Source organism: Dryobates pubescens, chromosome Z (assembly GCF_014839835.1).
Source record: "Dryobates pubescens isolate bDryPub1 chromosome Z, bDryPub1.pri, whole genome shotgun sequence".
In the NCBI taxonomy this organism is placed as follows: Eukaryota; Metazoa; Chordata; class Aves; order Piciformes; family Picidae; genus Dryobates; species Dryobates pubescens.
Window position 1 is genome coordinate 106,540,350 of NC_071657.1, and position 121,896 is coordinate 106,662,245.

Below are 121,896 nucleotides of genomic sequence, written 5' to 3' on the forward strand. Positions count from 1 at the left end.
TTGAGACATATTTTCCTCAAATGATCTTCATGAATATTTCTTTTCATGGGGTCTCAAAAAGTAGAAAAGTCCAGTTCACTGAAAGGAAAAATATGTTAAAGTTGCTTAGACTATCTGAAACAATCCTATTTACCATTAATTCATTTTGTAGATAGGACAAATCACTTCTACAGAATCACTGTAACACATAAGCCAGAATTATTTAGTAATGTAACTATTTTTAAGATAAATTAAGCCCCGTCATTGTATCATTGCTGTAATTTAGTTAAAATTTTAGATACAAGGTATATGTTGCTTTGTGAAGCTTATGGTTAAGGAGGAATAACCTCATGTATCAACACAGGTTAGGGACTAACCTACTGGAAAGCAGCTCTGTGGAAAAAGACCTGGGAATCCTGGTGGATAACAGAATAATCGTGACCTAGCAATGTACCGGGAAGGACAATGGCATCCTGGAGTGCATCAAGAAGAGCGTGCCAAGCGCCCTGAGAAAGGTTCCGCTCCCTCTCTGCTCTGGTGAGATCTTGTCTTGAGTAGTGTTCAGTTCTGGGCTCCCTAGTTCAAGAAGGACAGGGTACAGCAAAGGGCTGCAAGGATGATTAGGAGACTGTAACAGCTGTCTTATGAAGAAAGACTGAGGGACTTGGAGCTTTTTTGCCTAGAGAAAAGAACACCAAGGGGGAGTCTCATCAAAGGTTATAAATACATAAAGGGTGTGTGTCAGAAAGATGGCACCAGTCTTTTTCCAGTGGTGCCTCATCACAGAACCGCAGGTAACCTCAGGTTAATTCCTACACTTGCAGAGTCCATGTATATAGCCTATAGCACTTCCATTAAAGCCTCAAAAGGCAGTTTTCATAGTCATGGAGGAAATTTGTATGTGGACTTAATGGGGCCAAATAAAGCCAGGAACCCAGAAAGGGTGTTCTCAGGGTAAATCTTTCCATGGTGCACTTTCCCTTTCTTTCCCTCTGGAAGGTCAACAGGGACACAGAACACCCCAGGTAGTTGTGGGTGACAACAACTTGCAGGAGCAAATACTCCAGGGTGAAGCACATCAGTGTGGGTCTTTGTTGGTGTCTCATAGTACAGCCAGCAGAGGGTCTCCAAACATCTCTGGAAATGTTCCTATGTGCAAGAAAAGTGTAGGGCCTGCCAGAGGAGGAGAGTCATTTGTGGCTCCCAAGGATTGATGTCACTTTTCATTCCCATCTGGAGGGCAGCCTTCATCAGGGGCATGTAAGTTCCACAGATATTTGCAGTTTGTTATTCAGGTATAATAAATCATCACCAGAAAATTATATCCTGACAACGTAGCAAACAAAAAGCAGGACTGTATCTCACATCCTGAAGAACCATGGTTACTGACTCTGGGGGAGAAAGACTATTCATAAGGACTCTGTTAAGGGAAGAGACCCCTTTTGGGAAGGCTTGTAGAGCACCTACAAATTCAGCTTGACCATATGGCTGTGCGGATCTAACAGTTCTCCACTACTGGTTCTCTAGCTTCAGCCTTTGTCCACATACCTGACATCAGTGTTGCTGTGTCTCTAATCCCATGCAGCATGGCAGCAATGGGTGTGGTCCCATGGTATCTGAACCAATACCCAGCCAGATTTGGGTATTGGTAATGGGAATTTGTCAATACGCATAGGCTTGACAAAAAAGCAGGCTTGAGATTCATTCAGGAGTTCTAGTTGGGAGAGAAGAAGAGAGAGCGGGGGGGGGGGGGGGGGGGGGGGGGCAGAGGCAGCCCTGGAGACCAGGCTGCAACTTATTGTGGACACTGGAAAAGCTCTTTTGCTTCTTTTTCCTCATTTGTTTCTTCCTGAGCATTTTTTCTTTATGTTTTCTAGTTCCCTCTGCTGATTTTTCCAATACTCAATAACCCTTTATTTTCTTTCTCTTCAGTTTAGGGAGAATAATTATTTCTGATTAATAGGCCAGTAAAGCAGGGAAAAGTGAAAAATTTCAAGCACTTTTGTTTCTGAAGTGAAAAGGTTCCTAGAAACAGCCTTATCCAGTTGTACTGCATGAACTCACCAATTCTGAGTACATTAACATATCATAACAAGATACATAACAAGCTTCTCATCCTGCCAGTCATACTGCCAGCTTGGAAATGTCAGGAACTTAGGAAATAACATTAAACATTGTATCTTGAATATATGTACCTTAAATAGCAATTTGAAAATCACACCGGTATTTTAAAACAAATCTTCCGTGTCTTCTTTGACTTTAGTGTTGATGACTACTGCCAGCAATGTTCTGCCTGCCAGAAAGATAATACTGAATTGAAACTGCATTTCTCATTTCTAATGAAAAAAGCCAAGTCTTCAAATACCTGACTTGCTCACAAAGTGTGAGGGGCACTATGGGGTGCTGTGGCTGTTGGAAAATGAAGAAGCTTCTCATAAATTTTAAGTAGACTTTGCATCTTTTTGGAACATGGAAAAGCTCTTTTAAACAATTATTAAATGCAATTTTAAAAATAGCTCTTTGCTCCAGGATGCAAGATATGGAGAAGCAGCCAGCCAGTGGGTTGTAGAGGTGAGGAGGATGAGGGATGGAGCAGCCTCCTTCTTCTCCTGCCCAGGAGCAATGCTGCATATTCTCTTGCTCCTCTTAGCTCTCTGCTTGTCAGAGAATCACAGAATATATCTGGTTGGAAGAGATCTCAAAGATCATCCAGTCCAACCCTCAACCCCGCACTGAAGGGTCAACACTAATCCCTAAGCGCCAGGTCCACACGCTGCTTGGACACCCCCAGGGAGGGTGACTCCACCACTATCCTGGCCAGACCATTCCAATGTTTGATAACCCTTTCAGTGAAGAAGTATTTCATAACATCAGCCTAAATCCTCCCTGGTGCAACTTGGAACCATTTCCTCTAGTCCTGTTGTTTGTCATCAAGAAGAGACTGGCCCCCTCCTTGCTCCAAATGCCCTTCAGGTAGTTGTAGAGAGCAAAAAGGTCTCCCCTCAGCCTCCTCTCCTCTAGACTGAACAACCCCATCTCCTCATAGGTCATGTGCTTCAGGCACTTCACAAGCCTCATTGTCCTTCTCTGGACATGCTCCAGCACCTCAATATCCTTCCTCTTATTGAAATATTAAATAAAACTGGAATGATTTTTTTTTTCTGCTATTTTTTCATATTTGCATCGCAGGGGGGAAAAATCTGTATGCCTAAAGAGATATTTCTATTAACAGTGGAGGAAGATGTGTGCCTGTACAGGCTAGTGCCAACTAGTGCCAACTGCCTGTCAGGTCTGTTGGAACAGGTTGGACTTGATGATCCTTGGGGTCTCTTCCAACCTTAGTTACTGTGATACTGTGATACCATCCTGGGACCAGGCTCTGAAGCATGGCTGGTGCCTCTGCTTCTTCCCTCTTCTTTCACTGCTGGTTGTTGTCTGCACAAGGACCATAGGCTGAAGCACTAGCAAGTCCTGTCCTTTGTCTGTGTTACAGCTATGTCTTGGGCCTAAGGAATGACAACTGTAGGACTTGTGATGACTTGACAAATCACACATCAGTGCTATCTACCCTCCAGCCAGCACCGAATGAGTGATGCATTATAAATCCAGATCCTTTAAGAGTGAAGAGATTAAAGAAGCAAAAAAGAAGTTTCTTAATCCCTGCCTCAAGCAGTTTAAAACCTCCTTCTTGCTTGGGGTCCTACATAAATCAAGACGCAGAACTGGCTATATTCTACAAATAAATCTGCCTTGATATTTACTTCTCACATAACTTCTCTGTAACAAAATCTGAGTTCCCTACCATATATGCTAATAAAATGTCAACCATTCTATAATTTAGCATCATCATAATAATAATACTTTCTTCAGCTATATGTCATTCTTTCAGAGAGCACTTGACATACTGCTTACCCATAAAACGTTAAATTAATGTCTTAATATATAATTTAGTCTTTTATTTCTTACTATTGAAACTCACTAAATACAAACCATCTGTACAGTAATTAATCATGCATGAATACAAACCAAATGCAGGATGAAGTAGCCTAAAGAGTCTCCCACAAGTAATTTCCACATGCACTTAAGGAAAATTATTTTTAAAAAGGTTTCTATATTAATTATTTCTGCTAGAATGAACAATCAAACAATCACAGTAGTAGCAGAGGACACTAAGTATTACAATAGGATTAAAGAACACATCTCTTTATTTTTTTTTTTAAGAATAGGAATTACTAAAAGAAAAGCATAGATGACCTGTTTATAAAACATATTTTTCACATATAGAGAACCTTCTGTTTGAGATGTGGTGATACTTTACAAATAATCGTGAATTCAGCCTTTCAAGCACCCAGAGGAGAGCTGTTAACAAACATACTGTTCTGAAAACTGGAATCAAAGTTCCACAGGCATCAATAAAGACACCAAAAAGTAGTGGCCAGTTTTGTGCCTGATCTGGGGAATGCCAATTTGAAGCTGCTCCATCACCGCATTTCTTACAACTGCACTGCACCTGAGGGAGCTGGGGTTGTTCAGCCTGGAGAAGAGGAGGCTCAGGGGAGACCTTATTGCTCTCTACAGCTGCCTGAAAGGAGATTGTAGACAGGTGGGGGATGGTCTCTTCTCCCCAGCAACCAGCAAGAGAACAAGAGGACACAGTCTCAAGCTGCACCAGGGGAAGTTTAGGCTTGAGGTGAGGAAAAAGTTCTTCACAGAAAGAGTTATTGGCCATTGGAATGGGCTGCCCAGGGAGGTGGTAGAGTCACTGTCCCTGGAGGTGTTCAAAAAGGATTGGACATGGCATTTGAAGCCATGGTTTAGTTAGTCATGAGGTATTAGGTAATAGGTTGGACTTGATCTCTGGCATCTTTTCCAACTTGGTTAATTCTATGATTCTACCCTGCACACCAACCTGCCCAGTGCTTGCTGCTGTGGGTAGTTACAGGCAAAGCCTGTCCTGAAGGGCAAAGTTGTAACCCGAGTTGCTGTGTTTTCTTCAGCTTTAAATTGGAAAACAAAACCCCTAAACTAGTGCTCATGGCAGTGATCCAGAGCTTGAGCTGATTTGAAGCTGGCTTGATACATCCACCCAGATGCAATCACAGCTCTCGGGTAGGCATGTTTACAGTCACTTTGAACCACAAAATCCATCCTACCAGAACATGTGCACCCATACTGTGAGAAGTCACCCTTTCCAGCCCTTGTTCGTTTAGACCAGTGGCACTAGTCTTCTGATGTTAAGTAGTTTTAAAGATTTTCATGTTTAGTTGCAAATCAGACCAACTGAACAGTTAAACAACAAAGAGCCATTTGCCACTTCTTTAAGAATCCCATTCTTCTTTTGTCAGTTGCATGGAATTTTTCTGCCATTAACTTAGCCTGTCACAATTTTCTTTCACTGCACATATTTGCAGATGCCAGAAGCATTCACAAATCAAGCCTTTGGCAGGTTGCAGGCTGAGTCTCATTCTCACCTACACTTTGGTGCCTCAGGGGACACGCTGTCCTCTCCAGCTGAAGTGCACAGGTATGCCTTTGCTTTCCTCAGCCGACTGTGCTCATTTCCAGCTGAACCACTTGGCAGTCTGAAACCAAGGTAAGACCTCTTCAGTATGTAATTTTCCTGCTAAGCATGGAACTAAAGTAAGTTGCTAATGCTTGTTTCTCTATTAAAAAGACTCATGGTTAAAGAGTATCATTGCTATTGAAAGTCACCATGTTAGATAAACTGTGATGTGTGCTTACCAAGAATAGTCTTACCATGTATACCTTTATTTCACTACTATGCTGTCACAGTAATTGCAGCTTAAGTCATCTCTGAGTCTGTGCATTTTTCTGATGGTGTAAAATTTAAAGTCCACCACTCCAGGAAAATGTTTACTCAGTTTTGCCTTGGACACTGGCTCCATGGCCAGTAGCTGGGGAGCCAGGTACAGCTCCACAGATGCTTGCTGGTATTGTTTCCCAGTTACATGCAGTTACATGCATTTGTTACATGCAGTTACATGCAGTTATATGGAGTTGTGGCAGGTTAGAGGAGCTGAAGCAGTACAAAGGGCTGGTGACTCAAGGGTCACCTTCACTACCTGCGGTTGATGAAATAGCCATTGAGGTATGGCTGTTGTGTCATGTGCTATGTAGAGCCAAGTGAACCTAACCTATGGGAACTCTGTAACATGAAATACTTGGAAAGCTTTTGCTTATGTTCCCCTACTCTGAGGTATTTTGTCTTAGCTCATTCAGTACTGCAGCAACTAGGTGAGGAAGAATGGAGCCAGGAAGCACACTTTGGGTATGCTAACACAGGGATACCCCAACAGCTGGAGCTGCCTCAGGGCATGCTGGCTCTGCTGGTGCCTACAGATGAAAAGAGAGGTGTAAGATCCAAAGATGATGGGGCAAGCTGTGGTTTGGGAGATCTGTTTGATGGCAGAATGCTGGGTTGTCTTTTATACCCATGACTGCCTTCTCCAACAGAGGTTTTGTGTTGGCAACTTTTTAGTTTCCTCCATGTGAGCAGGAAGGATGTGAAGTAAATGCCATAATAAACCTCCCTTGGGTTCACACTGAGGTTGCCCTGTATGGTTCTTTTGCATTGATATTAAGATTACCTGCTTCACCACACTTTAAGATGTGGTTATAATCTTGTCTCTGCCAAAATCTTGGTATCAGACATTTCTCACTGGCATCTTCATTAACACTTCAGTCTTTGTTTTAAGTTAATTAAGGAAAACAAATCTCCAGAGAAAGATCTAGATCTCTGCAAACAACCCTGCTGAATTTAGTTACAATTAAATAGCTCATATTTGAGGACTACAATATTCATGCTGATAGTATTGTTTTTATTTTACACTAAGTGTGAGTATGTTTTCAGAGCCTTCTGAGAAAGCCCTTTTGAGGTATCCCTCTGCTTTCATGTTTCTTTCAGTCCCAAAATTTCCATCATGAGAAATTTTCACTAGAACAAAGTCAAGGACAGATTTCCTTTTGATCTTTATAGTTTTGTTATGGCTCTGTCTCTTTGCTGAAGTCTTGCTCTGGGTAAGCTTACATGTAAGGGGTGCCTTGGTGAGGCAGAGCACCAAGTGACCTAGCTGTTCTCTTGCAGTAGTACCAGTTTGAATTTCACAAGGAGGCATGAAGCTGGGGCTGGCCATCCTCTTATATCTGAGTAAGTACAGATGTTACAGTTACTCTAAGACAGTTTTAAATATTGTCATGTGATTTACATATTTCTCCAAGACTTTGTTAAAGTGCTTCTTTTAAGTACACTATTAAGACAGGTAAGACCTTATTTCCCACCCTCCTGCTTAGGATATATGAGGGATACAAAACATTAAAGTACAAATAAAAGGTACATGTTGTAACTGAGCCTGAATCAGGTCCTGAAAGGGAGAATCGGTTTCTGCTTATGAATAATGAGTGTGGATCTGCATAAATAGGAAGAGCAGGCTGACCAAAGTTAGGCAATGCTTTGTACCTAGAGAATCAAGCATCACTCATCACCTGAAACATAGCCTGAGCCACAGACTGAAATCTGGTTGTAAAATACTGTATTTTTACCTTTGTAATTGCACTACCGTTTCTAGCTTTGTGTAGGATCTTCTTCTATTGATTGGTTGTTTTTTTCAACGGCAGTTTTTTATAGCAAGTTGAGCCAAGTAAAGCTGAAGAGATAAAGCATTCAAGGTAGCCATTGCTGTTCAGGATGGAACTTGTCTAAAAGCACAAGCCCTGTAAGGAAAGTCTTAACATAATGAAGAAAATATTTGAAGTTGTTTCAGACAAAATGAACAAAAAGATCCTGCCATTATTCAGAGAATTCAAAATTCTTCTGTTTAATTATTAATGACCATTCAATAGTATCTGAACAGAGGATTCACTGCAAATCATCAGAAAATCTGATGTCAATCACGGTCTAATTTCCACCACTGCCACTTGAAATTAACAGAAATCATCAGAACTAACACAAATCTGGCTCTGCTCACAGAGTCAATTGAGATGCCTGGGATTCTGTTGCAGGAGTGCTGGCTATGGGTATGTAGAGAGCATAATAAATTATTGCTGGAATGTTTACTGTGCAATGATTTGCATCTTTTAGCATAGATTTGCAATATGGTAGTTGTATATTTTTATAGTGATTTTGCAGCAGATACATTCATTATCAAAGCTCTTCGAGATTCTACCAAATTATTTTATTAAGTACAATAGGAGTACAGGCAAAGGATAATGCAGTTTTCTGCTGATGCTGAGATTTAACTGATTTTGTCTGAAGAACACTGTTGTGTATAAAACTCAATTTAATTTCTCTTTGATCTTGTTTTTTTGCTCAGTGCTGATAAGACTCTACCATGCACAGGATGACTGTGATGCTGGGTCCTGCCACCCAGCTGCTGGGGACCTCCTCCTGGGTCGAAGCAAGCAATTAACAGCCTCATCAACCTGTGGGATGACTGGCCCCCAGAAATACTGCATTATAGGCTACCTAGAGGTTAGTTTGCCCCTTCATTTTTAATAAAATGAACTCTGCTTACTGTCAATATTTTCACCTGTAAAAGGAATTTGCCCAGACTAGGAAGTTTCTGTTGGATTTATCTGAATTCTTGTTGCAGTTTGAGCTGGGTGCCCGCTGCTGTGTTTACTTCCTGTGTCAAGAAGTCCATCCCAGAGGGGTGGACACAGGAAATTAGGTATTTCTTACCACAATTCTTTGCACCATTTTAAGATCCAGTGCAGGGTTTAGCACTTCCTCTTTTCTTCCTCCTCCATCAGCTGGTAACTGGGGGAGATGTCTCCTGGCTTTGGGCCTGGCCTACTGAGACTAGCCTAGCAGTGGGGTGGGGGGAAGAAGGAGCCCTGGGGGTCTTGGGTGTACCCTCAGGTGGGGATGGGATGTCTCTGGGTCTGTTTTGGGATCTTTCTTTGTCACTGCACTTTTGGCTTTCTGTAAACATTCACTGCTTTCTATTTAAACTTTCATCACTTCTGCAATCCGTTTGTCTGAGTTGTTTATTTCTGCCTGTGGTGGGGAGAGGAGCTGCCTCAACCCATCACAATTATCATTGTTATGGGTTTAAGAACTGGGATGTCTTAACCACAGAGAAGTCCTCCAGGAGTACCAGAGAGGTGCAGGGAGGCAGACACCAGAAAATGTAGCCTTTTGTTATTTCATTCTATCATGCCTGCATCTACCCTATATAAACGGACAGCACAGGCTGTTCTGCCCCCTTTTTCCCCTCTCTCCTGCTCACATCACAGACTGCTAGCTCTTGTTTGGTATTTTGGGAGAGGCTTTTGTCTTTAGTGGCCTGGCTAATTTTTACTGCATCATTTGGGCCTGGGTAGAAAGATATGGGGGGGCAGGCATTGAGGCCTGGTGTTTTGGCATGGTGGAGAGAAGGTTTTGGCCTAATAAGGTTGTTGTAAGCCCAGGCTGGAGGGAACTGGGCTGAGGCTGAATATGAATTTTGCATATTTTGTATGGTTTTGTACTGTTGTATATGGTTGTGAATAGTACTTCCATTTAAATTCCCCATTCTTTCCAATCCTGTGTGGAGTGCTTTTCTTTTACTCTTTTGGGGAGGGGTAAAAGAGTTTCTGTCCCCTCTAAACTAAGACAATCACCAAAGAGTGTGATATAACAAGGCTGTGCCTTATTGCAGCACATGTGGAGGGTTTGGCAGTGATGTATAGATTCTCAAGAGGAGGACACATCCATGAGATGCAAATGAACACAGGGATTTCTGAAGGAGCTTTGCTCTCCCAGTCCTTTTCCCAGTCATATCTTCCTGGCATTAAGTGAATGGCTACTTTTTAGTTTTGCTCATTAAAAGGAGCAATAAAAAACCCAATATTTTCACTTGCCTGTACTTTTCCTTTCAATGATATAAATGCAGACTAATTCAACAGAACAGCTGTTCTGCAATAATCCCTGTGATTTAATGCTATTTCAGCTTATCTTGACCCCTGGTGACTGTGTCCTGAAGAGAGCATAAACTAGAAATTCTACTACTTTGCAGTGCTTGAGAGATACAGGATTATGCTCTAGTAGTATTCTGCTCTATCAGCATGTGTCACCTGTAGTATATGAGTCCCACTCAACTCAATTCTCTTTCTCACAAGCACATTTTGCTGGAGGCAGGCCAGCAAACTTTGTATCTTGCAAAGCAAAGTTCTTACTCCTCTAGGTCCCTTCCTGATGACCTGTGTGTCAGGCATCATGATGACAGCAAACATTACATGTAAGAGAGTATTTTAATCAACTGGTAAGCTGCCAAGAGTCAGGACTCAGATGATGTCTTATTGAGAATTCAGGTTAAAAAAAGACCAAACCAGAGTTCAGCTGCTTTGTGTTTAAAGAGAAGCACTGCAAATAATCTTCAGTGTTTAATGCGTTTTGTTATTTCTAAATGTATTTCTAAATGTTTTTTGTCCTATGGTTGGATTTACTACTTGCACATGTTTGATGGTTTAACCCCCACACATTAACAAAAGCTCGGCTGAACGCAGTTGGGGAAGCGAATGGAGCTGTATTTTACAAGCAATGATGGAATGCAATGAATATATACAAAATATACAGTATTTACAATATTATACAAGTATTTACAGAAAGCAAACAGCACAGAACTCCTCCTTGGGCAGGAGGGCACTGCCCCGCTTCCCCCCAACCCTCCCCTCCCTTCACCCTCTGGTTAATTAGAAGAAAAGAGAAAAAGGAGAGAATGTTAGAGGGATTTTTAACTAGCTCAAAAGTGTCATTAGTAAGTCAGTAATGCTTATCTCAAGTTCTGCTGATAAGCGGACTCTCTGTGTCCAGGACAGCATGCATGCCAGCAGAAAGAGACACAGTGAGACCGAGAGAAAAAGAATGTGCCAGGTATTGCTATGGTACATCTCACATCTGACCAATGAAACTCGTTTAGAATAATCTTTGTTTTCCTTTTTACACCCACGTGTTGATTTGCTCTGAATTTTTTTAAAGGCACAGCCTAAACTGCCACAACATGTTTTGAAAGGAAAAGAAAGAGGACCCAGTGTTGAGAAAAGTATAAAGCTGCACAGTTCAGATCTGGGATCTGCCAGACTTGCCTTATGTGAACATACATGCGTGTGTCCTGTGGGACACAAAAGAGTTATTTTTATGAAGCAACCTTTAAAACAAGTTGACTGAATATCTCATCTAGATAAAACAGGGAGTGGATGTGTGCAGTTCTGCCAGATGCCTCAATAACCTAAGCTCTCCTTACTAGAGATTGTGAATGAGGTAACAGAGTAATCTTTGTATTTCTGTCTCATCTTCTAAACTATGCATTCATACACCTATTGAGTATGTTGTAGAATGACATAATACGTATTTATTGTGATGTTTAAAAAGCATGCATTATGCCATACTTGTAAATCAATATCTCTTTGTTTGTTTAAATGTGAATAATTCTGATATTTAATAATACACAGATGAGCAAAATATTCCTAAAACTTCACTGTAGATCCTGAGTATGCCAGGCACTGTGCCTCTCCCCACTTCCCCTTCTGGGTTGTCTCCAGCCCAGCTCCACCGACTCCCACTTTCTGTTTTCAGCAGCATCCCTGCCAGCCTTCCTTCCAGCCATGGGCGCCGAATCTGTGCTTCCACCTTCAGCTCCCTCTGGGGTGCTGTGTTGTCCCCTCTTCCCTCTGCCAGTGTCCCTGCAAGCCAGCCAGACATTACTTTCTGCTTTGGCTTATCTGCAAGCCCTCATGCTCATGTGCTGCCAAAATCTCATAGTCTGTCTGTGTAGTGCAGCCACCCCTGGACAGCTTGAGCAACCCCTCCAGTGCAGCCACTGGTCATATGCTTCCCCGTGGTCCTGCTGGCTGTGATCCTGTGCTGCTTGGGCTTGTCCACATGATTCAACATGTCGTCTCCCAGCCCAGCATGTCTCAGTTCCTTATGTCTCTCAATCCCCCTTGTATCATCTTAAATAGTAGCTCCTTTCCCTCTCTTTCAAAGTCCTTTTGCAGACAAAAGCCTCTTACCATTGAGATATTGGCTAATCATTGCTACCTTCATCTTCTGCTTGATACATTTTCAAACAAGATCCTCTCCTCCTACTGACATCCTGATTTTCCTTCTTTGCATCATTTTAAAACTTTCTTAGTTTCTGTTTTTCTACAAAAGGCGCTGACAGTGGTCAGGATGGTGGTGTCAACTCAGGCCACCTATTTACATTGTACCTGGATCCAGCCTCGCCTTTCATTTGTACAACAGCATCTGTCTGCTGCTCCTGGCTGGGTCTCTGAGCTGCTAGAAAATATGCAAGAGGGAAGAAAATTGTAAAACTGATTTAGTGAATGTTCCTCTCAAGGCTTCTTCACATCTTGAAAGATCCAGTTCTCTCTTGTATTCCCTCTGCCTCTTCAGTGTTATCTCTGGACGAAAAGTTTGTACAGCCTTTATGAGACATGAATAAAAGCTCAAGTTTAAAAAAAATTCTCCTGAGGAACTCTTGCAGAACAAACCTCACAACAGGTAAACCCAGAATTAACACCTTGACAAACTTATTTCTGTGCTTTTACTGAGATCTCTTCTCCATAACTGAAAAAGTGTATTTTTAGCAGAGTTTGCCTGGAGCAAACTGAGGCCAACATTTACTACATACATGCTTTGTGCATGCAATCAGTTTCTTGAGCTTGTCCTTTATATATGAAATCTTGAGTGATTAAAAGCACAGGCACTCAAAGCAATATGACAGATTTAGGTTTTGCAGTGGCACGTGTACATCCACTGGATATTTAGGTAAGAGACCAAAATCACCTCCTATTCTGCTGTTTTGTTTTCTAGGCTGAACAGAAGTGCTTTCTCTGTGATTCCAGATACCCATATAATCCCTATACACAACACAACAGTCACTTGGTTGAAAATGTTATCACAGCTTTTCAGACTGATAGGAAAAAGAAGTGGTGGCAGTCAGAAAATGGTAAGTTTCTTTAAGAAAATATTACTGCAAAGCGTTACTGTGAGATTTATGTAACTGACGCTCACCAGGTTGCCTTCATGCAGAGATGAAATGAAGCTGCATCTATTCTTTGATTTGGTATTACTGAGTGATTTAAACCTGTTTGTGTGTAGCAACATAGAATTTCAGAAATGCTTTTTCACTACAGCTCTCCCAGAGCCGGCCAGAGGACCTGTGGCAGTGTTGGTTTATACACAGTAGCCACGTATTTTTCACATTGTATCTGCCTTTCAGGGAGATGTGGTTTGTGGCGAAAGGTACACTTGCCCACAGATGGGGAGTGACAGAAACACAAACACACATTTAAACAAACAAACAAACAGTGCTTGCAGTGTAAAGCACTAATAATCTAGGAAATAATTAAACAAACCCTTATTGCAATGTGTTAATTTTGTCACAGTCTTCTCTGTAGTAGAGTTCTTCACTGATATCATAGAATAGTTTGGGTTCAGAGGGACCTTTAAAGGTCATCTGTTCCAACTCTCCTGCAGTAAGCAGGGACATCTTCCACTAGACCAGGTTGCTCAGAGCTCTATGCAACCTGACTTCAAACATTTCCAGGGATGGGGCATCTGCTACTGATTTGGGCAGAATGCTCCAGTGTTTGATCACCCTCATTGTAAAATAAATTCTTCCATACACCTGGTCTAAATCTACCCTTGTTTAGTTTAAAACCATTATCCCTTGTCCTGTTGTAACAGGGCCTGATAAAAAGTGTGTCCCAATTTTTCTTAGAGATCTCCTTTTAAGTATCGAAAGGCTTCAATATATTTTCCATGAAGCCTTCTCTTCTCCAGGCTGAACCATCCCAACATTCTCTGCCTTTTCTCACAGGTGATGTGTTCCATTCTTCTGATTATTTCTGTGGGCCTCCTCTGAATCCGCTCTATCACGCCCTTGTCTTTTTTGTGCTGCAGGCTCCAAAGCTGGACACACCAGAATCAAGCAGAGGGGGAGAATCACCTCCCTTGACTTGCTGGCCACACTTCTTTTGATGTAGCCCAGGATATGGTCAGCCTTCTGGGCTGCAAGCCCACGTTTTCAGCTCAAGCCCAGTTTTTCATCCACCAGTACCCACAAGTCCTTCTCCACAGGGCTGCTCTCAAAATCTTTTCATCCCCCATCCTCTAGTGATACTGAGGGCTGCCCTGGCTTAGGTGCAGGACCTTGCTCTTGGCCTTGTTGAAGTTCAGGAAGTTCACACAGGCTCACTTTTTGAGCTTGTCCAGATCCTTTGGGTTGGCTTCCCATCCCCCAGCATGTCAACTGCACCTCTCATATCTGTGTCATCTGCAAACTTGGTGAGAATGCACTCAATCCCACTATCCTTGTTGAAGATATTATCCTTACAGCTTCTCTGTGAAGGCATATGAGAAGGAATCACATTTACTTTATCTTATTTGACATGCAGCAAATATGTAAAAAATATTTCACTGTGTGGAAATTAAGGTATAGAAAAATATTTTAGTTCTGGTTTTGACTGTCCAAATAAAAATTCATAAGTCTTTTATTTTTGTGGAATTTGGAAAGGAACTCCCACCATTTTGGGACACCACTGACAGTAAAGCTGTGGGCCAGCTGTGAGGGGATGTCTCATGTACAGCCTGATCATCAGGAGCACTGGGATGCTGTCTGCAGATGTGAACAATGGGGCTGTTATCTGAATTCTTTACAGTGAATCCACTGAACTGTGGGCATTTTCCATGCTCATTGCAATTTTGGAAGATGCCTGATGTGATAGCTCTGCTTGTGACCAATTTTCAGTCTGGCAGTATAAAAACGTTTAAGGGATCTGTTTAGCATGAAGAAAAGTCTGTATTTTTATTATGTTTTGTTGTTGTTTTGTTCTTTTTCTTGGACAAGCATAGAAAGGTTGAACAGGTTTTTTAAAATTCTAAGTGGTTGCAGGAAGACATAACTGGTTAGGCCACACTTTGAGCACTGTGTCCAGTTCTGGGCCCCTCAGTTCAGGAAAGATGTTGAGTTGCTGGAACGTGTCCAGAGAAGGGCAACAAAGCTGGGGAGGGGTTTGGAGCACAAGCCCTGTGAGGAGAGGCTGAGGGAACTGGGGTTGCTTAGCCTGGAGAAGAGGAAGCTCAGAGGAGACCTTATTGCTGTCTACAGCTATCTGAAGGAAGGTTGTAGCCAGGTGGGGGTTGGTCTTCTCCCAGGCAACCAGCACCAGAACAAGAGGACACAGTCTCAAGCTGCACCAGGGGAGATTTAAGCTGGATGTTAGGAAGAAGTTCTTCATAGAGAGTGATTGGCCATTGGAATGGGCTGCCCAGGGAGGTGGTGGAGTCACCATCACTGGAGGTGTTTAGGAAGAGACTGGATGGGGTGCTTGGTGCTATGGTTTAGTTGATTAGATGGTGTTGGATGATAGGTTGGACTCAGTAATCTCAAAGGTCTTTTCCAACCTGGTTAATTCAATTCAATTCAATTCAATTCCATTCAATTCAATTCAATTCAATTCAATTCAATTCAATTCAATTCAATTCAATTCAATTCAATTCAAGTCTAGTCTAGTCTAGTCTAGTCTAGTCTAGTCTATTCTGTTTTAATCTTACCATCACCATCAAATGATGGTGATCTTACCATGCAAATGATCTGAACAGGACCTTTAGCTGTCTTCTGCAGTCTCACTAACATGCACTATTGTCAGTGCCAGAAAGGCAGCACATTGCATTGTCCACAAAAGGGTGATCCAGCTGCACGACAGCTTAGAGCACCGAGGATGCCTTAAGGAGCCCAGCTGCTGTGATGGAAAAGGCATCTTGAAATTCCCTGTGGAAAAGAACCTTTCCAATGTGTGTGTCATGCTCTTCAGGTAATGTTCATTCTCTTTTCAGGCATTGACCATGTCAGCATCAGATTGGACCTAGAAACTTTGTTCCAGTTCAGCCACCTTATCCTGACTTTCAAGGTACATCTTTTGCCCAAGCTATTATGTAATGGTATATGCTAATTACCTAACCACGAGAATAAATTGCTTAGAGAGGCAGTGAAAGCTCCATCTTTAGAGGCTTGTAAGAACTGATTAGATAAACAGCTGTCAAGTGTGATTAAGTTACAGTTGATCCTGCCTTAGGGGAGCAAGATAGACTGAGTAGCTTCCTATTCATATGCCTTCTGATCCTATTTTCTGAGAATTAAATCAGTAAAAATATAAATTGCAAAATTGAGCCTTAAATTTTAGGACTTATCTGAACTGCAGTTGCTCTTTCAAATTTCAACCTTCTCATTGTGATCTAGATCTCTACATTTTTTTTCCTACAAAATTCCTAGATTGTTGTGATAAACTTCCTTACTTAAAAGGTAGTTTTGTATCTAAATGAAAATTTACTCTTTCCTTTTGCATGAGAGTGGTTCATAAGAAGAATCCATCTTCTTTATGGAGTGATGTAACCAGGGCTTGTAGTGACACAGAATTTTAATTGGTAGCTGTTGGCATCCCCAAATAGGAATGTCAATACCTCAACCCCTCAGGTGTCTTATCAATGCCTGGTTAAAAAATTCTTGAAATAATGTTTCTTGCAGACATTTCGGCCTGCAGCAATGCTGGTTGAGCGCTCCACTGACTTTGGACAGACCTGGAAAGTGTTTAGGTATTTTGCACAGGACTGTGCAGCTTCTTTTCCCAACATCTCGTCTGGGCCAGCCAAAAATATGGGAGACATCATTTGTGATTCAAGATACTCAGACATTGAGCCCTCCACTGAAGGCGAGGTATTGCCCTGTGTCTGTATGAATTCAGATAATATGTGGCTGCTTGTCTGGAGCTGAAAGTCTCTCATGTGTTTCCATCAGATCCATTTCCACAGATTCTAAGATGTGAAATGCTGTTGACTTTACTGAAGTAAGGAGGAAACAACAAACACTGCATTTTACCATCACTTTCACACCCAAATTAACTAGTAAAACAACATGTACAAAACCTTCTAGTGTTCTTTCCCAATTGCCAGATTCACATAGAAGTCTCCCTTAAAAAAGATCTTGACTCTCCATCAGTTTCTATCCTAAAGGCAGGGGACTGTCCTTCAATTTCTTTTGGTGGGAGCTCATCCTATTTCTACATCACTCTAGAGCATTGCTTTTCCTTCCCTCTGACATATCAATACACCAAAAGGTCTTTTTGCCTCACTTAGCCAAGGCTAGATTAAAAGGGTGACAGCACTTGCTGAATTGGGGCCACGGCATTGTTCTTTTCTTTCAGGGGATCGGTAAAGTGGTATTAGTAACTCTGTAATCTCAGGTGACAGTCTTTACATCCAGTAATAAGAGCTTCGATAATCTATAGAGCTGTATTCATTTGTTTTGCAGGTCGTTTTAAAAGCTTTGGATCCCAGCTTTGAAATAGAAAATCCCTATGTGCCATATATCCAAGGTATGGACAGCACAGGTTTTCTCTAGAGATGCTTTGATAGTGGTTTTTTTCACTGCAAGAATCAACAGCTCAGCTGGTCTAAGTCAACAATGTTGAAAATTAGGTACCTAAAGATCTTAGAGAGACACCCATATTAATAAATAAAATAGTCCAGTCTTGTTCTCTAGCCTTGAAGGCAAACAGCACAGCTCTGCAGACCTCATCTGTGCAGCTAAACTGCCTTTCCTTCTGGCATCAAGTGCCCCAATCCACACTGCTTTTTGGGAGCAATCCCAGCGGTGTGCACGATCCCATGAAGGCAGTGACTGGGAATATACAGGTTGGCCCTAGCCAGAGCCATAAAAGGGGGATCCTAACACATATGCAGCTGTGTACCAGGAGTGGGTCCACGCCCTGGCACTGTATAGGTTACTGGTATTAGACAATATCGGATAATTTTCACTGTTTCTTCAGTATGGGGGGTAATTCTCAGATGACTGATCCAAGCTGAAGATTTCATGCTGTTTATTTTTGAATGAACTTGGGATTTTGTTTTCTATTCTTTCCTTCCAGAGCTCATTACATTGACAAACCTAAGGATCAATTTTACTAAACTCCACACCCTTGGGGATGCTCTGCTTGGAAGGAGACACAGCAATCCCCTTGAGAAGTACTACTATGCTGTCTATGAGATGGTTGTGCAGGGCAGCTGCTTTTGCAATGGCCATGCCAGCCAGTGTGAGCCTGTGCAGAATCTGCGGGGAGATGTTTTCCATCAGTCTAGGATGGTGCGTGATCAACACTGTCTCCAACTGTGGCAGTCCCTTCCTGGTATTTGGGGGAAAGGAAGAGATGGAGGAAGAGAGTGGAGGGAAGAGCTTTAATGATCTTTAGATTGACCATTTGCAACTCCAAGTCGTAAAATGTTTCAGTACAGGTTCTTTTATTTAAAACCCTGGGTTGGATTGCTCAGAAGCTTTCTCTTTGTTAGCACTAGCAACTGGAACAGGACATGTTGGTAATAGTAGGAAAATACCAGAGCTCTAACGATGCAAATGTAATGCAGTAAGTAGCCTGTGGTGTGTGTAGACTTGAATGGCCACTTGTTGAGTGCATTCCACGCACCAGCTGGGCTCAGCGGTTCTGCAGAGGGATAGGAGGTATTGGCACAAAGAATAGCTGATAATGCAAAGCTAAGCCATGAAAAATGGATTATTAAAAAATTCAGGAACATGATTGTAGATTCTTTCTATCTGGGAACAAGACATTTGTTCTCATGGAAACTATGTATCTGTATATAGAGACCTGTAGGGGGAGAGAATTAAGAGTTGAAGTCTCTTTCAATACTTCTTGAAGTACTTTTCTTAAATGGTCCTCAGTACTTTAAAACCTGGGTTAAAGTTACTGAGTATTCTCCAGATATTTTGCTCAAAAGTGAGAATTATGTCAGCTGAGGGAGCCAAAGAGCTTTGAATTTTCCTGATATTGCTGAAATACTTTCTCCTCTCCTCTCCTCTCCTCTCCTCTCCTCTCCTCTCCTCTCCTCTCCTCTCCTCTCCTCTCCTCTCCTCTCCTCTCCTCTCCTCTCCTCTCCTCTCCTCTCCTCTCCTCTCCTCTCCTCTCCTCTCCTCTCCTCTCCTCTCCGAACCTCTCCTCTCCTCTCCGAACCTCTCCTCTCCTCTCCTCTCCGAACCTCTCCTCTCCTCTCCGAACCTCTCCTCTCCTCTCCGAACCTCTCCTCTCCGAACCTCTCCTCTCCTCTCCTCTCCTCTCCTCTCCGAACCTCTCCTCTCCTCTCCTCTCCTCTCCTCTCCTCTCCTCTCCTCTCCTCTCCTCTCCTCTCCTCTCCTCTCCTCTCCTCTCCTCTCCTCTCCTCTCCTCTCCTCTCCGAACTGAACCTCTCCTCTCCTCTCCTCTCCTCTCCTCTCCTCTCCTCTCCTCTCCTCTCCGAACTGAACCTCTCCTCTCCTCTCCGAACTGAACCTCTCCTCTCCTCTCCGAACTGAACCTCTCCTCTCCTCTCCGAACTGAACCTCTCCAAACCTCTCCTCTCCTCCCCAAACCTCTCCTCTCTGAACCTCTCCTCTCCTCTCTGAACCTCCCCAAACCTCTCCTCCACATTGCAGGTCCATGGGAGATGTGTCTGCCACCATAACACTGAAGGTGTGTCGTGTGAAAGATGTAAAGATTTCTACAATGATGCTCCCTGGAGGCCAGCTGAAGGGACACAAGATAATGCTTGCAAACGTAACTCAAATTATTTTGTTAACACCCAAGAGGCTGGGGGGTCAGTGTAACACAGATCCAGCCCAATGCATAATGGTATAGTTAGGTTTCTGGGTTTCCATGCCTTATCTAGAGGATTCCTGTATCCATCAGTGATCCTGCTCTGGCAGTGGGGTTGGACTCAATGATCTCTGGAGGTTGTTTCCCACCCCTAACACTCTGTGATTCTGTGATCTGTAACAAATATTCAGCTAGATTTTTCTTTAGTGGAACAGTGTTCCCCACTGTATCAGGACACTCCCTTGCGTGGTACTTTTCCAAGTGCAGGACCCAGTTCTGTTTTAAGTCGTCCAAGGCTCCTCTCCATCTGTAAAGCACAAGGTCTGAGATGCTATATTCCTGCTGAGGCACTGAAATCATGTAAGCACAGGTCACTCTGTGTTAATGGTACATAGCAATGGTGACAAGACAACAACAGGAGTCATTGTGTGAAATAGCCCATTCTTTGTTTTGATTTCAGGGTGTAACTGCAATGGCCACTCTGGCAGATGCCACTTTGACATGGCTGCGTACCAGGCCAGTGGTGGGGTCAGTGGTGGTGTTTGTGAGGACTGTCAGCACAACACCACAGGGCAACACTGCGACCAGTGCAAGGAATTCTTTTACCAGGATCCACTCAGAGTCATCTCAGACCCTCAGGCGTGCCTCCGTAAGCTTCTCTTTCTTAGCTTCTGTAAGAACTACTCAAATCAGCGTGGTTCAGTTTCTCTTTGATCTGAACCTATGGCATCTCCATGCTTAAACAGTCATGATTGTAAAAATGTACCTGTAACATCCAAATTGTTTTGGAACTGCTGCTACTGTTCAAGTAGCTGCATGACTGCATCATTGAACTGGCATTGTAGAAAGAGCTGCATATTCCAACTCATTGGTAAACTGAGCTTAGAAATGCACTAAGGCTGTCATCTTTCTTGAACAACATCAATATAAATGTGAATAGCAGTAGAGCTGTTGCTTCTCTGATAGTCAGGGATTACAGAAGACATGCAAAATGGTGGGAGGATTAATAACTTTTGCTAGATACCTACCATATTGTGGTAGTTTTAGGCTATACCTTTAAAAATTTTCCACAGATCTTGAACAGAAAGTGGTAGAATGTAAATAAATCACCATTGGGCGTAAGAAGGAAAATAATAATAGCTCTAAACAATCCCATTGGAGAGTTATCTACCATAAGAATTAGTTTGGTAAATAATTTCTCTCTTTTTGCTTCTTTGGCTCTGGCTGAAGCTTCTCCTAGATATACTTGTAATGGTACAGATGTTTTATAGATGCAGTGCTTTCTGGACATTATACCTTGACTGCATCGCTTTTGTTGTGACTGGTATTAACAATAACTTCTCTCTGCTTTCTTTTCTCTCGTCCCTTTCTGTACAGGAGGGTAGGGAAGGAGGCAGGGAGGGAGAAGCTGTTGCAGCTCCCCTGCTCTTTGGCCAGGGGGGTTCTTGTGCTGTTTATAAATTGTAAATACCTGTAAATATTGTAAATACTGTATATTTTGTACATATTCATTGCATTTCATTGTGGAGTGTAGTTTAGCTTGTAAATACAGCTTTCATTTGCTTCCAACTGAGCTGGCAAAATTTAATGTTGGAGGGAATTTCTCATCCCACCACAAATATGCAAGAAAAATAGTCTTTCAGGCATAAAGGTAATTCTGAAAGATGAGCTAAATTCAGTAACATAGGATGGGGAAAATGTTCTAAGTATAATTTAACTGGTGTGAAAAGTCTTTAAGTAGCCAAGGGGTGACTACCCAGGAGAGGGGTGTGGTAGATGTCAGCTCTGCTGTGAGAAATGGATAGTGCCTTAGGAAAAAATGGAATGCATCATGAAGGCATTCTCATAATATTTATTGACAGCAGCTGTACATTAACTTTAAAGTATCCAACTCAGCAAACATGGATGAGCATCTCTAATCTTTACAAGAATTCTGAATTTGTGCCTACCAGAGGCTCTATAATTGTGTTTCATGCTTATATCTAAATGCTCTTTTTCATATGTGCCTCTATGCTTTTTTTATGTGCCTGTAGCCTGCAGCTGTGACCCAGAAGGTACATTGCACAATGGCACGTGTGAAAGCCGCACAGACCCTGCTCTGGGAACGGTCGCAGGCCAGTGTCCTTGCAAGCAGAATGTGGAGGGTGTCCGCTGTGACAAGTGCAGGGCAAACCACTACGGGCTGAGCAGCAGCGACCCTCTGGGCTGTCAGCGTGTGTAAACCACTTCTTTTATTCTTCTGTCTAAAGTATTTTTAAGAGATGAAGGTAGCTGAATGCAGAGATGCACATACAAATGCACTACCTGCTTCACAAAATACCTGCTTGCCTACTATAACTTAGTGTCAATGACATTTAATGTTCCTGGTGCAGCATCTGAGACTGAAAAGACGTAAAGTTACTTGCAGAATACATGCTATACTATAACAGATCAGGCTGTTGTTAATAGAAGGATTATTAAATATGCAAATTATTTGAAAAGGGCAATAAAACAGGTGACAATTATTATGGCATCAAAATCAGTAGAAGGGTGAATGAAAACCCACAGAGGGGATGTGAGGATAATTGGACTCTGCACAGCACAATGAAGCATCATGACAGCAGGAGCTGCTGTCTTGCAATAAGGGCTTCCAGCCAGCTGTTCCACCAAGAGAAGCTTGCTGAAAAACACATCCTTTCCTTGTCCGGGCACACTATGGGTTTGTGAGCACAGCATTGTTATACCCATACCATGGTAGTCATCAACACACAAGGACTGTGCAGTGCAGGTCATCACACAGCACATCGTAAACAACTGCACTGGACTAGAGCCCCTGCTTCCCCCTAGAGAGGGTATCCACTGAGGAAACATTCCATTCCCCAATGGCAGTCTGAGGGTTGCAGGGTGCCAGGGCACATCTATTTGTAGAGCATCTGTCTGGAGGATGGAGACAGACTGTCATGCTGATGCCATGTCTAAAGCAAATGTGAGCCCTGCTGCCGTTACAAGGGCCTGCAGAGGTAATCATGCATTTCTGTCCCTGCAGCCTGCAATTGTGATCCCTCCGGCACTTTGCCCTTCTCCATCTGTGATCCTGACACAGGAGAATGCCTCTGCCAGCGGTTCACCACAGGTCAACGCTGTGAAAAATGCATTGTACGTGCTCCATTTTTGTTACTACTTCTGCATGTGTTTTTAGAAGTCTCTCTCCCATCTCCCACCAGAAAAGCAAACAATTAGTCAAAATTCAAAATAATTTTACAACTTTACACTCCCATTTTGCATTGGCACATCTGGTTGTTCTTCTTTACTGCATACAAACATTTGTGCAAACAAGTTGCACTGGAACGACCGCTCCCAGGAAGGAAAGGAAATGAAAAGTCGTGTCCTCAGGCCATCTTTGCTGTTTACAGAGCATATTTCATGCACAGATTAGTAGATATCTGGCTCTTCTTGTAGTGGCTCAGCACCTGTGTCATCTGGCAAGAGAAGCAATCTCCCATGGCCAAACACAGGCAGCAACACAGTAGTGCTCCAGAGCATCATTCATCCAGGGGATGAAGTAAATTCTGTTGTGGTTTACATACATTAACATTTGCCATAAAATACATTTTGCTTTCTTGTTTTTTTTGCCAGGTAGGATACTGGGGTCTTGGCAACAGCTCGTATGGCTGTTCTGCATGTGACTGTGATATTGGCGGGTCTCAGAATAACTTGTAAGTTACTGAATGGGCTGCCCAGGGAGGTGGTGAGTCACCATCATTGGAAGTGTTCAGGAGGAGACTTGATAGGGTGCTTGGTTGCATGGTTTAGTTTATTAGGAGGGCTGAATAATAGGTTGGACACGATGATCTTGAAGGTCTCTTCCAACCTGGTTTATTCTATTCTATTCTATCTTGAGGGTTCTTCCAGTTCTTTCTTTGCTTTAATTTTTATAAACTCTTACACTAGATTTTCTGATTAGGTTAATAGAGTCACAGTACAATTGGGACAATAGGCTGTAGACATAATATCATCATACACAAACAGTGTAAAGTCAGCTTGGAAGCTTAGAAATGTATTGCCTTTGAAGCCTGCTTTGAAGCAGATTGAGACAAGATTTAATAAAAAATATAAACCACACAACTTGAGAAAACCAGAGGCCCTAATATTAAAAGAAATTGGAAGTAAGTTAGAGGTGGCATTTGTAACTTGGCTTCCTACATATACATTAAAAGATAGAAATAGTTTATTTTTTTTCTAACGTACTGGCTGTTATTCAAAATACATAGGTTTAGAAGGCTTCATCTCAGTTGAACTCCAAAAGTCTGTTGGTTGAAGGTCTTCTCTATTGCTATTAGACTTCAGACATAGGAGCACATAGTCCTTGTGAGCAGGTTAACCAAAGCTAGTAACCATCTGATTTGCTAAATAACAGTGTAAGTGTATGTATGTAAGTGTACCTATCTGGTCTAACATCAATCCGATGCAGTACCGGTAGACCAACATGCCACAGACCGAGAAGAATAAACGTTCTAAAACCCAGAGCACCTTCATTTCGTTTCTCCGGCCGAGACAAGCAATAAATCAACTTAATTACTTAATTACCAGGCCCCATGTTGGGCGCCAAAAAAAAAGAGTGTGGTGGTTTGAAAGGAAAGGCTCTGCTTTCCCTCCCCCACTGAGAAAGAGACCACGGCTAAACCCAGTCGGAGAAATGAGATTATATTTTACAAGGAAACAGATTATATGTAACACAACAAACACAGGTATTTTACAATATATACAGGAATATACAGCAAATGAACTCAACCAGAAACCAGACCCCCCACAGAGGGGGCTTCCCCCTGTGCCCCCCTTCACCCCCTACCTCCCTTCTCCCCCAAAGAGGTAGAAGAAGAGACGAGGATGGTTAGCAGGACAGGGGAAGAAGCGGACAGGCCTGTTACAGGGAGTGAGTTAGTTCTTATCTCTTGGCAAGAAGCCCAGAAGCAGATCCAGCCGAAAGGGACAGCGAAGGAAGGAAGACTGAGAGAAAGTTCCCAGCTCCCCTGGGTCCAATCTCTCCTCCCACAATTCTACCAATGAAATTCGTTTAGAATACCAAAATATTTTATAAACATTTAGCCAGTGTGCCCCTTTCTTAAAGGCACAGTGTCAAACGGTCACAGTGTATGACAGCTACCATATTGTATCAAATCAAAGGTCCTTCTGATCTCATGTCATGCCTCCAAAATTGCAGGTGATAGATGCTTCAGCATAGTGATAGATACAATAGTAGATACAGAAATAGAAGAAATTGATATGGGAATAGGTAATAATGGATGCTCAGGAAACATTCAGGTTTGGAATGGACAGAGAAAGACAAAGCATGTAATGTCTCCTAAGGGATGAAAAAGCATTGAATAAATTCAGCATCAGCAACTGCGGTGGTGGGGGATAGGAAGAAGTTTAATAGGGAACATAACCTGACAGTGGAAGAAACAAAGCAGGTCTAAAACAGGAGTGGATCTGAGCTGCTCTCATGCTCTGAGAACCCAGACATGCCTTACTTACATTCTCCCTTCACCAACTTACCCTAGGTGCTCACCAAAGGATGGTCAGTGCAAGTGTCTTCCCAACATTATGAGCCGCCAATGTAATGAGCCAGCTGCGGGGTATTTCTTTTTACCTCTGGATTATTATATTTATGAAGCTGAGCATGCAAAGATCCTTTCTGGCTCTGCACCCTTGGTATGTATTTGACTTTTTAAGTGTCATAGTGAAAAAGGATCCATGCAAGGTGGCACAGCAGCTGAGGACAGCAATCAGATACAAAGCTAGTCCCTTGACTATCCTCCAATCATCCTTGTTCTTCATGGATGTTACTATCCTGTAACTGGCTGTTGCCAAGGGACAGCTGCAACAGCATGGTGTGACCTGCAAAGCTGTCCGTGCTGCTTCTCAAGTGTGGGCAGGTCTAGCATGATTCAGAGAAATTAAGGTAATTATTTAAATTAGAGGAAAGCATTTGAGTTGCCAATAGTTTTCACAAACTGTGATATTTCTGGGAATCTCCAACAGTGGAAAAATCAAATTCCTCTCCACTCCACTGGACCCTTTCCTGCTGCCTTATATAATGGCACCCATTGCAGCCCAATTTCCTCAAGAATTCAACATTCATCTGTAATATTTTTAGAAAAAATAATTTTTCCCCCTGATGATGGTAGTTGTTCCCCATGCAGAGTACAAGTCTGGAATGCATCCCTTCTTCTGCCTTTCTTCTAACATTTCTTCTCTGATGTATTGTCCAGAAGCAAGAGAAGGAACAATTTAAAAATGTTTATTTGCATGTCATATCTGCAAATATTGAACTATAATCACAACCAGTGATCATCCTGATGTCCAATAATTAAATGGAAAACAGATGTGGACATAGCTTATGAGAGGAAGTGCAAGCTAATTTTAAGGGAGTGAGGAAATAGGGTTTGGGCAGCTATTGCACCATAGTTTAGATTTTCACCCAGCTGAGGACAGAGCTTTTTTTAAGAATGCAGATTTTTATTTATCTGCTTATCTACCCTTCATAATTGCTGAGATAGTGCTGCTGCTTTCTCATCATTTCACAGGTTAAGCCAAGCACTCTTCCAAGGTGTGACATCTACTTCCAGAACCAAGGTTATGAATTTGTGATTGAAAATGGAAAGATTGTGTTAAACAGGAGCAAGAAACGAAGTGTAAGAAAATATGGACTGGAACAGGTAAATTGGTTCCTGATCTAACATTTTATTTCCAAACAGGGGACAATTAAATGTCTGAGCACATGGGATTCATAGTGTTGGACATTACAGTCCTAACACAAATGAAATTAATTTTTTGGATACACAGTTGGCCTGGATATTTTGTAATTCATACTGACAAGTTTGCTGTGCTCTCTCCAGTGCCATTGTAGACTCAGGTTCAATTAATTGTTTAGAAGAGCTCTGTTGTTGTTTTGCTTGCAAGACATTTCCAACACTTTACATTCTCAACAAGTTTACCAGGACATTAACATACTGCATGTAAATGCTGTCTGCCTTGTCATTGCAAGTATTGATATTTATTTATCCATGTCTTAATGAAAAGTCCAGCCATATATGAAATCAAGCTTAATCTGTTTAAGGTTTGCAATATGAATGCTTGGAGATGCCAAATATGGTATGCATTGTGGTATGCATCATTCTAGTCCTTTTCATTGCTGTTGTGGATGTGTTCCTGGGCAATCTGCTCTAGGTGAACCTATGTAGCAAGGTGGTTGGACTAGATGGTCTCCGGAGGTCCCTTCTAACACCTGCCATTCTGTGATTCTGCAATCCTACACTTGGGAGAATTCTTAGATTGCTGATCTGAAGCTTGGTCAGAACATAAGGCTGACTGATGGCCAGATGAGCAAACAACATGGCAAAAATATTTTTTTTGTGTTTTTTCTGAGTTTGTATTTTTGTAATTTGTGTGTTGTTGAAAATGTCAATGTGTTTTTGCAGGGTGCTATGCAATTTGGGCAGGACTCAGCTGTGACAGTGGTTTTCAGGCAGCCAGGCCCTAGTCGACTTGTCACATGGACAGGACCTGGCTTTGCCCGAGTTCCCAGTGGAGCTGGGCTGAGGTTTGCCATCAACAACATTCCTTTTGCTATGGACTTTGATATCATGATTCGTTATGAACCTCAGGTACTTGTGATGTCTTGTGTGTCTTGTGATATTGTGATCAATGCAGGGTCCATTTTGTCAGTAATAGGATGCAGCAGCTTGTCCCAGTCTGTATTTAAAATGAAAACTGTTTGCTTTTCATTTTATCGACCAAGTAACATGCCTTCCACTGATCCCCTTAACCCTTCCCACTCAAGTCTGAAAAATCAGTATGAGCATCAGCCAAGATTTCATCTTCTGGAGTTCCTCTTTTGGTATCTCTGCTTGGACTGGACACTTGTTCACAAAGCAGACATGTGCAAAACACACTTCCTTTTAGATGATCATCTTGCATTTCTAGCTGGGGTTTTCTGTGAAGGAAAATGTGCACAGGCAGGAGTGATCTGAGTAGATATTTATCCAGGGCTTTTGCAGGCATCCAGCTTCCCAGTTGCTCCAGCTGGCTCTGAGATATATAAAAATTGTAGGAAAACAGCCAAAATACTTTTTTTTTTCCTGAACAAAATTTTTCAGTCATGAAGACATGTCTAGAGAAATCTGTTAACCCAAATCTGGTTAAACCCAAGTCTGCACCCATGTCTTCAGAAACACAGGCAAGTGTTTTATGGTTACCAGTATTTGTACTGAGCCGCTCTTTCACTTTGCAGCTCCCTGGGACAATCCTACCAGTAGAGATCCTCCTTTCTGCTGTATTCTGTTCTCTTACTGTCATTCTGAGGCAAATAAAACTCCCCATGGCCTAAAACACGAGAACAGTTTTGCAGTGGGCTGGTTGGGTAGCTTTTTCCTTCTAAGGGTTAGATTAAACAGTTGAATTTTAATGACTTTTGTCACAAAGTCTTCATGTTTTTTATTTCTTATTGGATGTGAGAGGAGGCAGATAATAAGGATATCTCCAGGACAACACTGTTCTAAGGAAACAGTTCCAATGGCTTTGGCAAAGCTGTTTCCATTTGCCCCAGCTAAGGTCTCATTTCTGTCTTTGCTCTTCCATTGGCCATTGCAAATACATTGTGTTTTTCACAAATAACATTATTTTTATGGTCCTTAAAGGACAAAGAGAAAATCTATTTTGTCACTTGAGATGGCTTTCACTAACCCTGGCAAAGAGAAAGCGGGATTTTCAGACGTGAAAAATTACTGTATGTTTTTTCTTTGTTTACAGTCATTGGAAGACTGGTTAGCAAGTGTTGCTGTCCAGCCTGCTGGTATTTTGTCAAGTCCACGCTGCCATAACAAACGCCCTTCACAGGAGCCACATGTGTTGCCTCTTCCAGCTACAAAGAGGTCTGACTGTTCTTGTCTTTTTGTCTGTACATTTTCTGTGTGCAGATCTTTTACTGAAGCACTGCAAAGCAATTAAAGTGTGGGAAGTGGGAATATTACAAACACATGTGGCCTTTCCTGTTGTTGTCACACCATAGGTTCTAAGGAGCAGTCTGGTGCTCCATTACTCAGTGTGGCAATGGTTTGCCCAAGCCAGGGTAGCAGTCTCAGATCCTGCTGGGATTAGCTGCTGCTTTGGCAAAGACCCAGCTGCAGCTATTTCAGTATAGGAAGGAAATACTGACTTAGATTCACTGTTTCAGCCTACTTTCAAAACCAGCTTTTCAGCTTGGGCCTATGTAAAGAATAGAGAGGAGCTAAGAGGAAGTGACCAAAGTCCTGGTCAAAGAGGGGCAGGAAAGGACAAATATGAAGAGAGGTGCAAACTCCTGTGCTTGAAGTAGTAAAACTTGCCATTTTCGTCTTAATATCACCAGGTTTAAACTGTACTCGGTGAACTATCCAGGCAGAAGTGGTTCAGCTTTCCTAAAGACTGCAAGCAGTAGGGTCAGGTGTGCTCCCTGCAGTAGCAGGACTTACTTGGGGCTGCAGGCATTAGGGTGCAGGCACAGAGGGCAGGGAGAGCTCACAGTATCCAGTAAATTTGCCTTGTCCCAACTCCTGGCTATAACTATGCTTTATTTCTGCTGAACAGGATTGCATTTCTTCAAACTCCAGTCTGCCTGGAGCCAGGAACAGAATATTCTGTGGATGTGTATTTCTCTCAGCCCTCAGCCTCTGACCCAGTGGCAGAATTGTTCATCTTGATTGATTCAGTGAGTAGTTCTGTCACAATTCCCTTGAGGGTGTATTTATACCAGTGTGATTTTGTTTTTTATACCGGCTTATTAAAAATATTTTCAAATAATTTATAGTGTGTTTCAACAGAAATTCAGCAAAGTGTGCTTCTGCTTACTTCTGTTGGCACTGCGTTTGCATGTTTTTATACAGAAAGACAGAATTGGATCTATTGTATCTCTTTTAATTTTAATGCACAATAGCTCTTAAAGTCATACTAGAGTATAATAGAGTGTGTTTCCATATCTGTTGCTCATTTACTATGAACACACTCCACATATGCTGACAAGATGCTGTGGTTAAGGATATAAAATCATGAAGTTCTTCTTCACTTAGGTTTTGGTGGGTTTTTTTTAAGTCTCTGTAATTTGTCTGCATTTCATTAAAAAACTATTCCCACCAAGGCAGGAACTGGATGTTAGTTTTGGGCCTTTCTCTTGAGAAAAATATTTTTAAGTCCATTCCTCTAATTAATTCTGTAAAACTATACTTGACAAAGGCTGTCCATGCTTGGACGTAGAACCTTAACCTGATTTTTGTTTATCTTAGTTATACAAGTAAAACTTTTGGCCAAATACTGCTTTTGGAGTCATCAACACAGCACCTCTTAGAAGCAAAACCCGTTCTGAGTGTATATCTGAGATTGTATTATAATCTGACTTGTTATACACAGTCACTTTTATATGAAGAACTTGGGGAGTGTCTAGACCTTCAGAATAAATGTAAATTTGGATGACTGAGCAGCACAATGGCAGACTGGAAAACACAGTGTTCCAGGCCTCTGTCTTTGCAATGTGCAGCACAGTAAGAGAATGTGGGAAATTCTGGGTTTCAGTACATCTAAGCAAAAATATTTTCTTTTCCCTCTTAATTCCAAAGCTTGGACTTATTCCCAGAATCAGCTCCGTGGAGAACTTGTGCAGTGAAAAGGATTTAGATGAGTACCAGAAGTATCACTGTATTGAAATTGCATCTGAAGTTGGACCTCACATCCTGCCTGAAGTATGTGCACGGCTCATAGCGAGCATGTCAGCCCGTATTCACAATGGTGCTGTTGGTAAGGAGCAACCTGCTCAAGCAGCTCTTTCGGACAGTTACTGGTTTTCCATTGGTGGAGTTAGTAAGTGAAGCTGATGAGCATGCAGCATGTAATGGACATATGATATATGTCCTGTTTAACTCTGAGCACACTGCAAACGCCTTTTGGTGGCATGGCTCTTAAAGTTCATCTCACCTGATAAGCTTCATGCAGCAGCCGTGATTGTGTGTTTTCTGAAGAGCATTCAATCAAATGCAGCTTCACTAGATGGTCAGTAACTTCCATAGTACTCTGGATGCTGTAAAAAGACAGGAATTTTTAAGCCCTCTCACAGAATGCTGCAGGTCAGTCAGATGCCTTGGTAGGACTTCAGACATGATGGCACACAAGCTGATGTGCCGGAAGAGATGCACCAAGAAAAGCTCAGTGGTTGCTCCAGCATAAGGACAATGGCAGGTGGAGTTTGAAGCCCTAGGCAGTCTCCTGGTCCCACTATGGAAAGGGCAAGCTAGGTTTCATGTCTCAGGAGACTTCCCTGGTGTTGGGCCCAGAGAAATGAAGCTATTCTGCACTTCCAGTAATTGGAGGCACCTTTCTGGACAACTTAGATGACCAGCTCCTTTCAGGAAACCTTGCCTCCAACGAACAGGAATGCAACCTAGAATCTGCTTGATTTGGACGATTTTTAGAAGGACCTATACTTCACTCACATTTAGTGAGAGAGGTAAAGGTGAGCCCGCAAGTTTGGGCTGTGCTGACTCCCCATTAGCCTGAGTCCCACAGCAAGGGGATTCTCCCAGTGAAACATGGCACTTTGGCTTTCTAGTGCTGGCATCTAAGCATCCTGAACAAATATCCTCTCTGAGTTATCAAATCAGCTTTGCTTCACAAGGTGTCCAGAAAGCAGCAAACAGTACATAAGCAGAGGCTGCTTGCAGGTTATGTCCAGTGATGCAGCTAGTTCTAGCTTTATATACAACCCTTCTAGACTTCAAGGTATCTCTACATTTGGCTATGCCAGCTGCTGTCCTGCCCAAAATATGTGCTGAATGCTGTACCCTGAATGTAAAAGCTCTAATGCTAAGACTTGAGCAGGTGTCTGACACACCATCACCATCAAATAATCATCGGTGGTCAGTGAACTCCTTATAAGAACAATCTAACTCTTTCCTTCCTAATTTTAAGTGTAAAACCCACAAGTTCACAAGTCACACTCCTTTATAACTGAACCTGTTTTGATTTTCTTTCCCTTTGGAAGCATGTAAGTGCAATCCCCAGGGGTCACTGAACACCAGCTGCAGTAAACTGGGGGGCCAGTGTCAGTGCAAAGCTAATGTTGTGGGACGCTGCTGTGACACTTGTTCTGCAGGCAGCTATGGCTTTGGCTTCCATGGCTGCTATGGTGAGTACTTGGCCAGCACCAGTGCCATTACCCAGTATCAGTATCTGTCTCTTCATGCATGCCCCACTTCTTTAAGGCTTTAAATTCATGATTATATGTGAAGCATGTATAAAATATTTCCTCAAATAGCAGATTTTCCATCCCCATTGCATGCACTGCCTTGGAGCAGTGTCAGTGATGAGGAGGTTTGGTGGGAATATACATATGTTCAGGGGACAGCTTTGCCTTTGGTGTTTTCTAGCATGCGAGTGCCACCCCCAAGGCTCACTGAGCACCCTGTGTGACCAGGTGACAGGGCAGTGCTCCTGCCGCTGGAAGGTGGGCGGTCAGCACTGCAACCAATGTCTGGCTGGGTACTTTGGATTTCCCCACTGCCGTCCTTGCCTGTGCAATGGCTATGCAGAGCTTTGTGATCCAGTGACTGGAGGGTGCCTGAACTGCCATGGGTTTACCACTGGAAGCCACTGTGAAAGGTAAGTTGATGAGCAGTGATGAAAAGCTCTCTGAAACGTGTAGCTGATGGCCACCTACATCCCCATGAATGCATCCATGACCTTAACAGGAAACATACCGAAAACCAGGATTAAACTGAGCCTAGCTGCGAAATAGCAAGTACCTATTTGTGTGGCAAATGCATGTGGGAAGGTGAGTGTAATGCATGCACACAGCATTGCAGCATGATCCCTGCAATAAGGCACTGAAGATTTGGTTGCCATGGCACCATGTGCTTGGGGACATGTGAAACACTGCATAATATAGGCTTATTCATGCTGGCTTTTAAATTGCCAAGAAGCATTTTAATACCTGCAATTATCTCTGAGGAGCTTAAATAAACATGCCCTGTTTACTGGTTCATATCAAATGAACTTTCACATGTTTTCCAGCTCTGTTAAAAATAATGCTCCTCCTTTTTATTCTATACACTGGCAGCAATATCACAGCTCAATACAGACATCAGAATTTAATTTGCTAGCTGTTTATTTTAGTTTGTCATTGGACCTTGTCATTGACTTTTAAGAGGATTTCCCTATGAAACCTATTGATCTTTCCTTGCAGTGCTTTAGGACAACAGAACCTTTGGCTATTGTGCTTGTAGGTGGCAAATAGATTAAAAATGGGATACAGAAATACTTGCTGCCCTGTGCCTCTGCAGGAGCCCCTGACCCCAGGGTGAAGATAGTCAAGACTTTTAGCCTGGCTTGCATCCGTATAAAGAATTAAGTTTCCATTTGCCATGTTAAAGCAGATCAAAGACTGGGGATGCTTCAGGACCTGCTGCATAGCTGCAACTTCAGTGCCATGTGGGGCTGGAACACAGAGGCAGGGATGGAAAGCAGGGTGGTGGAGGTGGGTGAGTCCTTAAAGTTCCCCGGCTGTCTGGATAACAGAACAGCTACCACTACCTCAAAACAGCTGTCACCCTGGGTCTGCAGAACATGTCAGACAGAACATGGCTGATTTCAATATATATGCTGTGTCTAAAAGATGCAATATTCTCTGACTGAATTGTTTCTTTTTTCCTCTGTGCCAGGACTTTCTACTGTCATGACAACCACTTTTTCTATGTGTGTATGGAAACAGATGAATATATGTGTTGATAGTTGAATACAGAACATTTTTGCATGGCAGCTTTTAGCTACGTGTGATATCATATGTATATGTTAACATTTAGATTAAAATTGTTCCAGAGTAGGTGAAAGTCTTCAGAAATATTCCTTGAAAAGAAAGCATATGTGGGTTTTTTTCCTTTTTGCCCCAGATTTTGGGACTGCAACTCTGATTTTCTGGTTTACAACAGTTTGGTATATTCTGTACTAGCTAACAGGGATAGCATTACAATGACCTGGAATGTTAAATCAGTTATACAGACATATAAATTGATGCACCTTCAGGGACTGAAAGGAGCTCTTGACAAATTCTGCTGCTTTGGTTGATTGCTTTGACAGGTGCATGGATGGCTATTATGGAAACCCTCTGAATGGAGAACATTGCCGCCCATGCATGTGCCCTGGGGCACCTACAAGCAATAGCTATTTTGCACATTCCTGTTACCAGGACTCACAGTCTGCACAGTTAGTCTGCAATTGTCTCAAGGGATATTCAGGTATGAAGCAAAATAGGAAATATTTTTTGTTATTATTAAAATGAATACATGAGAGAAAAATTACCATCTTCTGCCCATCCTCTGTTCAGAAATGACAGTAATAAAATAGATAACACTCAAATTTACTGAAATAAGGTGGGGATATCCTGATCGAGAGGAGTGGGAATTGTGCAATTAGTGTTTGGAAAAGGGATTCACCTACATAGAAAGAATGATGCCATTCATTAATATAATGACATGCTCTAGAAACCTCCTTTTTCCAGAAGCAGTACATTTACCTGTTGGGGAGAGGTAGGGAAAACTGCAGTTGCTCATCACCTCTGAAAAACAATCATTGGAAGCCCAAATTGGAATAAATAGGGCATCAAAAAGAGCTGATAAGGTTTCCTAATCAGAGAAAATAATTTTATCATATAGAGGAATCTTTCTTTGACATTATGCCCCAAATCAACTGCTTCTCCACTGAAATGGTAAATTTAGAAATGAGGTTTCCATTCTCATGCCTTCCTCCCTAAGATCCTGTTGACTTAGCCTGAATTTCTACAGGGAACACTGAAGATATTTCCCTACCCATGAGCATTAGAAAGTTCTCCAGTGATGGAAGTAAACCCTGCTGAGAAACAGTGCCAAAACCAAAACCAATCCTGTCATCTTTACTTAGGCCAGGTTCCTTTATAAGTCAATAGCAGTTTTCCTTGAGTAGTTGGCCAAAATGATCCTTGTTTGTACTCATGCAGGGGACTTGTATCCTCACAAACCTCTGCACTCCTCAGTTTTGGATTTTCTTCCTCCTGCTCCTTCCCATCAAGGCTGTTGGTCACCTCTGCGGTGCAGAACTCACTACCTTGGAGACTGAAAATTTCTGTTCCCAAGAACCATGGCAAAGAAGCAGTGTCCTTGGTTGAGCATAAGTCAGTGGATGAGGTCCAGCAACATCACGCTGCCCAGAAAGATGTCCAAAATGAAGAGAGGTGGCACCTTGATCAGGGCAGTCATTAAGATAGTGTGCAGAAGTAATTGCAATGCTGGCGAACAAGGAGAGAGTGTCCCAGAGCTCATCTGGTTTCCTGGGGATCCTCCACTGGGTTGCAGAAAGGAGGGTAGATCTGCCAGACTCTGGGTTGTTCCAGGAAATGGCACTCCCACCTTCTCATGCTGCTGTCACTGTGAAGGCTCCCAGGGAAATCCTGCAAATAGAGCCAGCCCTCACTACTGCCATTGAAAGGACTTTGCTGGAAAAAGATGTTTGGAGGTGTTTTGTGAGGGGTACCTGTTTACTCCTAATGAAAGGACTTCCTTGGTGAAAAGAGTTTGGGATGAACAGAGTGCATTTCCATCAGACTTTAGTGTGGGAGGTATAATTTAAACTGATCACAGGATTAAAGTGCAACAGTCTCAAATGGGTGAGTATTTTCCATTGGAAGTGTGCTTTGAACAGGCAGTCTGAATCTTTTAACAATATTACTGGAAGTTACATATTTCACTTGAATTCCCATCAGCCAGCAAATATTTTTACCTTCATCTCTGACAGGAAATCAGTGTGATGAATGTCCTAGTGGGTTCTACAAAAATCCAAGTAGCCCCAAGCTTGAATGTGCTCCATGTCCCTGCAATAACAACATTGATGTGACAGACCCAGAGTCCTGTAACAGGGTCACCGGGGAATGCACCAAGTGCATACACAACACCCACGGAGCAAATTGCCAGTTCTGCAAACCAGGGTACTTTGGCTCAGCCCTCCTTCAAAACTGTCACAGTAAGTAAGCAACAGCACTGCAACTGCCTATTACTAAAAAGAAAAATAAAAAATTTAAAGAAATTAGGCTTCTGGGAGAGGTTAGTGGAGGGACAGTAAAACTAAAGCAGATGAATGGAGCAAAATATGAGAAGACCAAATATATTTTGAACCAGTGATACAAATAATTGTTAGTATGGCATCTATTACATACTTTGTCATCCAAATCTCACTGAATCTCATACTACATATCACTCCTAGAAAATACTCATTTGTGAAATTAAATCAGTACTCTCTCTTAGGAAAATAAATGTGCATTCAGACCATTCGGGAAGGAATAAAAGTAAAGGAATAAAATATTTTTATCCATGGTGCTGGCTGATGCCAACTGAGCAATACTCAGTTAACCAGATGATCCCTTGCTGAGCTCTCTGCCTTACCAGTTGTTTTCATTAAGTGGTCAGAATGATGTTGTTCATACAGTTTAATAGACTCCATGAGGGCATTCAGCACCTCTAACGGAAAGGCATGAGTGTAATCAAAATTAAGTCATGAGTTTCTTTCCAGTGTTTCCCAAAGACTATTTTCACAAATGGGATTGATTTCTACAGGCCAGACAGTTGTAGGTATTTTCAAGACATTCTTTTTCTGGGAATCTCTATAATACAGTTTCAAGCCCATTCTTTGTTCATTCTTGGAAGATGTGTTAGAAGTGGTTGAGCAAGAACTTTTGGCTCTTATCTTATTTGGCTTATTGGTGTTTACCACTGCCCACTGTACATAAGCTTCTCTTTAACCTCTTGACATTTTATTCTAATACACCTTCATTTTTGTGCTGGTATTAAAAGTACTGAGCATTCCCAGTAAATTTGATCAAAGCAATATTTCTAAGCTATTATAGAAAGATAGGTAAACTGTATGAGATAAAAACACGTTCAAGATTACCGAAGTAATCCTACAGCATGAGCCTTATGTACAGCTCTGATTGTCCATCACCTGTCTATGTTATCATCTACTGTAGTAATTTTCCTTCTTTTTCCAGGGTGCATGTGCAACCCAGCAGGTGTTCACCCAGCTATGTGTCCAGGGGGAGAAGCAGCCTGTCTGTGTGACCCAGCCACAGGAGCTTGCCCTTGCCTGCCCAATGTGGTGGGCATGACCTGTGACCAGTGTGCCTCTGGCTACTGGGACCTAGCTAGTGGAAAAGGATGTCAAATCTGTGACTGTGATGAAAAAAACTCCCTTAGCAACCAGTGCAACCAGGCAAGAAAATTACTGTGTTTTCTGGGGAGCAAGGTGGTGGTGTTTTGGCATGGCATTGTGGGGCCCTCTTATGAGGATAGTTTTCTGTTGTGCTCCCTGAAAACAAGAAATCTTTGGAAGTTTGCAGTTGGTGCAATAACTTTGAGTCATTGTATCAGATGTATTGTTCTGACAATGAGGTTCGCTTGTAAGCAATTCTCTTAGCCTGTGCATTTTTTTTGTCAAGTGATTCTAAGAAATACTTTGGAAGAAATGTCACATAGGAAGGTATACATATAGGGATGAGAGAAGTCCAGGCATGAGTCCCAGAGTCTTAGGAGTATTTTTTTAAGTGTTTATTTTCATAAAGTAGCAGCTGTTGCCATTACAGAATCACAGAATCACCAAGGTTGGAAGAAACCTCAAAGATCATCAAGTCAAACCTGTCACCACAGACCTTGTGACTAACCCATGGCACCAAGTGCCACGTCCAATCCCCTCTTGAACACCTCCAGGGATGGTGACTCCACCACCTCCTTGGGCAGCCCATTCCAATGGCGAACAACTTTCTCAGTGAAGAACTTTCTCCTCACCTCCAGCCTAAACTTCCCCTGGCACAGCTTGAGACTGTGTCCTCTTGTTCTGGTGCTGGGTGCCTGGGAGAAGAGACCAACCCCCTCCTGGCTACAACCACCCTTCAGGTAGTTGTAGACAGCAATGAGGTCACCCCTGAGCCTCCTCTTGTCCAGGCTAAACAATCCAAGCTCCCTCAGCCTCTCCTCGTAGGGCTTGTGCTTGAGGCCTCTCCCCAGCCTTGTTGCCCTTCTCTGGACACGTTCAAGTGTCTCGATGTCCTTCTTAAATTGAGGGGCTCAGAACTGGACATGGTACTTGAGGTGTGGCCTAACCAGTGCTGAGTACAGGGGCACAAACTTCCCTGCTCCTGCTGGCCACACTATTCTTGATGCATGCCAGGATGCCATTGGCCTTTGCTCATCTATCAGACTGCTATATTACCTTTCTTCATCTTTAATTACTGTGCACTTTTTAGGGCTAAATGTAGAAAAAATAAAACAGCGTTTCAGAATAGAGTTGAAATGGTGGTCCCATGGACTGAAAAGCAATTTTCCTATTGACTTCAGAGCACCAGGAGCTTATCCCAAGCTCTCACTGATAATTTTTCACAAATGCTTTCTCTTCCAATTTATTTAGTGGGTTTATTATTTTTCCTAGCAAATGTAGCTTTTAACTAAACCTATTACTGCTTTTCTGAACTGTACCAGTTACCAGAGCTGTAAATCCTTGCAGTTTAATTTAACAGCCAAATTAAAAAATATTCTTTCTAGGGCATAATATACCCTCAAGTTTTTAAGTTACAGATAATATATCATGTAGTTAAAAGCTGAATTGTTAAGATGAGTATTTTTCTCCAGCAAAAATAAGAAATTAATATCTTTTGCAAAGGAATATAATCCACTCTCACATCATAGTCAGAGGATGAGTTTTCAGAGAGCATCTTTAGATGGAGCATAAAAAATTTTTCATACTAGTAAAGTAAAGCCACCTCTCAAAGCCCATTTTGTTTTCACAACCTTCAGGAGGAAGATGGGAAAGGTGGGCCAGTACTGTATAAACCATGGTGTTCAAAGATTGTGTGCAAGCAGTGTAACAGCAGTTTCCATACACTATATGACATAAGTCACAGGAACATAAAGAAACCCAGAGCAGAATAGAGTGGCAGAATCACCTCTCTTGATCTACAGGCCAAACTTCTCTTGATGCAGCCCAGCATGCGATTGGCCTTCTGAGCCACAAGTGTGCATTGTTGGCTCATGTCCAGCTTCTCAACCACCAGTACCACCGGTCCTTTTCTGCAGGGCTGCTCCCTATTTCATCATCCCCCAGCCTGTATTGATACCAAGGATTACCCCAACCTAGGTGCAGGACCTTTCACTTTGCCTTATTGAACCTCATGAGATTCCCCTTAAGCCACTTCTCCAGCCTGTCCAGATCTCTCTGGATGGCACTGCATCCTTCAGCTGTATCAACCACACCGCTCAGCTTGGTGTCATCTGCAAACTTGCTGAGGGTGCACTCAATCTCACTGTCTGTATCATTGATGAAGATATTGAACAGCACTGGTCCCAGCACAGACTCTTGAGGGGCACCACTTGCCACCTGTCTCTATCTGGATATCAAGCTGTTACCACTACCCTTTGTATGCAATGATCCAACCAATTTATCCACTGAACAGTCCACCCCTCAAATCCATATCTCTCCAGTTTAGAGTGAAGGATGTTGTGCACTGGTGTGTCAAAGGCTTTACAAAAGCCCAGACAAATGAGATCTGTTGGTCTTCCTTTGTCCACTGACGTAGTTATACTATCGTAGAAAGCTACTAGGTTGGTCAGGCAGGACTTGCCCTTGGTGACTCTGCAGGAAGTTATTTAATCCTGTCTTTACAGCTTACAGGCCAGTGTCCATGTAAGCTAGGTTACAGTGGAAGAAGTTGTGATGAATGTGAGGAAAATTACTTTGGCAATCCCCGGACGCAATGCATTTGTGAGTATTACTGAGTGGGGACAATGGGATTAGAAACTGCCTTAAAAGAAACATTTACCTTTTATATTCATGGGGCAGACAGGACATACCTGTAGAGAAGCAGGCTTCCATATATTTGTATGTATGACACCAACAAATGTGTTTATATTATTTATCTGTACTGTTCCTTCTATGGTTATAATGGGGCCATGTATGTTAAAGATGAAGAAGAGCCTTTAGCCAGGCAGTCCACTTTTCTCCAACTCAAACACCAGTTTGCTTTTATTGTCTTGAAGTGCATGATTGTACCTTTTGCATGCATTAATCCCGTGGAAAAAGAACAACTGGATGTAACCTGTTGTCCCTTTCTTGCAGTGTGCGAGTGTAACCCAGAGGGAACCAGCCAGCCCAAGTGTGACAAAGCCACCGGCGCGTGTAGCTGCCGTGCCGGTGTCACTGGCCGGTTCTGCAATCAGTGCAGCCGTGGTTTTGATAAAGACTTTCCCTCTTGCCAACAGTGCCATCTTTGTTTTGAACAGTGGGACACTGAAATTATGGCACTTGCTCATACTGTGCAAGGGTTAATGAGGTTTGCTGCAAATCTTGAAGATAAAGGAGGACAAACACCCAGCTGTGACTTGCGCTTCAAAGCCTTTGAAGATGCCATTTCTGAAACTGAAAGAATTTTGAGGCATCCTGTTCTTTCACTGGAGGCCCTCTCAGGCATCAAGGACTTTCAGGGCTACATTCAGTAAGGGCTTGGCTGCTCCTGATAAAAAAACCCTGAGAAAGTAGTTTTCCCCCAAGCTCTACCAGCCATCTCTACACGTCAAGTCCTGCTTCTGATCAGCTGGACTGCTAAATCACTGTTGTCAATAGATATGTGAATAATCCTTACATATATTATCTGTTCCCCACATGTATATAGTTAAATGCTGGAGTTTTCCCATTTATCCTACAGGTTTTCTAAATAAGCCATTACAAGTAAATATTTTTGCTCATTTGGAAATTTATCACTTGTCCTCTAAAATATTGTGTATCTCAGTTCTAGTTTAAGAGCAATCTACTCTGACTTCTGCATAACTGCCATCTCCCTTTCAGACAAGAAGTTGCACAAATGGATGCCCTTCACAGTACACTCCATGAGCTTCCTGACTTTGACAAGAGCATAGGAGACATTGGGGAAGAAGCTAACCTAGTCTATGAACTTCTACAACAGAAAATACATCTGCATCAAAGTTTTTATGACTTGAACCTCAAAGGTAAGGCAGCCAGCACCTAATTGACATAGCTGAACCTTTCCCATTAATGTTTTCAGAATGTTTTTCTCACCATTGAACTTTACAACAGATCAAAGGTCCTTAGACTTTAGCTTCCTTTACTAGCACGAAAATGCAAATATGCACTACCAACATTTTATACTGACTGTTCAAATTTCCTTTTATCTTGAAATGCCATGATTTCTAGCATCCTAGATTTCAGATAAATGTGCCAGGGTCACATCAGTCAGAGTTCTCATGAATCCTGATGTTTATATCAGGATTTAAAAGCCGCCCAGATTCACAGTATAGATTCACACATCATACAGTGGAACAGCAATATTATCAATATTTAAAGAATGTTGTTCAGCAATGGTTTGTTTAATTAAAGCAGAGAGTCACAGTGCAACTTCTTAGCGCTCCCATGGGAAAATACATGACTTTATGTGGTAAGGAACTAGCTCTCTGTCATCAAAAAATGTGAAGTCAGAACTGAGTTCCTTGGAATCATTGAAGGAATTGCAGTCTGTGCTTGAGGTAAGTATAATCTCCATCAGTGGCTAACAGCAGTAATGACAAAGTCACACAGAGTGGTGTCTGGAGAATGACACAGACATATCACTTGGGGATCCTGAACAGACACTAGATCATCCACAGTGGCAGCAGACTGTCAGCAGTATACTATCTAAAGAGATGACGGCCAAGCTGTGACCCCGAGAAGATACAAAGCTGCAGGCAATGCATTCCCATTTATAGTTCCTCTGTGTTTTGTTATGGTGAGAAGATTGGCCTAGAAAAGATTTTTTTAAAAAAAGGAAAAAAAAGAAGAAGGAAGAGGGATTAATTAAGATTTAGGGCTCCCCTGCCATGTTGTACTTGGCAGTGCCCCTGGAGCCAACTCTTCCACTCAGGTCCCTGTGTGAGCAATCAGCACAACTCTCCTAGGCTTCCCAATTCTACTGAGCCTTGTGAAAACTCTGAGAAAGGCAGGAAAGCAAAGAAACAGTAAATCCCACGGAGGTCAGTGGATGTGCAGCTGAAGTATCCATAGTGCTCTCTGGTCACATTCCAAACCCACTTTGTTTTTTGGCCTCAGGAGATGAATAAACAGCCCTATAAAAAGCACATGGGGGTGTGGGGAAAGGAAGACCTTGAATTTAAGCTGAATTTCTGGTAAGGGCCACAAGTACTCATTGGTTCTGCCCGCAAGCATCTAACAGCACAGAAAGAACTTTTCCATCAAGATAACCAGCTTCTCTGATATCCCAAAGAAAGCCTGGGTCCCTCATGCCATCTTCATTTCAGGAACAGCAGCACATCCTATGTATGGCTTCATCTGCTTTTTCCTCTCCTTTTGCTGAGGTAGAGCAGGATATGGCTACATACACAGTCTGGGACATATTTCCAGTTGTGCTTTAGCTACACATGGGGAACAGGCTCCTACCTACCTCTCTTTGCAGAGGATCAAGACTCATGAGACTTCCTTACAGGCATGCATTCAGACAGCTGACCTGGAAGCATCAATATCCAATAATGAATTAAAATCACTGGGGAAAAAAAATAAAACAAGACACAAGTTTCTTTAAAAGAATGTTTGCAGTTTGAGATCTCATTAAATTACAGCTTTTCAGCCTTGGCCCCTGGCCTTGCAGCCACTGTGGTGTGGTAATGCAGCAACTACAGCTTCCTAGGCTGTAAATCAAGCCTATGCCAAGACACTGTGTTTACTATAAAGGAACTTGGGAGTCTCAATAGCTCCATCACAAACCAAGCATGAAAAATGCATTTGGGCCACTTAATGGAGAGCTGAACCACTGTAAATTATTCCTGTGATGAAACTATTGCACATATATAACTATTGTTGTATACGGATTTATAGCAGCCTCTTGCCAGTATTTTGTATTAGGAGCTAAGTTTAAACTCTGCATTTTTTCCAAGAGTTACAAGATTAAACAACCCTGTTTCCACACCATAACTAAATATTGTTCAGCTTCAATCAAAGCAAGGCCAAGGACTATTTCAAAGCATGCAAGATTTAACAAGTGCCTTGTCATTGACTTCAACTAGTAACTGAGTCAGTTACCAGTACAAAGAGGGATGTTAATCAATGACCTCTAATGCTTTTACACTGCTGACACATCAGTTCTGGCTCATTGCACATACTTCTGCTTGAGTATTTGGGGAATCTGGGAAATCTTAACATCAGGAGCTTTAAATTACGTGTTTTGCAAAAGGCCTGAGTCCTTTTCTTAGGCTATTAATCTGCAAAAAACTGTAATATTCTCTAATCATTGAGAATCTGTTAAAGGGAAAGTTTAGACTAAGCAAACAAGAAAGCCTCTCGCTGAAAGTATTTTTTTGCCTGACCTACAAGCTTACCATGGAAATGTTTTTTTCTTGTTAAGGCATCAAAACCGAAATTAGATTTTCTAGAGCCAAAGAAAACTCATAAATTCCCAATTGTAATCTAAATTTTGGCCTCAGTTCAGCAGACCATTTAACTTTTGGGTGCTATGCCAAACAGACAGGACAAATGCTTTCCTGATTCACAGTCAGAAAGCTGATAATTTCATTGGTTTTACAAATGGCAGAAACAGTTCTCCTGCTTAAACTTCAAAACAGCATAAATGCCAAGAGCTTTATCAAACCAAAAATGGCAGTAATGCGTGAGCTACTGATGAATGCAGATCAGCAGCAGTTTGTAGTATTAATGGGATCTTCTTCCTACTTTTGTGTCTTTTACTGGCTTCTCAGACACCTTGGACCCAGATGAAGGACACATGATCCATTGTATTTGCATCTGTTACAGCAGGTTTTATGAGTATCATTAACTATTCCTTTTTGGAAACTGGCTGAGTAAAGGATTTAGAAGTTTACTGAGGAAATGATAGCTCCTGTCTCCCTCCCCTGGTGTCCCAAATCCAACACCAGTGACAACAAACTGAATCACCTGTCATTCCTAATTTGTCCAGAATTCAAGTAAATACATGAATTAAATGCAACAACAATATAGATGGTGCTAAACCCTATTTGTGTTTCCACAGAGGCCATCAGCAACATTAGGAAACACTCTGAAGTATCATTGCTGGCAGAACAGAAGACCAGTGAGACAACCCCTATTGTAAGATACTCAGAGTACACCAGGAACTATGTGCTCATTATGTTGGGCCGTCAGGCCTTGAAAGCAAGCAATGTGCTGGAACAGCTCAAAATGATCAGGAGGTCCAACATCCAAAATTTGAATGAAAAGGTAAGTGCTGTAGATTTTGAATGGGAGCCAAACAATTTCCCTCCCCCCATGCAGATAGTAGGTTTTGCATATGTGCATTTTTTAATCTAGAAAATGTCAGTTCCCTGGCACAGATGTGCTTTCACATCAGAAACAGCTGCATTTCTCAGCTGTGGTCACTACCACCCTTCTGGAAGCCATTGCTCCCAGGGCAGACCTAGCACAACTAACTGTTTAAGCACTCTCTAGTCTCAAGAGAGTGTAAATTCAGAAAGATTAACCCCCAACCTTCTACATCAGTAACTTAAACTGAGTAGGGCAACTTTGCCCTGGAGTGGATGGTGAGTGCTCACATATCTTTTGCACCACCCATGGGAGAGGAAGGGACTTCTGTCCTTCTGTGGGGTGGCAATGAACACCTGATAGCACATTCAGCCAGCCCTGACAGATATGAAAGAGATCCTCCATCTAGGCCTTTAGTCTCAACATCTGTTGAGAATGGAAGGCTAGACATGGTTCCATGTTGTGTGAAAGTTCATCTGGATCTTTTAAAACAAGCCATTGGCTGTTTTAGAAGTGTGAAGTAAGGGTCTTAGTGCAACACATGGAGCCACACAAATGGCTCCTGCAAGGATGCTCTGAGCCAAGGGCTGCCATCTTCAGGTCAGGGGAAGGGTACCTGTAACTGGCAATGACACCCATCTTTGGGAAAATCACATCCAATGTTAAATGTTCGTATGATGTCTAAGTCAGGAGACAGAGGAATCCTGACATAAGTATCTTCCTTATTACAGATCTGTGGGGTGACAGGAGACCAGCCCTGTCTCACGTTGATCTGCAGGGGAGCTTTGTGCTGGGACAGGCACAGACCCAGGCAGTGCGGGAGCCCAAACTGCAGTGGAGTTCTTCCTCTCTCCACTGATGCCTTCAGGAATGCTGAGGAGACTGCTGCATTGCTAAATAACTTGACTACTCAGTTACAAGAACCTGAGAATCAGGTGCTGTATTTCAAACCTGCACTTATTCAGTGAAATGGATGGAGGATGAGATTTGAGAGGTCATAAATCTACAAAAATTCACCTGTCCCTTGGACATAGAGTTCTGAACCATTTCCCCACATCGTACATCTATTGTGCTTAAGTACCAGCAGTATTAGATGCCAGCCAGAGACTGTGGCTCTAGCTATGTGTTCCTCTTCCTCACAACTGCTAAAATCTCACAGATCATGATGCCCTGTGCCTGTGGAAGTTGGTGACATCAAGCTAGTATTGTCTATACTTTTAGTGGGAAAGATTCAAACAGCATCATTTGTCCATAGTCTGAGTACAGCCCACACTTACTGCAGTGGGATTACTATTGTGCATAGCATTAAGCTCTGTTTATACAACTTCGTAATAGTCTTATCTTTGCTATTAAATAATTTTTTCAAGATAAGGCTTTTCTGCCCTCAGTGGTGTTTAGAAGGGCATCGAGTAGTCAGCTGTACTGCCAAGTAGCAATGAAAAGTAATGCAAGCAAAGTGTGGCAAATGCAGCCTGTGCCAAGGAAACAAAACGCTCCAATTCCAAAACAGCAGTAAAGACAGTTTGTTCTTATTAACAAGTCAGAGGTGATGTGCATTAGAGTTACAGGCAAAACACATTTTCCAACAGAAATGTCATTCTGCTGTAGCTTTGTCCTGTCCCTGCAGGGTGCCTGGGCATCCATTTCCTGTTTTTAAAATGCAGGAGACGCTCTGCATCACAGTGAGCGCGTGCTGGGGACCCAGGACACAGAGGGGCAGCAGCAAAACGAGGTTGTGATCACCAGGCTGCCTCTAGTGCTCACAAGCCTCAGGCAGCTCTGTGCTAATATGAGCAAAGCATTTAGAGATGTTTTGCAAGTAGAAACATCACCATTTTTCTTGTTGAATGAGGAAACAGTGAATATCTTCTCTCCATAGGCTGCAGAAAGGTAGTACCTGAGCAACTCCTTACAGCCCCAAGCAAAGCAAAATACTGTTGGAATGTGATAATTAATCTGAAGTGCTCATTTAAATTATCCAGAATACTAATTTAATTGTAAAATGTAACTTTCAAGACAAACCTTGAACTCTGCCTGCATTACTTGTGTCCTCTTATATTTTAAGAGCAATTCCAATGTGAAAGGGCAAATGAAATCATGTAATTATGTGCCTTTTCTGTACTGAGTCTGATTGTACTGTCAGCAAAACCAACATTCGGCACCTTCTTTTAAAGGCAGAAGGGGCGGTGGTTTAACAGTCATGCAGAGAGGAAACAAAAATGCTTGACTTAAGCTTTTTCTGAAGCCAGATGAAGGCTATGATATAGCACCTTTTGGAGTTCCCCAACGTGGTCTCCTCCTACTTTTCAAAGCCACATTTAGTGATTCCAGCTGAGGTGCAGATAAAAATTATTTTTGTGTCAGAGCTCAACTTGTCAAGCAATGATAGATAACCTCCAGAAAATAGCAATGCTGTTTTTAATATTTCCAGTTGGAAAGCATTAGAAAAATGGCAGAAGACAGCAAGTTGAAAGGTTCACAATTTAATGGGCAACTGGAGAGTGCTAAGAATCACATTGAACTTGACAGAGAGACCACTAAGAAGTTCGTCCAAAAAGTGAGAGACTTCTTGTTAGGTAAATATGCAAAGTTCTTTTTGACTAATTTTTAGCATGTATTCCATTATAATATATCATAATGGATGGCCACAAAATGATCTAGCAGTACAGACATAAAATTTCTTGCCAGCCTCCTGCTCTGTGCAATCTTCTTCAATCTCTCTTTTTCCTTTCTAGTCCTTCTTTCTCTCAGGTGACAGGGCTTTTGATGGATTTTTCAATTGAATGGTTACATTCCGATTGTCATATTTTATTAATGTGCTTAATTTGCAGCACACAAGTTCCTAATTTATCTGAGTGAAGGACTGCTATGATTATTTTATACCATACATAATGACCCAGGCACGTTCAATGCATCCTCAAATTGTTATTCCACCCCCTTCTTCCAGGCCTGTAAATAGAGGCTCTCTGTAGGGAGCGTGGGAATTGGAGTACATACCACTCCATCTCTGTAAAGCTGAAACTCGAGGAATCAAAGGATTCTGATAGAACTTCACAGCTCTCATAAAAATTACAAAACAACCATATGTACCCTAAAATTTTTTCTTCTCATGAAAATGCTGTAACAGATGGACCTTGCTTTGGCAGGGGGGTTGGACTGGATCTTCTCCAGACGTCCCTCCCAACCCCTACCATTCTGTGATTCAAAGTTTTTTTACCAGATGCACATCAGAGTTCAAATGTGTCAGGATTTTTTTTAATCTCTTGAATATAGCTGATATCATTAAGTTTCTAAGGATTGTGTGTTGGCAGTCCCTTAGAATTCATCTCTCCATGTTGAAATGGGAGTAAAGGCAGAGGACAGGGAACTTCCTTTTTTTTTCAGGGGCCTATAAGTTAGTTTATTAAAATGGAAGAAAAGCTATTGAAGTCCTTCAGATTCTCAGCAATTGAAAATTCCACCTCTGACTCTTATGTTTCTTAGCAGACATACAGCATTCACTAATAATTATAAAAGATGCCTTTTTTTTCCCTTTTTGGTGAATTTTTGTTTTTGTAAATTTCAATTTAAGAACAGTAACAACTGTGTTTAGTCTCATTAAGTCTGCTGTATTCTGCATTGGCATGAATAGTGGTTTTAGATTACTATGTTTCTACAGAAAATAGCTCTCAGGAATACATTACTGTTTGCACAGTTACTTTGGAGCGTTAGCACAAACAGTATATATATGTTTCAACTGGTTTATCACCCAAGAACTTGTCTATAAAGAGAAGTGAGCAGAAAACAAAAGATGAGAGTTCATAAGGCATTGACTACTCTTAACTCTGTGTGCTTATGTCTCTTACAATGAGCTCATTTGCAGGGGAAATTGTCAAAATAAGTTTTTTCCACTATAAATTCCCATCCTATCTGAGTCTGACACAAGTTTCCTCTGTAACTTAGCCATTCTCATTAACCAGTGAAGGAAGCACTTTCTCAGTATTGCAGCAACTCCAGGGAAGGGATTACACTTACCAGCCAGCTTGGAAAGCTCCATTCACACCCCAGTCCCTCCAGCACCTCTTTGATCTGGTGGCCAAGGCAGAAATGGGCTCTGACACATCTAGCTGTGCTGTGCACCGATTTAAAACCTCACATGGGCTCAGTTCTACATCAGAATTTTAATAACCCTGTTCAAAGTAGGTTCTAATCCTCATTCTAGCTAGTTCTGACAACACTAACAGCAGTACCTGGAATCATAATATTAAATTACAAAATGTTAAGAGAGAATGCTCTTACTGTGACTGTCAGCTTTATTCTCCCACGTAACTCCAAGGGGAGGTAACCATAATAACAATCTACATTTCACTTGGAAGAAAGAGCTGTTTCAGGATACTCTCAGCTCCATTTCTGTTGCAGATGAGAATGCACCTCCAGAAGACATTGACAGGGTGGCAAGTTATGTTCTGCAAATAAATCTTCCCCTGACTCTACAAGAACTCATGGGCATGCTTGACAAAATCAGGAGCAATATGAACCACTGTGAGAAGTGCAAACCAAATGCAGATAAGAGAAACAGAAAACAGGAGGAAGCTCGGACACTGTTGGTAGAGGCACAAGAAGCTGAGTGAGTAGGGTGTTCTCATAGTCACATGCCAGCTCCAGATGGGGTAGCACTGTTCACAGCAGGACTGCTCCACAGCCCAGGCAGTATCCTAATAGCACTGGAGGGAAAGTTCAGATGACAGCAGATTTCAGCTTGCCATTTTCACAAGGCCTCTCCAGCAGGAACAAGCCATGACTGCTCAGGCTGCAGGAGCTGATGCTCCAAGGAGGCACCTCCTGCCAGCTCTTAGCTCCTCCTGTCTGCTGAGTCAAAGAGGCCAAAGCAGCTACTTAATTTTACCTTGGATCTGGTTCACAGGGGGGTCTATGTATGGGTGAGAAAAAATCAATGAGAATTGTGGAGGGAGAAAATATGTTCACCTGTGAGTCATCATTAGGCAGCCTGCAGCACCCAGCCCTTTAAATACATCAGCTCACGTGCTCACATGCATAGTCTCTTACTGAGGTTTTGCTTTGCCAACTTAAACACCACAATCCGAATAGCTGCTGTTGGACTTGAGGGAATATTTCTGCATGTGTGCCTGGGTGCATATGAAATACATTCTTGCTTTGCTCCCCACACTATAATACTACACATATCTGTTTTTCCATTTTAGTAAAGCAGCTAAAGCTCTTCTGCCTGTGGATGAAATTAATAATAAACTAAAAAATATTGTGAAGTCCCAAGGACACTCCAGAAGCAACTTCATAAAGTTAAATGAAGAAATACGAGGCATCCAAACACAAATCTCAGAGGTATCTTGCTGTAAATATTTTATGGCCTATATACAGTTTAGAAAAAGACAATTTATCTCAATTTTCCTGAGTGTAAACTTAAATAAGTACATCCAAAATGTGGCACAGATGTGAAACCTATTCCATAATGCTTAAGGGACTCTTCTTAAGCTGACATTAATCTCACTCATTACCACACTCTGCAAGCTGGATGGATGTTGCATAAGAAATCACAGCCTTCAACTGCTTTGTTTTAGGCTGAGAATCAAGTGAACAAGACAAATGATGAACTTAATGACTTGTCAGTAAAACAGTCTGAGATGGAAGATGAAATTTCCACACTGTGGGCAAAAGTGCAGATGAATAAGAATCAGGCTACAAAAGCAAGAGCAGGGGCAGAAGCAGCACAGAAGCAAGCCCAGAACACTGATAATGTAAGCCTTCTTGTCATGTGTTAAAGGGGAAAAAAAAGATTCCCAACATGTTTGATAGCATTTTTCATTCAGAAGTGTAATTGTGTTACCTTGCTCTTCTCCTTCTCCTTCCTTGCTTATGTCATACAGGTTAAGAATAATTTCTGGTTTTATTTTAAGGCTTCTGGCATGTAACACTTCTGTTTGCTTGAATGAAAAGAAAACATACACATTTCCCTGGCTACTCTGTGACATTTTTCCTTGCACTGTGTATAAGGCTCATGGTCACCATAGGCACCAGTAAACACAACAGAACATACTACAAAACCAAATATTACAATATGTGAGTGATGGAAGCAGCCTGGCTATTCATCCTGGGCCATTCTCCTTCAAAGAAAATTGCCGTGGGAGTTACTTGGAGTTTTTGGCTGGCTGGGTGCTTTTCAGTAGCCTAAATTTTTGAGACTGCAGCTAGAAATTTGTTAAAATGGCAAGGAGAACCAGACACCCACAGTGCAAGCTTTGAGCAATGCCAAGCTTCCATGTTATAAGAAACCCCATTAAAATCTAAACAGCAACCTCAATCAGCAGGGAATGGATTAGCCAGTAAATATTACTCCAGCCAAAATGTAAAAACCCCAACATTGCTCCAGGTAACTCATTAAATTTGAATAATCCTAATGGTGAAAATAAATTTACACAAAAACCCTATTAAAAGAAATTAAAACAGTGTGGGCTTTAAAAAATCTGAAATTGTGTTTCCCTTACATTATTGCCCTCCCTTTTTAGAGTGCTCCATTGGCAATTTGTTTTAATTGATTTCTATCAGATTTTGCAAAGCATTGGTTGATGTACACATATTATGGATTAATTTTATTTTTTAAGATTTAAGAGAAAGAGAAATTTAAAGTTTAGTTCAAAGAGGATATTCAAAAGAAAGCATAAAAATCTCTTTTGGTACGCCAGGTTAATTACAAGATGTTCTTGCATTACGTAATGGCATTCTCTTACAGGAATTTGCTGACATTAAAAGAAAGTACACCATTCTTCAAGAAAAGCTGAAAGCCCAAGGACCTCCAAAGGTAACACTAGAAAAAGTGAAACAGCTGAAGGAAGAAGCAGAAAAACTGGTTCAAGAAACCAGAAAAAAACTGAGAAGAATAACAGGTATGTTCTCATGTCCATAGTGAGTGGCGAAAATTCTGACAGTGATGAGTTAGACTGAAGTCCTTGCCCACAGGCTAGCAGGAATAGGTTCACCTGAAATTGGGTTTAAAACAGTGTAGTTGGTGCAAATCTCTGCTTGAAGCTACTCAAACAGTTTAATAGTAATTGAATTGATTTGGCTTACGTGCTTTTTCTGACATTAACTAGTTGCTATAAGCAGAGTTTAAGAAGTGTACACAGAGTTACAGTGATTTGATTCACAGCTTAAACAAACAGGACAAGTGAAAAATCTGCATAAAACTTGGCTACAGATTTAGCTGCAAGCCTTGATGTTTGCACTTACTTTGGGCATTTGGATCTTAAATCTTTCCTCTGCACCCTGTCTTTTCTTACATTACCCAAGAGATGGCTTATGTTACAGAGCTACATGGTAGCTGTTTTCAGTCCATACTTGGCTCCCCTTCAGAAATTTACCTCAGAAATGGCAAAACAAAGCAGATACAAATAAGGGCTTGTGGAGACTAAAGCTCGTGTGCCCTAGACCTGCAGGGTGGTGGGCAGGAGGCAGAGGGGGGTTGGGGGCAGCAGAGGCCATGGCTGCTGAGGCCATACCAGCACTGGTCCTCACACAGCCCTGCAGGTGGCCTTAAGGCTCACCAAAATGGAACAGCATATATCATGTAATTACACACAGGGAACCTAACTGTGCTTGTAGTGAAGGTCTGGGCATTCCCACTGGGAAGCCTTGGGCCTAGGATACTGCCAGGCTTTACATCCAAAAATACTGTCTAATATCAGGAAAACTGAAGCAGAACTTTTATCCCAGAAGCAAATTCTTTAGGAGTGGATCGGAAAAAATATTTCAAGCAATATACCTTGAAGAGAAGCATTAAGAGCATCCCAGTCACTCCAAATGCCCACTTGATAAGTGTGTTGGAAACAGGCAGTGAATAATGTGGGTTTGACTCATTACCTGTATGTTTATATTGCTGCAACTTCTTCACAGGGACCAGCAGAAAACATTTCTGAAAATGAGGGAGACCTAAACCCATTACACCCAAGTTGTCTAAGATTTTGTCTAAGCATTCCCTGAGTATTTCCATTTAAATCAGCTGTTTAAAGATCTGTGTGTCCTGCCCCATCCAAGCTGCTGGACAAAAGCACATGCTGATAAATTAATTTCTTTAAGGCTGTCCCATTTCTTTTTCTATCAGGATGCCAAACTTTTCCCTTCAGTTGCATAGATAACATTCCCCCTGTGAAATGGGCTTATTGCCTCTAAAACTGCTTGGAAAAGAAACACTGTTAATCCCTGGATTTCATTTACACAACAAATATGAGCATCATTCCATGTCTCTTCCAGATTTGGAGAAGAAGCTTCAGGACCTGAATCAAACCAAACAAAACAAGGCAGAGCAACTGAGACAACTAGAGGAACAAGTAATAGCCATTAAAAATGAAATTATGGAGCAGGAAAGCAAGTATGCAACGTGCAAAAGTTAGGGTCTGAACAGACTATCAGATAAAAGGCCACAGGTCTCTGTGCTTATCACCCCCTGAGCTTCCAGGCACAGAGACCTCTCCTCTGTAAATACATCTGGAGGTGCCTATTGTATTTTGGCACGGTGAGTAACGTAATTTTTGTCTTGTTTCTTTGTCCAGTCGAGTTTATTTGGAGATAGAAAATACCTTTTAATAAATCAGCTGATGAAGTGATCAGCATGTGGTTTTTGGGAGAGCGTTACAATACACTGCTATCCACAGCCTAGGGCTCCATGCTGTAGGAGGTTGGAAATGTAAAAGGAAGATTGCTCAGACAGCTGCAGGTAACTGCCTCAAAAACAGACTCCCAACATCCTGTACCTTCTGCTGAATCCTTCAATAACTTGTGGCTGTGCTATGACACCACACAAGGCTGCACAGACCAGGATGGGGCAATGCAGATGACGGGCTATGGGCTTCTGTAGCCATCAAGCAGTAGTGTCCCCAGGCTACAATCACTCCTCAGTCCACCATCTTTTCACTGAGACAGAGTGGGGAGAGCACCATGAACCCCTGAACACGTGGGTGTTCCAATAGGTTCCCTGAAAATGGGCAGTAGATCTGTGTAGCACTGAGCCCTTATAGGTGGGCGACAGGGAGCCAGTTCTTCAGTGCCCACTGGATGGCAGTGCACAGATGCTTAATGCTGAAAACGACAAATTATTTTCAAGTCAACTCCCCTCCTGTTTTTCATTAAGGCAATCAACTAGAGAGTAACTCCAACTCTTCGGTTTACCCAGCGAGTCTAATGGGCCACAAATGTTGCAGAACAGCTTCTCCAACTCTTCTCCCACATGCAGCATTTTACAGAAGACAGGGTTCACTTAGCAGTTTCTGTGGCCCTAAACACAGGAATTGTCCTAAATTTTAGTTTATAATTCCGTTTTTTGTTTGGTTGGTTTGGTTTTTAAGTAATGTAAAGGAGATTGGGACTGAGCACATGCTACATAAGGGCAAGGGTTTTAAAAAGACTGAAGAGAGCTATGCCTTAGTTTCAAAATCCCACCTTCAGTATATATGCTCATGCAGGACACTGAACAGACTAACAACGGCTTTTCCTCAGTTACAACCAGTCGAGTCATTCCCAGCTGGCCTGTCCCACAGTAAGCATCCATCATGGACTTCATTCTGCTAGGCTGAGAAGCCCAGTGCTGCTTCAGAGCTCAGATGCAGCCCAGACCACATCTGTGAAACGAGGAGTGCTCTGCGGGATTACAGGGCTCTTACCATTTACTTGCCCTCATGCCAGCAGCACCTATAAAACAATCCTTATCTAAAAACAAGCATTGTTTTGATCCAGGAGAGATAAACCCTCCATCGTTAGCACTCTGTGTTTAGGAGAGCTAAAGTAGCATTTCATACGCTGTGGGGGGCTTGGTTGGGAATTGCTGGCACTGATGTGATTTCAGAGATAGTCCTCTAACTCAAATCAGCTGTGCTCCAGGGCAGTGTGCAACATGCATTACCCACAGAATAGCTTCCATTGTGAAAACAATGGAATCAAATTACAACTTCAATATAATCCAGCAAAAGCACCTAAATGCAGGTACCCACGTAATCTGTGGGTTAGCTTTTCCAAATGTTAGCACTAAAAAAGAAAAAAAATCACCTGTAAGGTGTGAGGCTTCTTTATAAGGCTGTAAACAAATGACTGACTTTGCCATAATGAATCAGGCATCGCTGTTTTAGTGGGAACACTCAACTCACCAAACTGCTCCTCACGTGGGTCTCTAGGTAATGAGGGATTTCCTGCAAGTTTCAATGCAGTCCTGCTGCACTACACCTGAAATGGACAAACTGAAGCACTTCAATGGTAATTCCCAATTGTATGTAAATAAAATTATTTCATTCATGGCTTTAAAAATCTGCATTCACAAGCAGAAATTTGAAAGGGAACTTCCTTCTAAAATCTGCTGTTGGCTGTGAGATTTGCCATATGGCTTTCAACAAGCCACAAGAATGAGAAGTCTGTAAACAGAGCTGCAGTTAAACAGGCCTGGAAGGGACATGCAGCCATGGGGAAAAACAGAAATCGCTGGAAGAAAAACAGAAACAGGAAGAAGAAAGTCAGCATGGAGTCTATTCTCCCCTGCCTTCCTCCAAGCATGCTCAGACACACAAAGCAAGCAGAGCTGATGGGACGAGCAGCTACAGCTTTTGAGGCTTACAACTGTGCAGCATTCCCCATTGGGAGTGGTGCAAAAACTTCTGCAAAGTTAATTTGTGAGAAAATGCCACATCTGGATTAAAAAAAAAAAAACACAAACTATTTTTATTTACCCCAGCCCTCCCTTCTATGGGTTGAAGTGACTTCAGAAAACTGTTTCTTGGGGGAAAAAAATGAAATCAATATCTTCCTGTAAAGCATTTTGACTTCAATAACATTAATCAAAATGCAGACACCACTTAACCAAACCCACATATAATCAAAAGTATATTTCATCAACAATGACCTCATCAGCTCTACTTGCTAGGCATTCAGTTTTGTAAGAAAATGGCTGATTAAGTGTGTCCCACTGAGGTCCAATTATTAATTTGGTTCTTTGAGAAGAATTCCAACCCAGCACAAACACAGACACCCCAAGACTGTAAAGCTTCTTCATCAACCACAAGATAGACACCATATTAAAATAATTGCAACTAGCTCTTGCTCATGAGCATGGCAGAGAGGGGTGAACACGAACAAGTTCACTGCACCTAGTTACCCACACAATGAATGCTGGCAATTTCCACTACCCCTGAAAGGTGAGCACAGCTGCAGGCCACTGCTCCTGCTGGTGATGCCATGCAGCAGGTTCACCCCCTGGCTGGAACGCAGCACAGTATCATGCCAACTGTGGTAAGGCACAAAGGAACCTGACCACAGCAGCAAGAAACTCCAGAGGGCAACTTCAGCCCATCTTAGATTTAGCAGAGAAGAGGGCTCCTATAAGGCCATGAAACATTAAATAATACAGAGAAAAACTGACAAATTTTGGGACAGAAAAAGAATCTGGTCACAAACAGAGCAATGCCACTGCCTGTCTGCTGTGGAGGAGCTTCTAACCGCAGCGGAGTAAAACATTTTCTGTTAGTGGGACAAAAATGTTTGTTGTACTGAAGCTTAATTTACGTGTACTGAAGCATGATTTATATGGCAGGATTGTGAAACTGAATTAGCCTTGTGAATTTAAGAGACCACAATTCAGAAGAGGTTTAGAACTGCAATACCTGCACAGTCAGCTTTAAATGGTTTAATTTCCTGAGTATCTTTAATGAAACAGCCCCACAGGTTCTTCAGTTGGGAGTTATGGGTTATGTTTCAGACCTGGTGTTTAACCTTTAGGGCAAGTCACTTGGTATCTCTCTGTTTCTGCTTATCCATCTGTAAAATGAGAATGAACATATTTACCTACCTCAGCAGGGTTTGCTGGGACAGACAGACCACAGGTGTTTCTACTTCAGCACTGCAAATAGCAAGGGCAAAGCGTTCTTAAGACACACGGGTAGCTGGTAAAGATTTACACAACTTTATGTGTTACACGTGCACAAGCAAAACTCAAGTATACAAGCCCAGGCATCTGTCCCAGCCTGTGCCCAGCTGGAACTGTACTCTTCAAATGCAGTCATTCTTTGTACCTGCTTCTTGGCATTTATTTACGAATAAACCTTTCCCCTGGGTGCTGAGGCAATTCTGCCTCCAGCTGATGAAGCCCTTGTATCCCCCAGAAGAACCAAGGAAACTGAAGTAGGAGGCAGGGAGTAAGGGGCAGCACCACCACCACCACCACCACAGCCATTCACCCATTACAGCCACTCTAGTGCCCCCGAGAAAGCAGCAGCACCACATGCCTTCAGCTGGCCTGGGCTCGATGGGCCTCCCTACCCATGCCAGGGCCAGACCCAGCCATGCATGGCAATACAGCTGCTATCCCCAGGATATGAGACTCCCAAGCCACCCGTGTTGGCACCACAGCACCAGTCAATTCGAGACCGTTGAGCATCATGTACAATGGTTGCCGACCGCCTAGCCCTTTGCTGTGTTTTGGGCCTGGCCGCACTAGTATGCTCCCATCCATTTCTCCCTCCCCGACGCCCAGCCTCACCCGCACCCCCAGCAAAAGGCTGGATTGGGTCAAAATCCCCATTTCTGCGTTGTTTCCCCACAAACTGGGGCACAGAGAAAGGTCGCCCCATCGGTGATCCCCGCTGCCTGGGTTGCTGCACCCTGCCCAAAGCCTTCTCCCAAAGCTGGGGAGTAGCGAGGAGCGCACATTCTCCGCTGACGGAAGGAGGGGAGCCGAATTCCCCGGCTCCCCTCTCGGGATTCCTCGGTTGCAGCGGGGCGGGCGTGCGCCTTCTCGTCCCGCTGCTTGGCCGTTCTCCCTCTGCTCCCCACCCCTCTCCCCGCTGTTCCTCGACGACTGCACTCGCCTGCCCACGCCTTCCCCTAGGCCTGGCGCTGCAGAGGGGCTGGGGGCGGGAGGGGCCACGTGGGGCGGCCCGGCCCGGCCCCGAGCAGGCGGTGGAGCGGAGGAGGAGAAGGAGGAGGGCTAAGGGGGGGGGGTGCCAGGCGGCGCGGAGCCGCTCCCCGGGAGCCACGAGTTGCTGCGGCGCCTGCGTGGAGCAGTCAGAGCAACAGCTTTCGGTGGCGGCGTGGAGTGGAAACTCCGTCCCGTCGCGTCCCTTCCCGCCGGTGCCCGTCGCGCGCCATGGGCCACCTCCCCCTGTACCTCTGCTGCTGCCTAGGTAATTCGCGCTCCGCTCCGGCCGCCGTCAGGGAACGGCAGGCTGGGCGAGTTCCTGCGGCGCCCGCCGGGGCAACTCAGGGCGCTCAGCCTGACCGTGCTCCCGCTTCTCTCACCCCTCTCTCATCTCTGTCCCGCTGCGCAGTGCTGTGGTCCGCGGCCGCGCAGGAACCCGAGTACAGCTACGGCTGCGCTGAGGGGAGCTGCTATCCCGCCACCGGCGACCTGCTCATCGGCCGCGCCGCCCGCCTCTCCGCCTCCTCTACCTGTGGCCTCCGCCAGCCTGAGCCTTACTGCATCGTCAGCCACCTCCAGGTGAGCGCCTCGACCGGCATCCCTGGGGTATCCCTCCCGAACCCAGGTCTCGCTGCCGCCGAGGCAGAACAGCCCTGTTGCGGTGGGACAAGCCGCTACTGAAAAGGGAGGTGCGGGATGTGGTCTTAAACTGATGTGGGACCCCGCGTCCCGTCAAAGCAACTGGGTTCAGGGAATCCCCCGCGCCTTCAAGCTCCCGACCGCCCTTTCGTTACCGAGGTTCGTGAGAAGGCGTGTGCCGCTGCGACTGCAATTAATACTTGATTTTCAGACGTACTCGGAGCTGTCTAGACAGCTTCCTGATGGAGAGTGGTCTGTAGTGTTTTAGCCGCTTTTCCCGTAAAGCAGTTACATTTGTATACTCTCCTAAGTGAAAGGATGCAAATAAAGTTGTTTCGCGCATCTGGTGGAAAGCAGTTACTTTTAATGCCAGAAGCAGCTCACTAGACTCATAATCTCTGGGACAGAAGGGGTGGTGGAGAAAAATAAAGTATCAGTTATAAGTGCAACTCTATTGAACTGAAAGTAGAGAGATGATCTCCGACTGAATTTACTGTGGAAACAATAGGGCCGGATTCTGGCGCTCAGAAGGAAAACCACGGGAAGCAGAAGGAGCCTTGCCTGAGGGGCTGTTGCACTTGGTGCACATTGGTGCCCTGAAGTTAGGGAATATCTTCTCCGCCCCTGCTTCCCTCCTCCCCTCACCCTGCCGCCCGCCTTTAATTATACTGTACTGCTCAGTCTGCTAGACTTAATGCTCAATTTAATATGGAGGTTAGCTTCACTGGAACATTCTTAGAGTATACCAGGATTGACTTTGATGACACTAGCATCTCTGATAGAACAAAATAATAAAAACATTTTGTTATGTTTTCTTGTCTCAAAAAATGCTAAAATACCATAGAAAAAAAGCATCATTTCAGAAGGCCACATGTGCCTGTATTCCTGGACTCACAGCCCCGGCTCAGCATTTGAGATGGCCCTGGTTACTTCTGAGCTATAAAGTGGTATTGAAGAAATCATGGGAAGACTCCAAGTGTTCTTTTGATATCTGAGGCTTGGCCACACTGAGCATTTTGCAGGATTGGGCTTTCTAGGAATCAGTTTTGGTGGGAGAAGGAGCAAGTCATGGCATGAGATGGGGTCTGTGGTGCTTGGGAGAAGATGCTGAAGCTGAAATTGGTGAAATGGAAAGCCTGTGTGGTACAGACCTGCCAGCTTTAAAAATCTTTGTTGATAAACCCCACACTTGTATCCATAAACCTGCTGGAGGAATGATTCTTGTGTAGCCTTCGTCAGTGACAAGTTGCTGGTGTGCTGAGGCTCCCTCAGTGTGAAATGATGAACTCCTCTCCTCTGCCAGACTGCAAGGTGGTTTGGTCAGGAATCCTCTTGTTTTATTCACATCCTGCCTTGCAAAATTGGAAAATGGTGGCTTTAGGCACCAGGACAATGTGAAAGCGTAGTTTGTAGTCACGCTGGGCTTCCTCCTCCTGGTGAAGAAGCATCCAGCTTTTTCAAGCAGCACATGCCAGACTGCACTCAACTGCTTTTTTATGGATACACCTTGTAGTGTGTACAAACTGAGTTTATGTGCATAGCTTGGGGTTGCCATGGCAGGTGAAAATGCAGCATTTAGGTGGGAGTTTGACAAACTGGATTCAGAGTGAAGTTAACCCCACAATGAATAGGCTCAGTCACTAAATCACTGATGGCTCCTTGGCATGCACTGTGCCTCACTAGAGTTAACATCTCCAATCTAGCTCCCAAAAGCCAACATTATTTCACGCTAGTTGTTGAGGACACAGTTTTGCATGTCTATGTTTGTACAGAGGTAATTCAGCAATTTTCTGTAGATGCTGTCTTTGATTCTGACTTCTGCTGGAGAATATGTGCACTGAAAGAGGTTTCCTGAAACTGCAGTTTCAATAGAAAACCTACTTCTAAAAATAAAATGTATGGAATTCCTGCCATATTTTTCACTTGGCTTTGCATTATTTCCTAAAGGTAAATACACTTACCGTTTCAACAAAACAAATACCTTTGGTGACTCCTGCAAGCAAAATGAGTGGAATGTGATATGGATGGAAAACACCCTTATCTACAGGAAACAACTATTGCCCCACGGGTAGAATCAGTAATGCTGACTATTTTGTTGTTTCAGGAGGACAAAAAATGTTTCATGTGTGACTCCAAGGATCCCTTCCACGATATTCTTAATCCTGACAGTCATCTCATTGAAAATGTTGTCACCACATTCGATCCAAATCGCTTGAAGCTCTGGTGGCAGTCGGAAAATGGTATGGGGCTTTGTCTGGGAGCCATTTCCAGCACGGGAGCTGTGTTCCCTCCTCTTGTTTGAAGGGTACCTGGGGGCTCACTGTTACCTCTGGCTTGGCAATCATTGCATATGAAGGATCATGCTGTTCAAGGAGGGCTGAGTAAAACTGGCTGCTTTTGTGTGCCCTGGATCAGTCCTTAATCCCTAACAAAGTCCCCTCAGCCCCAGGAGTGTTGGAAAGAGCTGTTCCACCACTTTGCAAAATTCTTTCCTAAAAACAAAGGTTTCCCACACTGGCTCCAGATCTCCCTCATGTTTGGGCAGCAGGAGTGGAACAGCCTTCCAGGAGGAAATATCCCACTGCCAAGGGAGCACTGCAGGGCTTCCCCAACCACAGGGCTCGAAGGAGGGTGTGGAAGAAGGAGGTTTGAGTACAGAGCTGGGGACCTCCTGTTTCCCTCCTTGTCCTACCCTGGGAGAGCAAAACCAGGGGTATCTTACCCTGCAAAGTGCCTTCTCCCTCCTGGGCTCCCTGAAGTCTCTATCTATATGCTAAGGAGTAAAATGAACGCTAGAAACAAGGCAGGTAGAAAAAAAATAGCATGTTAGTTTGGTGTTGGTAGTTTTGTTTTCACTTCAATCCTCTGTCCTTCTTACTTTTATGGTTATGCTTTTGGCATGCCTTCATACACAAAACAAGGCATTGAGGTTTTTCAAACAGCAGTCCTACCCTGAAACCTTAAAGCCAGCTAGGATGGGATTTCTGCAAATGCATTGGCAGTACTATCTCACTGTGTATGAAAATTAAATGGTAATATTTGTAATATTTCTGTTGCCTGGTAAAGGAAGGTTTTTCATCAAGACCTTTTAACCATTTAAATCAGCCAAACAAGCTGCTTGTCCCCAGCAGCTCTCTTCTTGCATCCAAATAATTCATGCTTTTTGCAACAGGCTTGGCAGCATTCACACAGAAAAGTTCTTAGCTCATAAGGTCATGAAAATGTCCTTCAACAATAAACCCCCAAATGATTCTTTCTGTCCAATTCATGTTTTCTTCTCTTGAGGCATACAGCAAAAGAGACCATTGCTGCATGCCCCACATAAAATTGCAGCTGGTTGAAAATTTAAGCCCTTTATTGGTTTATCATTTCCTTTCTTACGCATTCTCCTCTCTGTCAATCTTGATACTTTTTTCTTTTCTAACTACAGTATAATTAGCATCTAGCTGTTTTGATAGGTCTTTTCACATGACAAAATAATGTTTATAGCTGGTTTTCTTCCTTTTTCTGTGGAGTTCTTGACTACAGGTAGTCACACAGCAGAGTCTGGAAAACACTTTGCTTCTCATCAGTTTCCTAGCCCTCATGATTGCAATGCAGGACTGTGATAGTTGCTTTAGGGATATTCAAAACCAGGTTGTAAAAGAACTGTTCCTGTCTCTGGATGGAAAGGAGGGTCCAGAGCAAATGAAGAAAGGTGGGAAACAGTGTGAACCAGTCACTGGTGTAATTTAGGGTGTTAGGGATGCAGAAGCTCGCACCTTTGCTGCTGCCAGATGGGCTGTGATGTGTAAGGACAGTCTGGGGTCACCATGCACGTCTGGGCTCAGCATTCCCAGTTGTACCAGGCACTGAGTGCTTTGGTTCCAGGATCTAGCCCATAGCAGTCCCCATCCTTACTCTGTATCCAGCAAAGTCAGCCATCTTACACACTCTAAAATAACAATAGTCCAAATTCATGCTTTGGGTATAACATGTGGTGCAGATGATACTCAGGAATTCAATGTGATTCAGCATGTCCTTAGTGTCTCTCCTGTACCTCAGTAATGCACTAACCCATGTATTCCTGTTTGACAAGAGAGCCAAGAGGCAAAGAAAAGAGCCTCTGTGCTGCTATAGGCAAAATTTAGATGTAGAGGGATGTAGGTGTCCTTGTTTGCTGCACAGCTTCTTTTCTCTGCCCCTGCAGGTTTGGAAAATGTGACTATCCAGCTGGACCTGGAGGCTGAGTTTCACTTCACTCATCTCATTATGACCTTCAAGGTAAGGAAGCCACAGCCTTACCCTAAACTTTAAAACACAAGGAAATTAGATTAAATCATCTCATAGTACTTCACATATCTTTGAGATTTGAGCTCTGAGATGTTTTGCCTGATTTTTTTAGAGCTACCAACAATAACTCGCATGGGAAGGCTGAGTTGTCACTTTTGGCTTGGGTTGTGTTTGAACTCCAGTGAGGCTGGTCAAGGAGTCATACTGAAACTGGGGGTTGTGTTGGTGTCTTTCTGGTGGTCATGTTCTAGAAGATCATTAGAAATTCATAGAGTAGCAAGGATTTTTCTTCTTTAAAAAACATTTGGCCATGGAATCAGTTTTCGTTTGGCAAAGGGAGAGGTTTTCAGTTAAGAAGGAACATCTGTACACAAAGTGTCTTTGTCTTTTTTACAAACAGATGTCTTGGAATGGTAGATTATGCTCTGAACATCCTGAATCGTAGGCAAATACTAACAGTAGCCTTCAGCTGAGGTTTCAGTGGCTGCAGTTCCTGTAGGGATAGATCCCTGCTCATTTCATGGAGACAAATTAATCTTTTCTTTATCTGTCAGCTTTCTAGGAGAGCTGGATCCTCTTTTCTATGGCATCAACTTGCATTTCTTCCCCTGCCTCAAGGTGGTGGCTGAGGCAGAAGGTGTCCTTGCTGCTGGACCCTGTCAGCAAGAGTCCCCTGACCCAATGTGGGTGCTGTGACCATCATGCCATGTGCTGTCAGGAGGAGGCTGAAGGGGAAAGATAATCTTAGTGATGATTTATTGACTCTCTGTAGTAGGCGCTTGAGTTCTAGGTTGCTACATTTTTTGTTGGGTGGGGATAATAGTTTGTAAATTGGGTGATATTTTCATCTGGGAAGCAGAAAGAAAACTTCTTTCCAGCTGTGAGTGAAATGCTTTTGTACTTGGCTGTGGGAGCTCCTAATCCATAAAACTAATGAAAGGGCTGTTGGCATTTCTTGGTAGGTGCAAGCAGGTGTTAAATTAATGAGAGCATAAATTGAAACATAAGATTTTTTTGGTCATGGTGATTGAAAACCTTTTAAAAATCTCTTTAGCTTATTGTTCAGAGTAAGATAGATGGGTGGCGGTTGGTGTGAAGCAAGTGCAGCCTGCTGGAGTGTGGTCAAGGCGAATTTAAGGAGTGTTAGTGGGTGTTGGGAGAGTCAAATGCAGCAAGAGTGGATGAAGGTGAACCTCTCGATCTTCTTAAAGAAGAAAGTTTTCCTAATGCAGCACAGAGGATGGCTGTTGCTGTACAGCCAAAGGTAGTGTGCTCAGACAAAGAGAGATAGGCGAGCCCAGGGATTTTCTGAGCATCAGAAAGGCCTTTGGGCATCAGAGTTGGAGAGGAAGCACTGAAAGTGGCCTCCCAGTCCCCAAAGCAAGAGGAGTCTCATTAAGTCATTTGCAGAAGATTAAGCAAGGAGGGTACTGCAAGGCAGAAGACTGTGCTGCTTTCCACAAGCACCAGAAAAAACAATTTTGTCTCTCTAAAGCCTTGCTTTAACTCCCAGTTTTGAGAAAGGATTCAGAATCAAAAATACTTAGGAGTTGGCTTATTTACTGTAGGCGTATTTAAGCGCTTGGCCACTGAGTGCTGTCTTTTTAAAGAGCGGCAGTCTGTGGTTTTCAAATATCTGCCTTTGAGCAGAAAGTGGGATATCAGCAAAAAAATATTTCCAAATATTTGAGATAATGCAGGGAGAAAGATTAAGATTCAGTTAGGTAGGTTGCTCACACTTAAAAGTGCTTGATATAAATGCAAGTAGTAATTAACTGAATAAAATCTCTTCTGATTGTCTTACTTTTAGACATTCCGTCCAGCTGCAATGCTGATAGAAAGGTCATCTGATTTTGGAGAAACGTGGCAAGTATATAGGTACTTTGCATATGACTGTGAGAGCTCATTTCCTGGGATTTCAACTGGACCCATGAAGAAAGTGGATGATATAATTTGTGATTCACGATACTCAGACATTGAACCTTCAACGGAGGGAGAGGTCAGAGGGACTTTTTCCCAAAGTGCTTATTGTTTTTTCATACAAATTCAGACTCTCTGTTTTTAACGCTGAATATTTCATTGTAACGCTTTTTTCTCCAGGTAATATATCGCGTTTTAGATCCCGCTTTTCGAATTGAAGATCCGTACAGTCCGAGGATTCAAAGTACGTATGCAGCTACCTTCCAGACACATTTGAAAGCACTTCTGTACGTACTTGCTTACAAAAACCAGTAAGCCACAAATAAAGCCATGCATTAGCCTTTAACAGTTTTGAATTCACATGAATACATTTGTGGTATGGCTTCTTTTCCTGACTCTGACAGTGACATGCTGGGAAGTAACAATCAGTGTAGTCAGCTCAAATGATTGCTCTTATACACATTGTTTTAGTTGGTCCTTTTCTTAACTATCAGGGATTTACTTTCATTAAAGACCCCAAAATACACACAGTTGCCAAGAGAAACCTTGGAATGTGATCCTGTAATTGTACAGTATTCACAAAGTAAGTACTTTTGAAGCTCTGGGGGTTTTTTGCTTGATTTTGTATTTTTAACTAAAGTAAGGGAGCTGTGGGGTTTGGGGTTTTTTTAGAACATCCAAGTTGTGACTTTGGAACTTTTGGCCTTGGTGGCACTACATGGCTGGACCACATGGATCTGTCATAAAACACAAATTATTGTGGCATTCATGTAGAGTCATGACAATCCAGGAATGCAAAGGTAGGCCTGATGCTGAGTATGGCTGAGAGAGAAACCTCATGGGGCACTTGGCCTGAGTTAGTCTTAAATTTGACGCCTGATTTAATGTGTGCTCTCAGTTTCAGTTTGTGTCTTTCAACATAAAACTAACTGGAGCAGAGGAGAGTGTCTGAAGTGTCTAGTTGCTCTACCAGTTGAATGGATTTTTAACCAACATTTTAAAGGAGAAACTGATTTATTGTGTTTGAAGCGCTTTTCAAGCCTAGTTTCAAAGCTGTAGGAAATTACACAGGATGCATATAGCAAAGCAAACATGTAGGTTGAATTAATGACCGTAATAATGTCTTCCCATGAACTGTGCCTCCAGAACTTCTTTGTATTTGGTCAGCAACGGGGTGTTGCTTCTTTTAGCAAAATGTAGCTAATTAAATTTACCAGGAAAGATGGCACATGAGTAAGAAGAATTATTTGTTTCTTATTTCCAGCTAAGATTTTTTTTCTAAAAGGCTTGTAACTCCTAAAGCTCATGATCTATTTGCCAGCAGTTCCTTAATACCAGGTCTTGCTTGTTTTACATTTTAAGGCCCCAAAGAGCCAGTGTCTTTTTGGTGGTAGTGTTGCCCTTGTCTTAAATATTTGTGCCTTTGTATGTCTACAGTGAAATAATAAGTGTTTTTAATCTTAAAGTAACGTACACAGTGATTGATCTGTCATAAAATAATGTGTTTTTAGGAATCATTTATTGGTGAGTATGAAGCAATGTGATGGGTAGTATGTGAGTGCTGGAATTAAGTCTGAGCTAATCCTCCCATAGGAAGTGTGCTTGGGAAGTCACTCCTGGCTTCCTCCTAGTCAATACAAGATCTGGCAAATAATTCCAAAATGGGACTTGTTTGTTTATTTGGGTTTTTTGTGTCCTCTGCAGACCTATTAAAGATCACAAATCTGAGAGTCAAATTCGTCAAGCTGCACACTCTGGGAGATAATCTCTTGGACTCTAGGATGGAGATCAGAGAGAAGTACTACTATGCCATCTATGATATGGTGGTTCGTGGGAACTGTTTCTGTTATGGCCACGCCAGCGAGTGCGCGCCAGTGGATGGCTTTACTGAAGAAGTGGAAGGAATGGTAAGTATTCCTGCATAAAGCTTTTCTTCTCTGTACCTCTTTTAAGTGATTTAAACACAAATGTAAAGATGACATTCTGCCCCCTACTCTTCCAGCCTTTATTTTCTAACAAGAAAACATATCTCTCATTATTGGTGTTAATCAAATACAGAGGGCTCAGATTAGGTGAAAATTGTTTTAGCATTCCTTTTCTAATTATATTCAGGGCTGATGTAATTAAAAGGCAGGGTTGGGAACGGGAGTGTAACCCTGTGGGGTAGACAGGGTTACCCTAAAATTGAAGGGAATAGAAGCATCAAAGGATGCTTTGAAGAATCAAACATGACCTGTGTTTGGATCAGTCTTTATCAGCTGAGAAGTGGAGGCTGTAACCCTAATTACCAGCCAATCCTGAGTTCCAAAGGCAGATCTTGCTGCCTGTGTTGTAAGCTGCTGTGCAAGTGCCATGTCTCTTCTGAGTTCTCCTTCCCATGATTTTTGCCTAACAAGCAGTAATAGCACCCCTGTTAATGAGTGACTTATTAACTGGATGAAAATGGGGAGATAGTGTGGGTTGTCCCAGGGGGCCATAGGGATGTCGGCAAGGGGGTATGCTCCATTGCCCTGCACTTTTGGTACTGAGCAGCAGCAAGACTGGCTTTGCCTTTTAAATCATGGCTCCAGTGCTAGTAGTCCCCATCACTATGCCTGCAGTTGTCACACAATCGTTGCTGCTTTACTTAGTGCTTGTTTTGTGTATATTGAAGGCAAAAACTGAGACTGGTATATGGTCCAAACTGTGTTATCTTCACTTTGAGAACCAAAGTGGGAAGAAAGTGCTGGCCTAGTAATATGCTGGTATAATTAGATGCATGTTAGTAGCTAATTAACAGCTAATAAACAGCTAACTTGTAAGTCTAAGAGGCTTTTGTGATTATTGAAGCAGAACTGTGCACTCCTTGTTCGTGTCTGAAAGTGTTTATTTAGTCATTAGTTCCAGTAAGGAAAGAAGGACAAACTTGCATGAGGACGTGCTTACCTTGGCAGGGGGAGGACGCTCCTGTGGCCTTTTATGTCTTCCGGCATGCAGTTACATGCTTTACAATCTCCAAAAGTAGATCTGTTATCTACTAGCTATATTTTGCACCAATTGATTGTAGCCAATGTTTCTTTATTGTAGCTTCTTTTTTAATATTTTATTACCAACTATATTCCTTTTCTCTTTATTTTTTAAATACAGGTCCATGGGCACTGCATGTGCAGACATAATACCAAAGGGTTAAACTGTGAACAGTGTTTGGATTTCTACCATGACTTACCCTGGCGACCTGCTGAAGGCCGCAACAGTAATGCATGCAAAAGTGAGTTTAAGAAAGAGGCAGAACTGGAGTGAGTTGTGTGCAGTATGTTACTTGGGAACTTGTAACAGTATATAAAGTCCTGGGTTGACTTTGGTGTGTCTTTTCTGCACATCTCTGAGACCAGACGTACTTTGCTTTCTGTCTTTACCCCAGAGTGCAATTGCAATGGCCACTCCAGCCAGTGCCACTTCGACATGGCCGTGTACATGGCGACAGGCAACACCAGTGGAGGAGTGTGCGACGACTGCCAGCACAACACCGTAGGGCGCAACTGTGAGCAGTGCAAGCCCTTCTACTTCCAGCACCCAGAGAGAGACCTGCGGGACCCCGACGTCTGCGAGCGTAAGTGCAGCCCTGCTCCTCGAGCTAGGAATGGCTGTGGAGTCCTGACTGTGCCCCCTGGGGCTTTCTCTAGAGAGTTTAAGTTTTACTGGCCTTCTTTTGACCAGTGCCACGCTCACAAACAAAGATCCTCGAGGGAGTGTCATTGTCTTGGAGGTCTTGCACTAGCCTGGCTGGGTTTTGCTTTCCCTTCCAAGAGTCTGGACGTTTATCTGATCATTATGTGTTCATCCCACATCATGTCTAATACTCCCAGGAATGATATACTCTCTACACAGCAGCTAAATTTAATTCAGTGTGACACTTGCCTTCTCCTTGTAGTGGTTAATAAAACGTGCATGATGCCTCTTTCTTAGCTTGCAACTGTGACCCAGCTGGCTCCCAGAATGGTGGCATCTGTGACCGCTACACTGACTTCTCCACTGGCCTGATTGCTGGACAATGTCGTTGTAAATTATTTGTCGAAGGGGAGCGTTGTGACCTCTGTAAAGAAGGTTTCTATGGCCTGAGTGCCGATGACCCAGCGGGTTGTCAGTGTGAGTAAAAACATATGTTCCTTTATGTGTAATCAAAAGCTCTTTGAGGAGCTGTTAGAGCTAGCAGAAGTTGGTTTGTGGGGTGGATTATTTTCCCTTTGTTTCATGTTTTTGCTAAAAAAAACCCCATTCTTTTAGATTTGCCATAGCTTAGAGTCCACCCATCCTTAAAACTCAGTTCCCCAGTTGATCCTTATAGTATATTTGGTGTCTGGGGTAGGTGGTGGACAAAGCATGCAATAATCTCTGTCCTGGGAACTCAGGGCAAAAGTTAATGTAAATATTTAAGTTGCATACTGTCTAAAATGTAACTCCAGTTCTATGTTTTGACCTACTTATTTGTACTTCCCAATCTAGCTTGTGTGTGTAACCCTATGGGTACCCACCCTGGGGGGAATCCTTGTGATTCAGAGACAGGAAACTGCTATTGTAAACGCCTGGTGACAGGAAAACAGTGCAATCAGTGCCTGGTAAGTAGCTTACCCTAAAATGCATTGGGAAGCACTGGTGTGTGCAAAGCATGGAGGAGGGTGCTGGCCACCATCTCTGACTGCCTACAAGCATGTGCCTGGTGTTCAGGCTAAAGTAGGCATCTCAGGACACCAGGAGCCATAAAGCCCACTGGGAGCTGGGAGGCAGGTCAAGTCAGTCAAGAGCATCCAGATTAATTCCCAGGACTGCAAGGACTGAGACGTTAGGATACCTGCAGTGGTTGCTCTGTGAAAAAGAGAGTTCTGGGGCAGTTGTACTGTACCCATCCCTGGGGTGAAAGACAAAATGGTAGGAGAAGCATGTTGCCCATAAATTGCTTAATATACAGGCCATTGTTTTAGACAGGATCATTCCATAGACATACATTTCCATATGGTGTTTATGCATGCTGGAGTGGTATGGAAACACACTGTCAGATAACTAAATGTGTTTATGTAAATGCTGACAGACTGTCTTACCTAACAGTGAACTATATGGAAACACTAAACAAGTCTGTCTGTCTAATGAGCCAGTTGCAGAGTAGCAGCCCTGCAAAGGCAGTGCCCCACACAAATACCCACCACCCCATGTGCAGTTCTTGCTGTGGTGTGTTGTACTGGACTGTGATTTTTTTAAACCCTTCATGGATCATGAGCCCAAACTGGTGTAAATGGTGCAGTAACTGAGGTCTCCGAGCTTGGATCCTCCTGAATCTTGTTTTTAAAGCTAGGCAGAAAGATGTGGTGGGTTTTTGGTTTTTGGGTTGTTTGTTTTTTTCAAGGCCTTGAGATGACCAAAAGGGTGGAGGAGAGCAAGTAGGGAGGTTGAGTTGGTGGTTGTGAGGGCAGACCCACACCCAGGGGAGGAGGGTTCATGGACCGGGGGGCAGTCTGGGATAGTTTATGCCCGAGTATTTCACAATGTGCCTTTGGGCTAGGTGGGTTTAAATCAGCACCAAGTTACAGTGCTGGTGATATTTCCTCCCTCAGCCTGAGCATTGGGGCCTGAGCAACGACATGGATGGATGTCGGCCATGCGATTGTGACCAGGGAGGAGCACTGAACAACAAGTGAGTCTTAGCCTGGGTACTTGCCTGTAATTCTTCACCCCCACGAGTTTCAGCTCATTTGCAACTGCAATGTTCAGGGCTCAGTGTGCTCTGGAGGATGATGTTTGGCAAAGTCTTTTTCCTCCAGAAACTGGCAAATCTTGATTACAGCACAGGGTGACAGATATCATGTCTTTCCCATGCTGAGTAGCCTCTGTTTGTGCTACCGGTGCAGGTGAACATGTAAAGTTACTTTTAGTGTAGCTCTCCCTTTGGTCAGGCAGATTAGGAGCCATGGGTTGAGCTTTGCCTTGGTCATAACCCATTTTGCTCTCACAAGGTCAAAGCAGGAATCAGGTGGCGACATGGACCATCAGGTTAATTCTTGATTTGCTCCTGAATTGACCCTTTGGCCAGTCAGTCTATCTACCAGTACTTCAGGAAGTGCTGTAGCTGCATGGTGTTACTGCATTGACCCAGTGGTGCTACATGGGGTGGGATGTGGACCTGAAAGTGCCCACTTGGCAGGTGAAAGCTTTTAGAGAAAAGCATAGGTTTTGAAGATGCATCCCTCAGTAAGTGCATGGAAAGTTCCTGGCTTACATGCCTGGTCAGAGGGGTGCTGGGTAGCCAGACTGCTCCTCCAACCAGAGCATTTTTCTGTGCATTAGGTGTGTGTCCAAACCCCCTGCTTTTCAACAGCAGTATGTCCTTCATTCTTTATTTCTCTCCTTCTCTCCACACACCCTTTGAAACACCCTGCCTTTGTTTAAAGCCACAGAAGTTTTCCAAGAGGTTGGGACAAACTGTTTCCCACTGGGGCCCAAAGGACCACACCAGTGGAGTTTGGGGCTGGTCTCAGTGTGACTCCTACAGGTCTTCATAGCCTGCAGACACCCCATCTGTGTCTGGATTGCTGTGGGAATGTCCTGCAGCCCGTCTTTCCCCTCTGCTCCTGAGTGAATTATTAGCCCTTGGCAGAGAGCAGCATGGTCATTAGTGATTATTTACTCCTCTGTGCACAGACTGGTGACACCACATAGCTCATGCTGGCTCCCCCAGTGCAGCTGCTTTCAGGGCTTTGGGATACTGCTTAGCATGGGCCCAGCAAGGCTTTGCAGCCTGTTTCCCATGTGCTGAGCCCAGTGATTGCAAAACCATGTGGGATGGGGATGTGCGTGGCCCTGGCAAAGGCAGGAAGCAGCTGTGCTTTCCTCCAGCTGTAGGAGAGCCATAAAGCCCAGCTCAAGCTCCTGGCTTTGCTCTCTGCCATCAGTGGGAAGGAGCTTTGCCTGCCCTGGGGCTCCTCTCAGATGCTGAATTGCCTTCTCGTGGCTCCAATTCAGGGTGTGGCATGCAGCCCCTTGGGTGGCTGCACCTCGCCCAAAATTCATCCTGGTGTTGTAATCCAGACAGTGGAAGGGAAATTTCCCAGCTCCCCTCCTGGGGCAGCTGGGGCATTTATGGCATCTCAAAGTGAGCATTTAAGTGAATCTCTGCAATTTCCAAAATGGTTTCAGTTAAAAATTAACTCTTGGAATGGGGACTTGAAAAGCCTGGAGATTTTTCAGGAAACCAAGGTGGGGTTTAGTTCAGAAAATATGTCTTAAATTCCTCCTCCAGTTTAAAGAAAGAGGCATATTGTGGTGAACCATGAAAGACTCCCATGAAAAAGTGCAATTGGGCGCATCTGAAAATACAACCTGCCCAAGGGCTCTTCATAATGTGGGCTGGACTCTTGAGGGACAATAAAACCACCAAAAGGCAGTTTGGGGTTAAAGCTGTATCAAGAAAAGAAAAAATGGCTCATCATGAAGTAAGTGGAGCTGCTGTAGGTCACATTGGACAGATCTTCTGCATTCCCTAGTGATGGCTCTGTCTCCACATTTTTGGCTGTGTCTGTCCTACTTCAGAGCAGCCAGGTGTGGTTTTACCTCTGCACGTAGCTGCTGGTGTGTGACCTCTCAGGATGTTCTTTGCAGTGCCTGAGCCCATATAAACAGATAAGCTGCTTGCGTGTCCTGCAAGCCTGGAGCTGAAGGCTGCCCTCAGCTTGCAGGACAGACATGTGTCTTGGCTACATCTGTGGTAACAAGCAAAGCTGTCCCAGGACTGTTGTCTGGTCGCAGTGAACTGCCTGTATCTGTAACAGGAAATCCTCTTGCCATCCAAAGAGAGAAAAACACATGCAAACTGCCTACTGCAAGTAGTTCCTGGCTGTTCACTCCCAGCCTGACCCTAGGAGTTGTTTGGGAGAATGATAGCAGGGTTGACCCATGACTGCACCCAGGACCATGCTGCCATTTTAGCAGCGCAGGTGGTTCAGCTGCAGAGCCCGAGAATATCTTCTGTCCAGATGCAGCTGTGTCCGGAAGAGCTTCTTCTCCTGTGTCACTTAAAATGTCAAAGCGGAAGATGACTCTAGCGCTGTCTCGGCATAGCCAAGGTATGTTGTAAATTCATTGCTCTTCCATTTTAGCTGCTCGAGTGAATCTGGCCAATGCAAATGCCGGCCCCACATGTTTGGACGCCAATGCAACCAGGTGGAGCCTGGCTATTACTTCATTTCGCTTGATCATTACATCTACGAGGCGGAGGAAGCCAGCTTGGGTCCCGTGAGTAGCTGTTTTTTGTGGGCTGGTGTGTCTGGACAGCTGTGGGAAACTTGTTCCAGCATTTGGGTGTTGGAAGCATCTGTTTTATACCTTGAGCGTTTTGACAATAAAAACGTGGAAAACATGAAACTGGGGTGTGTCGGAAAACAATCTTCTCATAGCTCTTCAGTCTTAGTATTGATAAATAATGTAGCCGTTTAGGGGGGGAAACCCTTTGATCATGTTTGTACAGCTAGTTTCCTGTCAGCATCCCTCTCTGTACCCCACTGTGTACATGCCCATCACACCCACTTCTCCTTCCTCTCTTATCTCAAGAGCAGTGGGATACTGACACTGGCTCTTCTCTTTGGTGCCACTGAAAAGAGGAGGAAACAAAGCATGCATTTAAGCACATGTTGCAGTTTTTAGAGTCTCTGTACAGCAATAGCCTTTCTTTTATCAATGACTAAAACCATAGTTGATTGTGGAAAAAAATGGTTTTGTCAGTAAGGTTGCTTCTGGCTTATTTTGCCTCCTGGTCGGGTACACTAGGATCTCTGGCTCTTTGTGTTCACCATTGCACAGCCTTGCTTTTAATTCATTAATAGAAGCTAGGTGATTACATCAATTACTTTTGCCTCCAGCAAGGAGTCAGGGAGATGAGATAATGGTTTCTGTAAAGCAGCAGGTGCTTCTCTGCCTGCAATTGGGGCACTTGGTCCTAATTTATTTATTTCAAGCAAAATGCATCCACTTTGCAGTTTCAGCCAAGGAAGAGTATTTTTGTTCTTAGATAACTGCGGAAAGGGAGGAGAATGCACATCAAAAGTTAGACCACAGCAGAGTGTATGTGATGTGACACAGACTTTTTCATGCATTTGTGTCTGCCTGACAGGAGAAGTGGTATTCGAGACTTCATCAAGGCTTGAGTGTGGAGGAGCCCAATGTGAAAACCCACCTTGCCGAGCAGAGTGTGGGGCTGTGCTGCTGGTTTGCTTTTTGAAACCTCCAGAACAACCATTTTTTAAAAAGTTCCAATGTTGAAAAGCTTTGTCACAAATTTTGTGGCATAATAATACTCTATAGATTCCTAGGTAGGGGCCCAGCACAAGACAAAGTGACACAGAGCTGCAGGGATTTTCAGGTAGTGCCAAGCCCCTGTGCTCTCCACAGCTGCATGCCCTTGTTAACATTCTGCCTGATATCCTTTCTGGGGAGCTCCAACCCTTTGTGCAAAGTGAAAGGGTAATAAATTATAGCTAGGCTCTCTTCAAAGAGTGTGAAAATACATGAGGGGATATCCTGAAGTGATATGTGTGTATATATATAGATAGATAGATAGGTATTTCCTCGTATTTTATCCCTTTCTAGTGAAACAGCCTGCTTAGGAATGCACAGGATGTTGTTCTACAGAGGGAGAACTATTCATGGATGCAGATACAGTTGAAACAGGAAGTTTCAGCACTACACGTTTCCATTTTCCATTGCATTTTTCTTCTTCTTTGCTTGATGTATAGAGTAGCAGATAAAAACCTGTTGCCTCAGACTGAAAGGAGTGACCATGTATTAATTTGACTGCTGAACATCTATTTAGTGACAACTTGCTTGTGATAGCCATGATCTGCTTTTCAAATGTTACCCTAAGGAGTGGTTTGGAGCAGCCCGGTGTTGTCAGGAAGTAATTAGCACTTAGCTTGGGCAGTCATGTGCCACAGCAGTAAATCCTGCTGCTATAAGTATGATGTGAAAGTCCTTACATGGATCAAGGTGTTGTAGCTGGTGGGTTAGTTACTAGCAGCAGGTTATTTTCTCTTTCTTGTTTTTCATGTATTGTTAAGTGGAAGGGCAACAAGTGTGCACACACAGGAGTCTAAAAGAGAATTTGTGCTCTCTGGGATGCAAAGGATGCTGCAGTACAGAAGTGATCCATCAGCAGAACTCATTGCACACTCCTGTGGGGCTTGCAAATTCAATGTATCAGTGTTAAAATTTCCGTTCCCTGTTTTTGCAGGGAGTAAACATCATAGAGCGCCAGTACACACCAGACCGCACACCATCGTGGACAGGCATGGGATTTGTAAGGGTCCCTGAGGGGGGGTACTTGGAATTCTATATTGACAACATCCCCTACTCCATGGAGTATGATATTCTGGTCCGCTACGAGCCACAGGTAGGTCTGGCTGTCCCACTACAGGACTAACAGAAGCCCAGCACTTCCAAGAGATATTTGGACTCAAAGACAGGGATAGACACTCAGTTAGGATGTGTGAAAATCCAAGTTGTCGTCTATTACTAGTCCTATTTGCTTTACAGTTTCTTTCATTATTGTGTTGTTTCAGTACGTATTTAATGAGCAAATTAAAAAGTGTCCCATCAGGACAGATTAGATGATAAATTTGGCATCAGCCAGACAGCCTTCTAATGGGTGGAAACACTGTTACGTGCCTTAGGAGACAAATTGCCCATGCTGCATGTTGAATGCCTGCAGCTGAGTGTTTGCAAGCAGTCAGATTTCACTGTGGATAATTCACAGGGTGAAGGGAAAGAGAAAAGTCCTCCCAGCAATGTACCTAGAACTTGTCAGCAATTGACTGCAGTGAAATACTCTGGTGCTTTATCCAGAGATGGGGAGGGAAGAGTGGGTTAGCAAACCCTGTGCTGATACCATGCCACAGATGGGGCTGCTGACCGCCTACACCTAGTCATGTCTTTGGGAGGAAGAGAAGCTGTTGTACTGAAAGAGGCCCGGGAGTGCTTCCTTTGTCATGTCTCAGCCCAAACCTGCAGCCAGTAGATGCCCCATTGATGCTGGAGCTGCAGCCCTGTCCCCACCAAAGCACAGTGACCACCCTGTTTTTCCTGGCCTGAGCTCTGGATGCTCCCAAGAGCTTCCGGACAGTGCTTGATGCTCATAATCCCTTTTTTCCCCCAGTTGCCAGACCAGTGGGAAAAAGCTGTGATCAGCATCTCACGCCCAGGCAAGATTCCCACGGGTAGCCGGTGTGGCAATACAGTTCCTGATGATGATAATCAGGTTGTCTCGCTGTCACCTGGTTCCAGGTCAGTATAACTGGAATGGCCAAAAGGAATAAAAGTATTTAAAACATTGAAACAGAGTAATTTCACATTTTCAGCTTGCCGTGGCCTCTGAAAATTTAACTCAAAATGAGTTGTAAAAACATATTTAGGATTATATCTGGAGACCCAAAGCTTTTGAGTTTATTCTTGTTTTGTTCACTGAATAAAAGAGGGGGGAAAGTGCTTGCACAGCCTGTGAGTGAACATTGATAGGACTCTACCTTGCCAATAAGCTTTTCCAGTTTGACTTGCACAAGCCTCCGAACTGCCTCTTTAATGTTCTAGCTTTTGTTCTGTCTGCTTTCCATTATCTCAATTGCTTTATAGCCCAACTGAAATGCTTTATGGTGCTGGACATTCGCAGTGAGAACTGTTTCCTGTTCCTAATCCAGGTATGTTGTTCTCCCTCGGCCTGTCTGCTTCGAGAAGGGGCTGAACTACACCATCCGCCTGGAGCTGCCCCAGTACTCCTCAGTGGATACAGAGACAGAGAGCCCCTACACACTCATTGACTCTGTGAGCAGAATTTGTTTCAGGGATGTTCTGTGGTAAAAGGGTGTTTAAAAGCCTTAAAGTTTGCATCTGTTCTGGCATGCATCTGAACAGTGTAAAGCAGCATAGGTTTCTTCAGTCTCGGCGTGGGTTGTTTTCCACTAAGAGGCTTGTGGTGGGTTGAAATTTCCTCCCAGCATTAACTATGCCAGACCAGCTCAGTATGAAGCAAACGGAAGCTGTATTTACAAGCAAAACTAGAATCTACAATGGAATGCAATGAATATGTACAAAATATACAGTATTTACAATATTATACAGATATTTACAATTAGCAAACAACACAACCCCCCCCCGGCCAGAGACCAGGGAAGCCGTTTCACTGTCCCCCCCCGCAACCCCTGTCCGAAAGGAGAAAGGAGAGAGAGAAAGCAGTAGTTAGACTTAACCAAAATAATGCAGCCAAGGTCATCCAGAAAGCAGGTTAATCTCTGCCAAGTGAAGCAAGCAGAGAAGAGATCAGAAAAGAGAAAGTATTGTTTTGGTACAGCCAATCTTATACTAGACATTTTCTCCAATGAATTTGTTTAGAATCATCTTTAGGGTGTTTTTTTAACTCTCAATAGTGATTTATTTTTATTTTTCTACTTTTCTGCTCAAGATCTGTAACAAAATTTTAAAGGCGTAGCCTAAAAACAGCACAAGGCTTTTGCTGTGTTTCGCAGGTCTGCAGCTAGTTCCACAGACCTGTAGTTTCTTTGGGGAGGCTAATGTGTGCCATGTATGTTATGAATGTCAGTGTCAGCCTTTTTCTTTTGAATTGATAGAATTTGGTAGGTACCAGAACAATTGCACCAAAACCTGGAGAAATACCTTCATTTCCCTTCCAAATTTGGTCTAGCTGTTTGGCCAAAAAAAGGAAGATAGGAAGTGGAATTACACTAGTTTTTTACAATTGTGATGGGGGCTATTTACAAGCAGTGACATTTTTTCGTTGTAAAATTGTTCTGTAGCTTGTTCTCATGCCATACTGCAAATCGCTGGACATATTCACAGTGGGAGGCTCAGGTGAAGATGTGGTCATGAACAGTGCTTGGGAAACGTTCCAGCGATACCGGTGTCTGGAAAACAGCAGGAGTGTTGTGAAAACCCCCATGACTGATGTCTGCAGGAACATCATATTCAGCATTTCTGCACTGTTACACGAGACCGCGTTATGTACGTAACCATCTACTTGTTGGGCAAACTGCCTGGAGGCTGGATGGCTCTTGCAGGCAGAGCGGTTTGCACGGGGAAGGAGTGTGCTTGGGATGAGGCAGGTAGTTGGTGTCCTGCACCATAGTACTCACTCCCACTGATGCTTTTCTCCACTTAGCATGCCAGTGTGACCCTCAGGGCTCCCTGAGTTCAGTGTGCGACCCCAGCGGAGGACAGTGCCAATGTCGTCCCAATGTCGTTGGAAGACAGTGCGACAGATGCGCCCCTGGCACCTTTGGGTTTGGGCCAAGCGGATGCCGACGTATGTTAAACCCTTGGCTTCAGGCTGTGATGCTGTTGGTGCCCTGCGTGTAGGACATGCCTTGGAAACACAACTCCTCTCCTTCTCTCTTTGCAGCATGCGAGTGCCACATCCGAGGCTCTTACAATGCCTTCTGCGATGCGGAAACGGGCCAGTGCCACTGCTTCCCCGGGGTGTATGGGCGGCAGTGCGACCACTGCTTGCCCAGCTTCTGGGGCTTCCCCAACTGCCAGCCCTGCCACTGCAATGGCCACGCTGATGATTGCAGCCCCTACACTGGAGAGTGTCTGAGCTGCCGGGACCACACAGCAGGGCACAACTGTGAGAGGTATGGCATGTGCACCCTCTCTCTGACCCCTCTACTTCCTCACAGCAGGATGTGCACAGAAGCTGTTCTCCTCTGGTGCTGGTGCTCAGACAGGTGTGAAGCCACAGTAAAAGTCCCTGGATCCTGGGAGCCAGAGCAATGCTGATGGTCACAGGGGAAGATGGGAGCAAGGACACCCTCTTCCCTGCCCACAGCCTTGCACCTCTTGGCTCTCCTGCTCTTACACCAACGTACACCAGACAGATTTGCCTCTGTAGGTACAGCTGCTTGTAGTGTGAGTGGCATGGGAGAGCCATGTGGATGTTTCTGCCCTTATGTTTTTAACTACTGTGAGGAACCAGGCATAATTATGGTAAGGCTGTGATCTGTTTGCCTGAGGTCCCCTGCATTCTCTGTACCTTTTGCGCAGGTGCCAGGCTGGCTACTATGGAGACCCTGTCCTGGGATCAGGTGACCACTGCCGCCCCTGCCCTTGCCCTGATGGCCCTGAGAGCGGACGCCAATTTGCCAGCGGCTGTTACCAGGACCCAGTCACGCTGCAAGTCGTGTGTGTCTGTAGCGTGGGATACATAGGTACTGGTTGGGCTGGACCTCGTGGTGAGACGCAGTGTGTTCTTATGAGTTGTTGGATATGACCACAACACCAGCGTCAGTGTGTTGCTGCTGGAGATTGGCAGCACTTGGAATATGCCAGGGCAGAGCAGCTTGTGCAGGCAATGCCAGCACCACCATGACTCTCATCCCCAGAAACAAGGTGGTCAGCAGAGTTGGACAGGACAGTAGTGGAATGGAGAAGATGGATGTGCTGGCAGCTGGGCTGCAGCATCATGCCTTGGTGCCTCAGGTGGTACCATCCATACTGAACCAAGGTGCTGCCGTCTCTCCAAGTGCTGTTTCTGCAACTTTAAGCTGATCTGATTAACACCCCACCCCCACCCCATTTACGTCCTTTATTGTCTTGCCTCAGTCTTGCTGTTTATAGGGCTGCGGGCTACCAAGCCACATCGGTAATTCCCGGCGTGCTGTTTGTTCAAACAGGCAGCCGATGTGATGAATGTGCGTCTGGCTTCTTTGGGAGCCCTGATGAGGTTGGCGGCGCCTGCCAGCCATGCCAGTGCAACAACAACATTGACATCACTGACCCGGAGGCCTGCGACAAGAGGACAGGAGCGTGTGTGAAGTGTCTCTATCACACGGAGGGTGAAAACTGCCACTTCTGCAAACAGGGCTACTATGGGAGTGCCCTGCAACAGGACTGCAGAAGTGAGTGGGGACACACAGCCACAGCCCCTCTGCCAGCCTTGTCATAGGGTGGCAGTGACCACATGAAATCTTTTTAGTTTACCTCTGCCAGCCCTTTGGGGTGGAGGGGAAACCTCATTTCTTCTAGCTGAAGTTTGAATGCAGCTGTCTTGCTGCTCAGCATGGCTTCTGCCCTGGGAGGTGAGTCCTTTGCATTTGACAAGGAGAGCAGGAACAGCACCTACGTGTGCTGAAATGATGGGCTTTTGTGGAGAGAGGATTTCTTGTCCTCTTATTAGCAGTCTTTGTTTACTTTTTCTCCAGAGATGGAAGTGGTGGGGTGAGGGTTTGGCTCTTGTTTAAACCAGCATCCCTGTAGATTTGGCTGGAGGAGCTGAACCAGGTGGTGGGAAGGCAGACCCTCCTCTCCCTCTACACCAGATGCAGCCCAGCAGGGCAGGCAGGTTGCTGTGTGGGTGAATGGAGCCCTGCCCTGCTTGGCATGCCATCAGCTGCTCCAAGAAAATCCACCACAATAGCCACCTGACAGGAGTCAGGCCAGGTTGGGCTTTGGTTGTGTACAAAGGGAGAAAAGGACAAGATGGAGAAGGCTGGGCTGCTTGAATGAAGGGCTTCTGTCACTTCCTAAGTGCTGGGACAGAAGCTATAGAAGTGGCCAGCCTGGGACATGAGAGACCAGAGCTGGGTGTCATGCAGCATTGGGTCAACCAGACCTGGCCATGGGCATTGGCATGTGCCAGTATCTGCCTACACCTCTGGGAATTCCAGGCAGTCTGGTAATGAGAGGGCAGGTGACATCAGAGCAGTACACTCTTTCCCTCACAGAGTGTGTCTGCAATGTCCTGGGCACCGTTCAGGAGGACTGCGAGGGCCCAGAGAGCTGCCGGTGTGAAGCAGCCACAGGGCAGTGCCAGTGCCTTCCCAATGTGGTGGGGCAGACCTGCGACCGCTGTGCCCCCAACACGTGGAGGCTTGCCAGTGGGACCGGCTGTGAGCAGTGTGACTGTGACCCTGCACGTTCCCTTGGGCCTGCTTGCAACGAGGTGAGGAGGACATGGGGCATGCTGCTCTGGTTTGGGGCCTGGCTGCTGAGGTGGTCACATCTCCTACTGTGGATGTGTTTTGGCAGTTCACAGGGCAGTGCCACTGCATGCCAGGCTTCGGAGGCCGGACCTGCCGGGAGTGCCAGGAGCTCTTCTGGGGTGACCCAGCTGTGGAGTGCCAAGGTGAGTCTAACCCCAGCGCCTGCTTTACCTGCTGTTTGGAAATGACTCCTCTCCCCCTCAGGTTGCTGGGACACCCTTGCTGGGAGCATCTGCTCTAAGTGTGACCTGCCAGTGGCCACATGAGCCTTGAAAATGAGGGAGGAAGGCATGGCTGGCTCCATCCTTTTGGTGCCTCTGGGACAGGAGTCCTGGCAAGAGCCTTATATGGCACATGCCTGGTTTAGTTTATTTCTTGTTGGACCTTTAGTTAGAAACAAACCTCTATGGAAACTAACTCTTCATTAACTGTTGGATTGCAATTTGTCAGGTAAGCTGGTGTGGTAAGAAAACATATTGCAAGTGTTTGGGTTTAAGAACTGGTCTGTCTTTTCTTGTGTCTTTTTAGGGAGATGGCCTAATGAAATAAGGTTTTTGATTTAGTAGGAGACTTTCCTTATATTTCAGTTGAAAATAAAGGAGCAAGCAGAGACCATGCAGCTGGGGTTAGCCATAGCTACATGCCACAAAACAGAGGACCATGAAGTCGCTTGTTTAGAAAACTGGATGCTCTCTGTCCTTTCATTATAAACAAGTCTGTTCATTAGCTGGAAAAGAAACTTCAAACACTGTCCAGACCAGAACAAACTGGTATCTCTGATCTGTTCAAATAGGAGTCTTTGCCAGGAGTGTATGCAGTAGATCAAGGTTTTTTTTCCCTGCAGGGAGGAATGTGCTTGCTGTGGTCTTTAACAAATCCTTTACAATAGAGATACCTTAGAGCCCATTATCTAACCAGATAGGCAGGTCACAGCTACTTGTTTAATGCTGCAGATGAAAGAACTGGGGAATTGTCCCAGTCCTGAGTACATATTGTGTTTCTGGAAGGGTGAGGCACCCTTTTGGGAAGGCTGTTGGTGTTCTGGCATGGTGAGGGGCGCTGACCCTGCCGGCTCCGGGGCAGGGATTGTCTCTTGGTATCAGCTGTCGCCATCAGGGTTTATTGATGGGAGTCCATCTGCATACCTAATCAGCAGGATTTTGCAGTGTACCAGCGTTTCTGATCTCACAGAGTTTCTGCTGCCTTTTGAGCATGTGAAAACCTGCTTTTTAACGTTTCTGAAGAGAGAATGTGTTCTGCAGAGCCTGCTTTCACCATGCAAGCTCAATGCTTTCCTTAAAAACTGCCACCCCTTCTGCTCCCAAGTAGAGAGAGACAGATGCAAGGAGACTGGCTTGGGTGGAAATGCAGATTTTCCTTCAGGATTTCATGCAGCAAGAGGTCTCTGTGGCAGATGAGGAGAGCCAGTGCCCAGGGCTGAGCTGTGGCAGCCTGCAGCACAATGCCCCAGACAGGCTCCAAGCATGCACTCGCTCATGGAGCATATCCAGCACTGTGCCACAGCCAACTCTCCCTAATGTGGTGGGGGTCAGTTCCTCCCATGGTGTCTCCCTCCTTCAGCAGGGAGAGAAACAATGTCTGAGCCCTCATTTAGTCCTGGCCAGCAGAGGTGATGGCAGACATGCAGTTAAGCAATTTGCAGGAGAACTGGAGTACTGCTGTTTAAGGAATTGCAGAGTAGTGCCCCTGGAAATTAGCTTAAATGTGGCCTATGGCCAAGGTGAAGCTGAAACTGACAGGGAGCTGTTGGCTCCAGCTGCAGGGGCACAAAGAACTACTAGTGATGGCATTTGCCACCTGCTTTTGGTGGCACAGTTGTGCTGGTCCAAGCATCCAGTGTGGCCAGATTTTGTGCTGCATTTAGGACACAAAGTGATCGGAATGGAGAACTGAGAGCTCTAAAACATATGAGTATGGACAGACAGTCTTGGCTGCAGGTACTGAGCTCATGTGGAGGTGTGGACATCAGTCCCAATGATTCCAGGGTGTAATTCTCCACTGGCCAGGGCAAGTGGCTTCTGCTCAAGGTTTGATGCTCAAGGGTGCATCATTCAAGGGACAGTATGTGTGGTTTCTTCACAAGAGGTCTTTGTGCTGTTGGCATGAAGAGACATGACCTCAGTGAGAAACAGGGACTGTGCTGCCCACTTTGCTATGACAGCCTTTGCAAATTTTTTTAATTACAAAAAAAAAAAAAAACCACGAAAAAAACAAACGAAAAAGTGAGGACATGTGAGCAGGAGTGCCTGCAGATAACCTCTGGACACACCTATGACACATCAAGGACAGGCTGGGCGCTGTAACCTCCTCCCAGATTCCCAGATGCAAGCAGTAGCAAGCTGTGGATGTGGCCCTAGGTTCCTAGCATGCCCTCTGGAAACCAGACTCCAGAGCATGCACAACACAGTTCCCATCGGTGGTGGTGACCTTTGCAGGCTGCTGCTTGTGACTTTGTAGAAATCTTGGCAAGATCAGAGATGGTGAATCAGAAGCTGGAGGAGGCAGGTTTTTGTAGCTGGACTAGGTGCTTTGATTTGCAGTGTGCTTCCTGTGTTGGGAGTGTTATCCAGTGGGATTGTCTCTCTATGTGTCTCTAGTGAGAACACTGGAACCTGACTGGTGGGGCAAGCTGAGGTAGGTGCCCGTGTTTGAGCAGCATCTCGACCCTTTGGTACTGGGTACACTCCCACTACCCACAGATGTCCATTGGGGATTGCGCAGCACAGAGAATCTGTAGGACTAGAGTTTTGGAGACTGCTTATAACCCATGCTTTAGAAAAACACATTTACTCATTTAATTTAACACTAAGTTTTGGCCTGAGGTGAGAAAGTTCTTCGCAGAAAGAGTTGTTGGCTATTGGAAGGTGCTGCCCAGGGAGGTGGTGGAGTTACCGTCCCTGGAGGTGTTCAAAAAGGGATTGGACATGGCACTTGAAGCCATGGTTTAGTAGTCATGAGGTGTTGGGTGACAGGTTGGACTTGGTGATCTTTGAGGTCTTTTCCAGCCTTCTTGATTCTATGATTCTATGCCTGAAACAAGCACGGAAGTGTAGAGGATAGGAAAAGCGCAGTGTGTCTCTCTCAGCTTCATGCAGGTCTCCGTGAGGATTACAGGGAGCAGGAGCTGTGCAGTGAGCATCTTCTGCCTGGCCCCTTTGCAGGACTCCTGGCTATTGCTTCAGCTGGGAGCTATATGCAGTTCTGCACGAGTCTGCACGTGAACATTCGCACGTGCATAAAAATCTTTGCTAAGGTAGTAAATAATAGGATTACAAATGTCATCAAACTCAAGGCTCTCAGGCATTCTGCTGGAGCTTTTCCAAAGCTTGGCAGCCAAAGTGCAGGACTCAACATGCTTAGTTCTGCACTAACTTCAGTCCGAAAAGCACAATTCTGGCAGAAGACTCCAGGCTCCTGGGAAGCCTCTGAGATATGGTGGGGCTGCAGAGGCAGCTCATATAAGGCTTGTGCACAGCAGATATTTGATGTTTATGGGATTCATACAATATGAAAGAGATGACAGTTTTACAACCGTTGCTGCTTTAATTGAACAAGCAGAACAGAGTGGAATTAGTAAAAGGCATTGTATGACATTTGAACATTAGGTTGTATTGTTGTCTCCCCTTTACAGGAATCATACCTTTGTCAGTATTTTTTTGTGCTGGATTCCAGTGTCAAGACCTGTTGTAAAAAAAACCCCAGAATTTAATTGAACTAAGATGAAAAGAAGTAATGTTTTTATCAAACACTAAGTGCAGACACTGGTAGAAAGTTGCTTATCTCAATTGTAGTCTTTGTAATGCACTTGGTGCTGAAACATCTGTTCTCTGAAAATTACTCCATTTATGGATAGGTTTTGTGATCTTAATTTAACACCCAGCTCTTAAACTAGTCATATAGGCTGCTTTTACAGGAGGTGCTCATGGTGCAGAGAGAAAGATAGCAGATGTTTCTTTACCTTCTTTGGTAAGAGTCTGAAGGAAATCAGACAAATTCTACATGAAAGGTAGTATAATTTCAACTTTGAGAGTCATAATTTCAGTTGATCTGTGGTCTCAAAGTATTTCAGTGTATACTGTTTCCAGAAGATTGCCCTCTTGGCAATGTCTGCTGTCATGTTAAAATGCAGCACAATTTGACTCATTCTAGGCTGGGAGCTTATCTTGACATTCATACTGAAAATTGTACAGTGAGGAGTTAGCAATATGCCTACAGAGTAATTCGAATCAATAGCTGATTATTCAGAAGAAATTTGCTAGCTCTGCAAAACTTTCAACCTTACAAATTGCTGAATGGTTTTCTCATCATAGTGTCTCACTACCGCTGCAAAATGATGCCAAGAAATCATTTTTGAACAATCCCTTTGTTGTTTCTGCGGAGGAGGAGTTTAAACATTTGGTGCTTTCTGTCCCTGATCTCAAGCAGTGGAGAAAATATTTCTACACAAAAATGTTTCTGTTCTGTGTAGGATGATACATGATACTTGCTTCTAGCATCCTGCAATAAGGCATTAAACGCTGAGACTGATTTTCATACAACCCTTTCAGAATCCGTGGTACCAATCTCAGTTGTACTACCAACTGCTCTGACCCACCTTAGTTTCAATCAAGTGATATGCAAATATGCTACATATTAAATTGCAGTAGTTTAAATGGAAGTGAGTTCTAAATATTTAAAATTGGAGGAAAAGTTAGGAGAGCTGTCAAGAGTAAGCAGTTCATAGATCCTTATGAGCTTAAAGCAAATCACTCAAGCTAGTAACTTATTTCTTTGGGATTTCTCCCTGTAGGTTTCTACAGAACAACATTCAACATATGTGTAAGTGTAACTGCTATCTTCAAGATCAGGGAAAAAATTCACTGAAAAAAGAAATGCAGTGATCAAGGTAGCACAAACATTGCCCATGGATGGGTGCATGCACAAATGTGCACATGCACAAATGTGCACATGCATTTGAGAATGGATACAGCTGCAATCTTTTTTTTTACTCCTAGTAAGTTGCTAATAAGCAGATCCAGACAGAGGAATTGGGGTAGAAAATTCTCCTGTTAAAGATGTGATTTCACTTAAGTCAGAGTATGCCACAGAAGAATGTCTGATTGAGTTAAAACAATTACAGAAAACACTGCACTTGGTTCCAAAAAGACATTTCAGAAGAGAAACCTGTTATTTAATTTAGTAAATACTCCCTCAAAACTCTCAAGTCTTTGGCCAGTGCTTTCAAAAGACTTCTTTTTCTTCACTGTAATTTCCACGGGATGTATCACGGTGGCCTACTCTGCTTACCCAGGGTCAAATTTGATCCCTGTCTCACATTGATCTTCAAAGCATACAGCCTCAACTGTGTTAACTTGCAGCCCTTCACCTTGGCTTTGGTCCATGTCTCTGTATGAAGGGAGAGCCTTTTGTCTTGAAGGCCATTTCCAACCCAAGTTTGCTAAGGCATCTTGCAGTAAATTCAACATCTGTGTGAGTTTACAGTGCAAAAGGAATAACTCTTTCCAATTTCTAGTCATGTAAGCACAGGAAAGGTATTTAAAAGGAGCTTATAGGACTTTTTATCTTTCCCAATTCCACATACATTATCTTAAGTGGAGTATAAAGCCATCGCTAGCTATTAATACCTGAAATGCTTCTGCATCCCTAGATGTGCCTGTGTGCTTCTTGTTTTCTTTAAGAAAGTTTAGATTGACCAGGCACATGCTAAAATGAGATGTGGTATAGATACTTGAGGATACATCAGGATTATGAGTGCACTGGTTAGAGCTGAAGTCTCCAGAGTTAAGCAGTGCTTCGAGGATGGTGTTTGAGTTAACCTCTGTTGAGTACATCAGAAGAAAAACTGTCATAATGGAGAGCATCATTAGCACTGGTAGCACTGGGCTACATGGGAGCTGACTCACATGGTGGTCATAGGAATAATAGGACATTAGCACTGTGGCTAGAAGTGATGCTAGGGTACTCTGGCCAAAACTGATGCTGGGTATGATATGCTGGATCATACTGGCATGGTGTTCATTCCATTTCTAGCAGGTAGTGACAGGAATCAAGGTGTTTCCTGATTTCACATCCCAGGTCATTGATGGTGATCAGTAAATGTCACATAAATCTTTTTGGGTGTCTTAACTCAGGTGTACTTTCATGAACTATTTGCCAGTCCTACGTTAGCCTTTCCAGCTAGGAGGTCTCTTTCTCTCACATGGATTATACCACTGTCACTGTGCTTTTGTCCCTTTAGGATGAAGTTTGGCTTATTTGTCCCTTTTGGACAAAGTTTTGCCCTGAAATCTCACAGAGGCTGAAGATGGTGGGGTTTTGATAGGCAGATGTTGCACAAGGCAAAGAGGTAAAACCTGTGCACTGACTTAGTAGCTTGGTGGCCCACAATGTTCAAGATGTGCCTCACTACCATAAGGCTTTATATGGTGTTAGCCTGGGTTTGCTTTCCTCCTCTTGAGGACTGGGCACAGCTGAAGTCAGTGGAGTGTTTTGATTCCCACCATGGTGTAAAGGGAAGATGCTCTCTAGGGTGATGTTCGATATGCTCCTTGCTGGGGTGTAAAACAGCCCGTAGGTGGTGGCCAGGGCACAGGATCCATCCTGTTCCACATGACCTTGGAGGGCAGTTTCTGTGGGTTTCTGGATGGCTAAATTTCATCATTAATGTGGTGTCTGGAAATTGGGCCCCAGCTTCTGAAACGGGCCCCTTCAGTGAGGAATGGAGATGGCTTCAGTCCTCTCTGGTGAGATCGTTTGGGTAAGGTCATCTAGACCGTTTTAAAAGATCACATGTAACCAAACACTGGCATGCACGTGTCACTTGTGAGATGAAAGATTTGCCCCCAGGATGTGAGCTGTAAGAGAAGAAGTGATTCTTTTGTCAGAATTTTAAAAATGCTTCAGTCAGTGCCACAGGAAGGAATCCTGTGAGGGCTGTAGCTGGAGACACTATACCCCCAGAATGGAGAAATGACTCCCCAAAGTTTCAAAATGGGAAAAGAAACTAAAATCGCCTGGAATCATCTTACCCAGTGCTGAGGGAGGCTTTTTCTTGTTCTCTGTGATTTTGCTGTAAAAATAGAGATAAAATTACCTTCATTTTTACCTTTTGATTTGAAAGCTGGTGTGGTCTAGCACATGGTTAGTGACTTGGGAAGGTCATGAAGAAAAGAAAAGAGCAAGTGTTAAACCAGCTTTTTGGAAAGCCATTTTATGTGTGTTGAATTCACACTACTGAGGCAACGCAGAGCCAGCATTTCCTGCTTCTGGGCTTGATAGAGAATCTTAAAATGGCAAAATAACTCTCGGTAAAGTTTCCAACCACCTTGTACGATTTTCTCACGGGTCCCACAAATCTCCGTTTGGGAGTTCTGTAGAATTCCAGAAGTGAGAGAATTCTTCCCACTGTTGTACTACATTTAGAATGAATTACTTCTTTGCTGTCTTTATCATTCCACAACAGGCAGCTGTGGAGTTTAGGTTTTCACTCTGCAAATGAGTTAAGTGCTAAAATCCTCTCCCCTTCCCCAGCATTTTCTGGCCCCAGAGATTTTGGAATCCACATTAGCGTGTAAATGCTACTAAAGCCATGTCTGCCTTTCCTGAACATGCAGGTATTCAGGAGTAGAATTACCAACATGGGTTTTGTTGGTTTGGTTTTTTTTTTTTCACTTTAAGCTTTTTTAATCCACAAGTAAATATAGTGGTCTGATTTGCCAGCAGCAAGTATTCATGTAACTTGATCAGATCTCAGGATTGTCGAGAAAAACCACATGCCATTTAGCCTCTCTCTGTGCAGAGGAATGTAGACAATCCATCATTATACCGAGGGCCTTATTAGTTGACAGAAGGGTTAACTGACCTCCTTCAAACAGGAACTCAATGGTTTGCCTGCAGGGAACATATTCCATGATGAGTTGGCTACTTAAGAGCTTTCAATGTAAAGTAAAAACAATCTCTTGTGTCAGGGTATAATTCAAAGAACAAAGGACCATTTTGCTCAATTGTGCAGGCAGCAGAAGTTATTTTTGTCTGTTGCCTATCATATTCACATTATACAAGATGTCCTTTTGTTGAGGAGTGATTTGTTCTGCTGAGGCTCTTTGTGTAATTTTTGAACTATAGACCACCACTGTGTTTTGGCATTGAAGCAAACAATGTCTGATCTTGAAAACGGCATTGTGTTTTGCCCTTTTTTCAAGGGGCATGTGCTTGGGCTGTGTGAATTGATTTATGGACCTTTTTGAGCCATTAACCTCATTCAAGGATGCCTGGTAAATGGATGCATAAATGAAAGCTTTTATCAGGTATCACGGTCCTTTTCCTCTTCAAGGAATGTGCACTCTCCAACAACGCTAGGTGGAGAGTCTGCGTATTTGCAAGTCCTCTTTTTTGTTCTTTGCTGCCTTCCCTTTATTAAAAGCTTTGCAGGTTGGTCATTTCCTCTGCTGCTGTTGTCTGTGCAATTAAGGAGGGGGAGAGGTGAAGTGGCAGCCCTGATGTATGGAACTGCTTCTTCTCCTAGTGTTACTGTGTAAAAAGTGTGTCTGTGCTTTTAGAAACGACCTTGCATCGGTAAGTTAATTAACTTTTCTTCATGGCAGGTTACTGCATCTTTATTCTGAAAGCATTTGAAAAATAGGATGTTGCCCAAACCTTATCACTCCACTCTGGCAAGCACCTGGAGCCCACCTGGCTCTTACCTGACTAGCATATAAAGACAGATAGGTGTTCACAGTGAAGTCCATACTGGGAAGGTGTGAATATGACTGCTGAGCTGGTGGTCAAAGTTGTGAGGTGATTTTTAGAAATCTTTACAAAATTAAATCTTAATCATCCTCATTCCCACTTGAGGATGGCAAACAGTGTGTAGGCTTTTGGTCATTAGCATTAGCACCAGTGTTTCCCTCAGACAGGGCTGCTCATGCGTACATTCTTTGGTCTGTTCTGCTTTTCACTGCCTGATTTCCCACCCCCATTTTCTGCATACCCAAAACGTCCAGTTCCAGGAGCCCAGTTCCAGGAGCCCAGTTCCAGGAGCCCAGTTCCAGGCTCCTCAATGCATCTTCTGAATGTTTTTCCACTGTCCATAGCAGGACCACATACCCTGGTGACGGGACACAGTCTCAAGCTGTGCCAGGGGAGGTTTAGACTCGAGGTGAGGAAAAAGTTCTTCACTGAGCGAGTCGTTCGTCATTGGAATGGGCTGCCCAGGGAGGTGGTGGAGTCGCCGTCCCTGGAGGTGTTCAAGGGGAGATTGGACATGGCGCTTGGTGCCATGGTCTAGTCGTGAGGTCTGTTGGAACAGGTTGGACTTGATGATCCTTGGGGTCTCTTCCAACCTTGGTTATACTGTGATACTGTGATACTGTGACAGGGGTATCCTAAGACAGGCCCTGTGTATCTCTGCATAGAAGATCTCTCATGAGCTGTTACTCCATAAATTAGTCATGCTCTTCTTTGAAGCCCTATTGTCTTGTGGTATGGAGCTTTACCACATAATTAAGTGTTGTATAATCAACTGTCTCCTTTTATTGTGCTGTCTGTGGGAGGTGCAAGGGAAGGTGGTTGGGTTTTGATCTGCTGGATTCTTTACTTGAGCCCTACTTGTGCGCCAGAAGAGCCACTTAATGGTTGTTCCTTGTTGCTTTTCCCATGTCACTCATGTTTTTTCTAGTAAACTCTCTGCTGTGTGCCTGCCTGTCACTTCTTTTCCTGTCTGGAATGCCTTGCTATCCAACTGATATCAGACACTGCAAGAAGTGATGTCCATCCTTGCTCCATTTTAGAGTCTATTTCTGAGATGTAGAAATCCTGGTCTTCCCTAGAGTTATTTCCCTATCTCTCTCCCATTTCACACTCATCCTTGATTCCCCCATACCCACGCAGACACATCCATGATCAGCTTTTTATAATTCAAATGTAGACCATTTCACCACTTCATTAGAACCAATTTATTGTTTTTTAATCACTGCCAGCATCACTGTCATTTCCCTCGTCACAGCCTTCACACATGCCTTTTTCTCCTTCCAGCGTGCGATTGCAACCCTCGTGGCATCCAAACCCCGCAGTGCGACCGTGCCACTGGGCAGTGCATCTGCAATGAAGGGGTTGAAGGGCCACGCTGTGACAAGTGCTCCCGGGGCTACTCAGGCATCTTCCCTGACTGTGTGCCATGCCACCAATGCTTTGCCCTCTGGGATGTGATCATCGGCGAACTGGCTAATAAAACTCAGCAGTTTCTGGATAGGGCTAATGCCCTCAAAATCACTGGAGTCACTGGTCCATACCAAAAGACACTCAACACCCTAGAGGAGAAGCTCAGTGAAATTAAAACCATCATCACTCAAAATCCGGCTGCTGAGCCCCTGAAGAACATTGGTAATCTCTTTGAGGAAGCAGAGTGAGTACAGTTGCAGTTACATGGCTATGGCTAGCCTGGGAATGAGTGGGAGTTCCGGTGAGCTGGGATTTACTGGAGTGAATGATGTCCCCATGCTGGGCTGAGGACACACCAGCTCTGCTCCTCCAGCTGGGTGATATGCTGTGGTACCTAGCATGGATGGAGCACCTTGCCATGCTCTGCACTAGCAGTGAGTGTCTGTCCCATGAGCAGAAACCTAGGCAGGGAAGGTAGGAGCAGCGCAGCTGCCATGTTCCAGGCAGGGACTGTCCTGCTCCCACTGCTCACCAGGCAGCTAACTACCAGAGATGACTCACGCTTGCACTGTGCTCTCCTGGGGCAAAGGACAAACACTGCTATTACGTGAGAGAATGAAGATTAAATTCCTGGATTTTCCTGTGTAACTGATGGGTTGGAAGCTTGGGCTCCTTTCTGCACTCTGAGCATGTGGCGGGGGGAGCACCAGCTTTGTAACAAGGATTGGTTTCATTTTTTCCAGGGTAGGAGCCTTGTATTTTGATTTCAGCACTAAGCACACAAAAGCTGGTAGTTCGTGCTTTGGGAGACGGGGCAGTTACAGTAGGATTACAGGTGCTTTCTAGTCCTGTGTGCAGCTGCTCAAAGGTACTTGTGCACAGAGTAAAGGGATGAGGATTAAAGCACAGATGTCTCAATTAGGGATATGCTTGTGCCCTGCAGCTCCCCCACTTCAGCTGGAGAGCTCAGGGTTGTTGCTGCATTTGGGGAATGTGTGTACTGAGGAGATGAGAGCAGCTAAGGAACTGGTTTTCCCCGAAATACAAATATATATGTGTGTCTTTTATTGCTCCTCTGGTTGTATAGAAGTCCTGGGCTTTGGAAGACTCCTGGGTAAAAAGCAGGCTGTTAGGCTATTGAGAGAGTTGTAAATTGATCACAGAGCTTAAATGCTGCTTGATTCTTTCAGAATGAGGAAATGCTGGGATCACCATGGATGGGAATAGCTTCCTACGCTCACTTCTGTTCTGCAGCAGCGTTGACGTGTAACATACACTTGCTTTTCCTTTTAGGGTTATCCCACTAGTTAAAACCTGCTCGCTGAGGCCATGCTGAATGCTGAGAGTGGGAAGTTTTCCATAGCCCTAGAGAAATGGCTGGTGAGGAGGGATCTTTCCAGACAAATTAAAAGAACCCATTGTGTTGTAACTAAGGCTTCTCCCACCCTATTCTGAAGTTCAAATCTGTCCCATGAGCTCGTAGTAATCAAAACTGCATTTGTAACTGTGTGGGATGGGAAGCAAATTATGTATGGATCATAGTAGTCAACTTTGACCTATGCAGTTGCCATGATACAAGAGCATTACACCAGTCCTCTGGAATCTGCCTCCAGTTAATCTTACATAAAGCAGCTGTTTTCTGAGCAATCTGGGGCTTTGAGTTTGTAAACATGCTGTGGATTAAAAAGCAGTTTTGTACGACAAAGAAAACAAAACCGTATTCTAGGTAGGCATGTTGTTACAAATCACTTACAGCTCCACTGAGGGAGGACAAGTCCTGCTGTGGGAGAAGCTTGGTATGGTTCTCACCACCACTCTTCAGTAAAGTGAAGCACTGAGGCTTACAAACCTTCGTCCTCCCCCTGTTCACTCCCATTCCTCTGTTTTACAGAAAGCTGACAGCAGATGTTACAGTTAAGATAGCTGACATAGAAGAAAACCTATCAGCCTTAGCAGAGAAGAGCAACAGCACAGACACTGACCTGAGCGCACTGGAGACAGATGCCAAAACCCTGGACCGTGTTGTGAAAGAACTTGCGGAACAGCTAGAGTTCATCAAGATCTCTGATGTTCGGGGTAAGTGTCACAGGGAGGGGGAGAAAGCAGTGGGGTAGCCAAAGATTTAATTAGTGTGTGGTTTTAAATACCAGGTTAATCTTGTAATAAAACACAGTTCCTCGGAGGGTGGCTTCTTTCTGTGCATTAGCAGAGTTGCCGATGCAGCAGGAATTTTGTTTTGCCCCCTCGTTCTCTCTCTCCCTCTACACATTGCAAAGCCAGCTTAAGTTCTTGAAGCACAGAATTGTCCTAAAGTCGCTTGATTAACACATTTTTAAATGAGCCACAACAGCTGAAAGTGCATGAGATAGTAAGATACACCTGGATATCTCCCTTGCTCTGTCAGTCTGTTAAATTGCTGCTTCTGGCTGAAAAGGTGCCTGGGAATCTAAAAGAACACACTGTAAAGGCCCAGTTCTTCTGAGCCACCCAAGCCTTCCGTGCCTATTGGCACACTGAAATGTGCCAAGAATGAAAATGGGATGGAGAAGAAGGAATGGCACCAAATTATTTGAAAATTTGTCAGCTGACTTCATTCCAGCTTGAACTGGAGGAATTTTTAAAATTGATTTATTTCCTGCTTTGGAGGAAGTCTGAGATTGTTTCCAATAAATGTGGGATTTTGCAGAGCAAGGGAAACAGTATGCAGAGCAGAGGAGTCCCTGACTTGTGTCTTTCTGCAGAGGAAAGCTGCCCTGAGGTATAGAGAGTGGCTGTTCCCACAAGGTCCCTCTCGCCCGCCCAAGGCTTTTTTAGGAGTTGTCCAAAACCAACAGTTCCATAAATCAGAATCTTTCATCAAGGATTTTTTTTCTTGGGAAAACTGACCAGTTTCCAAGCAGTGACTCCGTAAGTTAGATATCACAGGGCAAGCAGTAAGAACTAATGGGATAAGAAAACAGACTGTTGCCCTATAAACCTAGAAGGCTGGATCTCCTTTTGCCCTCAGGACAAGCAGAATTCCATCACTAGAGTCAGTAAAAGGGCTTAACTCCAAAATCTACCTGACCTGACACAGTGGCAACCAAGCAAAAAAAACCAAGACCTTTTTTTTTTTTTCCTGCAATCTGCAGCAGGCCAAATTCTGTCCTCTTTACCACGGCACCAAATACAGTTGCAAAGGCTAGTCTTCTACAGACCTTGATATTCGTATCACAAACCCTCATGTGTCATCTGCCAGCCTCCATAATACAGATTACTTTGGGTTACTTGACAAATTTCTGAGCCACTCCATCTGATTTCTGCAGGAGCCTTGGATAGTATCACCAAGTATTTCCAGATGTCCCTAGAGGCAGAGGAGAGGATCAATGCTTCCACTGTTCACCCCAATAGCACGGTGGAGCTGTCGGCACAAAGACGGCAGGAAGTGGAAGACTTAATCAACGCGAAGGAGGCCCAATTCAAGGCTAAACAAGAGGAGCAGTCGCGCCTTCTGGATGAGCTTGCAGGCAAGCTGCAGAGCTTGGATCTCTCTGAAGTGGCTGAGAAGGTAACACTGCTGAGAATCGCTCCTGTCAAACCTGTAGCAAAAATAGTCAGGTTTGTGAAGAAGTGGTGGGTGGGGAGGAAGAGTTTAGGGCTTGACAGTATGAAATAAGCAGTTTCATGAGCACACTGTACACTTCTTCAATGATGGTGTATTTTGTGGGCTAGAACAGGGCTGTTTTATTGGTGGGCTCCAAGATGTAGTTGCTTTCGGGCACCGATCATTGATATTGATCTCCCTGCTACTTTTCCCAGCCCCCACAGACAACCCACCAAAAGGTGCAGGGTCCATCACCCTGCTTTCACCAGCCCCTTGCTGTGGACAGAGCTCCCCTTTGCAAAAAAGTGTAGAGAGCAGTCCTTATAAGCCTATTCTCGGTTCATGTGCTTGCTTTCTCTAGGCTCCCCGTCTTCCTTTTTGCAGCTCCGCAGGGCACATGCTATGCCTGTGCAGCACCCAGCCAGACAGTGCTTCTGCTTGCACCAGCAGGCTGCTCTCTTCTCAGCATCACTGCATTCCCATCCTTTTGCTTGAGACAAAGCAGAACGTACAGGGGGTTGGAGTCAAAAGGGCATTTTCTCTGTTGAAGGTGCCTGCTCATCTGTAAATATGGTTAAGGGTGGCTCTTTCTTGGGAGAGGCTGGGTGTTCCCTCACTTTTGCTTTGAAGTTCACCAGCTGCATTCAGAGAACAACACTGCATGTAGGCAGGCTGCAGGGGACTGCTCATTATCTCCCCATGGTGGGCCAAAGCCTGTGTTAGAGGATAAGTTCTTCACAAGCTGAATTGTCCCATCCTTTGGAACTACTGGTCAGCCCTCCTGACTTCCGCAGCGCTCCTTTTTTCTCTCAGGAGGGAAGAGGCATCTTTTTGTTTAGTTTCCCTTCCCTGCATTCCTGTTTAACTGTTCTTGTGGACTGAAAATCCTGGATAGATTTTTATCAAAGCCATAAAGAATACGTTGCTTGGAGGTGTAATCTCAGGACACTAAGGCTGGGGGGGTGGGGGGAAGTACTTTACTTTCTAGCTACTGCTGGGTTGCATGCCAGACAGGTAAGGCCTCATTTACACTTCACAAAGACAGCTGCAACTAACTTGGCACAGCCCCTAGGGTTTTTCCAGAGAGGTGTTTAGGCCGCCAAAGCATGTGTTCTATCCTTTGGGAAAAAGGGTTGGGGTGGAAAGGGAGAACAACCTTAAAATTATGGGGAATGTTCGTTTTCCCACTGGCTAAAACAACTCCTGAGTAACTTAATTGGACAGACCACTGTCCAAAGTAATGAGTAATTCTCAGTACAAACTTTGCTGATTGAAACTCTTTTGCTTTAAAAGAAGCGTACCCTGAAATTTTCTGTTGGGAGCACATCCCTGACAATTCACAAATTAAAAAGTGTTCTGGAAAGATGAAATGACACCTCCCATTTGGTGGAGGAGAGCATTTTAAGGGAAGTGAAAAAAGTCCCCTGTTCAAGCATTTCAGCTTCTTATTTAATTTCTAGAGCATTAGAGCAAAGGAAAAGACACTCTGCACAAAACACTTCCTTATAAAATGGCTTCTTGGGATGGCCCCAAAGTAGTGAAGACTGACTGCAAACAAAAGGCATACAGACAGCTTTCTAATGAAAGAGGATGTACAGGAAAAGTAGACAATAAAGACATGGCAAGGCTTCCCATAACTTCCAGCTACTTCAGCATCAGGGAGCTGCCTGTTTGTAACCAAGGTAAAGGCAGAAGGGTGCAGGACGGAGAGCAGGAAAGGTTAAAGCCATGCTGCATGAACAACCTTTTGCTTGCTGTTCAATTTCAGCTTCCTTCCCTGTGGAACTTGGGATGCTAGTGTCTGACTCCATCCCCCTCACAGCACAGCAGTAGAAATAAAGCTGTGACTGTTTCCTTTGTCCGCTGTGTCTCCGCAGACGTGTGGCACTCCCGTGGGAGCCTCTTGTGCTGAGTCCAAGTGTGGTGGTTTAAACTGTCGAACAGATGATGGAAAGAAGAAGTGTGGAGGACCTGGCTGTGACGGGCTGGTGACCGTAGCTCACAATGCCTGGCAGAAAGCCATGGATTTTGACAGAGATATCCTCAGTGCATTAGCAGAAGTTGAGCAACTCTCCAAAATGGTAATATGCCAAATCAATGATTAGATATTAAAATAAGAATCTTTTAGTTGTAACCCAAGTTTAGACACTAATTGACAAAGTATGTGCCTGGTTTACTTCAAAATACTTTTTTTCAGTTGCGTAACTTCATCATGCTTGTAAAGATCCTAAGGAAGGGAGCTTGCTAAAGTGAAGCTCCAAAGATAAATCTAAACACAAGCCTGAGTTGTTTAAACTAGCATTGGTGGTATGGATCTTGGCCAGCTTTTAACAGTGCTTCATGAGTTTTATGAACAAAAGCATTTCTCATTACTATTACCTTTGACTCCAGCTGAATTTTTGTTTTAAAACAGGCTTTAAAAGCACAAGCAAATATGCAATCAAGTCCTGCATTCTTCCTCTCTAGGTTTCTGAGGCGAAACAGAGAGCGGATGAAGCAAAACAAAACGCACAAGCAGTTTTGCTCAAAACCAACGCTACGAAAGAACAAGTGGACAGAAGCAACGAAGACCTGAGAAATCTTATTAAGCAGATTAGAGACTTCTTAATGCGTAAAAACCTTACATTTAAATTATATGTAGATACCGTGTTTGTGAAAACTTCTCTTTAGTTCTGAATCACCCTCTGAGGGGTGATGCAACAGTTGTGTCTCCTCCAAGCCCTTTCAAACAGAGTGTGTGATGAAATCTCTAAACAAGGGAAAAATAAGACAAATAAGAAAGCGAGAGCAGTGTGACACGTTCTGTTCATTTCAGCTGAGGCTGGTGCACTGCTGTAGTTTGCCAAATGTAGTCCCAAGCTCTGGCTAGAAAGATAAAGTACTATTAAAGGGCAAGAAAGTCAGAAACTGAGTTTATCTCTCTGAGAAAGCAGGTAAAGGTTAAATAGGGGCCTTGTTTGCTAGCAAGCAGCAGCAGGCAAACCCATTCCTTCCATGTTTGCACAAGGCTAAGTATAATGTTAGCACAAACACACTTAGGTACAACTGTTGGCTTCATTTCCTGTGGGCTTACCACTCCCCCCTGCAGACCCAGCACAGTCTAGCTAATCACCAAGATCTTCAAATGGCTTCCAAAAGAAAGCTAAACCAACAGGGCCTTACAGGCTTGATGAGCTTCTCCCAAGAGGGAATTTTCACTTTAAAGAAGCAGTTTGGCCCTCTGGCCAAGAGGGCCAATGGCATCCTGGCCTGTATCAGGAACAGTGCAGCCAGCAGGAGCAGGGAGGTCATTCTGCCCCTGTACTCAGCACTGGTTAGGCCACACCTTGAGTCCTGTGTCCAGTTCTGGGCCCCTCAGTTTAGGAAGGATGTTGACTTGCTGGAGCATGTCCAGAGAAGGGCAACAAAGTTGGTGAGGGGTTTGGAACACAAGCCCTGTGAAGAGAAGCTGAGGGAGCAGGGGTTGCTTAGCCTGGAGGAGTCTCAGGGAAGACCTTATTGCTCTCTACAACTACCTGAAGGGAGGTTGTAGACTGGCGGGGGCTGGTCTCTTCTCCCAGGCAACCAGCACCAGAACAAGAGGACACAGTCTCAAGCTGCACCAGGGGAGGTTCAGACTGGATGTTAGGAAGAAATTCCTCAGAGAGTGATTGCCCATTGGAATGTGCTGCCCAGGAAGGTGGTGGAGTCACCATCATTGGAAGTGTTTAGGAGGAGATTGATAGGGTGCTTGGTTGCATGGTTTAGTTGATTAGGTGGTGTTGGATGATGGGTTGGACGTGAGGATCATGAAGGTCTCTTCCAACTTGGTTTGTTCTATTCTATTCTATTTCACACCTTGATTTTCCATAAGTCTGGTGGAGGTACTTTTCCCATTATTTTCCTTCTTAAGGAAACAGCTACACAAGAATTTGAGTGCTGAGACTTGACAAAGGGAAGCTTTTACTCACGTCTTTGTCATTTGTATCCACCTATTAGAAGACAGTGCTGACCTTGATAGCATCGAGGCGGTGGCCAATGAAGTGCTGAACATGGAGATGCCAACCACTCCCCAGCAGCTGCAAGCCCTGACAGAAGACATTCGTGAGCGTGTAGAAAGCCTTTCTGATGTTGAGGTTATTCTGCAGCAGAGTGCTGGAGACATTACAAGAGCAGAAATGCTGCTAGAGGAAGCTAAAAAAGCAAGGTATGCAACCCTGTTCTGTGTTAGTTTTCCATCACCAAGAGCTTGAACACGACTTTCATTTTGCTGTATTGGAAATGCGTTTAACTCCCTTTGATGGAGATTTTTCACTAAGGGGCAAAACCAGCCCTTTGCAGTGTGCATCTAGCTCCTTTTCTAGTTCCCAAGTCAAAGCACTTTTAGCATTAACAGTTTTGTTCCACAGCAAAGGTGCAACAGATGTTAAAGTCACTGCAGACATGGTGAAAGCAGCATTGGAAGAAGCTGAAAAAGCTCAATCTGCAGCTGAAAAAGCCATCAAACAAGCTGACGAAGATATAAAAGGAACTCAAGACTTGCTGACCTCGGTGAGTTCTTAAGATACAGAAACAGCACCAAGTCTGATACTTAGAAACTGATGGAAACCTGTCTAGGGAAAGCTCAGAGGGGGGAAGGGAAAAAAAACCACAACAACAAGGTACTGCAAAAGTGCTGTAAATCAAAAACTGTACTTGGAATGAACCTAAACCATTCCTGCCTTCATATGTCATATCAACTTTTGAGTTGCAATGACAGATGTTAGGGGGTCATTTGCTCTTTAAACCACCCCCTAAAACAAAAGGCTTTTCTCACACTATCTCCTGTGCTATTGAAGTTGAAATGGGCAGGACTGAAGCTGTCTAACACAGCAGCTCTACCAGGATCCTTGGAAAGTCCTATCTGTCAACCACATTGGTCTAGCCATGCACCCACCACTGCATCATGAGGCTACAGCAAATGAATGCTGGATTCTTGTCAGATATTATGTATTTTAAGAATTCATCTTAGAGCCCTCATGAGACTATAGTGCTATCTATATTCATGACCCAAGGGTCATGAATATAGACCAAGGTCAGCTTAGAAGATAGGCAGTATGGAGTCAAACATCTGAAGTTTTGCCTGTGGATGAGGCCACATGTGCAATACAATCAAGCCCTTTTAAACCACATCCCTTAATACTTTTTCAGCTCCATATGTACCCCATTTTTCAATCAGGGACTTCTTTTACCCTGACGGCAGTTGGCCATTTGTAGCAAATCTGAAACACTGGGGTTTATATCCCGTCTATGGCCATGAGTGAATGGGTTGGCAAGGGCTTATCCAGAAAGTTTATTATTATATTCAGTGTCTTTTGGAAGTGTAACTCTCATTCCTCTTTCCTGTTAGATTGAATCTGAAAATGCAGCATCTGAAGAAACACTGAACAATGCTACCTTACGCCTGTTTGAGCTACAGAGGAGTGTTGATGACCTTGAGCAAAAGGCTGTTACAAATTCAGAGAACGTGTACAGCATAGAAGGAAAAATTGTTACTGCAAACAAAAATGCTGAAGAAGTTAAAAAGGTGAGAAGCTCAGGAAATCTGCTAAGCCAAAGCCCACATAACACTCTCACCCAGGTTTGGCTAAAGGAACTCCAGTGAATATGTGCAATCCACTGCATTTTATCAGTCAAGTACCAGGGACAAAAACCAAACCAACACTGTCCCCCACCTAATGCACCCACCAAAGATAGCAGGGTGTTTTGTGTACTTCAGTACCAGGTAGAGATAAAGAAGTATTGGGAAGTTTTCAGGTTCTAAAATAGCTGCAGGAAATTGTCACACTGTCAGCCTTTCATAGGAGAACTGACAATATTTTTCCCCTTCTATAAAGTATTTATGGTTCTGCAACAGTGAAAGGTTCAAGACAAACAACTCAAAAGAGTTTGGCATAAACAGGGTCAAGCAACAACAACAAAAATTGTTAGCACACTATAAAACCAAAGTAATTTCTAAATCTCAGTGACCATATGGCATTGCTCCCAGTGTCCACTACACACCTTCGTAATAGCACAAGAATGCTCATTAACAGAACAATTGACAAATCTGCCTAAGGAAGTCTCATTGCTCCAATCTGTTGTCTGTGGTTAGCCCACTAATCTCCAGAGAGGCATTCTCTGCCAGAAGAGATGTATTATCCATCAAATCAATTATTTCTGAACACTAAGTAGTATTTCAGGTGGCTGTCAAGTAAACAACAGACTTCCAGTACTGCTGCAGCCTGTTAATTTGCTTACTGGCTGAATGTAGTTGGGTCATAGGACTACTTAATCTCACAGTTAAAAGCACAGCTGAGAAACCAGCCTCAGGACTTCTCCAGCACCTTCACACACACAGACCAGGTAGCTGTTCTCATTACTGAAACAGCAGTAAGGGTGACTGAAAGAAGGGAAACATTACATCCATTTTTTAAAAAGGTAGAAAGGAGGCTGCCAGGAGCTACTGACCTGTGCCTGGGATGATCATGGAACATATCTTCCTAGAAGCTCTAATAAGGCCTACGGAGGACAGAGAGGTGATTTGAAACAGCCAGCATGGCTTTACTAATGGCAACTTGCCTGACTTTCTACAATGGCATGACTACATCAGTCTGAGAAGGGAAGGGCAATGGATGTGCTCTATCTGGACTTCTGCAAGGCCTTTGGCAGAGTCCCCCACAACATCCTCCTAAGTTGGAGAGATACAGATTCAATGGGTGGACTGTTCGGTGCGTAAGGAATTAGCTGGACAGCAGAGGTCAACAGATCAAAGTCCACTTGGTGACAAGTGGTGTCCCTCAGGGGTCCATACTGGGACCAGTGCTGTCTGCTATCTTCACTGATGACACAGACAGTGGGATCAAGTGTATCCTTAGCAAGTCTGCAGATGACTCCAAGCTGAGTGATGCAGTTGATAGGCCAGAGGGATGGGACCTGGGCAAGCTGGAGAAGTGGGCTCAGGTTCACTTCATAAGGTTCAACAAGGCTAAGTGTGAGGTCCTGCACCTGGGTCAGAACAATCCTTATTATCAAAACCCGCTCAGGGAGGATGTGATAGAGACCAGCCCTGCAGAAAAGGTCATGGGGATACTGGTGGACAAAAAGCTGGGCATGAGCCAGCAATGTGCACCTGTAAATCAGAAGGCAAAGCACATCTTGGGCTGCATAAAAAAAGAGTGGCCAGCAGCTGGAGGCCACTCTGCTCTGGTGAGACCACACCTGCAGTAGTGTCCAGCTGTGGTGCCCTCTGCAGAAGACGTGGACCTGATGGAAAGGCGTCAGAGGAGGGCCACGAAAAATTATCAGAGGGCTGAAGCACCTCACCTATAAAGACAGGCTAATGAAGCTGGGATTGTTGAGCCTGGCGAAGAGAAGGCTCTAGTACCTTCCAGTACCTGAAGGGAGCCTACAAGAAAGCTGGGATGGGACTGTTTACAAGGGCTTTTAGCAGTTGGACAAGGGGCAATGGTTTTAAAGTATGGAAGGGGACATTTAGATAGATATCAGAAAGAAGTTCTTTCCTATGAGGGTGGTTGCCCAGGGAGGTAGCATCCTTGGAAACATGAAAAATCAGGCTTGAAGGGACTCTGAGCAATCTATCTAGTTGGGGATGTCCCTGCTTACTGTAGTGGGGGTTGGATTAGATGACCTGATTGCTGGAGGTACCTTCCAACCCAGTACCTTCTATGATTCTATTTTGCCCCAGATGCGGTGCCACACAAAGCTTTCTGGCTGTACTAGAGGCCATGGCTTGCATTAATTGCAAAGCTGTGTAACTTAGTCCCATAAATCCTTGCCAAAGGTCAATATTAAAGACACAGATCTGGATACAGGCAAAGGCTGTCTCCACCCCAGCTCTTAAAGCCTTGAATACTAAATAGGAAATACCCCAACACTTTTTCTGCCTTCGGTAACGGAGTTACATGTAGCCTCCTTGCACCTGGATCAGTAGGAGGAAATGCAAAATGGCCCCGTATTGGCTTTTGAGTGAGCGCCATCTTGTGCTTGAATCTGGAACAACAGGTTCTCAACACCGAGCTGAACGACAAGTATAGAACGGTGGAAGATCTCATTGCCAAGAAGACAGAAGAGTCGGCTGAGGCTAGGAGGAAAGCCAACATGTTGCAAGATGAAGCTAAAGCCTTGCTGGCTCAAGCGAACAGCAAGCTCCAGCTGCTCAAAGGTAAGGCTATTTGAGGCGGTAAACTCTCATCTTTGAAGTGATTTCACGCTGTTAAGCTGGCTATTCAGCAGCAGCAGGGGAAAAAAGGGAAGTCAATTGTTACTCTTATGAGCACTACATAGTCTTTTGAATCAAAGAATTCTACAAAAAAAGCTGAAACTTGCAAGTGAGCCAAAACCTTCTAGTACGGCACCTATCACTCCTCAAAAACCACTACAGGAAAAGAGCATAACTACTACACTTAGAATGAGGACTAACCCATTTAAGTAGGACCCTCCATCTTGAAATACTACTTCCTCCACTCCACCCTGGAAAGCTATGTCAGTTCCAATTCACTGATTATTTTAACATGTATTATCAACAATTAAATGTGATTGAAATACAAGAGGACATAACTACCAGGGAGGGAGTTAAGTTTTCCTTCTGTTTTTCCTGGGCTTATTCTTCCCTTTATCTGCTCTTGCAGTTACAGTGGTTCACTCAGTAGTCTTAACCATAGCAAGCCCAAATATTCCACTGTTCTGTAAGAGCCATATGGACCAGAGAATGACAGTTATTTTTGAATGTGAATCAAAGTATACTTTTGGGTTCCACTTGCAGAAATGACTTCCTTGTTGCTTTATGTCCCAGTGATAAGGAAACAAAGAAAGGTGCCGTCCCAGCCTTTGGCTTTTTACTTTTGTCTCGAGTCAGATTCTCTTCCACACAAAATGTGAACAGTTTAATCTGTAACTACGACTACTCACGTAGTTACACAGTATGTTTTCATGCAGGGAACTAATTAAGCTGATTTCCCTTCCTTTGCTAACAGACTTGGAAAATACGTATGAAAACAATCAAAAAGTTCTGGAAGACAAAGCCAAGCAGTTGGTGGAGCTGGAAGAGACAGTGCGCTCCCTCTTACAGACAATCAGTCAGAAGGTTGCTGTTTATAGCACTTGCTTATAAATAGGAACAAGAACGCCTGTGTTCAGGATGAATTTTACAAGTATTACTCTAGTTTTTTGACATTTTGCTAAGACCTGATAAAATGAACAGGTTTTATGTCGACTTTCAAGTCACAGAGCCAAAGACAAGTAACTTTTTGATGTTGAAAATAAACAGTACTTTTGTATCACTGTATGTACCCAGTGTGACTCATTAAGTTCCTTCCTATTTTCAGTAGCTGAAATGGTACCTCAATTAATCTTATAGCAAGTCTTGGCTTTAAACTGGATAGAGAGCTAATAAAATCTTGGCCCCAACTATGTGCTTCTAAATAAAAGACCCCAATTACTACGATATGTACGACAGTCACTCAGAACAAGAGTGCATGTCAGCGAAAAACACCGAGGAGTCCTTGTGTGTTTAAGCTAGCATTTATACCATTGTACTCCAAAAGGATTAATTTACCCTGCATGATGTCCATTCAGGCTTAACAGCAGCTTCATGTCCCTGATTATGAAATGCTTGATATGTGAAGTGGAAACGGAGGTTAGCACTGAAGGGGTGAATGTAGTTTACATTTCAAGCACCAAATTTATGTAATGGATCAAGCCTTTCTGGAAAAGGAACTGTAGAAGTTCCATGGGCACTTAATGTGAATTACATAAGGAGCTGGACACAGACAGCTGAGAACAGCGTGCACTTAACAAAACACAAATCAGACTTCTTTTCCAAAGCGCAGGACTGACATCCAGTTCACCATGCTTAAGCTCAAAGTTAACTGTAGAGCACTTTCAGACAATTAGTACTGCACAAACTGATCCACAAGATCCATCAGCTACACAAATCAACATCCAAAACTGCAACATGCAGCTATACATCCTGAGCTCTGACCTCAGGAACACATCTGTGTATATACTCTGATCGGCACCTTGCCTAACATCATCAAGTCAGTCAAGACAACTGTGGCAGGATCTATCACCACATATGCAAACATAAGAGCAGTTTGCTTAAATAGGTACCACTAAGTGCCATAGGTTCCAAATGCTACACCACAGCAATCGATTACCGTACCAGCATCATACACCCTTTCATTGCCAGTATACTTGGCAGCTGGTAAAGACACACTTTCGAATTGCAACATTCAGACTTGACTGCCACCACATCATTGCAGGTGGCTCAGTAGCTCATCTTACTTACACCTTTACAAACACTCTTTGTACACTTAAATAGAACAGGAATGACAGTAAGAATTAAAAACATAGTACCACTTTTAAGGCCCTGAATTTTGAGTGTCTGGGAAACAAATCTTTTCAGTATAATTTTAGTAGTGGTATTGATTAAAGTTTCCCTGACTTTCCAAACTTCATTTAACATGAGCAAAATGAGAAAGGAGAATTTGTAACTGATAAACCTTAAGGTTGAGCTGCAGTAAGAATGCCCTAAGTACTGATGGAGGTGAAAGTGGACACAAAGCTGCTTCTGAAAGAGTGGGGCTTCCAGGAAGAACTTGCAAAGCACACAGAACAACAACAGCATTTACCTGCAACAGGTAGGAGTGATTCCAAAATACCAAGATCCACTAGAGTAATAAAATTTTTCTTCCCTCACTATTGTCTCACCTTTGCTTTCCCTTCAGAAACTTTCTACTAACACCTGACAGCAGATCCATACTAATTCATTTAATGCAGCATATCCATGAATCCGATTCTCAGCCTGGTGATAAGGTATGGTCACTGCATTTAAAACAGGAGCTAAAAAAAACAAAACCACAACAAAAACCCAAGGTGAAGTGCAGTATCACTGGTGTTTGTTGATTAACTGATACCTTAATAAAACAATAATGCTGGCATACATTTCCATCACTGAGTATGGGTACTGGATCAATACTTGGGTAAGCCACTCTAAAGCACGGCAGAAGGATCACACAATCTCGTGCATGCACAAAACCACAAATAAGTTTTGCACCTTTTTCTGAATGTACTTTTCTCATTCCATTGGCATAATGGAAAAGGACATGCACAACACCAGCAGGTGAGATCTTCTTTGAGGAAGAACAACCTAATGACAAAACAGAACTGACACCCTGCCAAGTGAAACTTAGAATGAGGGTGCTGGACGTGGGTGCATTCCAGTATACATGAAAAGGATCTTCCAAAGATGCCATTTGTTTGCAAGTTTCTTCACGTATTCAACAACCTTGACTCTACAGGTAGCAACAGGATCATTCAGCAAACAAAAAATCCAAGAAGACCCTCCAGCCAGGTCAAAATTTTATTAAGCTCTCTTTTCACAGAAGAGACAGAAAGAGAGCACAAAATAGAAAAGAGAAGGGCAGAGAGTATGTCTTCATTTTGCGGAGCTGATGCTGCGGCCGTTTTATGTGAAAGGTGCAAAATAACCCTTATGTCATAGCATTTGACAGCCAGCACTGCTTTGCTACCCAGTTTTAGTGTTTCAAGAGTTGGACAATGGAAGCTTTAAAGGCAAAAAAATCCTTTAAGTAGCAGTAAGATTACCTTTTCCTCAGTCTTTCATTTCTCCTTGAGCACTCAATTTTTTCCCCCTGATGAGTTATCAATATGAAAACATAACATGAACAATCACACACACACTGTAGTTTTCCCTTTAAAAAGTCAATATAATTTTAATTGATTTATATGAGCCCCACTTTTCCCAACATCTTAACACAACTAGGTCAAAACAAGTTTTGGTACTTGTATGCAAGAAGTAGGTTAAATACTGAAGTTAATCATTTCAGAACGAAACACATTTTTGTGCGGAAGTGACAGTGGCATTTGTAAGTGCCAGCATTCAACTGGTTTAGCCTACCACTACTTCAAATAAGAAAATACCAGGTAGGCAGGACACTTACCCAGAATTCTGCCCAGCACACCTGATAATCCCATGCAGCAGCACAATGTTTGGCTTGGTAAAAGAGACAAGTTCCGTGAGGGCGGTTTCCTGCCACATTCATTGTGTAAATAAACATGTAATTTTAAGTATTTAATTTACAGAGACCGAGTAATTCTGCTTGTTCCAACCTCTACTTATTTATATACTTGATGTTTAAAAATGAAGTGATTCACTTAGTCCTCAAGACTCAGCCTTCCACAAGGGCCCACAGTTCATTTTCAGGGATGTACTATACAGGTACAAAGGTCTGCTCTTTCATTTTAGAAGTTGATAGCTTTGCCAAAAGATGCTGCTAAGTTTGCTTCCCTGAAGGCTTCTGACACTGTCTGTAGAGAGCAAATGCACAATGGTACAAGTCATTAACAGTTACATGTAATGGCAGCATGTCTGTGTAACCCTGGCGTTCAACAGTCTGGTTAGTAAACACAACTTACCGGGTGGGCATGGCAAACTCTGGCTACGTCTTCACATGATGCCCCATATTCCATAGCAAGGGCAGCTTCATTAACCATTTCACCAGCACCCTGTAATTTAAAGGCATTTGTAATTAGCACAAATCTTCATGCAGTGGTCCAGGTTCTTCTGAATCGGTACCAGCTTGTAAACAAACATGTTTTGCTAAAAAAAGGGAAGTTGTATTGTAACTAGCACTTCAGCTGTCTTTTAATGCAAGTTGTAAGTACTTAATCTATGTGCTGACTGTGCTAAAGCCTAGTGTAAATCTAAACACAATTCCTAACAAGAATATTTGTCCTCTCATTACTGAGAGTTCTGCAAAATCTGGGCATTTTTTTCACTCTAAGATACTGATTGGGTAATAGTCACATTCTCAAAGTTGCAATGTACACTGCTGAAACCTCCCCAAAACTTTAATGCCCTCCAAGAAAGCTAAATAACAGCTAAAAGCCTGTTATTATATCTGCACCCTCACTTTTATTATGTGTATTGACTCTGAGAACATTTATTTGATGAATCAAAAATACTGAAACCTCCTGCTACATTTTTAGCATTCAGATCTGTAATCAACACTTCTGCCTAACCCTTTTCCAATGAAGAAAATTGGTCTGTCTCACAGCGACAAACCTAGGTTGTGCTTTAAGGCATGTTGACTTTCAAATGACTGACACGAGAGAAAGTAACCAGCAGAACTATGTCCTACCAGAAATCATGAGAATGGGATTTGCTAACAGAACACCTACCCACTGCTCTTGATAGTTTATCCATTCACAGGAATAAAATTTCCAGAAAAAAAAAGAACAGTTTTAGCATCTCCCTTACAGAAAACTCTTAGAGATGCACAGAAGCGCTTCTGCACGTGTTTAGGGCAAAACAAAAGCAACAAAAGGAAAAAAAAAAAGAGGTTTTGAAACTAAGAAATGAACCAGAGAGAGATTTCACTTTGGAATGTGTGGGAGAGCAGGAAAATGATACTTTTCCCAAATGGAATTTTCTGATTTCTCATCTTTACAAAGGACTTGAAAGTTCTCCAAGATTTGGTAACCACAGCATACAGTTAACAGCTTTGTTGAAGTCTGAAGTTCAGAAAGGGGAGATAAAAAAAATACCAATTAAAAAACCCCCAGTCTGTTCTTCTCCCTCAACTTGCAGAACTTCAGTAAACAATTTTTGCTGTTCTCTCAAATAAGCTGTCTCAATGCCAAAGTAAGAGAAAAGTGGGAACGAAGGAGGGCAGGGCTGCAGAAGATAGCAAACAAAAAATCATTACAGTGGACTCAATCTCCTTTCTTTTTACATGCACCACTTCTTTCAACTTGACAGCTACTTTGCAACAGTTCAACACTTAGAGACCTTTACAAGGCCAAGACAGCAGCAGAATTTACAATACTTACTGAGCCTAAAATGTGAGCACCCAACATCCTGTCTGTTGACTTCTGACTAAGTATTTTCACCATGCCATCTGTGTCAGCATTTGTCTTCGCTCTGCTGTTTGCAGCAAATGGAAATTTCCCAATTTTGTATTCTACACCCTACAAAACAGATGTGTTACTGAATTTATGACCAACAAGAACAATGTACTTACTGAATAGTCTGTATAGTTAGAACCAGAAAGATAATACAAAACCAAAAGACACAAGACACGCAGAAATGCATAAGAACACCACCGAAAGGAGCATAAGGAGGCATTATAGAAAGACTAAACTGGCAAATGAACAATATGAACTTTGCAGAATAGATGTCATTAAAGAGAACTATGGCCCTTGGGAGAGCAGAGTGCAGAAGGGAATCATTCAATCTTATGCCCTGTGCCCTAAGTGACAAGTTCAGGTGCACAAGTTCTTCACAAAGTAGCTCAACTGCTGGACAATGAAACCATGCCCAAGGTGGAAAGGCATATTTTTTCTGACAAGGGAACAAATAGGTACCTCTTCTTTCAGCTGTTCTTCTGATTTGCCAACCCAGGCCACTTCAGGGTGAGTGTATATCACGGAGGGTACGCAGTTATAGTCAATGTGAACCGCTCCCCCAGCCATCCCTTCTACGCAAAGAATGCCTTCATCCTCAGCTTTGTGGGCCAGCATAGGTCCAGCAACTACATCACCAATAGCATAGATGCTATCAGACCAATGAAACAGAACAAGACACTGTTTAAAAACATCCTAGCACACCCAGGCTACCTTATGTAACAGTTTGAAATGAGTTACTGAAAACCAATCAAAACAGCTTAACATATCAAATTTCAAACTAAATACAAAGTATACAAGAGCAGTTACCACAGAGCCACCACACTTCAAGAAGTACTAGCGACAAGAAATGGTCACACACATTACAAAACTTCAAGGCTTGAATAAAATCTTTAGTTCCTGAAATAAACAGATCTTGAGATTTCCTTCCTGAAAAGAAAGTTACTTCCTGCAATTAAAAACAAAACCAAAGGGCTTCAGCAGGTTAAACTTAAAGAGTTCTGCTTAAAAAAAAATTAAAAATAAAATTTAAAAAATTTAGTCTTACATACTTTGGAATTTTGGTTTGGAATCTGTTATTGACTGGGATTCTCCCCCTCTTGTCAAGTTCAATTCCAATATCCTCCAGACCTAAATTTTTTGTAAATGGACGTCTACCGATGCAAACTAGGAGCACATCACAAGTTATCACTTCAGCCTTGCCACCAGCAGCAGCTTCAACACTGTAGAGAAACAAGTAGCAAACATGTTAAGCTCTGAACTTTCAGCATTGTATTTCTCTGACTAGTAACTAACATAATTTAGATGTTGACCTATTGGCTGGATCTGGCATCCAAAACACTTGCATTCCAGACTGTGCCTTGTTTCTTCCTTTCATGAGTTGAGGAGCAGGAGAGGGAGGAGCAGGCTTATTAACTCTTACTACATTTGTTTACTGAAAACTCTAATCAAAACAGATTAACGTATCAAATTTCAAAATAAATACAAAGTATACAAGAGCAGTTACCACAGAATCACCACACTTCAAGAAGCACTAGTGACAAGAAATAGTCACACAGATGATAGACAGATCCAGAGATTTAGGGTACATATTCACTACCAAATAGCATGACCTGACAGGATCAAATCTGTGCAGCAAAATAATTTGTGCTGAGTACTCGACAGCCAAGCTGTATGTATTTTGGAGTGGAGTAGAGCAATGTACTCTGAGCAAGCCTTCTTTTGGCCCAAGAATTAAACACCTGTTAGCTGCTGCCCTGCATCAGGTGCATTCCTCAAGTGCGTGTTTGTGTTTAACTGCATGCAGAAGTTTAATTCATGTGCTTTCAGAGCACAAGAACCAAAGCACGGTTAAGTGTGGATAAGTAGGGAAGGGTGTTTCAAAAGCATACTCCTGAACCAAAACAAAATCTCTGTGTAGAAACAACTACATGAGATCCAACCAGTATCCACATGGTATGTAAAGGAAGCCCAAATCCAGGACTTCCACAATGCTGCAGGACACACTATCCAAAGCTATGCTGATACATGTCACCTGCTGATACATGTCAGATTCCACTGAAAAAACAAACATATTTAAGCTTACATTCGTTAAACAGCATTAAGTATTTTCTTAAAACTACAGTTCCTGTATGCATAACATCAACAAGAAAGAAATAGTGTATACATATGGACTTCTACAAAGCAAGTTTGCTTTATATATTTCTATATTAGCTGTTCACCTGCAGGTCTTCAAAGAGCTTGAGTGTGGCCATTAAAAGACACCTATGGGGTAGTCTCATTTTCTTCTGCTCAAAATAAGTAAAATCTCTGCCATGCTTATTTTAAGACAAGAAGAGGAACAGACAAAATAACCCTTCCAGTGAGTAGCCAAGAACTGAAAATGACTGTATGAACAATCATGTTATTTATGTTAATTATATCAGAAGATCACCCAGGAAAAGAAGTATTTAGAGCTTGGTTTTTATTACTGATCTCATTGTAACAACACTGGTTTATACTAGCATGCCTTCCACTCCAGTCAATGGAACCTCTTCTAACTATATACATATATATATATATGCAGTCTAAGAATCCAACAAAATTATGAGCTCTGCAAGTTATGACACAGGATAAAAATTAAATTTCACTGAAGAATTTAAAAAGTTTCATCCCAAATCCATTTTCTTTTCCTGTCACACAAAATAGTATCAGGCTGTATTTTTAAATAGGCTTGAAGGATTAGGGAGAGTAATATATATATAGCATGCACAGAATCACAGAATTGTCAGGGAAGGGACCTCAAGGATCATCTAGTGCCACTCGGTGCCATGGTCTAGTCATGAGGTCTGTGGTGACAGGTTGGACTTGATGATCTTTGAGGTCTCTTCCAACCTTGGTGATACTGTAATACACTGTAATACTGAAGTTTCAACCCCACTGCCATGGGCAGGGATGCTTTCCACTAGATCACGTCACACAGAGCCACATCCAGCCTGGCCTTAAAAGCCTCCAGGGATGGGGCTTCCACCACCTCCCTGGGCAACCTGTTCCAGTGTCTCACCACCCTTATGGTGAAGAACTTCTTCCTGACATCTAATCTAAATCTACCTCCTCTAGCTTGGATCCATTCCCCCTAGTCCTACCACTACCTGACAGCCTAAAAAAAGTCCTTCCCCAGCTTTCTTGTAGGCCCCCTTCAGATGCTGGAAGGCCACAATTCCATTAAATTACTTACGCAACATCAATTTTTCCATCCGGCCTCTTGGTAGCACCTGTAACTTTGGTGTTCAGTTTGAATTTGAATCCCTGTTTCTGAAGAATACGCTGGAAGTTTTTAGAGATCTCCATGTCAATTCCCATTCCACCTACGTGGCCCATGAATTCAACAGCTGTAACGTCCGCACCGAGGCGCTGCCAAACTGAACCCTGCAGTCAGAACAACATAAGCAAAAAGCATTTGTGAAAAGCAAACTTTGGATTCCTTTACTCTGTATTTACGACAGACTGTAGTATTTTCAAAAGCAGGATGACAACTAACAGCAAACTCATCACTTTCAAAGAAGTTGCAGTGTAGAATAAAACAAGACCAACTCGGCTAACCAGCTGCAGGAATGCTGATCCTACAAACAGCACAGTTTTTCCGGTGAGATACAGCAAGCTATGAAGTCTGAACAATTTCATTACAACTCAATCAAACATTTAACAAATCACAACACAATAAAACACAAAAAAAGTAATGCCCTGTTCCTTTGTAAATGAAATACCAAGTGTTTTAAATATTCTCTCACCAATTCCACACCAATGACTCCTGCACCAATGACAACCATCTTTTCAGGAACTTTTTTCAGTGACAGTGCACCAGTGGATGACACAATATTATCTTCATCAATCTAATAATGAAGAAATCCACGAAGGGAGGTTATAATCTCTTTTTTTTACATTACATATAAACCACACAGAATATGTGGAAAAAGTACCATTGAAAAATACATACAGTAATTCCAGGGAAGGGAGCAACTTCCGAGCCTGTGGCTATGAGTATGTTCTTTGTATTGATAACTTGTGTGCTGCCATCTTCTTTGGTTGCAGTGACCTGGTTTTTCCCAGTGATTTTTCCAAACCCAGATACATGTGTGACCTTTAGTAATCAGAACACAGTAAATTCAGATTCAAATTCCTTATCTAAGTTATGCTGCATTTAATCTGAAGCTCATTAATGCTTTAGAGAAGCTGTTACCACGTACCTTTGCATCACCACCTTAAAAGTAATTCTAAGAATCAAGGAATTATTGATTTAAAAGTTTCCTAGAAGAGAATGACTCAAATTCTCCCTTTACCAGGTCAGTTACTCAAATTAATTTATGCAGCAAGAATATTAAAGTATAAAAAGCAAGAATTCCAGATCAGAAAAAAAAAATAAATCAGGGAAACACCTCAGTATATAATCCAAACTAACCTTGTTTTGTTTAAATAAATGAGCAATGCCACCTGTTAAGGCCTTCACTGCACCACTCTTCTGTTCCATCATCTTCTCTAGGTTCAAACGGATTCCTGTAACTAAGGTTAAAAAACAAACCTGTATCAGGCATTGCAGTGCTTACAAAGGAGCTAACCTAAACACAATTAACAGCTCTGACACAGTAAGATGTTGGACAGCCCTACTAAATGCCAAGGGTTACATTCAACAACAGCTACATTAAAAAGCAGTATTAGACTTTTCCAATATCCGTGATTCAGGGTTGAAGATGCAGACACCTATCCCTGACCCTCCAACTGACAGATAAAGGATATTCTTTTTAAGTGCAAAAAGTCTTCTGACCAGAAAACTACAGTAGCCAGATCTGAATGATTAAATTTGTTTGTTGACAGAAATCATTTATGTTAAGAAGCACTGACTAGTTGCTCTACATACTCACTTTCAATTCCTCTACTGGCAAAATCTTTTCCATGGGCCAAGTGATACAAATGTGAGTTGTTCAGCAACGCCTAAAATACACACATGGAAACAGGAATTAGGGCATACATTCACAAATTAACTCATTATTATAATAATGTAAAAAAATAAGCACATGTTAAAAAAGGTGCTTGTCAAGCACAAAGTGTACACAGTATTTCTACTCAAGTGTTTTATAAACTTACATATTTAATGGAAAAGAGTTAAATTCACACCTATCCTTTTTGCACATTTCACCTCAGAAACTGGAAATGACTCCATAGAGATTGAGGGGGAAAAACAAACAAAAAACCAAGCCCAGACTTTAAGGAAAGAAAGATGATTCTGAGTGACACAGGAGAATTTCCTTATTGCCTCAGACAAGAGACTATTTGTCAATAAAGAGGGGGTACAGAAAAACTGGATGAGGAAAATCCATACTGAAATCATTGGTAAAACGTTAGCCAGCACAGACATACCTGAGTTACAACTTGTAGTTAAGTTGTTATGCTAAAGTTACTACAGCTGTGTAGCTAGTTGGAGCTGAAGCTAGATGGCCAGCTCAGGTTACTAGGCATTTGTGACTCAAAAATAAAATTAGAAGTTTTTATATGGATGTCTATAAATCAGCAGCTTGAAATGTAGAACTTCTGTAACTGCATTTTGATTAGAAATAGCAATATAGTTAGGGAGGGATCTTGGTAAGAAAAGTGATGTCTCTCACTACAGCCTTGCTGAAAATGAAATTACTGTCTTTACAACAGTGCAAATCATAGGATGTTAAGGGTTGGAAGGGACCTTCGAAGATAATCAAGTCCTGTCAGAGCAGGACGATAGAATCTAGCATAGGTCACACAGAAACACATCCAGATGGGCCTTGAAAGTCTCCAGAGAAGGAGATTCCACAACCTCCCTGGGCAGCCTGTTCCAGTACCCTGTGACACTCACAGTGAAGTTCCTCCTCATGTTGAGGTGGAACCTCCTGTGCTGTAGTTTATATCCACTGTCCCTTGTCCTACCACAGGGTGCCATGGAGAAGAGCCTCCCTCTTGACACTCAGCCCTCAGATATAAATTTATAAGTATTTATTAAATCCCCTCTCATTCTTCTCTTCTCCAGAATAAAAAGACCCAGGGCTCTCAGCCTCTCCTCACAGGGCACATGCTCCAGTCCCTCAGTCATCCTGGTAGCTCTCCATTGGACTCTCTCAAGTAGATCCTTGTCCCTCTGGAACTGAAAAGCCCAAAACTGGACACAATATTCCAAGTGGGGTCTCACCAGGACAAATTAGAGGGGGAGGAGAACCTCCCTCCATCTGCTGGACACACTCCTCTTAATGCACCCCAGGATACCATTGGCCCTCTTGGCCATAAGGGCACATTGCTGACCCATGGATTACTTTTTAACCACCAGGACTCTCAGGTCCTTCTTGTGACCACAGGGCTGCTCTCCAGCAGATCACCTCCTAACCTGTACTGGTGGAGATTATTATTCCTTCCCAGGTACAGGACTATGCACTTATCCTTGTTGAACCCTCATTAGGTTTCTTTCTGCCCAGCTCTCACTGGCTGCACAGCCCGCAGGTGTCTCAGCCAAGCCTCCCAGTTTGGTATCCTGCTGATACCAAACCTGCTGATTGTACACTTTGTCCCCTCATCAATGTCATGATGAAGGTGTTGAACAGGACCGGACTCAGAACTGATCCCTGGGGGACTCCACTAGTTACAGCTCTCCAGCTGGTCTTGGCACCATTGACCACCACTCTTTGGACTCTGTTTTGTAACCAGTTCCTAATCCATCTCACTGTCTGCTCTTCTATCCCACACTTCCTGAGCTTACTCATAAGGATGGTATGGGAGACAGTGTCAAAAGCCTTACTCAAGTCAAGGTAGACTACATCCACTGGTCTCCCTACATCTACCCACTCTGTTCAGATGTCATAGAATGCTATCAGACTAGTCAAGCATGATGTCCCCTTGGTAAATCCATGCTGACTACTCCTGATCTCCATCTTCTCTTCCAAGTGCCCAGTGATGACCTCCAGAATGAGGTCAGTGTGTGCAGACTGAAATCTGAAGAAGGCACAGTAAAAGACTCAAGGCACATTTTGAGATACCTGCCTTATATGCACATGCTTGAGTAAAACACATGCTGTCAAGAGTAAGGTAACACCATTTTTATGAGCAAGTCATCAACTTTCTCTCCCTAATTTACCCTTCTCACATAACTGTCACAACCCTGAATGTGTAACATCCAATAGAATCATGGAATCAACCAGGTTGGAAAAGACCTGAGAGATCATCAAGTCCAACCTATTACCTAGTATCTTACACCTCATGACTGACTAAACCACAGCTTCAAATACCATTTCCAATCCCTTTTTTAACACCTCCAGGGATGGTGACTCCACCACCTCCCTGGGCAGCTCATTCCAGTGGCCAACAACTCCTTCTGTGAAGAACTTTCTCCTCACCTCAAGCCTAAATTTCCCCTGGCACAGCTTGAGACTGTGTCCTCTTGTTCTAGTGCTGGTTGTCTGGGAGAAGAGACCAACCCCCACCTGGCTACAACCACAATAAGGTCTCCCCTGAGCCTCCTCTTGTCCAGGCTAAGCCACCCCAGCTCCCTCAGCCTCTCCTCGTAGGGCTTGTGCTCAAGGCCTCTCACCAGCCTCGTTGCCCTTCTCTGGACACGTCCAAGTGTCTCAATGTCCTTCTTAAATTGAGGGGCCCAGAACTGGACACAGGACTCAAGGTGTGGCCTAACCAGTGATGAGTACAGGGGCACAATGGCTTCCCTGCTCCTGTTGGCCACACTATTTCTGATGCAGGCCAGGATGGCATTGGCCTTCTTGGCCACCTGGGCACACTGCTGGCTCATGTTCAGCCAGCTGTCAACCAGTACTCCCAGGTCCCTTTCTGCCTGGCTGCTCTCCAACCATTCTGTCACCAGCCTGTTGATGACCTGTTCCATAATCTTGCCTGGCACTGAGGTCAGGCTGACAGGCCTATAGTTTGCAGGTTCCTCCATCCAGCCCTTCTTGTGGATGGGTGTCACACTGGCCAGTTTCCAGTCGTCTGGGACCTCTCCAGTGAGCCAGGACTGGTGGAAAATGAAGGGGAGCAGCTTGTCCAGCTCATCTGCCAGCTCTCTCAGTACCCTAGGATAGATCCATCCAGTCCCATGGACTTGTGAGTATCCAAGCAGCTCAGCAAGTCCCTAACTAACTCCTCATGGATTTCAGGGGGATTATACTGCTCCCTGACCCCAACTACTAGTTCAGGAGGCCAGTTATCCTGGAGTCCTCCTGCCCTACTGTTGAAAATGGAAACAAAGAAGGTATTTAGTACCTCAGCCTTTTCCTCATCTTTAGTTACAATGTTCCCCTCCAGGTCCAGTAAGGAGTGGAGGTTCTTGGCCCTCTTTTTAGCATTAATGTATTTGTAAAAATGCTGTTTATTGTCTTTCACAGAAGTGGCAGTTTAAGTTCTAACTGGGCTTTTGCCTCTCTAATTTTAATCCAACATGATCTAACAATATCCTTAAACATATCTCAAGTTGCCTCCCCCCTTTCCAAAGGTGACACACCCTCTTTTTTTCCCCTTAACTCCTTTAGGAGCTGTTTGCCCATCCAGGCCGGTTGCCTTCCCCACCGGCTCATCTTGTGGCACATGGGCACAGCCTGTTCCTGTGCCTGCAAGAGCTCCTGTTTGAAGTAGGTCCAACCCTCCTGGACCCCTTTGCTCTTACAGGCTGCTACCCAGGTTATTCTCTGAATCAGTTGCTTAAATAAGCTGAAATCTGCCCTCCAGAAGTCCAAGGTCAGGGTTCTGTTATTGCTCCTCCTTATTTCCCTGCATATTAATTAAAGACACAGCCACCACTTGACTGCAGCTCATTTGGATTCCAATTTCAATTTTTAAAGAAAGCACATTGATTTGAGAAACTCCTTCTTAATCTTTTTCCAAATGACACACACATCTGCTGCTTTTAATGAAGTCATGACAAAGTATATAAGCTTACCTTTGATGGAATACATCCAACATTCAAACAGGTTCCACCTAATGTTTCGTTTTTTTCTACACAGACAGTCTGAGGAAACATAAGGGGAGGGTGGAGAATCATTTGTTTAGTAATACTATTCTACCATTTCCTTACAATTTGTGTCACAAATTAGAACTGATGACAAAGGCCAGGCATACATCTAGTAACTCTTCCTCTGCAAGTGCTTCTGATTCCATTCCTAGATTTTTGTGGCTCAGATTTCTCCTCCTTCATTTTCTTCCTAGCTGAAAAACCACAAAATGGCTCTTTGCAACAACATTCTCTACCAGGAGAGAGCCACATTCTGCACTGCACCATTTATACTTTCATACAAGTTTAAGCACTGTCCATAAAGCAGCCTCAGTTAAAATACAACACTTGGTTCTGTCAAAGATGTTCCCCTCAGAATTAACTAAAAAAACCCTGCCAAAAACTGGGAAAAGTAAATAAAGTAAACCACACAGAAGATTCCTAAGAACAAACAGTCAAGAGCAAATAACAGATGAACAAACCAGCAGAGGTTAAAACTGCATGAAGTTGTCTTTTCTTTAAGGAAAACAAAACAGAACTCCCAAACCAGAAGTGTTTTCCTCTCTAGACATGCTACCCTGCAAGACCCATTGCTATAAAGTTGTGCCAATACCTATAAAGACAGGAAAAAAAAAAGTGAAGCAAAACCAAGCAACAATAAGGTCAATATCAGTATGGATGGAAAGCTTTCATCTCTTCCTCATTAACTTGCCAGCATCAAAATATGCAAAGGGATTAAAAAAAACAACTGACAAAACTTCAAGAAAAACAGATCACTTGGAGGGTAAGAGATCCCTGCAAACCTTTTTTACAGAAACAAAATCCCTGGCATCTCCTTTGCAAGGTACACACAATTAAAGTATTAGTTCCTTGGTTTACACTGCCAGAGCTCCAATCTGCTGAGAAGGGACTACCCAAATGAACACCTTTCATTGTTTTCTTAAACTGGTGCTTTTGTGCCAAGTAGGTGTGATGGCAAGGTGAAGAGCAGAATTCATATCAAACCACAGAAACACACAGAGACATGCTGATTCCCTCCCAGCCTACCCTCCCTCCTGCCTTAAGCATACATAGAATAATACATAGAATACATAGAATAAACCAAGTTGGAAGAGACCTTCAAGATCACCGCGTCCAACCCATCAACCAATCCAACACCACCCAAACAACTAACCCACGGCACCAAGCACCCCATCAAGTCTTCTCCTGAAAACCTCCAGTGATGGCGACTCCACCACCTCCCCAGGCAGCCCATTCCAATGGGCAATCACTCTTTCTGTATAGAACTTTTTTCCTAACATCCAGCCTGAACCTCCCCTGGCACAGCCTGAGACTGTGTTCTCTTGTTCTGGTACTGGCCACCTGGCAGAAGAGACCAACAAATGCATGAAAAATGATCCAAGCGCTTGAACAGTTGCACTGTGGATCAAACAGTGCCAGACTGCTCCTACCTTTCCCTGATAAAGGAGGAGCTTCTGTCCCATCCACCTTACATCAGCTCCACCAACAAGGCCAAGCAAAACTGTGGGAAAGCCAATGACCACAGACCATTGCTGGCATTAATGGGGGATGCTGTGGCAGTGACACAAGCACGTAAACGCTTGTGCTAGCAGATGCTGGACAAATTTCAAGGTTAAAGTGCAGTAATTCAGTAGAGCATGCTTGGGTTCTTCCATGGATGGTGTAACTAAAGAATCTTTTTTGGTCAGTCTTAAAAAAACATTCCTCAAGGACAGCACAAACATTTTTCATGTTTATTTAGTGATACAAGTGACACATGGAAGCATGTCCAATTCCATGGGATTCCCCTCTTCACATTCAAAAAGCATGTCAGTTAATATTGAGAGTCTTTTCCTTTCCTGAGTTCCCTCAGTTGGCTCTTCAGCACAGTTAAGTGGCCTTTATGTCACTGTCTGTATTTTTCCTTCTTTCTTTGTTGGATCAAATATTCCTTCCCAGCATTCTTTTCTGACCTCCTCTTCCACACCAGTATAAGCCCACTTCAATTATCACTCCCAATCAAAAGCCAACTGTCCTGAGCAGCTTTGTCAGTATCAGGATTATAGATAGTAATACTTCAAATCTCCACCTCAACTTCTGCATCATCTGGGTGAGTGGGGTGAAGACTACTGACACATCCACAGCATCTGGTAGCCCAACAGGAGAATTTCAGGTTTTCAGTATCACACAAACACCTTTTGGGTTCATTCTGCTATGTCTGAGGTCTCATCCTACCTTAAATCCAAGCTGAGCTGCTTTGATAGCAGCAACGTACCCTCCAGGACCGGAGCCAATGACTGTGACATCGGCATCAACTGAAACAGAGAACACTTGAGCTATTTTTGTTTCAATAATTAAAATATTACTTCAGGATTAGCAGTTTATCACTTTTGGAATACTCAGTGTTTGACTTTATTTATTTTTTTTAAAGCAAATTATCTACTAAAACAACATGCAACAAATTAAACTAGCTTAGCAAAGTAAATTACACCTCACATCTTAAAGTAGCTTTCTGGAAAAAGGGAAAGGTTGCCTGGAGGTATTCACTCTGCAATAAAACAGCCAGCCTTAAATTTTCCAGGGAAAATAATGTAAAATGGAATGAAGAAATGGAATTCTGTCTGACCCAGTGCTCTTGCTATAAATCCTTTAAGAACATAACCCAAGATGTCTACATAGTTTATTATTTTCCCAATATAGCTTCTATTGTTGTTTAGCACAAAATCCTTACTGAATGCCATAAAATCAGCATTCTTTAGAAGAGAAAATATGGCTGAAAGATAGTTATACAACCTCTAATTGATTATAAACACAGCAGATGCTATGAACTTCATGCTTAATTCATATCTTGCAACCACAATCTCTATTAGAATATTAATTACCATCACTGTTCTTAAGTTATATAAAGTTCAACTTCCATTTATAGCTTTAGCTTGCTATCGAGTAAGAAAATAAGCCACTAATCTTTATCTGAAAATCCTTGCTGCCATGCATTTCACATTTACCTGGAAGTCTAGTTTCCAAGTTGCAAGAACTGCTTTGGGTTTTTTGTGGATTTTTGGGCTTTGGGTTGGGCTTTTGAGCAACAAAATTCTTCACAATTAATTACCTTGATCAGCATAGGTCCTCTGTGACACTGCACAAATTCCCTGGAGACCATGATGAATTCGATCAAAATGGCTCCTCTAGAAAGGGGGGAAAAAAATCTTAGATTTAAGATTTGAAGTCTACCCTGGAAGAAAATTCAACCATACAATTACAGTCACCAGTTAACCAAAACAGGATCAACACAACTGAGGCAAACACAGAGGACATGGACTGGAACAAGTTAGAAGCAGCTCTGCCATTCACCTGCTCTGCAACCTCAACCCAGTTAGGCCTGTTTTCATTTCAGCCTAGCCTCAGGCTGCTTTTAACTACTCGAACTTTCAACCCTTCTCACAGGGCTCTCAAACCTCTTAATGACATAAAGTGGACAGTCACAGGAGCTCATCAAGAGTCTTATTCCATAATCATCCCCTCTGGCCACTTCCTATGGATAGGCAACACCTCAGAGGTGGTTCTAGAGAACAAGATTTTTAAACTGTAATGAGACAGCACAACTACCACAAGCATCTCACGGGCTGATCACCCTGTAACTGCAGCAGAGGCTGTCCTGGAAATACTTCTGAAGGCCGCAGTGCTGCCCGAAATGCAGGAAGAGATCCTGTGACAGCTGTCAATTTCCACAGCCACAGAAGCATCCGCCCTCACTCCCGACTCCCCCGGGCCGCTCTCTCCGGCCGAAGGTGGGGCATGCCGCAGCACCCTCCCGCGCTCTCGGGGCACTAACAAATCACAGGGAAGCAGGGCCAAAACCCCCGACCTCAACACTCCTGGAGCGGTGTGTGACGCATGCGGCCAGGCGACAGCGCGGACACCGTGTCACTTAGGCGGAGACCAGGGCGCGCTGGGCTAGGAGCGGCTCTCTTTCCCCGCGCCAAGAGGCGAAGGCAGAGAAGCAAGGAAAACGCAGCCAAACCCCACGCCGCCCGCCGCCGTGCCCGCTCCACGGCGCCTGCTCCAGCTCCGCCCTCTGCCCGCTGCCGGGGAGAGGTGGGGGGCCATAAGGAAGGCCCAGGCCCAAGCTCCCGAACGCAGCGTGGCTCAGCTACCTACGCCGAACCGCCCACCCCGCAGTAATGCCGGCCCCTGCCAGCACCGTACCCGAGCGAGGGCGCAGGAGACACGTCCCCAGCGCTGCATGGCCACGGCCGCCGGCCTTCACCCCTCCGCCGCAAACCCAAGGACTCTACGGACTCGCGCAGGCGCGGTGGGGCGCGACAGCGCCCCCTGGCGCAGACGGCAGTGCGGTACAGCGCAGCGAACGGAGCTCGGGGGCGGAGCGGTGCAAATGAGGCGGTTGCGGCGCAGGGCGCCGCCGGCAGTGCTTCCGGCGGGCGATGGTGGTTGGAGGTCGTACACCTAATGAGCCAACGTAAAACTTGGGAGCAAACACAGAAAGTCAAAATATTTCGTTTTTCAGAATGAAACATCATTCTTCTAAATGTCAGTGAAATGTACCTACATTCCATTATTAAGACAAAAATATAAACATTTAACTTCGGAAAGAATTTCAAGTGGCTTGACATTACTGCCTTTAATGTATTTAATCAAGGGGGAAAATTGAACAAGAGTATTTTTATAATTAACAAGAGATTTTTATAATTAACAATTTAATGGTATTTGTATTCTTCCAGACTATTTGATCTTTGCGGTCTCTTCCAACCTTGGTGATTCTGTGTGATTCTGTGATTCTACTTATTCTCTAAAACAAAGGGTTGCACACCCCACAGTCCTCTGCTATTTGCACTTCAGCACCCCAGTATTTGAAAACAAATCCTTCAGTGACTGTGGAGGCAAGGCACCAAATTCCACCTGATTTAGGACATGTGCAATATTCTGTTCAATTTATGCTAAAAAAAATCTGTATGTAAATTTTGATAAGTAATATGCAATATAGTTCATAATTCAGATTGCCTGTCTTGCCCAGAAGGCAAAATATTTTCTGTAAGAAAGTGTTCTCAAGTTTCCTAGACTAATTTCTTGCCTTAAATCAGTATTTCCATCAGATGGCAGTGTTCTGTTACTTCCTACATTGAGAAGCACATCACCAAACGCAAATATTGAGGCGTAATGTTCATAGAAGCACATCACCAAACACAAATATTGAGGCATAATGTTCATAAATGCAGGCTTTCTGATTATAGCAAGCTTAAATTATTTAGTGAAACTACCTCGGAGAAGAGCAATTCCCCCATTAAATACAGTCAGACCTGTCAGAAGTGCACCAACTAATGAGTGTGCCAAGGCCTAGTCATGGTGTGTGAAAGGCACCTGTGTTCAAAATAAAAGGCCATATTCAGTGGGCAGGATTCCTATTCTATCTATGTAAGTATTTATCTGATTGCACCTCCACTGGAGACTGGATGTGCCCCAT

General features: G+C 43.5%; 3 protein-coding genes across 3 annotated transcripts; 2 read left to right on the forward strand and 1 right to left on the reverse strand.

The window, feature by feature from the left end:
- Window positions 1-7,113: 7,113 nt before the first annotated feature.
- On the forward strand, window positions 7,114-52,388 carry LAMB4 (laminin subunit beta 4). Its single transcript, XM_054178258.1, has 34 exons — window positions 7,114-7,147; window positions 8,310-8,467; window positions 12,797-12,932; window positions 15,824-15,897; window positions 16,512-16,700; window positions 17,295-17,358; window positions 17,911-18,125; window positions 19,464-19,584; window positions 20,084-20,272; window positions 21,657-21,836; window positions 22,649-22,758; window positions 23,239-23,318; window positions 25,164-25,314; window positions 26,190-26,321; window positions 27,084-27,269; window positions 28,414-28,535; window positions 29,230-29,350; window positions 30,252-30,429; window positions 31,670-31,813; window positions 32,055-32,286; window positions 33,760-33,917; window positions 35,449-35,673; window positions 36,695-36,915; window positions 39,360-39,456; window positions 39,811-40,186; window positions 40,537-40,697; window positions 43,739-43,944; window positions 44,718-44,921; window positions 46,418-46,562; window positions 48,385-48,592; window positions 49,188-49,326; window positions 49,563-49,739; window positions 50,732-50,885; window positions 52,249-52,388. Exons 1-34 carry the CDS (start codon window positions 7,114-7,116, stop codon window positions 52,386-52,388), a joined length of 5,427 nt encoding a protein of 1,808 aa, XP_054034233.1.
- A 7,221-nt stretch (window positions 52,389-59,609) lies between these two features.
- On the forward strand, window positions 59,610-102,898 carry LAMB1 (laminin subunit beta 1). The gene is made up of 31 exons (XM_009910182.2): window positions 59,610-59,769; window positions 61,719-61,792; window positions 63,612-63,800; window positions 63,902-63,965; window positions 65,426-65,628; window positions 66,848-66,968; window positions 67,122-67,310; window positions 67,667-67,846; window positions 68,204-68,316; window positions 69,307-69,386; window positions 71,845-71,980; window positions 73,971-74,129; window positions 74,892-75,019; window positions 75,430-75,553; window positions 76,543-76,747; window positions 76,905-77,048; window positions 77,145-77,376; window positions 77,786-77,949; window positions 78,415-78,639; window positions 79,465-79,682; window positions 79,769-79,865; window positions 89,776-90,145; window positions 91,793-91,977; window positions 93,207-93,448; window positions 95,362-95,565; window positions 95,951-96,095; window positions 97,463-97,670; window positions 97,873-98,014; window positions 98,853-99,029; window positions 101,507-101,666; window positions 102,478-102,898. The coding sequence occupies exons 1-31, from the start codon at window positions 59,610-59,612 to the stop codon at window positions 102,612-102,614; spliced, it is 5,175 nt and encodes a 1,724-aa protein (XP_009908484.2). The 3' UTR covers window positions 102,615-102,898.
- A 2,115-nt stretch (window positions 102,899-105,013) lies between these two features.
- On the reverse strand, window positions 105,014-120,735 carry DLD (dihydrolipoamide dehydrogenase). Its single transcript, XM_009910179.2, has 14 exons — window positions 120,624-120,735; window positions 119,527-119,602; window positions 118,653-118,732; window positions 116,367-116,435; window positions 112,327-112,396; window positions 111,867-111,967; window positions 111,405-111,548; window positions 111,199-111,300; window positions 110,646-110,836; window positions 108,481-108,651; window positions 107,891-108,080; window positions 107,357-107,494; window positions 105,941-106,030; window positions 105,014-105,832 (listed from the first exon to the last, which is right to left on the reverse strand). Exons 1-14 carry the CDS (start codon window positions 120,660-120,662, stop codon window positions 105,767-105,769), a joined length of 1,527 nt encoding a protein of 508 aa, XP_009908481.2. The 5' UTR covers window positions 120,663-120,735; the 3' UTR covers window positions 105,014-105,766.
- Window positions 120,736-121,896: the final 1,161 nt, after the last annotated feature.

Bases quoted from the DNA above. Each gene is read 5' to 3' on its own strand.
- LAMB4 (XM_054178258.1), top strand. From the start codon at position 7,114: ATGAAGCTGGGGCTGGCCATCCTCTTATATCTGA. The intron at 17,359-17,910 runs GTATGGACAGCA...CTTTCCTTCCAG, and splicing joins CTATGTGCCATATATCCAAG to AGCTCATTACATTGACAAAC. The intron at 28,536-29,229 runs GTCTGACTGTTC...TCTGCTGAACAG, and splicing joins CCTCTTCCAGCTACAAAGAG to GATTGCATTTCTTCAAACTC.
- LAMB1 (XM_009910182.2), top strand. From the start codon at position 59,610: ATGCTGACTATTTTGTTGTTTCAGGAGGACAAAAAATGTTTCATGTGT. The intron at 65,629-66,847 runs GTAAGTATTCCT...TTTTAAATACAG, and splicing joins CTGAAGAAGTGGAAGGAATG to GTCCATGGGCACTGCATGTG. The intron at 75,020-75,429 runs GTCAGTATAACT...TTCCTAATCCAG, and splicing joins TCGCTGTCACCTGGTTCCAG to GTATGTTGTTCTCCCTCGGC.
- DLD (XM_009910179.2), bottom strand. From the start codon at position 120,662: ATGCAGCGCTGGGGACGTGTCTCCTGCGCCCTCGCTCGG. The intron at 116,436-118,652 runs GTAGGATGAGAC...ATGTTTCCTCAG, and splicing joins CAGCTCAGCTTGGATTTAAG to ACTGTCTGTGTAGAAAAAAA. The intron at 108,081-108,480 runs GTATGTAAGACT...TTGGTCTGATAG, and splicing joins TTCCAAACCAAAATTCCAAA to CATCTATGCTATTGGTGATG.